Source organism: Meriones unguiculatus, chromosome 14 (assembly GCF_030254825.1).
Source record: "Meriones unguiculatus strain TT.TT164.6M chromosome 14, Bangor_MerUng_6.1, whole genome shotgun sequence".
In the NCBI taxonomy this organism is placed as follows: domain Eukaryota; kingdom Metazoa; phylum Chordata; class Mammalia; order Rodentia; family Muridae; genus Meriones; species Meriones unguiculatus.
This window is the reverse complement of record NC_083361.1, coordinates 62,351,576-62,495,754: the sequence shown is the minus strand read 5'-3', so window position 1 is coordinate 62,495,754 and position 144,179 is coordinate 62,351,576. Positions and strand designations below refer to the sequence as shown.

General features: G+C 45.5%; 1 protein-coding gene across 1 annotated transcript; it reads left to right on the top strand.

Annotated features, from left to right (window-relative positions):
* The first annotated feature begins 30,309 nt into the window (after positions 1–30,309).
* On the top strand, positions 30,310–101,666 carry St8sia2 (ST8 alpha-N-acetyl-neuraminide alpha-2,8-sialyltransferase 2). The gene is made up of 6 exons (XM_021645749.2): positions 30,310–30,943; positions 67,418–67,480; positions 71,574–71,702; positions 76,271–76,528; positions 81,981–82,274; positions 97,345–101,666. Exons 1-6 carry the CDS (start codon positions 30,846–30,848, stop codon positions 97,628–97,630), a joined length of 1,128 nt encoding a protein of 375 aa, XP_021501424.1. The 5' UTR covers positions 30,310–30,845; the 3' UTR covers positions 97,631–101,666.
* Positions 101,667–144,179: the final 42,513 nt, after the last annotated feature.

The following is a 144,179-nucleotide window of genomic DNA, read 5'->3' as shown; positions in this document are numbered from 1 at the left end:
ACAATAAATGTGGATGTGCCAAACACTCTGTGGTATGTCAAACTTAACTTCCTGTGGATTATATACCCGGGAGCCATATACCTGGATCATGGTGTTCCGGTTTTAGTTTTTTGACAGTCTGCTTACTATTTCCACAGTGGCTCACTAGCTTACATTTCCTACCAGCAGTGACTAAGGGGCCCTTTTTCCCTACATCTTCCCCAGCATCTATCATCAATTGTTTGCTTCATCCTGTCCATTTTGATGGGGTAGTGATGAACTCTCGATGCAGATTTCATTTGTTTTCCTGAGGGCTGAAAATTCTCTTTATACATCACTCAGTCTCAAGAATTTATAGAATACATTCCACTGATGATGACATAACCTCCAAGTTATGATATAGTGTATTTACATTTAAGATATAATATTTGTCCAATTATCTCATATCCAGTCAATTGTGGTGTCACATCCTGCCACATTTAATGTCATAGTCATCTGTTTATGATATCATATCGTTCCACTGATGGCTTCATTCTCTTCCAATTATGATCTCAAATATTTCCTTACAAATATGACATCATATCCTGCCAATTTTGATGTCAAAGTCATCAGATTATGATGTCATGTAATTCTACTAATGGTGTCACACCCCTCCATTATGATCTCATATATTTATGCTGATGTCACACCTTGCCAATTTTGATGTCAAAGGCTAGTACTATACCACTATAGCACTCAACAATTGTTACTTAATTTGTACTACATATAAAATTATCATTTAAAATAATTTATGGAATAAAAAGTGAACTAAGATGCTCACGTAACTAGAAAGCAATATCCAGGACTCGAACCCATACCTCCAGAATTCCACAGGCGAAGATCCTTACACTGCACTAATCAGCCACTCTTTGTTTACATGTTTTCTTGCTCCAGCCTACCACCCCACTGATTTGACTGGCTCTTCAGTTTAGCTGATTTTGAGACAGGCTGCACGCATCCCCAGCTTTCAGGAAAGAAAAGCTGTTCTGCCTCTGACTCAAAGAGAGATGTTCTCGTCTTCCTGCTGGCTGCGGGAAGTCAAGCAGTCGCTCCAAGTTCATTAGATGTCTCTAATTGCTGAGAACACATTCAGGAAGTATGGCAAATGCAACTTAATTGAGAGCTAATTAACTTGTTATAGTTATCTCGTTATATGCCAATTAAATGTCTAAATATTCCTTTCTTCTCAGATAAAGGAATGGAGAAGTCAGTGAGGAAACTGGAAAATGAGAGAATTCCTGTAGCCAGTCCTGGGTAGCCATCATCCCTACAGGAGCAGCAGTGAAGGCTTTCGGTTCTGAAGTAGTCAAGCTCATTAACACAGCTCAAAGGAAGATGTTCAAAGGCACTGGGCAGAGTTTTGACTTTCAGCTGAATTCTCTGTTAAATCTGGTGTGAAATGGGATTTGGCCCCAAAGCCCCAAGAGATAGGACCTGGCAAAAGCTGTTCCCATCACCCAGTTTTTCTCTAGCTATTTAAGTTTGGGGGTTTTTATCCCTTTGTTTACTTTTGATCTGCCCTCTTCTGAGGAAATTCAAGGAGACCTTGCTGCACAGAAGAGACATGAGCATGCTGCTATCGGGAGCATATTGCAAGGGCAGGCTCAGCATCAGCTCAGCTCCAGGTAATCGTTGGCTTTTAATCTGGTTTCAGTAGCAATGCACTTGAACTCCTTCCTCTGCCGAGTTTCCAAATAAGCTCTTCCAATGATAATTGCCAGGGGTGGAACTTCTAAGAGACCTGTCCCTCCTGGCCAGTAAGGCCAGGGGAAGGAGAGAAGACAGTGTATACAGAGTTTCCTTTCTGCCCTGATGGTTCTTTCTAAAGCAGCCCTGTTGAAATCACAGAGAAAAAAAACACAGTCCATTTCTTGCCATCAGAAACTCCCACCAACATCCAGACCTGGCAGATGAAGAGAGTCAGGTCCTGATCTCGCCGGCACACCGCCATAGGAAGCGATGGGCCAGCGAGCTCAGGCTGCCTTGTTGAGATCAGTTGACTCTGTAAGGAATGAGGCTATCTGGGTTTTCATCTTAATGAAAAGCACGGACAGCTGTTTTGAAACGCTCCACTTGATCCCCCAACCTTTCCAGTTTGACAGCTAGAGAGCTCTCCACACCTTTCTGGCTCCTGTCTCATCACAGAACCCCTGAAATGCATGATTCCCACAGCCTTTCAGTTTCTTGGGCCTCACCGTCTCAGTTATTCTCTACTTTAAGTCCTGGTGGCATTCCCACTGTGTGAAGCATCCTAGAGAGGAAGTTGAATGCTGCTGAGGCACCAGTTCCATAGCAAGAATTGCTTCCTTGCCCTGCCACCAAGCTGGACACCCAAACTCTCTGCCCATATATGTTTCTGTGGGATTCCTTAGCTCTGGGATTCATGGCAACAACAAAAGAATTAATTAAAAGCAATGGGCTGCCCTCCAGAATTATGATAAAGGCTGTATTAGGTGGACAATTTAATCCTGGTGGATTCCACAAACTACAAATAACCCACAGTGCAATCACAGTAGGAACTTCCAATTCCACATCACCCTAAAGCTGCTGTCACCCCCACCTCAGTTAGTATCACCAGAAGATTACCCTCCACCTGGATCATCAGGATTTTAGGAAATGTCCTTTACTGCCTGGGTTTTGCTAGGCAACCTTCACTGAGTTTCCCACTATTTTTGAAATTTATTTTTAATTATGAATGTGTGTGTTCACACATGAGCACACATGACCACAGGTATCTGTGGAAGCCAGAAGAGAGTGTTGGGACCTACAGTGCTAGAGTTACAAGTGGCTGAATGCTGCTTTACATGGATGCTGGGAACTGAACTCTGGGCCTTCTGCAAGAGCAGTGCGTGTTCTTAAGCACCGAGTCCCCTCTCAGGGTCCCCGACTCTGTTTGTATTCCACTTCAGTCTATGCAGGGACGAAGTTTTTTTGTGACAAGCCCTTGATGTGCTATTCTTTGCACAAAGCACTCAATCTCTGCTCACGAATTTGTTCAAAGTTCATGTTAAGTACCGAGTATTTATCAACTGTATTGCTCTGCAAAGCGCCTGCCGCAGGTTACTCATTACGGCGAATGGCTTCTTCCTCTGCTTTGCATGGCCCGCCAGCTTTCTGTCTGAGTCTCTCCTGTGAGAGCTCTGTTTTCTTTGGCCAGCTGCCTCTCCCCCAGCCTGCATTCTCACGCCTGGTGGCATACTTCAGGCTCTGCTTCTGAGGGAAGAGTGAGAACTACTGGTTTGGGACAGACATTAAAAGGGCTCCTCCACCGTGTGGAAATGTGGCGACAGATGTGTAAGCCAGGCTGGGATGAGGCAGAAGGGGTGGCCATAGGGAGGTGTCGTCTTCTGCTTGTAAGTGGTCGTCAACCCTTGCTGTCCACTGGAATCCTCTGGGAAGCATGAACAAACTCTGACTTCTCTGCCCCACCTCAAAGGTTGTGACGGAACTGTCAGGAGGGTGGGAGGGGGCTGTTTAAGGGGCAGCCTAAGCCAGAGTTGATTGGCATTTCCCAGGTGAAGCAGAAAAGAGGCCACCAGGAAAAGCCGAGATGAACATTCAGGGAAAACCAAGGGTTAATCTCCAGTTGAAAGAATCAGCAGAAAGAGTGAAGCTTAGACTCAGAGCCAAGAGCTCAGTGTGGGTCATAAACACAGCATATGGTTAAAACAACAGCAGGAGGGAATATGGGAGAGGCCTAAGGGGAACCCATTGAACCAGATCACAGCATATGACATACAAGTATGAGAGCAAGAACCATCATTCTTCCAAAATGACATATGCTAATATCAATTAAGTAACTAAGAAACAAGAGCCGCAGTGATCCAGACTGGGGGCTGCAGGTGCATGGCGCGGTGGGGAAACAGCTCAGTCTTGAAGGCCCATGATTTTCCATAGCTCCATTGGTCAGCTTGATTTAAAGTCCAAGGCAGGACCTGTGGGGACAGGTGAACCCTGCCTGAAGCTATTACCTGCCCTTCTGTCTGCAGTAGCTACAGGTTGAACCATTTCACACCTGTGCTTCACAGATCATAATGACAGATATAATGGTATAAAATCATAGAGTGTCAGAACTAAAAGAAATGGCTTAATCCAACCGCCTGCATTACACTAAAATGAGATTCTTCCTTCCAAGGCCTTCGCCGTACTGTTTAAAAGTCTCAGGCTTGGAATAGCAAACAGAAGTGGCTTGAATTTAGTAAAATAGAAGGATCATTGGCTCTTTTAGTGCAGGGTGGCATGGAACAGGAGACAGTCGCTCCTTTAGTCAGACTTTCTCAAACTTAAGGGAGCTTACAAATGATCTGGGAGGATGCAGGTTCAAATGCATTCTTGGGCCACTCTGGAGAGTCTGACTCAGTAGGTCTGGGCTAGGTCCCAAGAATCTATATTCTGGTGCAGAGTCCAGGAACACTTTTTAAGAAATGCCCAGACAAGTAATTACCAACTGACTACTGAGTAAAGTAGGAATATTGCAAATCGGCAGTTTACAACTCTGGCTGCCTATTGAAATCATACAGGGAGTATTTTCAAGAAACACAGAGTCAGATGGGGTCTTACACGTCTGTAATACCAGCGCCCAGAAAGCCAGAACAGGAAGACCACAAGTTTGAGGCCAGGCTGGGCCACCTACCAAGTAGTTTAACAAGATCCATAACTCCAGTTGCAGGGGATCTGCTGTGTCTTGTGACCTCCAAGGGTGCCTAGTACCCACACAGAGCACATACTTACATGCAGACAAAACCATCATACACATAAAATTTAAAAAAAAAATCTAAGAAAGAAAAGAAAAGGGACAAAGGAAGGAAACCTATGAAGAGAGGAAGGATGACCTGGAACCAGTGGTGAGGGTGAAGCTTGGGTGTGGCCTCTCATTTTATTAATTGAAATAAAAGCCCTCACAGATTTCCAAATGTAGCAGGGAAAGTTTATTAGTGAAGCAACAGAAAATATCAGAATAGATTGCCATGGAGAGGAAGGTCAAAGGAGTGAAGTTGCTCCGGGGGCCCTGATTGTCATCTGGGGCCATGGGAAGGAGGAGCTTGGTTACCAAGGAGGCATAATGCAGGTGGTTCTGTTTTGATTACTAGATTAGGTCATAATAATCATTTTTCTGCTTCCCCAAACACATCTGATTTTATCGCTAATTATGCATAGGCAGAAGAGATTCTCCCTGGAAGTTTACTTAAAGGCCAGGTTACTAAACTATTCTGCTTTAGAAAGAAGGAAGGAAAGAAGGAAGGAAATGAGGGAGGGAGGAAGGGAGGGAGAAAGGAAAAGAGGGAGGGAAGAAAAGAGGGAAGGAAGGAGAGAAGGAGGACAGGGAATAATACTGATGCCTTCCTTCAGGCAGATATTATAAAATATTATAGACTGATTAACTTATAAGCAACAAAAAACAATGTCTTAAAGTGATGGCATGTAGGAATTCCATGACTGATTCCATGTACTGATTCCATGCAGGATCAGGACATCAGGAGGCTTGAGACTCTGTAAGCCACAGACTGTGGGCTGTAGAGTACCTTACTGCAGGTAACCTCACTTCCTTCTGTGCTTCAGCATCCTCCCGCCCCTGGATACCTAGGAGTGGAAAATGATTATTCGTTTACCCTTACACCACCTGCAAGTCTGTGTGACCTGGCTCAGATTCTTTCTTTTTCCTTCACCTGGAGTCACAGCTTCCTCCTCCTAGACAGCCCCTAAATGTGTCAGCTAAATTCCCTTCCACCAGCCTGTTCCTTCTGAAACATTCTAAGAAAATGGCTGATGTGGTCTTGGGTGGCACAGCAGGATTGGCTGCCCTGCAATGCAAAATGTTCCCCTGGCTAGCTTCTGTTCTCTCACTCTCTAACCCTTTCTACTTTTCACTGTTTCCTGAATGCTGAACTTGTGTGATATGTGCTGAGTTTCTGCCTTGTTTGTCTGTATCAAGTCAGGGACCTTCGCCTGTCTGTATCAAGATCCTACACACACACACACACACACACACACACACACACACACACCAGAAAGATGGCTCAGACAGTAAAGGACTACCACTAAGCCTGAAAACCTGAGGTTAATCCCCTGGACCCACACAGTGGAGGTGGAGGAGGAGGACTGATTCACACAAGTTATCTCGTGATTTCCACAGTGCTCCTGTGTTCCACACATTTGTTCAAACGGAAAGTTACCATCTCTCTTCTATCCACAGAAGAATGTCTCCTGAGGTCACATGTCTTTAATTTCATTCGGTTCCTTAATGGCTGGAGAGAACAGAATTGGTCTTTCAAGCAGTAACAAAGAACAGAGGGAAGCTGCAAGGGCTGGACCTAAAGTGAGTTTTTCACTGTCCAGGGCCAAAGACCCCTGTGGTCAGAGTACCCTGAGTTAACAACCAAGAAACCACCACCAGGCAAAGGTTTTAAACCGAGCTAATTCCAGAAGAAAATCGGAGAGTGAGCTTGGCACACACTCCGTCCCCTTTCACTTACAAGGGAGGAAGTCAGGGGCACTTTTCGCCGATTCGTAGGTGTTTTGGAGCTGCTATGTTCTCTGAGAAGCTCTTGATGTGGCATTAGCTTTTGGATGTTTTGACATGTGTCTGATAAACCCAGAACAAGCCTAGTATTTCTTTCAGTTGAGTCTATTTTCTAAAGGCAAAAATGGGTGACCCTCGGGAGAACGGTTTCTCTAAGTGGGCGCACCCCTGCTATGCGGGATTTTGTAATTCTGTGAACTGACATAGAACCTGCATAGAACCCAGGACTGAGGTTATGTTCTTGAGCATCTGGAGATGGTGGACTCAAAGGAAGGAAATTGAATACCGCCTCTGAACAGTACCATGATTATGCCATGATTAAACCCGACAAACTTCCGATGAGGCAGATACAAATTTCCCCACTGAGAAACCTGCAACACGGAAAGCCTGTATAATACTACCTCCTCAAAAATCCAAGATTTATTCATTTCACGTTCAAGGTTAAAAATTTTGTAATAGTACCAAGAGGTAGGCGGGCATGAGTGCACTATGGATCTCGGTTTAGACAAATTTACTAGATTTAGGAGTCTTGTTTCCACTTGAGGAGTTGTATAGTGGGTTGAAATGCATATGAGTCATTTGTTTTGCATTCATTAGTAACACTTCTGTGTTGCCAAATGCATAATTCTGACTCGCAAGTCCCACTGAACCTATAAGCAAGAGGATTTGTTTTATCATTTCATTTTTATTCATTGCTTTTGCTTCTCATTCAGTGTTTCACGGCACCACGTTACAGGTAAAACTGTTCTTGTGATTAGATGTGGGATTACAGTGACGGGAGTTGAGAATCTAAGTTCATGTCTCCAGCTGGATGGTCTCTGCCACCAAGCGCGGCGGAGGCGTTTCTGCAGAGTGGTGGCCTCAGTGGAAAGTGCCTAGGCAGGATAAAGGAGGCCATATTTTCTTGGAAAAAAAAAATCCTTCTCCAATGCCAGTGTTTAAACCAATCCCCAGCATTCTAGGACCTCCTACTCAATGTTTTCATTTTCACTCAGTAAGTTTGAACGAAAAGCATTTTCCCTGAGCTCTATCCTAACTTTGTAAGAAGTCGCCCATCACAAATAGGAAGTCCACGGAAACAGCACTGGAAAAAATGTCCACCTTATATACATCATGAAATAATTTTCTTGTACCTAGCAAATGGCAAAGGGGAAGAAGCTTGAAATGATGGTGTGTTAACCATTATGGAAAGACATTTTGATGTGCTTTTACATCTCTTTTTGCCAGTAACTACCACAGAGTAGAACGTACATGATCCCCATAACAACCCCACTCCTGGGACTTTGTCCAAAATTGATGGTGGCAATATACACATTGCTGGAGGAAAATTCTACACCTGCACAGATTAGGCTAAATTTAAACCGTAGCATCACAAATCTCAGAATTGCACCCCAACCATGATCAACAAATAAATCATTCTCCCTTGATCAAATGGCCTTCTGCACTTGCACATAGCTGTCATGCCAGCCCCTCACTTAATAAGCCTTTAACTTTCCTCAACTGTAAACCTCCCTGTATGCTTCATTGAGAAAGAGATGCATTTAAGAACGTGTTTTCCCAGTAAGAACACTGTTAATCATGTTCTGTTGAGAGAAAGTCCATGTTTGGTGACATCCAGCCTCAGGGCTTATAGCGTCACTATATGGAACCTCACCCAGGTTATATAATCCATCAAAATTCAAACATACTGTTTAAAGAACCAAGACCCTGGCTACAGAGGAGAGAGAAAAATCAAAGATTCTCATGTGCTTTGAGGTAAGAAGCTGCATGGATGATACTACCATTAACCTGTACAGTAAAGGCTTAGATCAGTGGACTTAGAGCTTGGGCTGACACAGCAGTGCCTCCCTTTTCTTCTGTTTAGGTGTGAGGTAACATTTGGGGGCCAGTGACTTAGAGGATGGATCAGAAGTGAAGCACATGCAGGCATTTAGGCAGGAAAGGATCTGAGGTTGTGGGTAAATAAACACTCTCAGAGAGGGAAGGGGCATAGGTCACAGGAAAGCACTAAAGAGGGAGCGTTGCAGGGAGTTGAGGAAACGGCTGAGACACTTCAGCTTCACGTGCAGATGAGCTTATGTAGGAGTGCTAGGGACCATGGCAAAATCTCTTCCTTGAAGACAGTCTGGGTATAGCAATTATGAGACTCCCCCAGTCTCGTGTGAACACGCCTTATTGGTGGGATGAGAATGGAATACCCGCAGACAGGAATTCTGGGAAATATAGCTGGTAAATTCCAGTCCCTACAGGGAAGGACAGAGCATAAATGGGAAGAATAACTTTTGTTTTCCAACAGACCTTCTTGCACTGTAGGTGGGAAAAGGGGGAGTAAGTAGTTATGTTTGGGGGTGCAGATGGCACACTCAAAAGGAGATGCAACTTAAATCGTGGAATATTTGAGACTAAAAGTCATGGGCAAGGTCAGGCTGGAGATCTAAATATGAGAGTATTCAGTGCATTGGTGGCATTGAAAACCTTGGAGTTCCAAGACAGCAGCATCAGATGAACATACAGTTGGAGAAGCTATTCAGGGACTCAGTTCTGGCCAGAAGAAAAGCAAAAGTCAAGGATCCAGAGGAGAATGGGCTGCCCCCAGATGAAGGAGTTGATTAGAAACCTGGAGTTGCAAAGAGTATGACCTGGGTAGGTGCTACTGAGAGGTCTCCTAAGGCAAGATACAAACATCTGTCTGGCAAGATGCAAGATGCATAGGAAAGTCTCTGAGATGAAACAGTACATGATAGAAAGAGATCCCTTAAGACTCTGGTGATAAAGAGCTCACAATTATCAAGAAGTCCTTGAAACTTACCAGATTTACAAGGTCCCTCCTTGTCCACATTTATAAAAGCCTTAAGTAATAGTGAGGAAAGACACATCACACCCAGAGAGCTCCACAATTGTATCTTCTGTGCTCGAACACACAAGCTAAAGAGGGATGATGATACAGCTATTTTTTAATTGTTCGTGTTCCTGTATAAAACCCCGTAAACTCATTGGCTCACCAAGTTAGTTTTCGATAGAATCATTACCTTAGTCTACAGTCCGTTAGATATCTGCAGACACTGTTTCTGTCTCCCTAGGAAACATCTCACACACAGCAGAAGGTCAATGGCAGCCCTTTAGAGGAACTGTGAGGATGGAGCTGTTTGTATAGAGAATATATAGCTGCTTGTACAGAGAATGCATGAGCATAGGAGACAGAATCTATTCAAGGGCATCTACTACAAAAGGGGACAAAAGAAAAGTGAGCTATGTTCTTGGTCCTTTACCTGAAGAAAGCTGAGTGCTATGGAGTTCATGGACTATAGCAGGAGGCAGTCTTTCCAACCATCTACCCCTGAGCTGACTATCACCAAATCCCATGCTGACTTCTCTCCCTCGAACTTTTTAGAATTTTTTCAAGTTGTTCTTTTGTGTGGGCTTGCCTTCTCTAAGTTATAGGAAAGAAGCTAAACTCTCCACTTATGGTCACAAAGCCACTTGTCAAAAGGTGACTTTTTCTTATTAGAAAATGGATGGTACTAGACAGAGCAGGAATGAGGCCTCAGGCTGTTCTTTATATCTTCAAAAACAAGAGCCGCCACTAATTCTCTCCCATAAGCGCTTTCACAGAAGGGGAACTTTCAAAGAAATGAGAAGTAGAAGAAAGATTGACACCCTTCTGATCATTTCAGGTTAATAAGCCAGCATTTGTGTGGATGGATTAACTTCAATGGAGGCACACATCTAAACCAGTAGGATAAAAATAATCCCCAAATTGGGCACAACATGAGCCAGTCAACACAACACTGAGATGGGGTCAGGAGCTATCTGTTTCTTGCTGTCTTTGTTGAGGACATCTGATAACATTACTTTGGCCATTTGGAGCATCACTTTGGCCATTACCTTATTTCTAAACAGATGCTATGAATTCTGACCATCCACCCTTACACCCTAGAAATTAGAACCAAATGCTTTATTCTCATGAAGCAAACTGAGGACGGAGATGTGATTTGAATTTCACTCTGAAATAAAAATTTATGGATTGTCGTATTTACTTATTTAGTTACATAGAAAACGACACATAAACCATACAGGAAAATGAATTACATTCCAGGGGTGTGATGGGCATAGTGATGAACTCCCCAGATCCACATTTAACTTTGTCTATGTTTTTGGTGTTATAATAAAATGCCCAATGCTGAGTAATTTAGAAAGAGAAGGTTTATTTAGCCTGTGGTTCTGGATGCCCACAAGCATCTCAGGTGGCAGTATCTGGTCAGCTTCTGATGAGGACCCCACGGTGAGCTAAAAAAGAAAACAAGTAGAGGCATTTTCTCAGTCAAGGCTTCCTCTTCTCAGATGACACTAGCTTATGTCACATTGACATAAAACTAGGCAGTACACCCAAAGAGAAATAACTCTACTGAGAGGTCATAGAAAGAGGCAGTGGATGACGCCAGAGAGCAAACCTGCTGACTGCGAGCTGTCCATGACTCCATCTTCAATGGTAGCTGGGGCTTAGAAAGCCCCTGGCACGGAGTGAGAATCCAATTGTTAAATCTCTTATTTTTGGTAAGTTGCTCATGGCATACCAGTAGAAAGTAACAGTGTAGCTAGTGCAATTTATTAGAGTATTGGAGAGGTGGGGTCTCAGTGTTCACAATTGCAAGTGGTTATAATTCCAGTTCCAGAGAATCTAATGCCCTCTTCTGGCCTCTTCGAGTACTGCATACACATGGGCACATACATAAATCCATGTGAGGCTACACGCGCGCGCGCATGGGCGCACACACACACCCATCAATCAATCATCTTTTTCGAGACAAAGAAGAAAGGATCGCGAGAAGTCCAATTTCCAGCCTACACAGCTGGAAGAGCATGCAGGCAGATACTTCTACAACTTTGAATCTGCAGGTTCTTCTGGACCCTCTCAGCCTGCGGTAAAGTCTTAACCCTCCCTGCTGTGGTTTAGGGCTCAATGGACATGCCAGTTCTTCACAAGACAATGTGTGCCTGCTAAACGATCTTCCCCTCTTCTTGTCATTAGGACTGTTACATTGTTTAAGTTGTCACATCACCTGTTGTAGACCTACTATGCCTGATAAAAAGAGAAAGACCATATCACCCCAAAGCTCCAAACCTAGCCAGCTTGGGCCCACAAGACCCCAGAAATATTCATGAGCACTGATCAATAGGGTGAGAATCTAGGACTGGATTCAATAAACCTATGCAGGGTTTATTGATTTGAAATTTTTTTCTTTCTATATACTTTCTGTCAAGAACCCCCAGATATAACACAAAGTGACTAGTGGGATGATATAAGGGATCACAGAACACATGACAAGGAAGCAAAGGTAATTTGGGTAATTTGAGATGCTAGAACTTTCAGGAGAGACACCAGGAAATACGAGCCTCTGGGGAAAGCCAGCACATTCAGAAGATGATCCAGTGTTCAACAGACAGTTCGTGGATGATGTTATTCTCTGGGCCCAGGGGTCAGGGGCACCAGCACCACTTTGATGATTGGTGGTGGCCATTTTCTGCAAGCCAAAGCTGATGGTAGGATAGGTAGGCTTCCTAGGGGCAGTGAGCATGATAGCACCAGGAACAATAAAATACCTGAAGCCAGATGGATACAGCTACCCCACAATAAGGATCAGGGAAGGAATGTAATCTAACAGTTTGACCCATGGGAAGTTCAGAGCACTATAGAGAAATGTAATAAACCATTGGTTTTTGTTCCTCTAAGACTCCTCATCTTCTGTTTTCCTCTAAAGGAATGAGGCTTACTGCAATCCCCGAGAGCTGCCAGCAGAACACATACAGAAGAAAATCTGAGAGGTAAAAGTGGCAGACTATGGATAGAAAGGTCCACCCAGGTCCTTGTGGAGGGTAGGACTTTCTGAAGCAGTAGTAAGATCTGGCTACCAGCTCCTTTGGGGTCTACCTTGCCAGTGAGAATGACTTCATCCAAGTACTCGCCCATTCTGAGGGCAATGAACATGCAGTGACCCATTGTAGAGGTATCAAACTTTTTCCCCGGTCAAATAAGTTCCAGACTTCCTTGTGTGGATGGACAAACATTTGTTAGGTATGAAGAGCAGTTAAGCCCCCCTAGCGCAGTTCTGCATTTTCTAAATCTTCCCTTCCACTGTGGTCCACTCAGACATGAAGTGCCCACAGGCACATTCAAGGAAAGACCTACTGCCCAGAGCAAAAAAATACAGTCAGAGGCAGTCTTCAGGGGTCAGCCCATCTCAGGACTGTCTCAGGAATAGGGTGCCATGTATTTTAAGGTCACCCCCTTTTTGGGAACAGCCAGCATCCAATGGGTGAAGCCGGCAGGGCTACAGAGGCCTGATCAATTAAGACACTAAGTAGTAGGGGGGACTACAGTTCAGCTTTCCTGCCTCTATCTGTTCTGCTTCCCTCCTGCCTCTTTCATGGGTGATGGTGTCCAGCAATATCTGCGTCGGCTCCCCAAGAACTCAAGCTACAACAAAAAAAGAGAGATCAAAATGCAAATCAAAGTCACCTTGAATCATAAATCATAACCCCACTGTGCTGGCTAGTCTTGTGTCGACTTGGCACAAGCTAGAGTTATCTAAAAAGAGGGTACCTCAATTGAGAAAGTGCCTTCATGAGATCCAGCTGTAAAGCATTTGAATTAATGATTGATGGGGGAGGGCCAAGCACATTGTGTGTGGTGCTATCCCTGGGCTGGTGGTCTTGGGCTCTACAAGAGAACAGGCTGAGCAAGCCATGATAAGCAAGCCAGTAGGTAGCACCCCTCTATGGCCTCCACATCAGCTCCTGCCTCCAGGTTCCTGCCCCGTTTGAGTTTCTATCTCAACTTCCTTCAATAATGGACTATGACATGGAGGTGTAAGTCAAATAAACCTTTTCCTACTCAACTCACTTTTGCCCATGGTGTTTCATCACGGCAATAGGAACTCTAAGACACACCCTACACTCCATAAATCCAAAGTGTGACTTGGAGATGAAATGACTTTGTCACAAGTACGTGAAATCAGCCAGATAAATTTGTAAACTGTTAAAGCGCCCTTCTGTTTATTCAATGACAGTGTCAAAATCTCAAGTTTTCATCAGAATAAATGTCGGAGTCTGCCAGTACCACACTGCAAAGGGAATCTGCAGTACCCAAATATTTTAAGAATGCTACATTTATGCCACCCAGACATAATAACATCTAATATGTTATTGCTCAGAACGTAACCTCTTTCCTCAAATGTCATCATCACATTGGACACAACAAATTTGGAGCTGAACCCAGGCACTGGGGTGAGGAATCCACCTAACTAGGTTTGATTCTCCTCAAGGATCTCAGGGACCTGCAAAGTGCTGGCTAGAGCTGCGTCCTCATCCAAATGCTCAGCTGGGGAAAGAGCCACCTCAAGTCTCATTCAGTTGCTGGCGGAATTCAGCTCCCTACCACTAAGCAGCAGACACTAACTAGTGTCCCCAAGGCTGTTGGCTGGAGACTTCCCTCAGCTCCTTGCCACATGGGCCTTTTCTATATGAAAGCTGCTTCTATCGAAACAGTAACCAAGACGGCAAAAGGGAGAGTCTGGCGGTGTGATGATTAACCATCATCAGAAAATTGGCTAGATTTAGAATCACCTAGGAAACCCACCTCGGGGGATGCCTGGGAGGGCATTTCTAGAGAGGTCTAATTGTGGGAAGGTTTCCTCTGAACAGGAAGAGCGTCATTCCATGAGCTGGGCACCCAGACTGAATGAAAAAGGGAGAAAGAAAGAAGCCAAGTAATAGTACCCTCTCTGCTTCCTGGTCTCCTAGATGGAAATGAGCATCCTCACGCTCCTGCCAGCATTGGAGCTGAGAGATACTGCCATTACCTGTCTTCCTACCATGATGGACTGACTATATCACTGGCTCTCTACTTGGGAGTCGCAACCCCCTTGGGGTCAAACAACCCTGTCATATAGGAGTGGCTGACCATCAGAAAACACAGATATTTACATTATGGTTCATAACTGTAGCATAATTTCCATGTGTTAAGTAGCGATGAAAATGATTTTATGGTTGGGGGGGTCACTACAACATGAGGAACTGTGTTAAAGGGTCACAGCACCAGGAAGGTTGAGAACCACTGAACTATACCCTCAAGCCATGAGCTAAAATGACTCTTTTCTCCTCTAAGTCCCTTTTGTCAGATACTTAGTCACATGACAAGCAAAATGACTAATACAGAAACCAAAGTGGAAGCCACAGCATGTGTAACCTCATCATGAGTTTACATCAACATTATCATGAGTTCAGAACTCCATGTTGCCATATTCTGTTGGACAGTGACAAGTTACTTAAGACAAGAGGATTACATTGGCTAGGTCAGGCATGACTGAGTTCCAGAGGCCTCCCATCACTCCAAAAGGGCACATGTGTATGTTTCCAAATGCAAAATACTTGGATGAAACCGTGCTATAATCTTCACCTTACAAAATGCAAGGTCATCTACATGCCAGAAGGTCATCGTATGTCCTTTGTAATGACGGCCGAGGATTCCACTGAACAGCTGTCATATGATCTACTGACAAACATCCTATTGCTCGGATGTTCATCTCCAGTTTTAATTCTAAAAACAATGCTATTATGCACATCCTTGTATCTAAACATTTCTCTACTCGTTTACACATTTCCTTAAGGAAAGGGTCCTAAAGATATTGGAAGTGTTGAGTTGAAGGGCATGTTGTTGTCTTTTTAAGAGTCTTATTCCTTTATGAAATATTTGTGTGTGTGTGTGTATATATATATGCACTTTATTGTTAAGAAGCTGTCAAGGAAAAAAAAAATCACAGACCTAGCGTAACATAATCACTCAAAAAAGCACTTGCCAGACCCAAAGTCTATACAACTCAATGAATTTCTACTCAGTTAGAAGAACCATTCTGAAGCCATGAGCTCTGCTTTGAATTTTACTCTTCTAACCATCACATACATTTAACACAATTATCCACCAAAAATAAAAACACCAAAAAAAAGAAAGAAAAACTCACGAGAGTTGAAACTAAAAAACAATTAACTTTTTATATAGCGCTTTTGTGACTGATGTTTTTTTTTTTTACCTGTGTTCCATACTTCCTCATCATCTGATATCACACTTTCTTGTTCTCTTTCTATGTGTTGAATCTATCCAGATGTACATTTGTCTACATATTTACATGTATGCATTTTGGCTAGAATTTGAGCATGAAGAACATTCATGCTTCTCCCTTTGAGACTGAGTGACTTCACTTAATAATATACATTTTAAGTGCATCCTTTTTCCTACAAATTTTGTGATTTTACTCGTATTTTGTACTGAATATTAGTGTAGTGTAGTGTAGTGTGTGTGTGTGTGTGTGTGTGTGTGTGTGTGTGTGTGTGTGTGCTGGTTAGCTAAAATCATCTGGGAAGAGGGAACATCAATTGAAGAATTGCTTTTATCAGACTGGCCCATAGGCAGGTCTGTGGGGCATTTTCTCGATTAGTGATTAATATGGAAGGGCCCATTCCACAGCAGATGGTGTCTCTCCTGGACAGGCGGTCCTGCATTGTGTAAGAAAACAAACTGAACAAGCCAGGAAGAGCAAGTCAGTAAGCAGTGTTCTTCCAAGACCTCTGCGTCAGGACCTGCCTCCAGGTTCCTGCCTTGTTCCCTTGATGATGGTCTGTGATATGGAAGTACAAGTCAAATACACTCTTTCCTCACAAGTTACTTTTGGTCACAGTGTTTACCTTCACGGCAGAGAGACAAGCTAAGACAGCACCATGTTTTAATTGTCCATTCATCTGTTGATGAACAACTAGGTTGGCTCCATTTCTTTGTTACAATGGATAAAGCAGAAATAACCACGGGGGCGCAAATGTCTCTGTGGTACGGAGTTCTCCGAGTATAGGACCAGGCATGAAATAGCTGGCTATTGTGGAAGTGTTACTTTTGACTGCTGAGGCAGTAGCTTGTGGTACTTCTAGTTTGTATTTCTCTAATGACTAGGGGTGCTGGACACTTTTTAAAAGAGCTATTGGCCATTTCTGTTCTTTTTGCTGAAAACGGTCTGTTCAGTTCGTTAGCCCATTTGCTGATTGGCAGTTTTATTTCCCTGCTATTCAATATCTGCAATTCTTTGTAACTTCTGGCTATTATCCTCTTGTCTGAGATGTAGCTGGTAAGATTTCTTCCTGCTCTGTGGGCTACTGCGTGCTGTGCCTATAGTTTGGTTTGTTCAGCAGAGACTTTTTTGCTTCATGTAGTCCAATAACCAGGCTAGGTTATTGGACCTAGCAACAGCACAGGCTAGGTCCTGTGCTGTTGGTGTTCTGTCCAGAAAGTCTTTAGCTGCCCCAGTGTCTATCCCCTGTGCAAACTTAAAAGCAGAAATATCCAGATGAACTGAAAAGAGTGGGGTGAGATGTTTGAATTGATCTCTGCTTATAGTCGTGATTGCCAAGGGTCCCCATGTTCTCAGTGGTAAAACATTGCACCCAGGGCATCCCAGAAGCACGGGTGGGGCAGGCCTCCTCTTCATGGTTCGAGATAATTCTGTTCTCACCAACTGCAAAATCACCCTATAGAATGGACCCCCCCATATTTCAAGATTTCCTTGATATTGACAAATTGTTCTTTACAGAATTCATTCCAATTTACCCTTGTGTGAACAATGTGGAGGATTTGTCCTCGTTTCTTTTCAATCTTCAATCAGCAAGACAGCAAGACAGCAGAGTACAGACGTTGTGTATCATGCTGATCCACTTGTTAGATGCCACGGGAGCCAGCCAGAAAGCTCACGTATGTGAACTAGACCAAACGTAAAACACCAACCTGTCGAGAACTGCGATGCCTGTGGCCCACTGAACGCCTTCAGATTCCAACGCATCTTTAAACCCTCCCACTTGCCACAAAAACATCCGTGTGTGTTTAAATTTGTGCTATGAAGGCTGCGGAATGGCTTAGTGGGAAACGTGCTTGCCTCACAAACACAAGTGGCTGAGTTGGGTCTCTAGAACCTATGTAAAAAACAAACAAACAAACAAACAAACAAACAAACAAACAGTTTTAATCCCAGCACTGGAAGAGAAGAATGGATCTGGCCAATTAGCCCAGCCTAAAGGAGGAGCTCCAGAACAATAATAGTTTTTGAGAACCTGTCTCAAGAATAGGGTGGACTGGACAGTGTTCCTTAGAAGCGATACCTTAAGTGTCCTCTGGCCTCTACATATACAAACACACGTGGGCATGGGCACACACATAAACATGTACACACACACATAAGTAATAAAGAAAGACATGCTAAACACATTTGAGCTGTGTGTTTGTAACTCGTGATTATCCTTGGGACACATCTTGATGAAAATTTAAGATATTGGCTCTTTTTATATCTGAATTAAAAAAAAAAGAGTCTCAAGACTCTTATGCCTTAGTCTCCCAAGAGCTAGGATTACAGGCATGTACCATCCAGGGTGAATTATTGACTCTGAACAAGCTTTCCTAAAGGGAAGCCAGCTGTCCCATGGGTGACCTGCAACAGTCTGCACCACACACAAAGTCCTGCGACAGCAGGAGTGCCGAGGTGGGCAACGAGCCTATGACTCCACCAGCTCCCACTTTCAGGGGGGTCGAAAGCACGAGTTATAGAAAGTGTCAGCGAAGGAACAGATGACGGCAGCTCCCCGGTACCACGCTCACGGTCTCCCTTCCAGTTCCCTGACCTATGGCTTTCAGAACCGGGGAGCAGGGCAGGTGCTTTTGTAAGCACACCCACCCTTGCCACACTCTAGGGGACTTAACTCCACATTCCACGAGAAATGACAATGAGAACCCACCATGTGAAACCACCACCTCCTTAGAGGGATCGAGTACAGCTATCTCTGTGCAGCATAAGCACACCCCATAACCGAGTCAGGAGAGTTTTCTTTTTTACAGACACCGGGGCACGATGGTTCCTTCTGTTTCTTAACTCCCCGATCGTTGGGCTTGGAGTCGGGAACATCAGGAAAGGTATGTCATAGTTACCTAGCGCTCGGTGTGTGGGCCTCGAGCCTACGAGTGCCACATTAATTCTGCCCTTTCTGTAATTCCTCGTCCCTTGGAGGAGGGGACTTGCTATTTCACGTATTTTCCATTGTCAGGGGGAGGGGCACTAAACGGGAAAAAAAAAATCTCTTGCTCTCGTTACTAAAAAGGATAACTTTTACCAAGCAGAGGCAAGCCTACCTTTTAACTTACGAACTGAAACAGCCAGAACCGTGCCTTTACCATAGTCGTGACCACATCAGGGACTGTGCAAGGTGTCAGTCTGTTATTGATTTTGCTATTGATTATTTAAAGAACTGCTCAGATTTAATTTTTTCACTGTGGCTAGATGGAGTGTAAGTGAAAGGATTTCTCTGAAAAGGTTACTGGGACTCTCCACCCAATCTTTGGTAATCCACAGCACCTCGCCTTGATTCCTTTGCCCTGAATACTGATTTCCACGGACCATATGCCCAGCTTCATCTCAGTTCCAGTTACGTGGCTTCTGTCAGTTTCACACAGATCAGTCCACAGACAAAAATCCAAGATTCATGTCTTTTAGGCAACTGTATCCATTTCCTTTTCGTCTTTTCATACCCCACTGTCTCCTTTCACTCTTCCCTTGCTGTGAATTTACCTGACCCCAACTAAATCCAGTAATTGCCTCTTGGCTCTCCAAAGCACTCATCTGGCACAGTGCCATCTGGTGGCTGTTCTCAGACATCACAGCAAGACAACAAAGGCAGGGAAAGCTGAAAAAGCTAGAATTAAGCATATCAAAGGAATCGAACGACAGGAAAGGAATCCTTTCATAGAACTTCCCCTAAGTGTACAAGTTACATGAAAACAGAGTTACAGAGTAACAATTGATTCTCCATTGACTATTTACGAAAACCACAACTGTATTCCTACCTGCATCTTCTCTCAAAATACCTGTTTTATTGTATCTCGTCAGAGGGCTGGGTTGAATTTTGAGTTAACTCCCCCTGGAAGCCTTCTCTTGACTGGCTCCTGAAAGCAAAGCTGTGAAATGGTCTTCGATTAGCCACACAATTAGGACAAATATCAATATTATTGATACGTGGGAGTTTATCCTTTCAATTGGCTGTAGGAACTGTGGAAGGACAACCCATGTTTCATTCAAAGCAACCGTCTCGCAGGGGCTAGCTGTGTGCTGCAGTTCTGGTATGTGGTTCACATGTTGTCATGCAAAGAAAAAAAAAACTGAACAAGGTGGCAATTTTCTTTTCCCACTAGGCTTTAGAAATACTTTTTTTTCTTTTTTAATTGGTGAATGATATTTTAAAAAAAAAATCACTGCCTGGTGTTTTCTGCCCTATCATTATTTGTGGTCAATCCCATTCTACAAAAAAGAAGTCCTTTTGCTGCCAGCTTCATTTTTTCCCATTGATTTCCTCACCCAACACATGCCCCTAATGGAGCTTGAAATGACTGCAGCTCGGCTTTTGTTTTCTTCTTTTGTTGGCACACCTCTGCCAGAGGCCAGCTGTGGTGTGGGCTAAGGGGCCCTCCCGGGCTGCAGGCAGACCCCTCCCGCAGGCTGGCAAACAGAAGGGAAAGACAAGGAAGGGAGAATGCATCCCCTTCAGCTAGGTCTTGGATCATTAGCAGACAGCAGCCTTTGAAATGAGCCACACTACAGGGAAATGAAAGCGTTAGAAAAATACAAGAGAGCTAGAAAGTTACTAATGCAGCCCAAAAGGTAGAAAGAAAATACTGGAAACCTGGGCCATCCTTAGGAAATGACAGATGAAGTGCAGATACCCCCCACCAAATAACCCCACAAATTAAATACAGTTGCCCTTTAGTACCCATGAAATCCAGGACACAGTTACCACGGTCTGTGGCTGCTACAGTTCCTTATAGGAAACAGTGTACTTACTATCTGTACAACACACAAATTCTCTCCTGTTCTTTCCAACATCTCTTGATGACAAGTACCTAACAGAATGTATTATAAATGCAAATGTCCTGCAAATACCTGTTACTTGGTATTTAGAGAAACGCAAGAAGGTGGTAAAAGTCTGTGCATGTTTAGCCCACATGTAGATTTTTTAAAAAATCTTTTTGATATTCATTTGGTTGAACCCACAGATAAGCAACTCATCCTAAACGATCCAAATAGGAATTACTAACAGGGAGAAGGAAGACTGTATAAGTAGGCCCTCCAAATGCTCTAGCTGTCTTTGGTTCTCCATTCCTTCTGACCTCCACTTGCACAACCAAGAACCACAATTTATAATAATCAGTGGACTTCAGCAAGTGGGTCGCTCTAATAAAATTTAGAGAGTCTAGCCAAAAATCTTGTTTATTTAAATAGAAATAATAGCCCCTTATAGATTTTTTTCTACCTCTAAGCCTACCAACCCCCAAACTTTTCCCTCCAGAAGAAAACAAGCAGCTAAAGCTTGCTGTATTAATAAGCTTTGAGGCAATGAACTTAAAAAGAGAAAACTGTTGTTAAGTTGTTGGTTTGGGAGGGTTCCGTCTGAGATACTAGCCAGCCTATTTGCTTTGGGCGTTCTGGTGAAGCTACTTAATGTCAGGAGTGGAGATCAGGAATAATACTCACCTTATATCAGAAATCAGAAACTATACTAAGAAGGAAGACCAGGGTTCCATTACCCCTTTCACAGCCACCTTCAAAATAACCTAAGGACTTCACACAAGGTCTCATCTCTGAAGGTTCCACAGACTTCCAATAATACCACCTTGGGGACCAGGTCTCTAGAGGATGGACCTTTGGGGTACAGGCAGTGAAACTCCCCATCCCTACGACTCGTGATCTGCTGTATCGGGAAAATCACATGTGTCTCGATAGCTCAGTGTTTAAATAACTTTGATGCTACAGGGGCTGCTGTGACATGCCCAAGCTAACCCCGGGTATGTTAAATGGCTTGAGGCCACAGTTTCTCCCAGAGCCACTCAGGAAATTGTATTAAATTGCTTTCAGGAGAGAGGAGCAGCCCAGAGCTCTCTTGTCATTGTGGTGAATTTCCAGAAACAGACTGCACGCTCTTCATCGGACCAAAGCTATATAACTGGAGGCGCTGCTACTGACCAAGGACTTGGGAGTAAATAAATCATAGCTATTAGCAATAACATGTTGACATAAAGGCCGACACACAGCCACAAAGCTCTGTAATCACTCAGATTTGCCAAAATTATCTCCCTCTTAGTAAACATTTACTCTAAGCTTTGGTGATGCATGGGATTCCAATGTCCCCTAAAGAATATTTGAAACAGAAGAGCATGTGACACAAGCAGGTCATAAAATAGCCTTCCCAAACATGTTAATAATGATAAAGGTAAGTAGCCATATTGTCCTCTTAGGACTTGGAAACACTAAGACAATTTGAACTTTTAGACATCTCTAACAAGCTATCTGGGGAAACCAAAACTTTTGTCTTCTTTTATATCTCAACAAAATGTTCTCCTAACCAAAACTTTATTTTAAAGTTATTCCAAATGGGTGGTAGTTTCAAAGCTACATTCACAGTGAGGGTTATTCTTCTCAAAGACAGCAATTTGGAGGCCTCAAGAAGGGTTTTGCTGCTCAAGATCTAAAAAGTAAAGACTCTTGACATTTTCCTGCAGCACCAACAAAGTGGGGTTTAAGCAGTGGTGAGCAGGGAGGAGACCCATGCCCTTTGCATGAGGTCTACTGTGGTGGTTTGAATAGTTTTGGCCCCCATAGACTCACCCTTGAATGCTTGGCCATGGGGAGTGGCACTATTAGAAGGTGTGGCTTAGTTGGAGTAGGTGTGACCTTGTTGGAGTGGGTGTGGCTTTGTTGGAGTAGGTGTGGCCTTGTTGAAGTAGGTATGGTCTTGCTGGAGGAAGTGTGTCACTAGGAAGGAAAGCTTTGCAATCACATATGCTCCAGCTACGGCCAGTGTGGCACACAGTCTCCTGTTGCCTGTGGATCAAGATGTACAGCTCTCAGCTCCTTCTCCAGCACCCTGAGTGCCTGCACGCCACCATGCTTCCCACCACGACGATAATGAACTAAACCTCTGAAAGTGTGAGCCAGCCCAAATTAAATCTTTTCCTCTATAAGAGTTGCCATGGTTGTGGTGTCTCTTCACAGCAAAAAACAAAACAAAACAAAACAAAAACCCCAAAGTGAGACACCCATTCTCCTGCAGAACTGGCAACAGAAAATTTTAAGCTGGGTGTCAGTCTGACTGGCCCAGGAGAGGACAGTGCAAGGCAGAAATCCTGAGGCACCTCAAGCACTTGTAATTGGAATGGAAGGTTTTGTGGCCCTCATTTTGCTCCCTTGGAAACTGCACTGTGAAGTTTAGGTAGATGCTTACAAAATAGCAAAGAAAGGTTGGGAAGTTGTTTGCAAAACCAATTTTACTAAATATGTGTGTTTATATTGGATTATTGAGAAAGAATATTAAACCCTGCCAAAAAGATATCAGTGCAGAGAAAATAGGCGCAACAAATTTTAATGGCTTTTTTTCTGATTACAGAGTAATTTGTGTGAACATTGAAGGAAAAATTTTAAGGCAGAAAATAGTGTGAAGGAAAATCAAAACCATCCCAAGCTTCATTGCCTAGAGATACCTACTATTACACATATAATGCATATGTAACAGATATCATATAGACATATAAACATGGCCTTTATATTGTGTTGTACACAAAACAACACATATAGCTCTTTGTGCAACACACTTAGTTGATGCTAACTTTCTACACACTTTGAATATATTATTTTAGTTCATTCTTACTGACACTTTCGAGCTAAGTACCATCATCTTCTCCATTTAACATCAAGAAAACCGAAACTAAGAGAGACCAGGGACAGACACTAAAGAGGTTTCTGAACCCTAATGCACATGATCTCAGAATCAAGTCTAAGCAAGAACAGCTCAGTGTGTGGTCCAGCACCCATCTGTGCACTGTGTATTCCTCATGTCCACTGGATCTGTGTATTACTCACCTGCCCTGAGATGGATAAGGAAACTGAGCAGAAGCCTTTGGAAACCTCTGCAGAGATTCACAAAACTTTCCCCCTAATCAGTGACTCCTGTTGGTGAAGACGCTCAGAGTGTCCTGAGACACTTGCCATTCTACAATTGGTTAACAGTTTGAGAACAAACAACCTGTTTCTTCTCCACAAATTTCTTGAGAGGTATTGCTTTAAATCACTATATCCTGCTCCCACTTGTGCAAAAATGGTAAAATAAACATGTTAAGAAATAGCACCAATGCTCACAAAGAGCACTGTTATTTACAGTCTGTGACTTTGGACAATACTTGTCCCACCCAAACATAAGGCAAGAATAATAAGGTGGCACTGTGTAAAAGTGGTCTTTAACACCCCCCATTGTGGCAAACCCCACCAGCTGTCTCCACTTGCCCAACCCTTCTTCCATAATAGAATCTCAGCTAAGAACATTAGAAACCTAGAATAAACACTAGTTGTCTGCTTCCTTTGCAGCTAGCTGTGTCACTTAAGCTCTCTGGACAGAAGTAACTAACTTTCTATCTTTCTTACCTCTTCCCCCAATTCATTACTTGGATCCATGTAAAAGAGGGTTTGCCATAAGGAATGGCACAAGGTTTGCGGACTGACCCTTGTATTCAAATTTATTAATTTCACTCATGCAAGGAAACCAACTCATCCCTAGATCTTCTGTAGTCCTACATCTGCTTTGTCAAGAAAAACATGGGGACTGGCGAGTGTTGATGTGCAACCATACAGACTCTGTCTGAGCTGGAAGGAAGGAAAAGGGAGTTCCCAAAAGGTTACGATACAGGAAACCAACTTGGGGCCAAAGAGCACTCTCAGGTATACAGCTCAGTGCACTATCATGGCAGCAGGTCCACATTCTGGTCAGTGGTGTCACGCCATTGTGGGTTGACCCCGTTGGGGTTTGTTTAGAGATGACATGTCAGTAAGCACACATCTTTAAGAACTATTTCGTGCAGTTTCAGAACTGTGGCCACTTCCTGTTGCCATTGGTAACTAGTATTATGCTAGCAACAGCTTGGTCTTGTGTTTTGATGTAGTCATTAAAAAAAAAAATCAAATTATGAGGCAAGCAAGATGGTTCAGGAGGTAAAGGCAACTGCTGCTAAAGATGACAAACCCAAGTTCATGCCCAGGACCCACATGGTAGAAGGATTGAACCAACTCATGAAAGTTTTCCTCTGACCTCCAGATGCACACAGTGGTATGCGCACACACAAATGAGTAAATGTAACAGAAAAGTCATGTTAAGAGTTACAACATTAAATATTAACATACATGGAATATATAAACTTTCAATTCAATAAGAACAAAGACAGTAAACACTTAGAACCTATCGCTTCCTCATTTTTACACCCTTCACTATTTTCTCTGCACTTAGACGGGTTTTCACTTTTTTTCAGGCGTGGTAGAAGTGCTCTATCATGGCGCACCATGCATTTCTCTTCCCAGCTATGGCTTTAACAACACGAGGACAATGTTTTGAAGTTGGTCATGATAAAAAATTGTATATATATTGATTGTCTATCATACATCACAGTGTGGAGCCAGAAAGTAATAAACATCTTTATCCCTTGGAAGTTTCTAATTTCGTTGAAATTGCGTGAAAAATTGAAAGAAACTGGTGCTTATGAGAGAAAAACTAATGGTGCATTTGATTAGACACAAGCAAGCTGGAGTGTAGTCTCAGCTTTCAAACACCTGGAGATCTGGAAAAGCCCGTGAGACTCCAAAGATTCATCAGAAAGTAGTCCACCTGCTTTGGCCACCGCATCCCAGCTGTCAGCACAATTTCAGACACACAAAAGTGATGAAACAAACCCTGTCTGTGAATGGAGAGGGGAATGTGATTACCACAAATGCCCCCAGCTTTGTGAATGAAAGATCCACCATCTAAACGGAGGCAAGGGGGACCCAAGGATGGCCAGCATGGGATAGTCCCGAGTGCCTGAGGGTGGGCATGTCCTGCTGGACTCTAGGCAAAGCCTGGTGAGCTGAGAGCTCTGACTCAGGAGTCATGGGGGGGGGGGTCATTTTATGGAATCACGGGAGAACATTCCCTTTTGTTCTCTGCTTCCTGGTACTAGACTTCATGGCTTGGTTCTAAATTATCTCTTACGCCCACTGAAGGGTTTGTCAAAATCCCAAGAAATAAAAATGCAACATCCTCCCCACCAACACCATTTTTGTACTTTTAGCTCACTGTGGAGCACACTTCCACACCCTCCCCACATCTCTTGCTGATAATTTCAGAAACATTTGCCGCAATTGCCTGAGTATATTTCTTTTCGTTCCTTGGCTAAACTACAATTTTGCTATGTAGGAAAGTTACAAATGGAATGCAAATGTGCCCCTTTGCTTTTCCATATTGTTTCCACTCTGATTCTGATTTGGAAGGGGAAAACGTGGCATTTTTAGAGAACACTCAAATGTAGTGTAAATTTCAAATGAAAAGGCAGGCTCTTTCAGTTATTGAAGGTGCGGAAACACAATAGCTTATTAATCTACCCAGACTGTGATATCTTGCCTCTTTCCACTCCCCTCCCATGCTACCCTATCCCGATACACACACATACACATTCTCTCTGTCTCTGTGTCCTCGCTCTCTCTCCCTTCCCTCTCTTTCTTCTTTCAGAGGAGATGAACAAACAAAACTATCACTGCTTTATGGCTAGAAGGATATTAGGTATTAGGTTTGAAAATTTGGATAATTATTATTTATTCTGTATTGATCGAAAGGACTTTTCCATGTGTAAAGACAAAAATTGGGATTTACAGTTACCGTCTCTTCAATGATGGAGGCTGTGCAGAAGCGAAGATGGATTTGCTCCCCAAGCCCCGACACAGCAGAACTCGGGGGATGTGGTACAAATCAAAGGTGCTGCTATTTACAAATAGATTCAGAGCTGGCAGAGTTCTGGGGAAGACTTGGCATTCCCGGGATGATGGTGGAAGTATCTGAATAAGAATCCCCTCCACCAACCGAGCTACTCAGGCAGTTCAGCATCTCTGAGCCTCAGTTTGCTTGGTGCAAAATGGAGAGGATGTTATTTATATGAAAGGATCTCCAAGAGCACTAAAAGAACTACCCCTCAGCCTGTCATTGCAGTGACACATGCTCACGAATGTTGGTGTGTTACTGCACATCTCTGTCCCCATCAGACATGTCCCTTCTCCCTAAGCAGTGTGTTGGACAAATTATTATCAATACAGTAGTGCAAGCGAACTTTTTTTTTCAGAGCCAGACTATATTGGGAGGGTTAGTTAGATAAGTGATGGTAAACTTGCAGGGTGTCCATGAACTGCAGCTCTGAGTAAGTATCACTTCTTGGGGTTGGTGTTTCAAAGGACCAGCCAACCCTCAGCCTGAATGCTGACATAGAAGGGCTGTCTGGCTGCTATGTGCTGCCAGGCTTCTGCACGGCCTCCTTCTCTGCTATCCCTCATTAATACAAACTTCCTGAGCCCTTTTGAGTTGCCTGAACAACTAATATACTCTATTAATTTGAATTAACATGTTAATGAGTGGTAATGACTTTTAATTTGCTGATGCTCCCATATAAGCCCTGTGTTTTAGCCCAAGCATTCAATGACTTGGTTGAGAGAAATGATTGCTGTAGGATACCCCAGTTTCCTGAGGACGCCAGAGCAGGGAAGAGGACTTGCTTAAATGAGATGGAAGGAGGGAAGGGATCAGCACGCTGGACCAAGCATATGCCTGTGTAGCTCTGCTGGCTAGTTTTATATCAACTTGACACAGCTAGAGTCAGCCAAAAGGTAAGAGCCTCAATTAAGAAAATGCCTTCATAAGATCCAACTGAAGGGCATTTCTTTTTCCTTAATTAGTGATTGATGAGGGATGGCCCAGGCCATTGTGGGTGGTGCCATTCATGGGCTGGTGACCCTGAGTTCTATAAGAAAGCAGGCTGAGTGAGCCATGAGGACTAAGCAAGTAAGCAGCACCCCTTCATGGCCTCGGCGTCAGCTCCTGACTTCAGGTTCTTGCTCCATTTAAGTTCCTGTCCTGACTTCCATCAACGGTAGACTACATGTGGAAGTGTAAGTCAAATAAACCCTATTCTCCCCAGCTCGCTTTCGGTCATGGTGTTTCATCACGGCAATAGAAATCCTAGGAAGTAGCTATTGACACTCGCTGCCAATCTGATCATTCATCCTCACGCCGAATTTCAGGGATGAACTTGGTGGCTTCCTGACCGCTCAGAATGATTCCTCTCCAGTAGATGGAAAGGAGGAATACTGCTGAGCCTAAAATGAGAACATGGATCACCCAACAGAAAACAAAAAGTCTCCACTACAACAGTGTTTGAAGCAGTGTGTTGTGCTTGACCTGATGAATTGAACATCACGCTGCTGCTTCATGACATTCTGTCACAATAAGGATCATGGTTAGGGGCTGCAGAGATGGCTCAGCAGTTAAAGCATTTACTGTGCAAGCTTGAGAACTAGAGTTAGGATCCTAAAAAAAAAAAACCCAAAACAAAACAAAACAACAACAACAAAAAAAAAAACAAAAAACACCCACATAACTGTCAGTGTGTGTGGTAGCTTATCTACATTTCCAGCCTTGGAAGGTAGAGTCAGGGATTCTCAGGGCAAGCTGGCTATATTGATGACCTTGGGGTTTGACTGAGAGACCGTGACTTATTGTATAAAGTGGAAGAATAACCAAAGGTGCCTCAAGCCCACACACACACACACACACACACACACACACACACGCCATAAAAAATAGAAAAAAGAAAAATATATATATGGCTGGAGGAAAGGCAGAAAAGTGCAGAAAGGGAGAGGTCAAGCTGGTTTTTTCTTGCTCTTCAGCATGATTTTATTAATCAGTTACAAGTACAGCATGTCTGTAGCTCATATCCTGTGTCATAATCAGGCACTTGCATGCCTGCCTTGTAAACAGAGGGCCACCAGAGGTCAGACACTGGCATGGGTCCTTTTATCTCTAGCCTCTAGCACATAACCTGGCACAAGGTAATTTCTCAATAAATACTGCTGAAAGAATGAAGAAAAACAAGACAAAACAGTACCAAGAAAAACGCATACCTCCTAAATGACACTCAGACAACTTGGACACGGGATAAATTAGACCACATAAACAGCCACATTGGTGGAAAAATGCATGGGCATGTGTAGGGCCTGGTATCAACTGAAGACAGCCCAAGACTAAATTCTCAGCACAAAGGAGATTTATTTGTCCCAGAGGGAAACGAGCATGGAATAAGAGACAAAGACTGGCCTACTTTGCTCTGCCGTGCCCCTCAGCCCTGGAGTTGCACAGTCCCCTACCCAGCTTTGAAATTGGGTGCTGGGCATCCAAACCCAGGTCCTCACGCTTGTGTGTGCACCAAGCCCTCTGCTGACTGGGCCACCGCCTCAGCTCTGAGAGACCCTCTTTTGGTGTCTTGTCCCTACTTGTAATGGGCAAAAAGAGTGACTTCCAACGTGGTGCTCAGCATCAGAAACTCACACCTGGGGGGGGAAAAAAGTGCGCTGCTCTCAGGGACTCATTGTAAAGGGAACGGGCGTGCATGGTCGTGCCAGGGGGGTGGAAAAGCAATGATGTACTGTGAAGGGGCACAGCCCTTCTCTGGGGAAAAGACAGCTGCTGCTGGCACTCGGGGAGACCACTGAAGACCCGCTTTACTGAGCTGCGTCCTTATCCTCCTCAGCAGGCACGGGATAGGGGCTCTTCCAGCAGGGGAGAGCTTGTCAGAGACCCACCACCAACAACAACAACAACAAAAAACAAACTCAGCAGATCCCTTGCAGAGACCACGACCTCCCACCTCCTCTCACCCACAAAGAGACCAAAGGATTCTGGTCACAAGACAGCATGTTCCCTGATAAGGAAGTGCGGAAAGCTCTGGCAATCTCTCTACACCTCGGCTCTGGAGAGACTTGGCCATATTACTAGCCGACCAGCCTCACTCCAAACCCTTCTGAGTTATTCTGGAGGACAACCAACCTGCCATTCCTATTCATTTACAGGTGTTTCCCAGGAGGGCGTTACATCAACTTTCTCAACATCCCGACACCCCCTCCGCCAGTCAAACCGTAGGACTCTTTCATTAACCAAAGGACGGTCTGGTTTCTGACAAGTAACAACCAGGGCAGTGTGTGTGTGTGTGTGTGTTGTAATCTAATTCTAATAGTAAAACTTCATGAGCAGATCCTTCTCTCCTACGTGGCAGTACAAAATGTAACATGAGCTAGAGGCTGAAGCAGGGGAATAGTTCGGTAAGGGGTGAGGGATGCGGGGTCTCCCTTTGCGGGAAGCATATTTTTCTAGAAGGCCTTTTCATCTTGATAGGACTCCAGGGGGTTATTGATTCGACCAGAAAAGAGCCAGGGCTAGGGAGATGGGGCCGGGACAGCATCGGCCACAGTGTGGTTACCACCCTGCTATTGGAGGATGAGGACAAGGATCCGAGTTGTTTTAGCCATGACCTCAAACAACTCCAGGCTCCCAGGCTCGGGTGTGTAAATGGACAGAAATTGCCGCCCATCGAGCAGGTGGTGTTTTGCAGGACGAGCACCTCGCCCACAAATTGCCAGGAGAATCTCTGGAGAAGTTGGCCTGCCTTAGCCATCCCTTCTCCTCCTCCCCTCTTCCAATTCGTCAACTGCGGAAACACAGCCCAGAGGAAACCGCCTCCTCGCCGCGCGCTGGAGGCGGTCCCCAGGTGTTAGTCTTTGTGTCGGGAAAACTTTGAGAGTGAGCGAGGGTGCTGGACAAAGAGCGGGCGGCGGAGGGCGTTTGCCTGCTAGCCCCGACGTTCCGAGTTGTCCCCCGCCACCCCCCAGCTCAGTTCAGTCTCCGGTCGCTTTCCACGGCCCAAGCCCAGCCTTCCTAGGCCGGGAGTGGCAGGCTCCCGGAGTCCTCCCGGGCGGTTGGCTGGCCGCTGGAGTTAGTGGGAGGAGGCCAACCAGGCGAGGCGCGGAGCAAAGCTGTCAAACTGCGCTCGGGAACCGGTCGCGGGGCGGGAGGAAGGGAGAGGAGGAGAGGAGGAGGGAGGGGACGGGAGGGGAGGGGCAGGCAGGAGCGGAGAGAGAGCGAGCGGGCTCGCCGCGCCTGAGCAACCCCTGTCTGTCGCTGCCGCTGTCGCCTCGGCCGCCGGCGGCCCGGACTGTCCTCCCCCCCTCCCCCCCGGAGCGCAGGGTGTGTGCGCCCCGCTGCGCGCGGAGCGCGGAGGCTCCTCCAGCCCCAGCTCGTCGCCCCGGCCCGCGCGCGGGTCCCGGAGGGCGCCGACCCCACCATGCAGCTGCAGTTCCGAAGCTGGATGCTGGCCGCGCTCACGCTGCTCGTGGTCTTCCTCATCTTCGCAGACATCTCGGAGATCGAAGAAGAAATCGGGTAAATAGCCGCCACGGGCCCGAGCCGCAAGCCCCGGCGGGATCTGTTCCTCCCCTGGGTTTCTCACTACCTTCCCAACCGCTTTGTGTGCGCCGCGCCCCCCTGTCGCTCCGCTGGAAGGGTAGTGCTAGCGGTTTGGGCTGGGGGGGTGGCAGTGTCAGGGGCCCGGGACGCTTTGGGGAATGAATGAGGGGGGCGCGGCTGCCGAGGGGTGTCCCCGGGCGGGGTGCACGGGCCAGCGGCAACCCCGCGGCACCGGGGAAAGCGGACTCGCCCACCCTGCTCCCTGTCCCCTGGTCTCTTCCCCCGGCATGTGCGCGCGCGGTGTCGCCGGGGTCGAGGGAGGGCGCCGGGGAGTGTCTCGGGCGGGTAGGAGGACTGAGAGTGGAGGGAGGTAGTAGTTTCTTTGTCTCCGGCTTGGCCGCTTTCTCGCCTTGGCAAAGTGGGCAGGGGGCGCGCGGGGGATCGCTGGGCTGGGGGAGGGGAATCCCCTGGCGGGAGCCGAGCAGAGGGGGCTCTGCGCCAACTCCCGAGAAGGGGAATGTGCCTCGCCGACGCCCGCCGGCCAGCCCGGGATCCGGGAGCGGGGGGTGGCACCGCTCAAGGTGTGGCGCGCCGGGCTAGGGACCCCGGCTCTCCGCTGCCTTCGGATGCTCAGCCAACCCTGCGACGCCCCAGGCGACCCCGGGTTGCTGTGCGCTCACAGCCGGCGCCCGAGAGCCGGAGACGTTGCCGGGAAGTCTCCAACGCCACTCCGGAGGCCCCCAGGAGCGCGCGATCGTAGCTTGTCTCCCCCCATCTCTTCAGAGGTGGGCGGGACCACAACCTTCAGCTGCTCCGGGTTTGGGACTTCTTGGAACGCGCTCTCTGTTGGAGCGGGACGACGAACCACCAGGGTGTCCTGTGGGCTGAGGCTTGCCCCCTAACCCTACAGACTTCTGAACGCGGAGCCCGACCCTTGTCCGGAGCCTCCAAGTCATGGTGGACATGTCAGGAGGCAGCAGGTCTCTGTGGTGGCCTTCAGTTAAAGGGTGAGGTCCCAGAGAGCGCGTGTAGGGAGCTGGATCTGATCCTCGGAGGGATTCGTGAAGAGCCAAGCTCATGCGAGTGTCCCGTGCTGCGTGCGCCCCTCCTTTGTCCAACTTCATTATCCACGCGAACAGAGGATATGCCGTGCTGTCAGGCCCCGATGAAACAGAGTCCAGAATTCAAGATGCCGAGACCCTAAGGACCCCAACCTCCAGGCAGGTGCCTCTTCCTGCTCTTTGCTTTCCCTCTAACACTGTCCTTCTCTGTAACCCCAAAACAATTCCTTCTGTGGACTCCATTATACTTCGAGAATCCCTCTCTGCGGCATTCTCATCCTTGGTTTCCCCAAGAACTCCGAAAACTTTCCCAAATGTTCAGTTTGATACACTGCGTGCTGCCCAGCTCCTACCCAGAGACAGAAACAGGCTGCTTTCTTATGGCTGTTCTGCTGTGGGGTCAGAGAAGTAGGGATCAGAACAGAAATGGGGGAAGTCACCTTCCGGGAAGAGGGAATGTGGACCTTCCATGCTCCCAGGTTTCTGCCTGGCCCGGATCACCCTGTGACTTGACAATGAGAGAAGGAAGGGCCCTCAGATGCCCACTTGTTCTGTGGTAAAAGCGTGTGCTACCGTTTCCATCAGCGGACATCGTAGCTCATCAATTCGCTGAACTTTTTACTATCTTCTGTGTGCCCGGGACTTTTAATTTTTAAAATGTAACGAGAAGATCAGTCACAGATAGTGTCTGCCTCTCCTGCCAAAGGCGTTTTGAAGCCTCCGCTTTCCACAGTCAAATTCTTCCAGCAGATAGTCAGGAGTTTCCAGGGCTTTTGTGCTGGGCATCTCACATTTCACCGGGGGATCTCTAAGCCTTTTTCTTTTGCCCCTTACCTGGACTGATCCTGGGAAGAAAACTGTCATGCTGACATCTTCCGTGGCATCGTCTCTGTGGACTCTGGTCTTCGGGGCTGACCTTTAGCTCGTCAGTCATCACCACTTTCTCCTAGCTTGATGTAGTCACCTTTGACGTATACCATCCACACGATTGGTATCAGTAGCCCAGTTCTATTTGCAGTCAGCCCCATCTGTTTAATCTGGAAAGGAGGAAGCTTATTGCATTTGCCATGCATGGAGAAGGAAAGAACAATGTGGGGCGGAGAGGAGGAGAACCCCACCCCAGCCCATCTTCCTGCCAAGGAGTGAGGTTTTAACACAGCCACTGATCATTGGAGCCACCTCAACTATACATAACAAGGGTTTGGTATGAGTTAGTGCCATGGCACAGAGTTTGGGGAGGGGTGTCAAGAGGACTCTGGTTCCCTTGCCCTGTGCTTTCCAGGCAGGCATGGGGTCCAACTCAGGACCTCAGTGCTCTTGCACCAGCCCTTACTCTGTGCTGGAAAATTCTGATTCTGAAAGGCAGTAGACAGTGGGATCCTGAGATCTACTGGTCAGGTAAGAAAGACAGAATTGTTTTGGGGATAGGTTTTACAAAGACTAAGGGACAGTGAAAAACGCAAGCAAATCACACCACACCACACACACACACCATGCACACAGCCTAAAGACCCATTCCTCCGAAGCTTTCAATTCAATTCTTCCTTAGAAAATGAGATTTTTACATTTGTGGCCTCAGAAGTCCTGACCTGCTCCAAGCATCATATCTCCTATGACCAGGGATAAAGCCTCTGAGAGATATCTCTTTTCCTGAGCGGTTCTCTTCAAAGTTCCGTTCTGGACATGGTTGTGCTCATTCATCTGGGATTGCATGAGAAGGAAAGTGTAAAAAGGGAAATTCTCTGCCAGGCGTCCAGGGGTCCTGCCTGGGAGCCGAGGAGCACATTCAAGCTCTGAGTAGGAGACTGCATGGGGCTTTGGTGAAACACCACTCACCTAGCCTGAGTACCCCCCAAGTTTCAGTCGGTTGGCCCATGTTGTATCAGATGTGTTCAACCTATAGGTATTGTGGCATGGCACTACCATCTACAAAGTTCACAGTATGCTATCTAGATACCAAAAATGGCAACAAAAAAAAAAAAGATCACCTCATGATATTTTAAATAAGTTTACAAGTTTATGTTGGCTACATAGTGGGCATGGAGCCTGCAGGCTGCAGCATTGGCATACCTACTAGGTAAACTGAGTTGTCGGGGTCATCACCTGGGCTTTGGTCTTGCGTGTAACCCTTCTGAAGGAGTGGGAATCATTGTTCTCATGCCAACAACATTGTCCTCATAATTGGCCCACAGAAGTCATTCAGGAAGCACAAATTTTCCCAGTCTGGCACAGGCTAGGCACACAATATCCTTGGGCAAGATGCATCTCAGAGGTCCTCAGGCCATACCACAATCAGCTCCGTGTGTTATGCTTGGGTTGACGTAATATCAAGTATCTAAGTCATGTTCTGGTTACTTCCATGTAAGGCAGGTTTATACGGGTCATACCATGGTCATGCAATATCCTCATTACCAGATGAGCCCCTTATTGTTACAAGAGAGTTATAGAACTGTGTTTAAAAGACAACCGAATAGCTGGCGGTCCTAACCTAACAATCCCAGCTGTGGCACGAGGGTAACGATGGTAATGATAATGATGGTCAGCATGAACTGAACGCTTGCTGTGAGCTTTTCAAAGTTATCCAAGACGTCAACATATTCTAACCTTGTGGTGCGCTGATGGCAACCAAACAGTGACACCAAGAACTACAGTTCATTGAGCTCTGTGTACTAAGCCCATGCTCACTGCTTCAAAGCACCAGTTCACTAACCCGTCACCCCACCTGTCACCAGTGAGTCCTGGTGCTGCACCTAGTTTATCAGTAAGGGCACTGAAGCCGTGAGTTAATTTGCTCGTAATGAAACATTTAGTACTTGACCCTAGGTCTACATAGGCCAGAGGTCAGACAGACTGTGGACTAAATCTTCTGGAGGAGATGGCTCTCTCATTCTCTGGCAAACGAGACTCCTATGGCGACTGAATCAGAGTTCCCTGATAGCATCCAAATATCCAGAGCAGGGATGACTGTGAAGATACTTACTGTCTCTGGCACTGATGTGGTAGACTGGATACCTGGCTAGTCAGACTTGATGCCATCTAGTACATTATGCCAGGGTTCTAATACCCTATTAAATGCCAAATTATGTCTGGGAAAGCAACAGAGGAGGAGGGGTTAGCCCTGCCCATCACTGTGCCTGCATCCAAGAGCAGACGGTGACTCCTGCCATCCAGGGAAGGCTTTCTAGAGGAGCCTGGGTGGATGTGGGAGAACATGGCCGTGGGCAGTTGTATCCTGCACTCCGTGAGAAGAGTTTGTGCTCATTCAGGGTGGTCCTTTTTTGTTGGGGGAGAGTTTCGGGTTTTTTTTTCCTCCTCCATCCCAGTATAGTTCATCCAAGCATAAACACAATTAAAAGATAAAAGAGAAGAGAAAGACAGTCTGGTTTTAACTCCCTTGCTCCGAGTCCTTTATGCCAACTGTTCTAGCGTCAAATTTAAATTGTAAATAGATATCTGTCTTGGAAACCGATTCAATGCACCAGGCCTCTTTCCCCTTGTAGTGCAGAGTTGCTAGGTTTTAAAATTGTTTAGATTTTACAAATTAGGAATGGTGAATGTGAATGTGAATGGTGAAAGTGAAAATTATAAATACTTGCCAAAGAGAGGGGTTCTAGAAAGGCACTCTCTTCTTTAAGCAAAGAATGCATGACCATGGCCTCTCTTTCATCCTCCCATGGGCTCTCAACTTTCTAGATTGTTCCATAATTGCCCATCTTTATACCTGTGTACATGCTAATCCTCCTTTCCGGGACTCCTGGTACACACTGACCTTTCTGGTCTTTCTGTCCCCATCCCAGATGTCTCTGTCTCTCTGTCTCTATCTCTGTCTCTCTCTCTCTCCCTTAGTTGCTCATCCTGTGTGCACCTTGAGTACCCCATCATGCCAGCATCTTATGAAGACAGGGTTCACAATTATGTTTTATTTATCTCTTGTCCCCAGCATCTTGCGAGAAGTATATGGTCCTGGAGTGCCCAACATTTTGACATTGCAAAATGACATTGCCATTCACAAGTTTACCCGCAAGAACCACTTAATCAAGTTACCAAAACAAATCATTTTTTTTTTTTTAGTCATAGTGGTTTAAGTACTAGTTTGTATTGAGCCTCATTCATAGCTATGCTGCGTTGCATGTGGCCTAGGAACCCAGGATGGCTATGCCTGGTAGAAATTTTTTCTGTTTTGTTTTTGAATGAATGAACTCATGTTTAGGGTTTAGCAGTCAGATCCTCGTATCTGGGTCTCAAAAGGTCCGCACTGTTCATCTAACAGTTAAACACCCCTACTTGGTGAGAAAGATATGGCATTTCTGCCATGCACAGCATGATGGCTCCAGCTTGGGAAGGACACTGAAAGGGACATCTCTGAGATGTTTCCCACACAGGAATGCAAGGTCCGGCCCATGTGTGCTATCTCCAAATGTTCTTTACGGGGCACTTGAAAGCAGTGGGTTTATTTTTAAAATACCATCAGACCCGGGGATCGTGATGACCAGTCAAGGCTGTAGCTGCTGTGTGGATCTAGATAAGCTCAGGAGGATCAGATCTCACAGCTGCCTGGAGCAAAACTGAGTTAGACAGGCAGATGGCAGGATAGCAGGAGCTCCACAGCCCAGTGAGCTAGTGGCTGTCTCCTGCCCGTGTGTGTGTGTGTGTGTGTGTGTGTGTGTGTGTGTGTGTGTGTGTTGGGGGGGGGTGATGGAGACAGGTCCCTCCCTAAAAGGTCTGCCAGGGTGACATCCCCAGTGGCTGCCTGCCTGCCAGTCTGGGTCTCGCTTGCTATCTCTGCAGTGCTAGTCTCATCCTTAAGTGTTGAGATTAGTCACTCTCCTAGGTGGCAGCTGGGCTGGTTTTAAATTCTCCCCCAGTTGCCCGCAATTCATCACCCAGCCAGGAGGCTGTCCAGTGTCCTGATGGGACCTGTTTGTCCCTGAATTTGCTCAGCTTCAGCTGTCACCTACTTCATGGTAGTCTGGAGAGAATGGCTTCGACGGAGGAGAGCTCGTCTGCACTCCACACAGGCAGCTGTGTTCCTCTGACACACTTGTGAGCACTTGGGGGAGCTGATCTGTTTCCCTGGAAAATCCTGCATCACGCCTTGCTTGCTGTGTGAGTTATAAATCTGCATTGCAAGAGGGAAGCTCTCCACTCTGTCAAGGGGATTTCCCAGCGCTTTCTTGCTATTGTCTGAGGAACCCAGTAATCCGCTCTGCTCTCCAGCCTCCCTCCAAGCTTCAAGGATGCAATTCCTGCTCCTTTAGCATCTTAACTTGTAGCTTGTAGATCCAGACGACCCATCTGACCGGTGGTCCCCAAATGAGGATGTGCAGAAAGGACAAAGGATGCAAAAGGGGAAAACAAAGAAGTAGACAGAACTAGGCAGATTCCAATTCTAGCCGTCATTGCCTCAAAGCTTTTGTATCCTCAGGCTCTGTCTCCTTTTCTTTTGGCTATTAAGATGGCCATGCTTTTAAGAAAGTCTTGGTAGATGGCCCAATAATTCTCTTCTTTGGCCAAACAGGTTGATAACCCATGCCTGCCAACCCCAGGTTGGTTTGTTTTGGTTTTGTTATTTTTTTTAATGTTACCAGCTTTTAAGATATTATATTCTGGGATCTGGTTCCTGAAGGTTCATGATGGAGACTGTCTTCCTCCACACACTGGTTTGTTTTTGTTTTTCCTCCAGGGGGAAGGCACTAACAGACAATAAGACCAAAGTCATTCTGTAGGTGTTAGACATCGAATAACTCCTCTAAGCCTCATAGCAATCTGATAAAATTGATGTCATTATTATCCCTACTCTACAGATGGGGAAACTGAGGCACAGAGCCATCAAATATTTCATCCAGAGTCACATAGCTAGGAAGTGCTGAAGCGAGATCTGAACCCACTCCAGAGGACAGGAACTATCCAAAAGTGATGCATTAAGTGTCATCCAGAAAGGAAATAGACACACTCTAATCCCCAAGGGAGCAGTACCTGAAACACCAGGTCTGAGAGAGAGAGAGAGAGAGAGAGAGAGAGAGAGAGAGAGAGAGAGAGAGGAGGCTGGTGGGGGAGAGGACTTCAGAGAGAGTGTGCTGGAGTCCGAGGCGTAATGGGCCATGACAGCTGCAAAGGTCCAAACAGAAGAGGGGGGCGGCTAGCTTCAAAACACCATTGCCTTTGCCTCCCCTCAAGCAACCTTCTGCCCCAAGCTGCTCTCTTCAGAGTGGCACTAGAAAATGGTGTTTGCTAGGATGGAAAGGAGGGAGGGAAGGGGGCAGGGAGGCTGACTGACTGAGAGAAGAGGGAGCAATGATGTGATAAGGCCTGGAGGAGAGGAGCAGAAGGGCTCACGTTGTCACCTCAGGCCGGTGAAGCCTTGTGAGGAAAGAAGGAACGCTCCCTGGCAGAGAAAGGATGAGCTTCAGCAAGGAGATGTTTTACCTCAGGGCGTCTCATTTCCCAGAGCTTGACACCCTCTCTAAGAGCTCACTTCACAGCCTCACTTTGTACTTCAGTTGTGCTCCTTGCCCATCTGCAAATAAGTAATAAAGGGTAAGAGAGGTCCCAGGACTTTCTGTGACCACACAGCAAGTGAAAGAGGAGCTTTGTTCATCTGGCCCTGGCCCTGACTCACTGCTCCTAGCTACTTTTTGGTACTGACATGGTTTTTTTGTTGGTGGTGTTATTGTTTTATTTTTGTTTCCCAAGACAGGGTTTACCTGTGTAGCCTTGGGCGAGTCCAGGACTCACTTTGTAGTCCAGGCTGGCCTCGAACTCACAGAGATCTGCCTGTCTCTGCCTCCCCGAGTGCTGGGATTAAAGGCGTGTGCTGCCACACCGGGCTGGTACTGAAGTTTTTTATACCGCCCTTCTACCCTTACATTGGCCTTCCTCTACTCTGTTCCATTTTCTGTGCCACACTGCAGGTTTGTAAGAGGATACTGGAAACATCTGAGTCTGTAGGAGAGACTCAGTGGTCTCCTAGCACTGGGGTGACATCATGGGGTCTGGCATTTCAGCAGATGCAAAGGGCAGACACATCAGCACTCTGCCCAGTAAGACCTGAGTGCTTACTGTTAGGTTTCCTTATCTCTAGTTTCTAGGCTAAGAGTGCTGGCCTCACTCAGGGGAGCAATACCTAGGGTAACTCACACCTTCTGTCACTATATGTCCCAGGACAGCCTAAATAATAGATGCAAAGGCATACGGTGTCTGGAGAGAGTGAGCTTGAAGGGGCGGGTGACTTTGGCTTGCTATTTCTTCAGGTTACAAAGGGCCTCTAACTACATTTCTAGGAGTTGACTTCAAGTAGACTGTGCAAGGGGTCCAAGCTAATGTCCCAATCGAAATGTTTCTGTGAGCATCAAAAAGAAAGGTGAGAAGAACTCCAGGGCTGTTTTCTTCCAGGAAGGCTCCCCAAAAGACCGCGGAGGAGTGTGGAAACAGCCATGGCTTCCAGCTCTCTCCACAGCCTACCCATGCTGCCAATAGTGGCTCTGACCCCACAGAGTGAGGACGTAGGTTTTCGTACACATCTCTCCCAGTCGCCACCCACACCCTTACTTCTGCCCTGCATTCTCCCTGGAGCTGTACTCACTGCCCATCATGGAGGAATTCAGGCTTTGTGCCTTTGTGCCAATGAGGAGCTACTATTGGGCAGTGAGAGTGCTACCCGCAGAAAAACCCTTATTACCTGCGTGTCCTCAAGCAAATGTCGCCACTTCTCTGAACCTCAGTTTCCTAAGCCATAGTCTTCTCGTGGTTGTAAAATAGGATATAAAATGCTGCAGCCACTGTAAAAAGCAACAGGACAATCCCTCCCAAAACTCTAACACAGATCCCATGCCATCCAATCTATCAATATCATTTATGGGTATACATTTTTTTTTAAAACGAAGGGGCTGCAGGTGGCTCAGTGGTTGAGAGCACTGGCTGCTCTTTTGGAGGACCCAGATTTGAGTCTCAACACCCACAAAGCATCCCACAGCCCTCTTCAACTCCAGTTCTTTTGGCCTCTATGTGTAAACACATAGGTGGTACACAGACATCAATGCAAGCAAAACCCTCATACACATAAAAGAAAAATAACTATAATCACCAGAAAGTTTATAAAAATTGAAAGCAGAGACTCAAACAGATAGCTGTACAATAATACCATTGCTCACAGAAGCGTTCGTCACAACAGGCAAAGGGTAAGAGCATCCCAAACCCACTGACAGATAAATGGATGATCAAAATGTATCTCACGTACATAATGAAATACTATTCAACCTTAAAAACGTAGAAACTTCTGGCACGCGCTCTGTCCAACACAGATAAACTAATTGAAATAAATGCAGTCACAAAAAGACTGCCAGTGCTTGACTGATCAAACAGGAGCTTCCTAGGCCAGCCAGATTCCCTGTAGAATGGTGGTGGCCACCTTCGGCGGAAAGAGGATAAGGAGTTACTATTTAATTAGTATAAATGTTCCATTTTGCAAGATGAAAAGAGTTCCATAGAGGGATAGTGGCGAAGATTGCGCAGCAATCAGCAATGTACTTAACACCACTGAATAGAACACTTAAACAAGTTTAAAATGTTCGATGTTGTGCGTGTTTTACCACAGTGCTTGAAAACACACACATACACAAATGAAAGAATGCTTGTCGGGTGTTTGGGCATGTTGGTATATTTTAAGAGCACGGTGTGGTCTTAACAAAGCAGCATCAATGAGAGTGCTATTTCACTTAGAAAATAGTAAGATGCCAAGGGAGTGAGGCAATAATGAGAGAGAGAAAGGGGGGGGGCAGAGATATGGAATTAGAAAATGTACTCCATTCCTTTAACATGAGTGTGTTTGACAGACTTGCTGGACGTGGCCCAAATCCTTAACACCTGGATTTAGGACCATGAGAAGTATAATCACATGCTTTTCTGTGTGACCATCGTGTAAACACTTGCTGGCCTGCCTGCCTGTCTAAATTCAGTGGAGCCTGTTCTGCTCTCCATTGCTCTTTTGCAGGTGGGTAGTCTTGCAGCTCCTTTTAATTTTTTTTTTTCCCTTGGCTCAAGAGTGAACTTCACAAGAGCCTCAAACCTCTGATTTTCTGACTTGGCAACCAAAAGATGAGGAAAACTGGGGTTCTGTGCTCCCTTTCCTTTCATGTTCACACCACACAGTGCCTGCAAGGAAATGGAAATGTGAATTGATGCAGACTCTGGGAGGCATGAAGTCCATAAAGTGACTCCCAGACTTGAAAGAACATCAGAATTGCCTCGAAGGCTTATCCAAAATGGGCCACTGAGCCCCAACCAAGAGATACTAGGGCCTGAGAATATGCATCACGGACAGGTTCTGACAGATAGATCCTGTCAAAGCTTGGCCCTAGTCTATGGGGTAGGAATTGAGAGGCACTGGGCTAGGGCCTCTTTATTCAAAGGATAGTCCGTGGAACAGCAGCTCCGGGTGTGTCACCTGGAGGTCTGGTAGACGTGCTGAATCTCAGGCCTGATAAGTCTGTCTGAACCATACAGAAACGTGGCTTTTGGCACTAGGAGCAGTAGGCTATAGCCTCTAGCCAGCAGATAGAAGGCTGCACCGTGCATGTTTGCAAGAACGGCTGCTAACATTCACACAACAGCATCACTTAATGATGTAGTTCTGCAGACATATCCCTGAAGGATGCATGAGTGTCACAGCTTTTTCTGCCTTCTGAAGTGAGCCTGACCCTACTTACCACAGACACTTGGTCTGTGTATCTCCGTCGCCCATCACAGAGTTGCCCTAGAGTGATTCTCCAACGGATGTAAAGGGGGGGAATAACTCATTACAGACAAAAGTGGGGTGCCCATGTGTATTATGAAGAGCTCTTTATGTAGTTCACACATTTATTATAAAAACACTGCAAGAGGCACTGGAGCGATGCCTCAGTAGGCAAATTGCTTGAGGACCTGAGTTTGAATCCCCAAGGCCCACGTAAAGCCAAATGCAGTGGCTCACATTTCTTATCCCAGTGCTTCTGGGAGCGAGATGGGCTGCAGAGATTAGAGATTCTCCAGAAATTCTCAGGCCAGGGCTGTGCATTAGCAAACCACAAAAAGACCCACTCAGATAAGGTGGTGAAGCCGCCGACGTTATCTTCTGACCTCCATGGATGTGCTATATCAAACACGCATGCACGCGCGTGCGTGCACACACAAACAGATACACACACACACACTCTGCAAGAGCAATGTGATGGAGAGGTGACCTAAACCCAATGACAATAATTGCTTCATAAAGTCAGAAAAGGTACCTGAATTTTTTTCAGGATCTAGCTGGCTGTGTTCCTGGGCCATAAGGTAAAGCCACAAGGAATTTTCACCGAAGGCTAACCTGACTTAGGGGTCTAAAGAGGCTCCAGTGTGTCTAGACACAGCCTTGACCTAGGTCTTGTAGTACCCGATGGAAATTTCTGGAGAAGCTGAACAGCAAAGCACTCCTCAGCTTCACTGAGCCCTCTTGTGAGCCGGTTGGCTGTGATCATTCAAATGGCAAATGGCCTTGCCTCACAGTTGGCACGTACAATAATAGTTCCTCCAGAGGTCTGGGGTTCCTCAGCAGATTTGATGGCCTGCCTAGCCTGTAGTCTAATCCCAAACACCACTGTCAGGAATGGAAAGGGGTGGCCTCCAGGGGTAATGGAGGCTAAGTATAGGGGAGCGTTTTAAAACCCATCTGCTCTTCCTGATAAAGAGAGCCCCTGAGCAGGACGGCAGCCAAGAATTTAATTGTATTTATTCTTGCTATTATCTTCTATTTAGGGCAAGGGACATTGGTATTCTATTTATGGTAGTGATATAAAGATGTCTTTCGTGATAAATTCGTTTAAGTTTTTAAGTGAGTCAACTTAAAGACAAGTGTTGAGTCAATAAAGTTGAGTTAGCAAAATACATGAGAGTAGGCCCAGAAAACTTGAGGTTTATATATGACATGCCGGTCTGATTTCTTCCTCATAGCATTGTCCACCCCAAAGGTAGCAAAGCCAAAACAACCCCCTGAAGAACTTCTACACAGAATGAGTTGATACTCCAGAGAGATCCCTTGTTACAGAAACGATACATTTACTGTACTTGAGAATTTGCCTAGTACCCAATGGAAAATTCTTCCAAGGAAACAATCATGCAGGTGATTTAAATAGTGGGGTGTGTGTGTGTGTGTGTACATGTGCATAAACCACCATCACCCTCCAAGGCAGTACCGTCACAACAAGAGAAAGGTTAAGAAGACTTAGATTGAAGAGGGCTTCCCTATCTCTGCAACACTACCAGGCCAACCCCAGCTCACATTCTTCTGGGATGCTCTGCCTCTCTTCGGTACCACTTCATATTTATCATGCAGTATTTTTCATGGCAGCAGCACCTTAGCTCGCCAAGAAATAGGACCCTTTCAGATTTGTGCTGTGTTGGCCCTTCAGCTAATTATCTAGTACCTGCTGGAGAATATGTTCTTGTTTGAAAAATCAAAGAAAGAATGGGGACAGTGGAGAAAGAATGGAGAGGGAGTGCTAATTCCTTGAAGAAAGCCCAGAAAGTCCCTGTCAGATACGTTCTGAGATCCCTTTACAGTACCTCTTTATAGTGAAGAGGAAATCTGTAAGGTAGTGTATGAAGCTCTGCAGTCATCTGATAGGAAACCCATTGTTACTGTTCGAACATGAGAGGCCCCCAACAGGCTCATGTGTTGATTACAGGATGCTCAGCTAACAGCACAATTTGGTGGGGTACCAGAAACCGTAGGAGGTAAAGTCTACCTGGAGAAAGCAGGCCACTAGGGAAATAACTCTGATGGATCTATCCAGTGCCCGGGTCCCTTCCTCACCCTGCTTCCTGCCCACCCTTAAGTAAAGAAGCTCTTCTCCATGCTCCCACTCCCATAATGTTCTGCATAAGGATCCGGGCCAAGCTATGGACTGAACCGTCTGAGAGTGTGAGCAAAATAAATCTTTTCTTCTTTGTTTCTGTTAGGTATTTTGTTCACAACCCAACAAAGCTTACTAATACATATGTTGAATTGTGTCTTAATACATCAAGCCCAGCCGCTCCCAATTCCATAAAGAAAGAGCAGCCCACATTTTAAGTTAGTATTCCAAACTGCTGCTTCATGGTTCCACACAGCAGTCATATACAGAAACCAGAAGATTGGAGGGATGTGGACAGAATCGGGAATCAGGCGTGCTGGTTCCTGGCAGGCTGAGATCCAGCTGATAACAGGAAGATTAACAGAGGTCCTCAACCTCCTCGATCTTGAAGCATAGAGGAGGGTTCTTAAATCAATGCTGGCCAGGCTGGCTTACTGGTATCTAATCTTACGTTTTGAAGCTCAGATATTTGGGAGTTGAGATCCATTGAGATAAAATAAAGGAAAGCGTGTTGGGTTTTAGATTTTTAGACTTCATCAAAGTCTCATTGTGCCGCGTTGTTTTTATTTTCTCAACGGCAGGCGGAGATTAGCCTCCCTCCATCTATGTGAGGTGCGCTCTATTTTTATTCTCATTCTTTTTTATCCTTTCATCTCCCGCTAGATCATTTTCCATGAGGGACAGCATCCATTTCTGTGCTGGCTCGCCTCTGTGCGCCCAGCATATGCCTCTGTAAATACTCAGATGCAGAGTCTCAGAGAAACCAGTGCAGACAATGTACCACAAGCCCATCTTCTGGGAGAAAACAAAAAGCAAAAACCATCTATTTCTGGTCAGGTGTGCAAACAGCAGCCTCACCAGGCATTCCTTTTATTCCTGTAGGAAAGTGCAGGTCAGCCCCCTGGTACCTAGTTTCTGTGACAGTTCCACAAGTTTTGTGACCTCATCACACAGCTGTGTGTGTACTGTGCACACGACTCGGCATCTGTAAGTTCTGTGCTAGTTGCTAGTGGCACACAGAGATGGACACAGCCCAGATGAGGGGCTCAAGGAAATTGTGGTCTAGTTGGACAGAGTTCTTATGTGATAATGAGGCATGTGTCTGAAAGAGAGCTTTCAGAGATCCAGATTCTGGTTGTAGATTTGCAGTCTACCTCAAGGGCAGACCTTTGCTTCTCAGGGCCTCAGTTTCCCTATCTGTAAAATACAGATTAGGTAAAGCCATAGGTCTAGAATTGGATGACTACCACAGAGACTTCCTCTGCGATTGGATTTTGACTCACTGGAGGTAGCTAGGTCCTTTGCTGTGCTTCTAAATGTCTTCCTGAAGCCTGGAATGGAACAGTAAATAGATTCTGATCTATTTTCACCTCCTAGCTGTTCTACATGAAAAAGGTAGACAGTAGAAGGGCTGGAGCACATAAGGAAAAAGAAAATCAAATTGGGTAAAGTGTCTGCACCATGCCAACTATTGCATGTGACACTTTCTCATTTCAGAGAAGCATCTTCAAAGATTTGCAGTCACTTTGTATTCCCCCACCACCACCACTCAGTATTACCGGAGAAAACATATCATGGTAGGAGTGGTGTTCTTGATAAATAATAGTCAACATACGATGTTTCAGCAAAGTTCATGTGTATGTGTAGCTAGAAGCAGAAAAGCTCCCACTAAGCATAGCTAAATTTGGTGACCTGAGAAGCTTTCTTTGTTTGGCTAGCAGGAAAACTCATCATCACCAACAAAGGACCTGTGCCTGTGGTCTGCCATTAGCCTATTTGTAATCCCTGACCTTGGTGGTGAATGCTCTGTGTTAAAGTAAATAAATAATTTTTGAAAAGATGATTTGGTTTCTCGAAGGGGAGGTGTCTTTGACTTAAGCTGAGGAGCAGAAGGCCTAGAGCATCTGTAGTAGATCTTGGGTGCTCTGTGAAGCCTTTCAAATGACAGGCACAGGCTCCATGTGTTTCAAAGGACCCCCAAGGAAAAAGAAACCACTGTGGATGGCTGAAGTGCTTTGAACAAGGAATGTGCCAACAAAGAGCAATTTACCAGGGGGGTGGGGAGAGCGCAGGAGCTGAGAGGGCCACCCACCACAGGAGCAGCAGCACAGCACGGAGGTTTTTCCCTGGGTTGGTATCCTTGCAATGACAGGAAGGGTTAGGGAGCGATTCCCCCCCCCCCAAAAAAAAAAGAATTGACAACACTCCAGCTTTCCCTGGGACTGTCAGTAACACCTTGAGGAATTACTGAGCCTGAGGTAGTTCAGGCATGGGGAGAGGAAGCTATTCTGCATGGCCCTTGGGTGGGTTTATTTTCTCACCTGATCATTTTAAACAGAAGCATCCATCTGTGTGGTAGTCAACATGGGTGAGGAAGAACAAAGTATAACGACGCTTGTGAAATAGCCAGAAAAAGAAAACAAAGATCAGTTCACCAATTATTAGGGCAAAAGAGGGATAGAAGAGGCCACCCCTTATTCTTATTACTATAGAGGCAGCAACTATGAGATGTTAATGAGTTGTCCACAGTCCCCTAAGTGGTGAGAACCAGGGGCTGATCAGTCAGGGCTGAGACTGAAGCAATTTTGCATGAGATGGTGATGAAGGGCATTCGTGTAGATGAATCTCTGTGGTAGCAATGGCTCCAGAAGTAAACCTTGGTCTTTGGCCTCACTTGGAGAGTCAAAGCAGAGGCCACCGGGAAGGGTAGCAATGAGGAGACAAGAGAACAAGAAGAGAAGCATGCTGCCAGTAATGTTCACCCTTTAAAGAGGAGGGTGCTCCGGGGCCTCAGGCTTGGTCATCATCAGGACTGGTGACTTTGAGGGACCGCTTTGCTAAGAACGATGGCGTGGGATGAGATTCTGATGACGAGAGACTGGCCTGCGTGAAGGTTTGATTAGGGAGGAGAAAGCAGGAGACTAAAGAAAGGAAAAGAGTCTATAAAAACAAAAAACAAAACAAACAAACAAACAAAAAGAGTGGCTTTCCAAATTAGCCAGGCTGAGGAGATGGCTCAGTGAGTAGAGGACCTGAGCCCTGAGTTCAAATTCTCAGATCTCATGTGGCCTACTTAGGTTTAATTATCAATGTGACACAGCCTAGGGTCATCTGAGAAGTCTTGATCTGAAAGGAAAGCCTTAATCAAGGAATCGCTTTTAGATCAGATTGGCCTGTGGGCATGTCTGGCAGGAGGTGTAGGGGAAGGGAAAGGATGGTGTTGTTTCCTAATTAATATGGGAGGGCCAGGCCCACAGTTGCTCACATCAGTTCTTGAGCAGGAGATCCCAGGCTGTGGGAGACAAAAAGGGGGGGGGGCAGGGCGGATAACTAAGCATGAAGCCATGGCTGAGCCTGAAAGTGAGCAGCTAGTAGCATTCCTCTATGTTCTGCCTCAGGTTTCTGCTTGACCTCCTGCCCTGACTTCCCTTGGTGATGGCCTGTGTGCTAGAAGTGTAAGCCAAATAAACCTTTTCTTCATCCATGTTGCTTTTGGTCATGTTGCTTCCTAGAGCACCAGAATGAAGCTGGAATGTCACATAAAGCTTGGCAGTGGGCGGCTGCAACCCCAGCACTCCTCCTGTAAGATGCGAAGCAGGAGAAGGCTGGGGTCTGGAAGGCAGTTAGCATGCTGGAGGCAGCAGTGAACAGCACAAGTCCCTGATTCAAGGTAGAGCAGTTAACCAACACCAGGTTTGTTCTCTGACCTACACACACACACACACACACACACACACACACACTCACACACACACTCACAAACACAGACGAATTGTTTTCAGAGGTTAAAAATAAAGTCATGAGGGAAGAGAAAGAAAGCAAAGGAGGCTCTAGGATAGAGCCACAGCCTTGAAGCGAAACGGAACAGAACAGCGGGGGGGGGGGGGGGGAGGGGGCAGCATGGAGGATGAAGATGCCGTGTCTTGTTTTCTGGGGTCAGAAGGGCACAGAACATCATGTGCTTTACAGAAGGGAAGACAGATCTATGCTAAGCCACGAGGAGGGACCACGCTTTTGGGTAACTACAAATTGCAGGTTCCTTTTCTGCTAGACTCTTCCCCAGGCTACTTCTTGAGTCCTCTAGTAGACAGCCCATCCTTGACCACTCCTGAGCAGCACTTAACTGAAGTGCCCTCCACTGTTGCTTCTTACGTGTGTGCCACGCTTGTGACACGCGTAAGAGGTGTGGTACTTCTTCAGCACCACCCAAGGTGTAGGTAGGTAATTAATTACAGTTCTATGCCTAGGGGCCAAAGGATGTTTGCTTGAGAGTGTGTGTGTGTGTGTGTGTGTGTGTGTGTGTGTGTGTGTTTGCATGCACGTGTATGTATGTGTGAGTGTGTGTGCACACATGTCTCATCTCTAAATGAGATTTTAAGTACCTTGGAACAGGACACTCTATACCTGCATGCTTACTGTAACCAGAGAGCCTACCCCAATGCCTGTCACACAGGTACTCAGCAAATCCATGCTAGTTGAACAACAAGAAATTAAAACAGAGAAACTTGGCTAAAACCTCAGAAGAGTTCTAATAAGAACAATAATAGTAATAATAAAAACAAAAGTATAAGATCCGTGCCGTGAGCTGGTATCTGTTTTAAGGAATTAAAAACAAAAAATGTGGCTTTGAATTCTGTACCAAAGGTGGCACCAGGAATCACACCAAACTTGTGAAGTTGTTGGTTGGTTAGTTGGTTGGTTGGTTAGATAGTCAGCAGGTTGTTGACTTGGGGATTTGTAAGAGGTTTTTTGTTTGTTTGGGTTTTTTTTTGCAGCTTGTCACTTTCATATTATAATATCAAAGGTGCTTTTGTTGAGAAAACAGGCAGGGTCCAACCTTTTCCATCCCCCAGCCAAGTGGTAGGAACTTCTGTTCCCTCTTCCCCTCACCTGTAGAGAGCACTGCTTGGTCCCAGTGTGCTTGTGTGCAACCCCTCTTATGCCAAGATGTCTCAGAAGAGCGCACAAGCCGTCCAGGAAGATAGGGCCCAAACCCCACCCAGCTGCAGTGTGCTGTGGCCAAGTGAAGTTGGTGGGACAAGAGTCCTCTTTGCCTTCGAATGATACTAAGCCTCAAAGACTGGTAGGCTCCCCACCATCTTGGTTTTCTGAAATTTCCTATAGTAATTGATGACAGGAAAGATGAGAAGAAAACTCTGAGGCAGCCCCTCGATCTTAAATGTTCAACAACACCTTGAGTCATTGTCCCCAGGACACTGTCCAGAATCATTAACTGAAGCCCTGGGGCCTAACAGGTCCCTGTCCAATGTCTGTGCCTTTTCCTGCCCCAACCCACCATGGGGTCTGAGCTGACTGATGCTCAGGGTAACAAGGAAAGTAAGTGTGTGTATGTGTATGTGTGTGTGTGTGTGTGTGTGTGTGTGTGTGTGTGTGTAGCTGTTGATCACATCTCCGTAGCTCCCACCATTGCTGTTTAAAACAGAGAACAGCCTTCCAGCCTGAGCTTCCCTTCTGAAGCTGCTAAAAGCATCCAAAGCAAAGGGCCAAAACTCCAAGTAGGAGGCACAGGAGTCAAGTGGGAAGGCTAGCTCTGTGCCAGTGCATGCTGCCTCCTTCCTGATAAGGCTTTTCACTCCTTCTCTTGCTCTAGTTAATGAGCCTTGGCATCTGTCTGGAGTAAAGTGCTGTGACCAGGAACAATGGCTGTCTAATCTCACCTTCTGATATCTTTTCAGTGTGCTCCTCTTATACTGTGTCTCAGCTTTGACTTATTTCAGGTTCTGGCCATTTAGAGAGTGTTAGACAGCCCAGTCCAAACCCTCCCTCCCACTCACTCCTTGGCTGTCAGTCACTGTTTGACTTTGCTTTTCTTTTGCTGTAATTAAACACTCTTACCAGAAGTAACTTCAGAAGGAAAGGGTATGTTTAGCTTATACTTCCAGGGTGTGGTCAATCACTGAAGGAAGTCAGAATAGGGACTCTCATCGGAACTTAAAGTAGAAATCATGGAGTAATGTTGCATCCTGACTCAACCACTGGCTTGGTGATAGGCTCATACTCAGCTAGCTTTCTCATATAACCAGGGCCCACCTGCTAGGGTTGGTGCTGCCCTCAGTGGGCTGGACCCTCCCACATCAGTCATCCTTAAAGATAGTCTCAAAGAAGCATGGTCATAGGCCAGTCTGATCTGGGCAGTCCCTCAGTTGACACTCTCTCAGGGCACTCTAGGATGTATCAAATTAACAGTGAGGATAAATATGATGCTCGGCTTCTCTCAGGGAAATAGGAACAATGAAATGTCAAACTTAGCTGTAAGGAATCCTACCCATGGAAATGGCTTGGGCTATAGTAGCTCTGTGATGTCTTTTTCTCTACTTTACCAGCCATCAAAGCAAAGTCTTCCTCAAGCCCTCACTTAGATTTATGCTACTAGCATAGACCCAGTCTTAGTATTGAAGGTTTCTCTCCTCCCTGTGCTATTCCTACCCCACCCCAATCTGTTCTAAGCTGCAGTGACATTTTTTGAGTAAAGCCACTTTCTGATCTTTAAAGCAACAAGGCTGGAGTTCCTGCTTTCTACACCAAGCATGCCTGTGAGCTTCCCACAAGGCAATTGGGAAACAGTCAGGAGGACCATAGGGCAGAAGTCTTCTTCAAGCCCAGTGCCTCCCAGAGCCTTGGAAACCCTGAAGAACATTGGTGGGAGAGGTAGAAGGATGGTCATATCCCAGAAGCCCCTGAGGCTAAGCACCCTCTTAGGGGTTGACTTTATCAGAAAGTATCTTGTCAACCATCACTGAGAAAGAACAAGGAACTAGTTCTCATTATACCCCAAGGTCCTGTGGACTTCTTGTGCCTCAAAGGAGAGAAGTTTGTGGAGAAGATGGCATAAGCTGAATATTGTTCCTTAACAGGAGTAAGCCTAGTCAGATGCCTCAGCATCCAGGCAGGTCACACCCATAAATGAAGCAGCTTGCTGTCAGTCAGGATTGGTGTGGACTGTGGGAAAACACAGCACAGACCTGCAAACCAGAGGCTAAAACCACTGCTGCAACTACTGTGGTTCAGCATGGCCAGATTCCTGGGATGTTCAAAAGAAGCCAGACAATGCTTTGACTAGTATGTTCTGTTTTAAAGTTCATCCCCATCATCTCATAAAACCAGGTGTGATGGCACACAGCTTTAATTCAAGCCCTCAAGTAGAGGCAGGAGGGTTAAGAATTCAAAGTCCTCCTCTGCTACACAGAGAGTTTAAAACGAACCTGTGCCATAGAGGCCCTATCTCAAAAAGAGTTCAACATGATACAAGCCCCCAAATGCATATTTAGACCAGTTCTGACCTGAGGCTGGCCACTTATAAATGTTAAATTCAGTACACACACACATACATAAAGACAGAGTAAGGCATTCCTGGGAGAGAACTTGATATTCAAAGGTGCAACCATGTGATCCAACTCAAACATTCCAAGACATGCTTGCATTGCCTGGCTGATTTAGCAGGCATGGACAGTAGAAGACCAGGGCAGAAGGCCAGTTCAGAAAGGCTCTTGTGCTAAGAAATCTGAACCTGATGTTGAAAGCCAGGGGTGCCCATAAAGGAACCCTGAAGAGTTTACAGGAGGAAGAGAAGTTGCAGAGCTCTGCAGTGTGGAATCATGTCCTTATGGGAAGAAGACCTGGAAGACTGTGCACCTGGGGGGTGAGGATGTGATATCACAATGATGGGGGCACTAGCTGTCTTTATCATTTGGAGAGTGAACTGAAATCCAAAGGTGACGGAACTTGGAAGGGGAAGCAGCATGGGAGAGGTGGAGGAGTTGTAGACCCTGTCCTGATTTTGAATAAACTAGGCAGGGCTGTTCTTCCTTGCGGGAAAGATCTAGGTGAGAGGTCGGAGTTAGATGTAAGGCATGGGTGAGAGGCAGCCATGATGTCCAATGAGTCTGAGAGTAGGAATGAAGTGTGTAGGGCAAACCAGGCAACTTAGGGGTAGACAAAGGAAACTGGGGATTAGAACATGGGCCACGCTCGGGCTGAGCTCTGAGCAACCTTAGTATCCAGGCAGGTTTGGAAGCAAACAAGAGCACAGACGTTTCGAGGAAAATCCAGCGAAAGCAGTACCACAAGATGAAGGCAGGAGACTGGTCCCTGGGCTGCTTCAGAATAAAGACTTGGAATTAGTCTTCATGTCTTTTCCCCATTGCTATGGTTAAATTCTCTTAACAAAAGCAACTCCAGGGAGAAGTTTGTTCTGGCTCACAGTTGAGAGTGCTCACAGTTAAGAGTATAGTCCACCACAACTGGGAAATCAAGGCAGCAGGAGTTTCAGACAGCTGATCACTCTACCTCTGTATTCAAGGGAAGACCAATGAACACAAGCTTCTGCTCAGTCCCTTTTCTACATTTATACACTTTATAATCCAGTCAGGGGATGACACCACCCACCATGGGCAGGTCTTCCCACTTCCATTATTCAGGATAGTTCCCCCATAGGTACAACCAAAGGCCCTTCACCTGAGTCATTCTAAATTCTGCCAAGGTGACAACACCATCACACAGTGGCTTTAGCCCAACATGTATCTTCACCTGCTCAAGGGAAGACCAGTCCTCTCTACACAAGGGTTCTGTTCCGCCTAGCTCCATGTACCATGGGCACAGGACATTCAGATGTGTCTCTTATGTGAAGAAAAGAAAATGCACAAAAAAAAAAAAAAATAATTCCCTGCAGCTCTCCCCTCTGGATAGACCTCACTGCCATATCTGAGAAGGCCATGGAGTAACAGAAGGCATGGTCCTGCTACAGCCAACTCTCTCTTTTCCTTGGCTTCTGATGGTACCCTAATGGATTGCACTGTAGAAAAACAGCTGAACCAAGAGACTGCTTGGGCTCAGCAAGCACTAGCTGGCTTATTATTTTCTGAAGGACAGTGGCCATCACCTTTGATAACACTGCAACAAAACATTCAGAAGGACTGCTATTTGAACCCTACAAGACCTGACTTACAATGAGGACACCAAGAAAGATTCAAGACTGTAGGAGCAGGAACCCATGGGGAGCCAGAGCTCCAGGCCCCTATCCAGTAAGAGTCCCACTGTCCTCTTTTCGTCTAACATAAGACTTCCTGGATGATGACCAGCATCACTGCTGAGGGGGAGGGAAGGAGATAGCCATTGCCTAGGACCAGGCAGGGTCAGAAGGAGATTTATCAAACACTCAGGAAAAAAAAAAAAAGTACCCTCAAAGTCTTGCCTAACTCAGGTGTCCTCTAGAAATTCTATCATGAAAAGGCAGAAGCTGCCATTAATAGGGATGCTGCTGTGCCTGAATGCAAGTCCATCAAGAAGAGAACAAAAGAGAGAGAAGAAAGCCTGGTTGAACGTGGAGGCCTTTCAAGTTGCTGCCAGGCAGGTTCAAGAGCAAAGTGTAGCACATTGGACAGGCGCTCTGCTCCTCTTTAAAGCGCATGGATTTATCCACATTCTACGACATGAATGAAATGAGTCTCAGGGCTGCCAACTCTCTGGGTAGGGTTCTGCAGTAGTACGTTTATTCTACAATAAAAGAGAGGGGAATGACAGCCAAGGTTAAGGCAGTGTCTGAGGCCAAAGGACTGTCAATAATGAATGCAAAACAACTAGGTGAGTACGTTTTTGTAGCAAACCATTTCTAAGCAGAGATTCCGATGGCTGGGCCATATTTTGTTTGATCAGTGTGGTGCAAGTAGGAAGCCTAACTTGAATATTTTCCTGAATTATCTGCTCAGCTATCCCACCACTGTTTATGGAATAACATTTGCTTCCTCTGGATTCTCTAGCCCACTTAGGACTGCACAGTTTTTACCTTCAGCTGATAAAAAGGTACAAGGCATCTTCTCACAGATACATGATATCTGGCCTCATGTGGGTGACATCCTGAAAATCCACATTCTGTAATCATTCACTGGCTGATCCTGGGCAAATCCTGAAGCCGTTTTGAGCCTTGGACATCCTATCTCTAAAACAGTACGAAACAAGAAAGTAACACGTTTCTGATACAGTGCCTGCCATATGTTAAGACTCTGCACATTAGACCGTGACTATTTTTAACAGCTCTGGGAATCTTCCTATCCTTGCAGACAGAATTTTGGTGCATTTTGTCTACATGGCCAAGTGGGACAAGAACTGTCACCTGAGATAATGATGACATGGCTCGTAGGTTGTAACCTTTGGTAATGGGGAGGAAACCAATTAGTCTGAAGGGGAAAACATGCATACACATATACACTTTTAACAATGCTTTTTATTTGGAAATGTGAATCTAAATTTTGTTGAAAAAATGATAAAAAATAATTCTAATCAAAATCTGGTTGGGTGTGACTATAAAGAAAACTTGAGATTTTAAGAATTTGGACACCGTCTGCCTGGTGTCCAAAAAGCATCAAGGAGGAATTTTATACCATTGTGGATAGACTATTAAAGTATTAAAAGAAGAGTTGTTTCTTTAAATAATGCTGTTTTAAAATCTCTTAGCCAGAGGACAACTGAAGATGCTCTGTGACCTCTTCATTTGAAATCATGTTCCATGTCTCTTCCTGATAGCAAGCTTCCTCCAACGTGTGCCCATGGGTGACATTTTTTTCATGTATCTTCTAGGGAAGAGTAAGATGGCACGCTGGTCAGTTTTTGTCAACTTGACCCAAGCTATAGTCATCTGGGAAAGAGAATCTCAAGTGAAATACTTCCATCAGAATGGCATGTCAATTCTTGATTAAGGATACCACAGCTGGGCAGGTGGTCTTAGGCTGTATATGAAATCAGGCAGAGTAATCCAATAAGCAGAATTTCTCTGTGGCCACTGCTACAGTTTCTGCTTCTAGGTTCCTGCCATGACTTCCTTCATGGTGACCTATAAACTGTGAGCCAAGTTGCCTTTGGTCATGCTGTTTTTCACAGCAATAAAAATCAAAGTGGGACGTATAATGACTAAGAAATGCTGTTGCAAGGTTGTCCTGTAAGAATTCTTTGAATAGAAATCAGACAGATTAAAGTGGGACTGAGGACAGGGAGGAAAGGAAGAAGCAGCTAATATAAATGAGATCTGCGATTTTCATCACGGTTGCAAAGTGATGGAAAGAAATATAGAATTGGCTGAGGGGAGTATGGAGTTGATGGCTTTTTTTTTGAGATTAAAGCAAAAATTAATGAATATATATCTATATAATAATGGGTGAGTATGAGCCTGAAGCATAAAAGTAATTCAGAGCTGGGCCCTTTGACTAGGTTTCTGGGATCAAATCCTGAGGTCCTCACTTACTAGGTAGCTCTGATCACATTTTTACTTTCTCTGTTCCTTTTTTTTTTTTTTTTCTTGTGTAGAAATGAATGTGCCTTCCTCCCTCACTGGGCTATAGTGAGGTAACAGTGAAGTAAGGTAAGATTTGTGGAGCAGGGCCTGACTTACACAACCTCTAAGATACATATCAAAATTATGCAGCTGGTGGGAATTGTTGACTTCATGAACAAGGGAAAGCACAGTGGATAGATGAGCCTCAAGGCAGACTCCAAACATAGGTGGAGACACTAGCTTTAGATAAGAAGATAACTGTTGTCACAAGAGAAAGGAGGGAAGTTCAGTCCTTCTATGAGTGAGTATTAGTATTAGCACCGGATGCAGTGTACCCGACACCACTGTGGGTAGCAATATTAAGGCAGACATATGCTTGCATAATGCAGTTAACACCATAGGAAAAGATTGCACCTTCGGTAAATGAGTACGGTGACTAAAGATTAAAATGATGGAGAGTCAGAAGCATGTCAGTGGGAGCACAAGAGAAAGTAGATGCTATTTTAAATGGTGGTCAGGAAAGGGCTTGCTACACAGATGACATTTGCACAGAGATTTGAAAAGGGGAAGGCATTCCATGGGGATCTCCCTAGAACAAACATCCCAGGTGAAGATACAGCTAGCGCAAAGCACTAGACGAGGAGCATGCCTGGTGGATGGAGGCAGAAGAGCACAGGGCTATGCCTGGTTTCTCCATCCTTTATCCCCAAGCCCTGCTCTAGGAGGCTGTGCCTTCTTTAGAGAAAAGGAACAACTGTAACACTCTTGACTCATCTCTTCATTTCCCAGTCTTTCCTACAACACACCAGATGTGTGGGAAGTATGCCTCCCATAACAATACTGGCATGAGCAGGATCCCTGCTCTATCTTTGTCCATGGTCTGAGGTGGGTGCACTGAGAACTGAGTACAGAGAGCAGCTTGCTGAGAAAAGGCTAGAATAGGAAGGCAGGGCAAAAAGGCCCTTACTTGTAGAAAATAGGAATGTATGAACTCAAAAGAGACTTTATAACCATGGACACTGTTGGTCACCCTTGCTGCTGTGACTAAATATATGTAAAAAGGCAGCTTGAGGAAGGTAGGGGTTCATTTTGGCTCACAGTTTAGTGGGATTACAGCCCTTTGTGGTGGGAAGACTTGGGATCAGGAAGCTTGTCCTGTTGCCTTTCCTGTCAGGAAACAGCATGCAGGCTGAAGTGAGGATAAGCTATAAAACAGCAAGGCTGTCCTCCCAGGGACCTACTTCTGCTAGTGAGGCTCCACCTCCCAAACATTCCCATACCTTCTATAACATTGTCACCATTTTGGAATTACATAATTCATTCATTCATTCATTCATTTAATTCATTTAAACTCATGAATCCATGGAAGACACTTCATAATCAAACTACAATACCTTACATTTTTTAAAGGTCATTGGGACTAGAGAGATGCTCCAGTGGTTAAGAGCACTTCTGCCTCTTACAGAGGATCAGAGTTTGGTTCCCAGCACCCACAGTAGGTGACCCACAGCATGTCACTTCAGCTCCCAACGCCCAGTATCCAACGCCCTCTTCTGGCCTAATTGGACAGTGCATATTCATGAGCATACTAGCACACGCATACACATAAGTAAAAATAAAATGTTTTTATAAGCCTTTTCTACTAGCTTTTCACCAGTTCTGGCTCATTCATCAACGAGCACACAGATACACACACCTTTGAGTTTTAAGTACTGTTATCTGGGTCTTCAAACCGTAGGGACTTTAGAATGCAGTATTATTTTAGATAGCTAAGTATAAAGTCTGTCTCCTTTAAAGATTTGGAGGTCAAGTCTCATGTGAATTGGTAACCCCAGTTTATGCATCTTCTCAGGTCTGAGCCTCCATTCACTCAGAATGCATTCTGGAGTGCTAAATCGTATTGTCTCCCCCTGGTAAGAGGTAAGAAAGAAGAAGGATGCAGAAGAATTCTAGTGTGAAAGGCTGGCATCCAAGAGGCTTGTTTACTTGCATTTTGATGTGCAGATGCCTATAAGTACTTTTATATAAAGTCTATGGAAATTGGCTGGAACATAATCAGAGCACTAGAGTCTTGGGGATGTTTTCTGAACTTAAGCACACGGGAGAGCCAAGAGTGAGCTGGTACCTTTTTGTACACTAAGAGAAACTGATTGACAAGAAAAAAGTTGGCTGAAATCAAAGCAAATGTGTAAGTCAAATCAAGCTAAATAGTCCTTAAAATAGGAGCAGGGACGGCAAGGGAGGTGCTATAAGAAGAGGAAGAAGAGAGCTCAAGGGCACAGAACACAGCCAGCCTGGTTAGCTGAGTTAACCTCTGGCTTTGACCACACCCTTGGAACGCCAGTGCCAGAAACCTAAGGTGGATATCTACACGTCTCCAATTTTTCTGTATCTCATGGAGACTCCGTGTCTATAGGGTTTAAGCACATCCTACAAGAATAAGGCTTGGTGTGTAGAAAAGGAGTATCAAATACTGGTAAGCACGTTATAAAGCTGCCAGGCCAGGCCTGAGAACCAATAATGAGAGAAACTGCCAATCCACATAGGCAACACCAAGAACAAACCGTGTTGCTTCCTGTGAAATTGAACCCATAGGAGGAATGCCTCATGCTGTCACTCCATGTCCTGAAATAACCACTGACCAATTCCAGAGTGACCTGTGATGGTTCCACACTGGTGGTGAGCTGGCCCTGCTGGAGTTTATGATCTATGTTAGACCTGTGAATGCCACATATAAGCATAAGAAAGTCCCCAAGGGGGAATGCAATGGTGTCGCCCAGACTAAAAGAAGCATCTTGCATCCTAAAATAGGGGTCAACAACATTCTATACTTATCAGGTCAAATCTGGCCACTTCCCTAGTACCAACTTCTGTCCTAACTGTGAAGAGACACCATGACCACAGCAACTCTTATAAAAGAAGGGACTTCATTTGGGGCTTGCTTACAGTTTCAAGGGTTTAGTCTATTATCATCATGGTGGCAAATAGGCAGACATGGTGCTGGAGAAGTAGTTGGGAGTTCTACATCTGGGTCCTCAGGCAGGAGAAGAGAGGGCTTCTGGGACTGGCTTGGGCTTCCGAAACTTCAAAGCCTACCCCCAGTAACACACTTCTTCTAAAAAGGCCGTATCTCTTAATCTTTCTAAAGTATTGTCACTCCCTGAAGACTGAGCTTCCTCATATACAAGCCTATGAGGCCATTCTCATTCAAAACACCACATGGTCCTTAGGCCAAGAATGGAAAGTAGCCAAAAGAATGGCGTTAGTGTTCAAATGGTTTGCAGTGTGCTCTGCATTCTCTGCGTCTTTGTGTTAGATCCTATAGCCTTTTCAATAACCATACCAACCAGATTCTGTTACTTGGTCTATAGACATAGAAGCACATAGAAGCTCCTAGGTGGGCCAAGTGATAATCTAAGATCAAACAACTAGTGATTAGTTCATATAGAAATCAGACAGCTGGAATTTACCTCCGAGCTTGCTCTCTTCACCTATTTCACCCCATAAGAAAAATTCCCCATTACTGTAAAGGCAGAGCATAAGTTCTAAAAGAAAGAGCAGTAAATCTGAATTAAGCAAAACCCTATTCACCCCTCCCCCCAAAAGAATTACATTCTTCTCATTAGTAGACTGATGAAACTTTTGAGTAAAAAAATTCCACTGAATTATTATATTTTTAAATGTCATCAATAAAACATTTGTGGAAATTTTTCGCTTTCTTATTTCTAAAGGGTGTGCATATCTTTAATTTTTCCTCTTGGCTCATAAAGCCTAAAATACTTAACTGTCTGCCTCTTTAAAGGAAAGATTAGCCAATTCATACCCCAGAGGATATGAAACCGTGGAGGTGACTTGGAATGTGATTGAAAAAGCCAACTACAGTGTGAGGTAGGGGCCACTCCTGTACCATAGTGTACCCGTGAAGGTCAAAGGACAATCTCAGGTACTGGCTTTGTTTGAGGTTAGAGTGCATTCTTCACTGCTCCATATGCCAAGTTAGTTGGCCTGCAAGTTTCTTGGCATCCCCCACTATCTACAGCCTATCTCTCAGTAGAACTGAGATTATGGACACTGAATCTGGCTCTGTGTGGATTCTGGGGATTTGAACTCAGATTTGTATGGTTGTATGCCAAGCACCTTACTCACTGAGCCATCTCCCAAGCTCTGCTTTTAAAATGGTAAGATCTTAGAGTTTGGGAAGGTCAACCTTGAATTAATTATCTCCTGATGACCACAGCGCTTACATCACTACAGTCTAGCTGGCAGACAGATGCAAAGTCTTTCATAAAGGTGAAGGTGATAACCAATGGTAATGACCCAAGTTGCCTTGGACCAGCATGACTGGAGTGCTTAGAGCAAGTCTCCTCTAGAGCAGGTCATAACCAGACGGTAGGCATTCTTCTTGATGTGACCAACCCAAGCCAAACCATAAAGACTCCAAGCAAGCACACATGAACCACCTCCCACTCAGAGTAAGTAATGTAATTCTGGTCGCTAACTTGATGTTAAGGATCTATATTGAATCACTCAGGCTAGGGCCCATAGACTGAGCAAGCATAGCCAGCCTTTCAGAAGACAGAGACAGCCAGCAGAGCTCAATCTGTTCACAACTAATTCAGAACTCTGGGCAATGGAACCCCTGAGCCATCACATGTGGGTTAACAGATGGGAGCTCTGCTCCTCTTCAAACCACAGGTGCTCATCCCTGGACACCAACATGAAGGGTTGGAGCTATCCCCTACAAAGGACATCTTTGTGATGTTCTTTCTTCCAGAACTGCATCATCAAATGTCAGATCTCCACGGCACGCCAGTAAGTGGATAAACTTTGAAAACATGACATGAAGTCAAAGACTTCAGATGTTGTGTGATCCTATCCCCCTGAAATATCTAGAATAGGCAGATCCATAAAGTGTTAAAGACAGACACTGGAATCAAAGTTGTGGGAAAGATGAGGAGGATTGCTTAGTAAATTGCATAGTTTCTCTTTGGGATGAGACATTCTTGGGATGGGTGACGGTGATGGGTGACAGCATTATTAGTGCTTTAATATTCCTGTGCTGTTGCTGAAAACGACATATATGGTAAGTTAAGGTAACAGAGGGAAAAGTATCTTTTTAAAATTTTATTTATTCATGTTACAACCTGCTTGCAGCCCCCCTTCCTCTCTTCCAGGCCTCCCTCTTCACACACACACACACACACACACACACACTCTCCCCTTTCCTTCTCTTCAGAAAAGGGGGAGGTCCTTCATGGATACCAACCCACCCTGACACATTAAGACAATGCAGGACTAGGCACATCTTCTCCCACTAAGGCCAGACAAGGCAGCTGGTCAGGGGAATGGGATTCCAAAGGGAGGCATCAGAGTCAGAAAGGGCCCCTGCTCTAGCTGTTGGGAGATCCACATAAAGACCAAGCTGTACATCTGCTACAAGGGGCCTAGGACCAGTTCATGCATGCTGAACGAGCATCAAAACCCTTGTCCCAAGTCTGCTCATGTCCCTTCCCTCACCTCTTTCCCTGTCATATGCCCATAGGACCATACATTAGTATATACTGGGACTCGGCAGGTAGGAGCTCAGTGGGCTTCATGTGTGAACTGGAAAAAGACCTTCAGTATCCTCCCAACAATATGAAGTACCTACAAATTCATGAATCGCTCTTCAGTTTAATCTTCTACTCTCAAGATTAATCAACTGTTTAAGTTGGGTCCAGACTCTTAATTAAAGCTGTCAGCTCCTGAAAGTTCATTTTCTGTGCCTAACTCTCCTGTGAGAAACTGCAAATGTGGAAAATTCTAACACAGATAGACACTGGGCATGACCTTGAGTGTAAACAATGGAGCCCGATGCTCACGTATCAGAACAGCACAGTGTACCTCGCTAACATATACATTTGTTGTTTGTCCATTGAAAAAGAAACAGCATGAAATTTAAAAATTGCAGGCTAGGGTTTTAGCTTAGCTGGCAGAGTATTTGCTAGCATGCGTGAAGCTTTGCACTCAGTTGGTAGCACTACAGAAACTGGGTATGTGTGGAGCACAGCTGTAATCCCAGCACTCCAGAAGCAAAGGCAGGAAGAGAGGAGCCTAGGCTACACAGTGAGTTCAAGGCTAGCCTGGGCTGTGTGAGAGCTTGTCTCAAAAATTGAGTAACTTAAAAATAAATATTTAAAAATGGTTGGGTTCTGATGCAGAAGCTGAGCAGAAATTTCTCTTTCATGTTTGTTAGTTGCTTTTCACCAAAACAGATCCAGCTGTGTGTAGTTTTGTTGTGTTGTGTGAACATGCCACCTCCCATTCTCATCTTCGTTACTGTGGGCTCTGCTAGGGGAGGATATCACAGCCGTCACAGGAAACAGTTTCTAAACGGTAAGGTTTTCAAGGGGCCAAACTGTCACCCTCATAGCTGAGAGAATTGTGGAAAGACCAGACAGACACTAGTTATTACTGATAGCAGGCCTCCATTTAGAGGCTTTATGGAATGCAAAGTGCTTTCTCTGGTTGTTATTGTTGTTGTTTTGGACAGTTTAAACATTTTTTGTTTTCTAACTCACTTTGTGGATCATTTTTAGCAAAAATTTTCCCCCAATCACGATGTTCTATTCCTTAACCAAACAAGTGTTAGTTTATTTTAATGACATTTGAGGCAAAATATGATTATAAAACAAACAAACAAAAAAATCCCTCATCAGTTTATGTACATCCTTCTAAGGCTGAATACCTCCAGTCTCCATGTGAGTGATGCCCTGCACTAGGGATTATGGCAACATGGTGTCTTGAATGGATACAATGAAGATGTAGGATCAGGTGTGCAGACTTCCAGATTGACAGTCTCATCTCTGAAGTCTAACTGAGTTCACTAAGCTCAAGGGAAAGACACTCTAAGATGCAGAGTGACCAGGACAGGGCTCCCCCCTATTTGGCTGGTTATGCTAATAGTCGTTCCCTGAGAGAGGGCACACATGCCATACCATGGTGGGGGAGGAGGGGGAGCATGAGAAAGGCTAGGGCTGAGTGAGAGGAAGAGATTGGTAGGAACACTTAGCGTGGTCTCTGCAAGAAGGAGATGGGCAAGGCTAGTGAGAAGGCTAGTTTGAGTAATTTCTGTAGGCTGTGGGGCATAGGATCTGGTCCGGATTACTTTACATCTGGCCTTGGAGTTGCTGGGCAAAAGAGTAATGACCTTTAGTGGGACCTCCATAAATGAGGTGATGGTAGGTGAGCTGTGCCGTGACTGGGTAATTCTTGAAGGGTGCAAGCCTTGACTATCTGTAGGATTAGTTCACCCTAGGAGGGATGCTGTCTAGAGGAACAGCAAGATCCAGATGTCAAAACATCAAAATATGGCAAATAAAATGCAAGGTTAATTCATTTTAAGGGGCACATACTGCAGCTGGTCCAGAAGCCAAGAAAGGTGAAACGGAACAAAACCCCAGTCATTGGCCTCCCCACTGTAAGCGAAGGGGTCAGGCTCTGAGATGACAGGAAGAGAAAAGATGCTGGGAAATGAGCACCTGCTCTCTAAGGAGAAGGGAAGAGTGGCTGTGAGTGGAATCCAGGGAGGTTCTGAGGGAAGTCCAGGTGTTAGACTTGGAGGTTAGCATGGAAGCATGGTAAGGATGATCTGGCCTACAGAGTGTGCTGGGGGGCACTAGACTGAAATCAATAGTCATGGCACAGGTTCTAGACTAGAGGCAAGTCCTTCCTTGTCCCACATCTCAGGGGACGTTCGTCACAGTTGAAAACAGTTTTGTTAGCATACCTTGGAGATGAGGAAGACGTCTACATTGGAATGTAGTAGATTAAGGTGGGGTGTGGCCAGGCATGGTGGCTCACACCTTTACTCCCCGAAGAGAGTGAGGCAGAGGCAGTCAGATCTCTGTGAGTTTGAGGCCAGCCCGATCTATGTAATGAGTCCCAAGACAGCCAGAGCTACATAGGTACCTAGTGAGATTCTGTCTCAAAACAATAAGAACAACAAAACAACAACAACAAAAAGGAAGAAAGAAGAAAGGAATAAAAAGAAAGAAAGAAAAAAAGAAAAAAGAAAGGAAAGAAAAGAAAGAAAGAAAGAAAGAAAGAAAGAAAGAAAGAAAGAAAGAAAGAAAGAAAGAAAGAAAGAAAGAAAGAAAGAAAGAAAGATGTCAGGGGTGCTATCATATAGAGATAGCTGTCCCGTCCCAACCTTCGCCAACAAAGAGATGTTCTGACTGAATTTCAGCAGTGTCAAGGACAGGGAGCCATGAGTTAGAGGAAGGGTTGAGAAGGAAAGGAGGCACAGGAATTTGATGGCTGAGGTCAGCAGGACTTCATGTTCTCTAGGACCTGGCCTGAGGCAGAAAAGGAGAAAGACTAAGAGCTGCTGTTGGTAAAGTATTTGGTCTCTCTAAACCTGTCAGTCAGGGGCTGGAGACAGAGGAGGGAGATGCTGGTCTAAGCACACAAAGATCAGTCAGGCAACTTTGAAACTCTATTTTGTAGCATAGTGACTATAGTTAATAGCATGTGTAGGCAAGCACAGTGTCTTCATGCCTATCACCCTAGCTACTCAGGAGGCTGGTGCAGAAGGATAACAAAACCAAGCCTACTGGGGCAACATGGCAAGACTTTGCTCAAATAATAATAATAACAACAATGACGACAAAGCCATATATACTGCTATCAGGTTGATCTTCTATGTTCTTACCACAAAAAAAGACAATTATACGTGGTAATAGTTATGTGAATTATCTTAATCATTTCATGATGTATACATACGTCCAGGCATCACAACATACTTGATGAACACACTCCAGTCTTCAGTAATTGTAGGTGACTGAATGATTATGTTACTCTCCCATAAATACCATATTCCCCAAGTGCTCAGATCCTTTATATAAAATGGTGCAGTATTTGCCTATCTCCTGTGAACAGCCTTCCGTATACTTTGGGTTAGTTACAGCTAATTTCTAAAACAATACAAGTGCTGTTGCATACAGTTTAACAAGACAAAAAGTCTGTTCAGCTTCAGTAAACATGAAAAATTTTTAAGTACCTCTTTGTCCTAGGTTGATTGGACCCACAGATGTAGGACCCATGAACACAAAGTATTAGATATATGAATATATGTGAACATATTCATATATATATGAATATATATCTATATATATGAAGGCAGTGGTAAACTGCAAACTTAAGAAGAGAAAAGGGGCTGGAGAGATGGCTCAGCGGTTAAGAGCATTGAGTGCTGTTCCAGAGGTCCTGAGTTCAATTCCCAGCAACCATATGCTGGCTCACAACCATCTGTAATGGAATCTGATTCACTCTTCTGGTGTACATAAAAACGAAGTATATGTTCATACATGTACAATAAATAAATAAATCTTAAAAAAAGGAAGAAGAAGAGAAAAAATAAGAGAGAATCCTTGTGCCGTCCCTAAAATGGTACTTCATGAGGGCAGGAATTGTATGTGTTCAGTTTGGGCAAAAACCCAACTATGATGTTATTCAAAAAAGTTTTTGTTGAACAAGTGATATTTAAAAGTTAAATTAGATGCAGCATTCTCTTCACTTGGAACCTTGTAAGTTTGATGAAAGTCCCCCATGAGCTGGGTTTGCATTTTAGATTCTGATAAAGGCAGAGCTTTTCCCAGAATCTATTATCTCTTTTTCTTACCCATCATACAGACTCCTGGGCCCTCATCAGACACTTCATAAATATCCTACCATTTATATCCCATTTCCTACGCTTATTGAACTTTGTATTTGTACCTTGGTAATCACATACATGAGTACAATATATTAAGATCGTGCCCACCAGCTGTCTGCTCCCTGCCCTGACTCTTGGCTAACCCTACCTGCCACACACCCTCCCATGTTTGGTTTTTCTTGTATTTTCCTCTTTTATCTGGTCTTTCCCAAAGGGAGATGCAAGTATCCTTGCTACAACCTGTGATGATGATTTGAGGAATTCCATTGATAAATGCTTTCCTGGTGATGGTTTTGTGGTTTTTATAAATAAGCATGCAGCTATGACATCATACCTCTGTTTCCTGGATGGTCTTCTTTAGGAAACAGGTGCAGTTTAAAAGATGAATCTAGTTTAAAGTTTAAAGAAATGACAGTGTTCATAGATGATAAAGGAAATTGGTTATAGAGATGTAAGAATTACTAGTTTAGAGAACATTAGTATGCTGGTTGGTTTTTGCCAACTCAATACAAAGAAGAGTCACCCAGGAAGAAAAGTCTCCATCAGATTGGCCTGTGGGCAAGCTTGTGGTACATCTTCTTGATTAGTGAATGATTGGAGGGCCCAGCTCACTGTGCATAGAGTTACCCCCGGGTAAAGAGGTGGTCCTGGGTTACATAGGAAAGTGGGCTGACCAAGCCATGGAGAGTCAGCTAATGGGCAGAGTTCCTCTGTGCCCTCTGATTCAGTTCCTGCCTCAACTTCCCTCAGTGACCTGGGAGCTATAAGAAAAAATAAATCCCTTTCCTGGCCTTAGTTAGTTTGGGTGAATGTTTCCTCATGGCAGCAGGATACAAACTAGCATAACCAGTTAAACCCACTTGATGTTCATTCTGCTACCCACAATAAGGTGCTCAATTATTTCTTCCAAGATCGTTAGCCAGGTATTCCAAACACTTTACTTAATTTCTCTCTGATAATGATTTTTTAAATCATCTGTCAATTCTTATATACGTGCAGTATTTCTGGACAATCTCTTTGGTTTCGTTAAGCTCTCATTAGTCTTGAACTATTTCTGCACTTTAAATTGCTATGTTTGACTTACTATCTGGCCCAACAGCTCTTCCCTTCCCATGAGGAGAGCTGCACTGAGGGCTGGGGTCTAGGTGAGGGATATGAATAGACAGTGTTATGTAGGAACACCACACCAAATAAAGCCCTTGGGGTCAACCACACTGCGGTTCAGGATGGGGACCTGTGAGATGTTACCAGAATCCAAATCAGAAGGCCAAGAGGTCTGCCTTCCAAGGAAAATGGAAAGAGTAAATAAAAACCCAAATTAGTAATTAAATACTAGATATTAATTTAGAATAAGTACTATGATACTCTGTGTCATAAAGAAGTAGGCTTAGAGGGGTAAAACGATGGTGGGGAAATCCTAATGGCCCTCTTGCTGCCTACAATTAGCTGGCTCTGAAATTGACTATCGACTCTTACTAAGTACACTTGAAACCGTTTCAACGGATCAGAAATATACATACATACAGACAGACTTACGTATATACATGCCAATGCTATACAATGATACATGTATAAATCCAGTGTGCTGCGTTGCCATACTTCTTTGCAAAGAATTCTCATTTGGTGATAGTTTCCCCAAATACATAGCTTTGCTGGAGATGTTAATTGTTTCTTTGCTCTACACTAACTGATTCTCTGAAGGGCTCGGTAGAACTTTAAAGTACAAGTAAAATACAAAAGACCTTCTTAATCACATATCCTTTAAGTGGGGTGAGTTCTTAATGAATAAAAATAATTAGACATATATGACTTTTCTACAACACAAGCATGAAGTGGAGAGCCAAGGACACGCATTCATGCTTTATTCTGCCAATACAATAGCAAAATAGGATGATTCTGTGTGGTCAAACAATGAAATCTGACAAGTAAATAAGAAATGGATCAAGAGTCTTGAACTTATCAAGAGCCTGTTCTTTAAAACAAAGGATCCCATTCATTACCCACTTGCCTTCTGTCCTCTCCGTCCTACACAGTAACACTGTTAATGTTACATATCCTGCCACTGAAAAGTACTTTGTTGCCACGTTTGGCTAGAGGCACTGCTGAGTTAATCTTTTGCCTGTGTTGAGTTTCTGGTGTCTTCAGTTTAGGGTAAATGTGAAAAACAACATCTCCCCACTCAAGAATGAAAGCGAGAGAAGAGAGTGAGTGATGCTGAGTCATATTGGCATCACACTGTACTAAATTGCGTCATCATGTGGGTTAGCCAAGGGAGACTGTTTCCAAAGGGTTTATTACCAGTCTCAAATGGGTGCCTCAGTTTGAAGTGTTCGATGGGGATATGGGAGCATCTGAAAGACCCAAATCCCCATAAAATTCCTTGGCTATGGCTGAGACCAAGACATGGCCCATCATGGAAAGTCCAGAGTAAGATGTCATCTTTCTGTGGTTCCCCTAGGTGTGCTCTGGGGTCTCCTGGTGATTGAAGAGGGCTTTGCAGGGAAGATCTGTGTTTATAAATAATGCATTTCCTTTGTCTTGCAGGAATTCTGGAGGCAGAGGTACAATCAGATCAGCTGTGAACAGCTTACATAGCAAATCTAATAGGTTTGTAAATTAGATTTTGTGTTCATTTGTTTTTGCTGTAAGGCAGCTATTAATCTGCTTCTCCTCTTTGCTGGATAGTGCCCTTCTTACTTAGCAAATAGATCTGTTTCATTTCACTTTGGTTTTGCATTTCCTTAATCACTTTTGAGGGGAGCTGTCAATGAGAGAGCACACGAAATGGTCCATGGGGCTAGAGAGGTTGCAGAGATGGAACACACAGAGGGGTAAAAGTTACCTTCTGGAAAAGTGCCCGCCCTCTTGATAGAGCTTGAAGTACCACCAACTCACTTGTAACCTGCATTTTTTGCTGAGCAGTGGAGCCCCTGAAGCAAGCTAGGACTTTAATCCAATTTCATTGTAGTTGACGGCTTGTCTGGGAGGTTGAAATGGGAATAAAGCATTCGAGAACTGTGCTGAGACATCTTAAAATATGTAGGGAGTCAACTAAGTAATGTTAACTCTAATTATTGGATGTGCATTATTCTAAATTCTGAAAGAGCACTCTTACATTGTGTTACTGGAAGCCTTTGGGACAGTCTTCAGCTAGGGGAACTGTGCAAATGCTTTGCAAGGCAATAAACACAGACATGTGGCAGATACCCCATGCTTCCAATTCTCTATTCTCCACAAAATGATGAGTGCACCATAGCTCTGACCTCTGTCTCAAAGCCCAGGCTTAACGAGCAGGGAGCCAAGTACCAAGACCCTTGACATGGCAAAGACTACTGTTCAAACTGACGTTCTTGTTTTACTTCTTCAATGCCTTGTTTTGAAATGTCTGGGAACCAGAGGTCCACAACATTTGGAGCCAAATTTATTTATTCTTCCATATTTTTTTTTTAGATATTTTGACAGTACCTGACCTGTAAAATATGTCTGATCTTGACCTTGCAGAACTGGCTGGAGAAACTGTTCCCTCTATCCTTGCCATCACTGCTTCTACAGCTCTAATGGCCTCAACCATATGGCACTTCAAATCAAGCGTATCTTTTGGCTAAACTACAAATACGGCAGAAATAAAGAAAGCCACATGTCCCTATATTTTTCTCTGTTGTACTATGGAAAGATGCCCCCTTTTGGAGAAAGGTGACCCTACCCCCAAAGCCCAAGTCTCCATGGTAACTTGAGGATGCACTGTCAGATGAAGTCTGAGAACTGAGCAGAGCCTTGGAAGCCAGATAGCACCAGATTCAACACTGAGTTTTCTAGGTAGGGCTTCGAGAAAGTAAATTCACCATCTGGGTCTTAGTATCCTGTTCAATAAGATTAATAAAGCAGCAATGTAGGGCTGCTGAATATAAGGCTGTATATAGCCTAGCTCCTGAGATGATGAAGACATTCATTGGACACTCACTGCTGTCACTGGATGTACTGATAGCATCAGAGATTGGTGACTGAGGGTGAAGCTCAAGAGTTGGAAGGTGAAGAAACTTAACCCTGAAATGTACCTATAGCCTTTAGAGGTGTCATGGGTCCTGAAGGGCACGTTCATGGAAGAAAACCAATCTCCTTCAGTAGTCCAGCTGGCTTTGTATAAAACATGAGTCATGCACACAAAGCTTGTCCCTGTGGGGAGTTAAGTCAGGCCCTTTATTATATAGACATGAAGACAGAAGACAGAAACCTGAAGGGACTTTGCCATGCCCTCTAGCCGAATAGCCGTCGAGCCAGGGATAAAGTTCAGCCCTAGGGCTAGCTATGGATGATCTCCTGGATAGCTAGGAACTCGGTTCAGATTGATACCATTATCAGTATCCCAATCCTGCACTTCTTTTTCCACCTTGTACCCAAGAGAAGTCTGGAGACCCCACCTGGAGATTTTTGAGCAGGTCCCCACTACAAACCTCCATGATCCAACAGCTCTGCAGAAGTTTTCTTCCTGAGTGTGGCTGCTGCCATGCAAAATGCCCAGTTTCTGCCAGTCGTAATGTTTTTAGGAAGCCCATGTCCCATCCCAGACAGTAAGATATTTCTCACTCACCCCTACTAGTGTAAGTTGCATCGAATATTGGCGGTCTTAGGATGTGACCGCTGTACTCATGGTCCTGGGTCTACTGTCCTTGCCTCTTGCCACACATACGAAGGCACTAAGTCCCAGGGCTGGAAAGATAGCTCAGTTGGTATAGTGCCTGAGGCACAAGCATGAGCAGATGTGGTCAACCTGAAGGACTCACATAAAACAACAACAAAACTAAAGCCAGTTATCAAGGTGTGCACTTCTCCCTTGGAAAGCAGAGATAGGTAGGTTCTCTGGAGCTGCCTAGCTAGATGGCCCAACTGAAGTAGAAAGGTCCAGGTTCAATGCAAGACACTGCCTCAAAAAAATAAGATGGAGAACAATTGAGAAAGACACCTGACAACCTCCTTTGCCCCACCCCCCCCACACACACAAAACAGTATTAGAAGGGATGCAGTCACACCCATCTTTCTGGAGCCCTGGGTGGTGGTGGGAAACAATAGTGGTCCTTTAAGAACTCTAGAACCTCAGGGCCTAGTATATTCCGCTTAGATACCTTCTTTCTGTAAACACTGAGACAGTGGCTCAGAGAGGTAAGGTGATTTACCCATGGATGCCCAGCTTGTAAAATCTACCCACGATACATTCTGCTTCCTTTCATGAAACCATAAAATGTCAACGTCTGGGCTGTTTCCCTCCACAAGTCCCCTTAAGCCTGCATGCTAGATAAAGTACATCAGCCACACTCTGAACCCTTTCACGGTCTATCCTCTGCAAAGCTACAAGACAAATGCTGAGAGCCAGGGGAGTAAGGAATATGGAGGGATGGACAGGGCAAGTGTACCACACAGGATAGGCCCTGAAAGGTTTTTCTCCCTGCCTGCATAAAGCAAAACAGCATTGAGTTCAGGCATTGCTAACAGGATTTCAATTTTTTGAACTTGGCTGTTCCAGGATAAATGTAGAGGACAGAGGTGTTTGGTTTGAACTCTCAGAAGCTGTAGAACTCGGCGTCACAAACCCACTTATTATTCTCACTGAGAGAAGGTGCTGCCAGCTAGACAAAGGGAGCTTGGGACGTGACACACGTGTGTGCGCGCACTGGCGGGAGGCAGGCTGGCTTTCTAGACTGCCTTCAAAGGTATCAGCGTAGCCTGGTTTCTTAGAAACCTACTAGCATAGATTTCAAGTATCCGAGTTCAAAAGTCCTCTCATGCCTGCTGTCCCTGAGTCAAACAGAAGTTTATATGCGGTATTGTGATCTGTCTCAGGGATACAAAGCCAGCCAGCTCTTCCTCCGTGCCAGGCTTCTCAGAACCAATTTCAATGTCAAATTGAACAAGTGGTTATTTACTGGACACCTGCTATGTTAAGCTCTTATGAAATGGAGAAATGAATGAGTAAAATCCCCCACTTGAAGTCTAGTAAGACCGGAAGATACAAGATAAATAACTCTATCATAGGTAGATGTTTTTTTCTATCAGGAAAAAAGAAAAAGCGATGGAGGGGCCAAAGAGATGACACAATGATCAAAGTCACTTGCCACAAAGGCTGACCATTCAGGTTCACTCCCCAGGACCCACATGGTGGGAGAAGAAAATGGAAGAAGAGAAGAACTGTCCTCTGACCTTTGCAAACACACAGACACACACAGACATGCACAGTAATTTCAAAAGGTTTTATAAAGCAGAAAATGATAGGCATGAGAGGAGGAGGAGGAAGCCACAGGCTACAAGGACATTGGCCTGTGGGGGTTTAGTGACCTTTGTTAAATTTGCCGGCCATCATGTAATAGTTCACGCTTTGCCCTTGTGGATTTTTTTTTTTCTTTGTAGCTAAGAAACTGTCCTGGCAGAGACTGCCTATTTCCCTGGAAGCACAGAGATGGGAGGGAGGGAAGAGCAGTTGTGGGGCTCCACTTCCTGTTTCTAAGAACCAACGTCTGTAGGCTATTCCTGAGGGAGAGAGTTCGTGCATTCTAGAAGATAAATAGACTTCCCTTCTCAGGTAATAACTGCAATTTCACTCTTGTGAAGTTTACATTCAAGCCTGTGCAAAAACAAAACTATTAGACTTGTCATGGGCAGGCTCACAGATCATGTCTACCTTCATGTTTTTTTTTTCTCCCCCTTGCAGAGCTGAAGTTGTAATAAATGGCTCTTCACCGCCAGCTGTGGTTGACAGAAGTAATGAAAGCATTAAGCACAGCATCCAGCCAGCCTCGTCCAGATGGAGACACAACCAGACGCTCTCTCTGAGGATCAGGTACAGGTCATTACCTATAGAACAAGAGAGAAAGGGGCAGGCCTGGCCCTCTTTACCATGAGCCACCAAATTGTTGTTCTCTTTTATTTAAAGAAGTCAGGATAGAAGTAAAAATATATTCTTCCCAAAGAAACAGGTTTCATCCATTAAACGATCAATTAAATATCAAAACCTGGGACAAGCCCAGCCACAGGCCCATGCGGATATGCAGCCAGTTGAGCAAAGGGAGAGGGTGGGTATGCCCCTAGGGTCCTCCGTACAGGTCAGGAGCCCTGCTCGTAGGCACTGCAGGTGTCTCTTTCTCTGGTATAAAAAGTTGCTTCCCGGTTGCTTCTACGTGGTACTTGTGTCCCCATTCCGTGACAGTCCTTCACCTCGTCTGCCACCTCCCGTTGCTCTTGTAGAAAGAAATGCTGTCTGCTCACAGCCACCCGCATGAGAATGCAGAACCTTAGCCGAGTGACCCAGAACTGGCCTGATACCTGGCGGGCCACCAAGAGGGTAGTCTGTCTAAGCCAGAGAAAAGTTTTTGTTCTGCCTTAGCACCCTCAGATAGCGGTCATCCTTGGGTGGTAGGCATGGAGAGGAATTGTAACGTCAGCACCTGGGACTTTGGGTTGGGATGCCAAAGTGATTAGCCCAGCGGATTCTCGTTTCCAGGCACTGAGCTGCGGCCTGGGGCTGCTGGCATGAATAGACATGTTAAGCAGAAAAATACAAAAATAAGCAAAGACAGACAACTCAGTAGGACGGCCACACCATATCTTGCAAATATGTGAAGCTAAGGAGAGCGTACTGGAGAGAGTTATTCATTTCCTCAGGGGTCCAAGATGGCTACCAGGGAAGGCTGGCTTATAGCGGTATGTTTTGAAGGATAAGTAGGAGTCCGTCAGGTGTGCGATGCTGTTTCCTGCATGCACAGGGTCTGAATATGGTGTTTGTCACCAGGGCTGCAAGAGAACTCGACAGGGAATGTGGGAGGGCAATGAGGCAGCCAGGACCACGTGAAGAATGGCTGGATGATCCCCCAGCCATTAGCACAGTGCAGCAAATGTGAAGAGTCACATACAATACAGCACACAGCAGGGAGCTGCCCCGTCCAGTGCCTCCGCCCCCTAGCTGTAGATGTTTCCTGGGTAGGCAAAATAGAGCGTAGGACTAAAGCATTGACATCCAGGAACCCAGTAACTGAGGGGCCAGCTGGAAGAGCTGCCACCAGGCCCACCCTGTCTCAGCACCTCTTTTAGAGCCTCCCTCACTGCATTGTCCTGACAGCCACGCCCTTTCCCCCCAGGGCACCGTGGAGCTGGCAAAACTGCTGCACAGAAGCAGACCCCACCCACCTGCAGCTAGCACCACAGCAGTTATTCTGCCCCATATGGTTCTAGAGTTCCGAGCGCTGCCCCGACAGCTCCAGGACAACCCTCCTTATTGCCTCTGCTGGCTTCTGGGAACTCAGGCAGCCCTGTGGCTGTATCAGCCTGACATCTATCTGTCCCTTCCTCACGTCTGAGTTGGCATAGCCTCATCCTCCGTGTCCAGGATGGATTTAGAGTCCCCAGGGAATCCAAGATGGTCTCATCTCCAGATCCTCAGTTACATCTGCCAAGACACTGTTTCTGATTAAGAACACATCCACCGGTTCCAGGTTTAGGAACCGGCCATACGTGTTGGGTGGCCATCATATTCCATGTTCCCCACCATAGCACCTGAGGGTAAAATCCTACCGCCAGCAACTACCCACTTCAGCTCCTTCTGGCCCTTTTCTGTAGGAACTCTGAAAAGAAGATGAGGAGTAGAGACATACACATACATGCGGACACACATACATGTGCACACTTACACAGATGGACGCACACACACCATTTGTGAAGAAGAGCAGACCATTGCTTCCAGGAGTCTGCAGACACCAGCCACTGTAGAAGGAACAATATGCCTCCACCCAGAGGGAAAAGGAATTTCCCTCTACTCAATTAGTTGCCAGAATTATTCACAATAAAAGATTCTGTGAGTGATTTGGAATGATATTTAATAATTGATTGTAATTTCTCATAATTACTTAGAAATTAATTCCCTCACAGAGGTATTTATTTATGAGTTTTCTGGGGGCTTTCTTTGCTTTTAAATACTTTAGGGTAAGCAATTGCAAGGGATATTAGCAATTTCCAAGCTATATTAGCATGTCAAGTTGTATAATCTTTACTGAAGTAGAGTAAATAAAATGCTTTTGTTTCCTGCTAAGAAGTAAAAAGTTCTCAGCCAACGTGGATTCCCCTGCACAGTAACCAAAGGCTTCAGTCACTAATGTGACTGAGTGGCTAATGGATGGCAACACCATGCCCAAGGGCTTCTGGGTGTCCCTTGGCTATCTCAGAACATCCCAAACTTAGAAGTACATCAGTCATCTGCCCAGAGCCCCCCACTAAATCAGGCTCCCTCAGGTGTCAGCCACAGCTTCTAGATTCTTCCTGGTTTCCAAGTATCTGCACATGCAACCTGCTGGGACTCGCCTCAGGGTGCGCAGCTGTCGAGCTCTGCGGGCTCAAGGCTCAGGGTTACCATCTGCACATCCAGGATGTGAGCATTCTGTGATTGCAGGCTTCCCCAGGCCTGTCCTCAGTGAGGGCTTGCTGCAGGAGATCCGCTTAGTTGAGCTGATGACTGAAATCACCATATTTTTGTCTTTTTGAGACAGGGTTTCTCTGGCTGTCCTAGAACTCTTTTTGTAGAACCAGGCTGCCCTTGAACTCAGAGATCTGTCTGCCTTTGCCTCCCAGTTGCTGGGATTCAAGGTGTGGACTGTCTGTCATCTGTGTGGGGGGGGAGGGGTGTGGATGTGCACCTGTAAGCATGTGCCTGTGGAGGGCAGAGGTCAACCTCTGGCACTATTCCTCAGGAACTGTACACACTAGTTTTTGAGACAGTCTCTCATTTGCCTGGAACCTGCTGAGTAGGCAGAGCTTGAGCCCCGGGGATCTGTGTGCTTTCACCTCCCCAGCCCTGGAATTACAGGCACATGACACTGTGCCTGGCTCTTTTAAATGTGGGTTCTGAAGAGCAGATTTATGTTCTCATGCTTGCATGACAAGCACTTTACCAACTCAGCTATCTCTCTACCCCCGTAGGCAGTTCTTTTTAAATTTTAATTAAAATATAATTACATCATTTTCCCTTTCCCTTTTCTCCCGCCAGCTTCTCTCATGTACCCCCTGCCCTCCTCTGTTTCAAACTCATGGCCTTTGTTTCTTCAGTTGGTGTGTGTGTGTGTGTGTGTGTGTGTGTGTGTGTGTGTGTGTGAATGTATGTATGTATATAGGTAGATGATAGATTGATAGATTAGATAGATGATAGATTGATAGATAGATGATAGATAGATAGATAGATATGCATGTAGCACCCTTAATCTTTGAGGTTGAATGACCCTAAATGTATAAACACAACCTGCTCATTCTGTATGTTGCTTGCATGTGTATAAGATTTCAGAGCTGACCACTTGGCATTGGATAGCTAACTGGGGGCTCTTCTCTGAGGAGACTATCTTACTCTCAGCATTCCTTAGCTGTCTGTAGTTCTTTGTCTAGTGTTTCAGGCCGTGTGAGACTTCTCTCTCCCACTAGAACCTATTGGTGTCAAGGTCCTTGGGTTCCGATAAGTAGAGCTCTGGCTGGTACTCAGGCTCCTAGGGACAGGCTATGTTAGGAGTAAATTCTCCTGGTGATTTCATGAAGACGCCTTGCATCCTTTCCCTGTGTTAGACTAGAACTGTCCCTCTAAATCTAACTTACCCTGGAACCTAGAGAACTGTATTTTTATTACTTTCTTCTGAAGACACACAGAGAAACACTTCTCTGGAGGACCAGGAGGATGTCACAATTCATAAACCTCACTAGACAGCAACAAGAGGAATAAGAAGCAATCTACAAAACTGGCCAGTGCACAGGCTGGGAGGCCACGCTCACTGGACCTTCCAGGCAGAAGTAGTAATTCCCCATCACAGCTCTACAGACCTATGCCAGTAGAAGCCCTCTTGGGAAAGCAGAGGCCAATGAGGAATGATGGCACACAATACTCTGACTTCTTGTTCCTTTTTAGATCTTCCTGTTAGATGACAGTTCCCCTAAGATAGACAGTTTGATGCAGGGTGGGGCCACAGGGCTGTGTTTGCCCAGCACAAAAGGTCTCCTGTCGTTTGTTCAGCACCCTTCCAACTAGGGCAGTGTCTCTCAGCCTGTGGGTTGAGACATCTTTGGGGTCACATATCATATATTTACATTGTAATTCATAACAGTAGCAAGATCACAGTTATGAAGTAGCAATGAAAATAATTGTTACGGTTGAGAGTCACCTCAACATGAGGCACTGTATTAAAGGGTCACAGTGTTAGGAAAGTTGAGAAACGCTGGTCCGGGGCCTTGTGTAAAGCCTAGAGAGCGTTCCTGAGAGCGTTTGAGCTCTGCATGTGCTCCCCTGTTTTCTGGGTTGCAGGATCCTTGCAGGACAGAACAGAACATCTGAGCCAGTAAAGAGCATCTAGCAGCATGGCAACTTTCTTCATTTGGTTTTCACAGGAAGCAAATTTTAAAGTTCTTGGATGCGGAGAAAGATATTTCTGTCCTCAAGGGGACCCTGAAGCCTGGAGACATTATTCACTATATCTTTGATCGAGACAGCACAATGAACGTGTCCCAGAACCTCTATGAACTCCTACCCAGAACCTCACCCCTGAAAAATAAGCATTTCCAGACTTGTGCCATCGTGGGCAACTCGGGGGTCTTGCTGAACAGCGGCTGTGGGCAGGAGATTGACACACACAGCTTCGTCATAAGGTAACCGTCCACCCACAGCAAGCGCCTTGGCTCTGAGAGGCAGGTATCTTGAAGCTGAGTGACTGAAACAAGACGCGTTAGTTGGGTGCATCCTGTTCTCAACCTTCGCTGCTTGTCGTCATTGCTTTGAGAAAGCATTAGTTCCTTGTCTCATTGCTGTGGCCAAACCTCTGACAAAAGCAACTTAAAGAAAGAAGGGCTTTGTTTGCAGCCCATGTTATAAGGGTCCATCATGATGGAGAAGGCATAGCAGTGGCAACAAGAGTATGAGGCAGCTGGTCAGATTGCACCTGTAGTTGGGAAACAGATAAATGAAGAAAAAGAAAGGAAGAAAGAAAGAAAGAAAGAAAGAAAGAAAGAAAGAAAGAAAGAAAGAAAGAAAGAAAGAAAGAAGGAGAAAGAAAGAAACAGCTAAGTGTTTGTGCTCAGCTCACCCCCCCCCCCCAACACGCACACCCTTCTTATTCATCCTGGAATAAGATTAGTCACCACAGGGAGCCTTGTCTCCCGATCAGAATGTACATCTAATCAATTAAATTACCCTGGGGGACAGGACAAGGGCATTGTGTGACCCAGAGAGTTCAGGTGATTCTGGGTTATATCTAAGGTTGGGAATCACTGAGAGAATACAGAGGTGGGCAGACTATGTCCCTTAGTAAGTTTTGTTAAAAAACAAAAACAAAAACAAAACAAAACTATTATAACACAGCCATGTAAGGCCATCCTCACACTGCTAACGGCTTTCTGAGCAAAGCAGGGTTGTTTTTGCTAAAGCAACACAGAGCACATAGAGGCTGAAAGGCTGGAAATATTTATTGTCTGGCCCCTTACAGAACCAGCTTGTTCTCCGAACACTAGACAGAGCCTGGTACAAAAGGATTAAGAAAATCTAGATGGATACTTACTGGGCCAGAGCTGTAAAACTCTTCCCAGTGTTCTGAGAGGTGGTATTCTGCCTGTAATTTTAGAATCCTAGAGTCAAAACCTAGGAAATGAAGAGAGATAAAGAAACTCAACAGTCGCTTTCTCTATGATAGCAGCTCTTGTTTTGCTATCACTGAGGATATTGTGACAGTTACCCATGGCCCTGACACCTGATCCTCGAGCCATACAAACTCAGGAACAAGGCAGTACTGTCTCCTGGACAAAAATAGGACACATGGTGGCTCACATTTCATCCCAAAGTTCTCCCAGCTCTGGCAGAAATGTGTGTCGTATCTCACATTTCTGTTAAGACTGCCCTCATGCAAAGAGACTGTCATTCTAAGGCTTCAGGAGCATCATGACCAGAGCATCCTCCAAACCAGAGGACACGGGAGGAAATGAGTGTAATGACCCCTGAATCCCCCAAGACTGGAGATGCTGCAATAGCCTAGGTACCAGTTACTTTCTTTTTGTTTCCCTTGGCTAGGTCTCCCTGTGCCTGGCGGAGCCAATAGCTCTGTCCCCTACCTTTCCAAGCCCTCCTCCAGTCTAAAGATTGGTTAAGAGAAAGTTTGAGGAGGAAAAGAAAGGAAAGTGTGTGGGAACTTGTCTGACTGAAAGCCAGAGGGGTGATGGGGTAGAAGGATGGCTGTTAAAGTGGAGGACACAGAGCAGCTCCCCAGGTCAGCACCTCCAGAAGGCAGACAGCAGTGAGGCAGCCTTGCTGACCTACTGTAACTCTTGCAGAACATGCCCCTTTCCTCTGTTCTAAGTTTCCGCAGTCAGCTTTCCATACCACCCTAAGCCCTTCTCCCACCTGGAGGGAGGAGGTTCACCCTGAATGAATACGGTTGGCGTTATCAAATGGGGCTGGGGTGGCAAGCTCAATGAAAAGAGAATTTCTAGAGGCCATGGCCAAGGTAGGCCCACAGTCGTGGATTCTGAAGCTCAGTCTTAGCGCTGATGGTCATGTGACTTGGAGTAGATCACTCCACCCTTCCTGGGCCTTGGTTATATCTGTAAAATATTTGGGTTGCACTGGCTGATTCTGAGGACGTCCCATGAAGAAGCCTTTCCAGACACTAAGCCAGCTTTCTCCACCCTTGAATGTGGATACTGATCTCTGGCTTGTTGAAAGGCAGAGGCATCAGGCATGGAGTGACCCTGAGACTAGATTTCCCCAAGACCCCAAGGGCGGTATGCAGGATGCACTTAGAGAGGATATAGCATGATCAGCAGACCCCACATCTGCAAGCACACATATACTCACTCCCTCACGTAATACAGAGAACATGAAGTCATGAACATTAGCATAGGTGGGCCTGCCCTGTGTCCCCACACGAGGGTACACTGAGTATTCATTCTCTATAAACCTTGTGTCTCCACACCCCCAGACAGCGAGCTCCTGAAATGACAGCAGTCTTTTGTGTCTGTGTCTCGACCTCCAGGATAAGGTCCTGCTAGCACACAGGAGGATCGCTCAGGGCTGAACACTGATGGCAAAGACCGAGAGGGTCTTAAGGGATGTCTGCCTCTGTGTATCAAAGTCCGCAAAATTAGTTGCCCTTGTTTATTTTTCTTCCCTCCTCCATGGGAGGGATACATAGGACATTGACACTCCCTCAGAAAACTACTGGGGAATAGGACCTCAGGAGTCCTAGTAGATGCCAGCTCACATGGAGCAAGTGAGCTTGTGACATGCAACACCTCCCACAAGGAAGAACAGACAGAAGAGGGGAAGATGGGGAAGCAAGAACTGGTCCCAGAGGCTCTGTTGAGCAGATGCTGACTGCGCACTGACTGCTGGGACTTGTGATGGCCAGGACAGCTAGGCTAGGCCCAAGAGGATGACATAGACTGCAATGCTAGGATGAGGAGAGAGGCCATCCTCAGCTTCATTCTTCTGAGCAGCACACATGCACACACACGCATACACACACAGACATATTCATATACTACACACACATATACACACGCCTACTCATATACGCATGTATATACACACATATACATACACACAGAGAGGCACATACAGACACATACATACAGTCACACACGTATACACACACATACACACATGCCTACACATATACACATGTATGCACACACATATGCACATACATACACACACAGAGGCACACATACATAGTCACACATACACACATACACATGTATATACCCCCATATACACACAGGGGCACACACTTACATATACATACATACACACGTATACATATATACACATATACACACATGCCTACACATATACACATGTATAGATACACATACTCACACATACATACATACATACACACACACAAATCACCATCAGCATAGTCCCTTAAGATGTGCTGTGCCCTCAGCATGTCATTAATAGCATGCTCATAGCATTCAGTGTTAGCGTGTGCACGTTATGAGCTTATTTAACTCGCGCACTCTTCTTCCCAGTGGCATGACTAACAGCAACATCCTCACTGAGACAGAGCACTGGGCAAGCTTGGCCCCACAGACCCCCACTCCCACCCCACGCAGGTGTGAGGCCCCTGCTTTGTGTAGTCCTGCCCTCAGAGGTTATGAATACCTCGATGCCCCTTTCAGTAGAGGCCTTTCAGATTGTCACTATAGTAATCAGTGTGTTTCCCACCTCCTGGAGAGGTGAGCCTGGCCAGGATTAAATCCCCCTGCCTCTGCTCTCGGGAGTGGGAAGTCAGTCCACAAACAAGCCCAACTCTAAGCAAGCGTTGGAATCCTGGCTCACCTGGCCTTGGAGACTCGAAACTTATCACTGTGCTGGAATTACCACCCGCTCTCCCTCTCCAGGGCATCTGAAGAGGTCCCCAGCATTTCTCTCCCTAACAGTATTTAGGCCACAGTATAAGACAGCAAGGCTGGGGCTAGGGACGGAGACCAGAGGCATTTGGGGAGGCTCTGAAGGGTTCAAGAGCTTCTGAGTCAGACACTACTAAGTCTGAATCCTAATGTTCCCCTTCTGGCTCAGGGAATATGGGCAAATTAATTAGCAACTGAGGCTTTCCTCCCTCTTAGCTGTAAAACAGGATCATTATTAATACGGGTTCACATTAAAATGAGCTGGCCTGTGGAAAAATACTAGCCAAGTGGCCAGTGTAGCCCAGGGCTCAAGGTTGCCAGCTTGCTAGCTATTTAGCTGACTTTCTTTCCCAGCCAAAGAGGAGAAGCTGTGGCTCCGAGGTGGGGCAGATGGTGTGTGTGAAGTGATGGCGCCTGGCCCCTCACTCACACCTAGCCAGCCTCCACACTCCACACACATGCTCCAGCTTCTCGAGTACATCTCCACCCATCGGAAAGTTTTTCTTGCCCTCTAGGAAGACAGTGCTTCCTAGCTGCAGACTCAGTCCCCGGGGTCCCTCAACACAGGCAGGAGGCCCTGAGAGCACACCTGGGACAGAATGCTTGAGGCCGTTAGCCAGTCCTCCAGTGAGGCTAATGGGCAGGCTGATGAGTTAAACAAGAGAATGCTGTAGGCAGATCTGCTCGCGTTGCTCTTTTCCTCAAAACCCTTCAAGTGCTCCCCTAGCGTCGTCAGAGCCAAGTCCTTGCCTTGCATACCCAACCTCTACTATCTCATCTGGCTTCCCTCTTGCTCCCTGTCTTATTTATGTAATATTTGTTAGTCAGACCAATTCACACACCTTCCTCTAAACACCCATGCTGTTCCACATTCTCTGCCCTCGGGCAAAATTTTTTGTGCAAAAAAAAAAAAAAACACCATAGCATGGTGTTTTTAAAGCTGCTTGGAACCCAGGGAAGAAGAGATTTTTAGAAAGGATATGTATGCACGTTGCATATATACATAAATACATATAAATTCTTAAGCTCTGAGGCCTGCTGAAGCAGGACTTGGGGAATCCTGTTTTTAACAAGTCTCTGTGGGAATCTTCTGACTTTACAAACTAGAGACAAGCTCTTTTTCTGTACCTGTTCAGCAGCGCCCGTTTGCTCCTCCATCCTTTAGATTTCCCTCCCTGCTCTGACACCCGATAGTCCTCTACCCTGCAGAAAGATGACAGCAGTTAAGATTGGCTATGTTCTCGCTATGGTCCAGCAGCCTTCTGACTACCCACTGTACACGTGGTCTCCATCACAGCTAAAGTGATGGAAGCTCTCAGGAAGCACAGAGAGGCTGACAAATATGCCCAGGATCACACAGGTAGAGCATGTCAGATCTGAGTTTTGAATCTGAAAATCTGTCTTCCGAGCCCTGACTCTCATGATGGGTCACTTAAAGGGCCAAGGCACAACTATTAGGAGCAATCTAATTGTGGGACAGGGGGCAAGCACTGTTGTCTCTCTTTTAGACACTGGCCTCCAGGAGAGTGGCATTTTATGTCTAAGGAGCTCAGTAAACACATAAGACAGGAAGAAGTGAAGAGATGATAGGAGGTGGTTGTGACCAGTGAAGTTCCCGTGGTGCATCTATGTGAAGAAAGAGAAAGAAACCAGTAGCGGCCACCTTCCCCAAACCACCATGTCGCCTTTACTCCCTCAGGTGCAACCTGGCTCCAGTTCAGGAGTATGCCCGGGATGTGGGCCTCAAGACAGACCTAGTGACCATGAACCCCTCGGTCATCCAGCGGGCCTTTGAGGACCTGGTGAATGCCACGTGGCGGGAGAAACTGCTGCAGCGGCTGCATGGCCTCAACGGCAGCATCCTATGGATACCTGCCTTCATGGCCCGGGGTGGCAAGGAGCGTGTGGAGTGGGTCAACGCTCTCATCCTGAAGCACCACGTCAATGTGAGAACGGCTTACCCTTCCCTGCGCCTGTTGCACGCAGTCCGTGGGTGAGTGTGCTGTTATGGCTAAGCGTGGGGGGGGGAGGTAAGCAGGGCTGCCTCTCAGATGAAGCTCCGTCTCCACACCCATTTGTTGAACCCTCTTAGCAAGCCACCTGGCCTTTCTGAGCCTCCATCTGCAGTGAGGGAGATTGGTACATCGGTTTCCTATGGGAGAGGGGCTTACTTCCCAGGCTCTTACAGTAAGAGGTTGTATTGAGCCTCAAATAGGAGCAGATGCAATGAATTTGGGAAGGAAGACGGTGGCTGGTATGTCTCATGTCTGCCATCTTCAGTAGGTGATCTCCATCAGGAACACAAATGGTGGTGACTTCAATATGTCACTTTCAGCTCTGTAAGTAAGCAGGTATGGGAAGGGTATGCTGGGGTGTAAAGACTAAATGAGATAATATCTGGGCAACAGTTAATACAGATTCACTGTCATTGTCACCACTGTTGTCACCATCATCCTTGATTCTTTCACTAAGTCCTGGGTCAAGTCCCTAGCACTGCATAGCCAGGGCATGGTGGCCGTATGCTGAGCATTTGGGTGGTGGAGGCAGGAGGAATCAGAAGTTCAGGGTCATCCTCAGCAACATAGTGAGTTCATGGCCAGCATGGGCTGCATGAGACTGTCTCGAAAAAAATATTTTTAAAAAATTAAAGAAGAAGAAAGGGGCTAGAATGATGGCTCAGCAGTTAAGAGCACTGGCTGCTCTTCCAGAAGATCTGAGTTCAATTCCCAACACCCATATGGCAACAAACAACTATTTTGGAACTCCAGTTCCGGGGAATTTGATGCCGTCACACAGATACACACCACCAATGTATATAAATAAAAATAGATAAAGGAGGAGGAGGGAGAGGAGGAGAAGAAAGAGAAGGAGAAAAGGAGGAGGAGAAAAAGAGGGAAAAAAAGAAAAAGAAGAAGAAAAGGAAGAAGAAGAGTTGTTTAAGTTCACAGCTACCCAGTTAGGCTTTTCAACAGCCTAGCCAAGCTGTTAATTCTTAACTTCATGCTCATTTCTTCCCAACTGTGAGGCCAGGTAGAGACCCACCCCCAGGGATCTGGACCAGGAAACTGCCTGGGATCACACCAGCCAGCCGAGCTGGATGTTAAGCCCTTGCTCACTTGGTTCCAGTTATTTCACACAGGGTAAGAAATCAACCCCAAACTTAGGACTCCAAAAAAACAATAGCTGTTCTTCCCAATTGCTGTTAATCAGAAATTCAGAAAAAGCTTGCTTGGCAGGATGGCTCTAGGCCAGGGTATATCATACAGTTGCGGCGAGGTGGTTGTTGGCTGGCGACAAGACTTTGGGGACAGCTGGTATTGCGTGAATCTCTTTTCACATCATTTCGGGATCAGAGCCTAAGGAAATGGGTGGATACCGGTACCATATTCTAGCATACAAGAGCCTGGAGAAGCCCGGGTGGTGGGGTGGGAGCAGATGCCTAGGAACTGAGTACTTTCATGAACATAAAACGGAAATGTTTGTTACAAATACATACAACTGACCTACCCAACAGTCCATCCAACCAAGGGGCCAATCACAGCCCTGTTCCACAGAAGAAGCTCCTGAGTACTGATTCCTCACCAGCTAAGGCACATTGCAATGCTCTTTAGTGGGGCTTCAACATAATAAATGGGAAGCCATCTGAGTTGCCCACAAAGGACCCATGCTCATGAAAAAAAAAGGTGACTCTAAGGCACTCATGCCTATGACCAAAGTTGAACGTATTCTGGTATGTGTTATCACAGGAAACCCACTGGGCCCAAGAAAGATCTAAAGAGACAAATCTCAGTGTTCCACCATTGAGGCTGGTACCTGTTCCAGAATGTCACAAGGCTCCAGAGACCCTCTTCAGCACCTTTTCACTTCTTTCTGTCAGACTGGGTCTGTCAGAGAAACCTTAATCTCCAGGGCTTAGGCCCCAAGCTTTGAAGGGCTTTCCTCCCTGGAAGGAGGTCCTTCTCGAGTTGATTTGAAGATTCAAGGAGATAATAGAAGGCAAAGAACTGCCCTTTGGCAATAAGAGCAAAAGTCCTTTGGATGGGGTGCAGGCAGCCACCTGGAAGAAACCTCTGCAACCAGAGCTATTTTTAGCCATAATTGACTCACTTTCATCTGTCAAAATAGCATTAAGCAGCAGTAATGAGCCCTTTAAACAAACAGGCTGTTGATCCTGGAAGGAAGGCTGCTCTCTTTGCAGGCACTCCAGGAGGGAATACTGCAGGAGCAACAGGTGGGGTGCGCCACCTCAGGCCAGGAGAGGAGGAAAGGGAGGTGCCCTGGTATGGATTTCCTTACACAGAGCCCTCAATCTTGTGGAGTACTGAGCCCAGGGAGAAGGTGGGCATCCTGTGTCCTAAGGGGAAGAACTTGCCTGCATTGCCGGCTGCCCTTACCTGATGTTGACAGCAAATGCAGGAACAGGCTAGCAAGGCGTGCAGAATGAAATCATGAGAGAAACGTCGAAGGGGTGGTAAAGAAGGCACCAACTATGCATAAAGGATGCTCTGTCCAGGCAGTGAAAAAGAAAACACACAGAAGAGGCAGAAGCATTTACTAGTAGTAAATTTGGTGATGGACCAACACCCAGGATCTATAAAGAACTCCTGCAGCGTAAAGGCAGAAGCATAAACAACCCAATTTAAAAAAAAAAAAAAAAAAAAACAGGAAGATTTGAATAGACATTTTTCCAAAGAAGATATGCAAATGACCATTAGCATATGACAAGCTGTTCAGCATCAATGATGACTGCAGAATGAAAAAAAAAAAAAAATCACTGCGAGGCACCACTTCACACCTAGGAACATAACTGTCATCAAATAAATTAAGAAAGTGACCAGAAAACAAGTAAGTGTGAGGACGTGGGGAATCTGGAACTCTTGGGCTCTGCTGGTAAGGGTCTTAAACAAGAGTCCACTTCAGAGGCATGCTAGTATCTTTGCTAATGAATGCTCAGGAAAACCCAGTGATCTGGTGATCTGCCTGAGGTGATCTGCCTGAGGTGACTCAGCCATTAAGTGGCATAACCAAGAGTAGAGCCACTTCATCTGACTCCCAGTGTAGCAAACACAACAGGAACTTGTGCCTCCTCGTTTCTCTTCATTTCCAGATCTTTAGGGGCCAGGGAAGGAGTTCAGTGGGTCTAGGAGCATCACCCTGGTGTAGAGACTCTGTTCACACAGCCGTTATCCAGGTCCTGGGCAGCTTACCCAACAGGTAGGACAGGATGAAGGATCAGGATGCGACAGAGTCTCTCCACCCGTCAGCACCTAGTGGGACACTATCTTCTTAAAACCTTCTCATCCCTGGAACAGAAGGATGTGTCTTCCCTGATCTGTTTGACTGTTTCTTTGCATGTGAGATATTCTTGTGAAGAAAAGCAGACATGCTCAGGTGTCAACTGATCAACTACACATTCTGAATGCTCTGTGGGGGAACTGAAATGGAAGATAGGAAAATACGTAAGGGGCACATGATACCTTAGCTATTGCTTATGGGCCAGACACTGTGCTGAGCCTTATCCCATGTAATGGTAAAACTAGACTTAGTCTCCTTACCCTCCTTTTAAAGAGAGAAAAAGTGAGTAACTTTTCTATGCACAAGGCCCCCTGCAAAGGGACAGATCCAGGACTCTTACATCGCTCCTCATCAGCTTCTTTTAATCTCTAGTTCACATGACTAGGAAATAGTGAGGTGACTCTAGAAGAATAATGTCAAGAAGAGCAAAACCAAACTGGGCTTGAGCTTATAGAAGTAGCAAGAAAAACAATAACAGCACCAAAAAGCTGCATTATCTTGCAGGCAAAACCCAAAGAAATAGAAGTAGCTTGTAATGAGGCTACAAAAGACAGGGATAGGTCAGGAGACAGTTCTTTTGCTTTGCACACATGAAACTCGGCTCCATGCTCAGCAGTTGCAAAAATATAAAAACAAACTACAGAAATAAAACAATTCCTCAACTCCTGTCTTCTCTTTAAAGAGGATGGGCATGGATCTATGGTATGGAGAAAGTGAGATGGTCTTTGATACATTACCCATGGGTCCATTTGCTGCCCTAAGCTAGAGGCTCCCAGTATGGACTCTGGATCATCTGGGAATTTTTTAGAAATGCAGATGTTCAGACCACCCAGACGTACAGAACCACAAGCCCTAGGAAAGCCTCCAGCAATCTGTGTTTTAACAGGCTTTCCACCTAATTCTGGTGCAGAGCATAAACTTGAGAGCCATTGCCATCACTAAATCAAGACCAATTAACATCCCAGGGGGGGATCTGCCATTAGGTAGGTCCTCTGAGCAGCTGACTATGCTCTTCTCTAAACTAAATTAAGCTGCACTGGAAGGACAATGGAGGCTGTCATCTTGGCTCCAAATTTTTTTTTAAACATGGGGAAACTGTGGACACCAGTGAGCCTGAGTTTGGAAAGGTTATTCAACCAGGGTTTCATAAACAGAGGGAGGAAAGAAACATCGCAGGTAGGTGTGCTTGCCAGAAAGAAGCAAGGCATGCTGTCCCAGGGTCCCTGAGTGAAGGGAAGAACAGAGAGGTACACTGGGATTTATGTAGTTGCTTTATTTACACAGGGTGTTAGTCAGCTATGGTCACAAGGCACTTTATGGCAACTTGAAGAGCTGTGTCCCGTGAAAGAGGACAAATGTTAGCTTTCCTCTTGGAACAGCCTTGTAGATGGAATGCTAGTTTACTTCTCCTATTACCCAAAAGGAAACTAAGACTCAGAGATATTAACTAGTGAGAGGGAGAAGCTAGAACTAGGATCTGCCTATAGAAGATTGAGAGTTCTCTAACTATCCCACCGTCAACTCCTCATATCTGTGACAGAAGGACCAACCACCCTCCAGTGACCACCGACCCTCCAAGTGTGCTAATTTATGGTGTTCATGTTGACCTTATTGAAACCTCTGTGACCCTGACCCCAGGCTCAGACATTGTCTCCACTTTTGCCAATGGCTAACTAAAATCAGTCACTGTTGGGTCATTGAACACATTCACAAATGAGTTGATTTCAGTGGACGTCTCAATAGTCAGGGTCTCAGTCAATCTAAGGGAAGAAACTGAGAATTCTCGACAAATCCAAAATTCTGCAGTGGCTTGAAACTGTGAGTGGACAGATGGCCACCACGAAGGTTTCCATGATCTTGGTACACAGCTGTGGATGTTTTAGCACCTTTTAGAGCCAGGGAGGTCAGGGGTCACTTTATTACTCTGTTTAGCCAGATTCTACTTAAAGAGTCACATATGCTTTGGGGGTGCCAGACTGGAAAAGGACCACCGTGGCAGAAAATTGAGGACTTGAAACATTTGGGAAGAGAAGACTCCGGGGAGTATCAGAGCATCTTCATTCAGCCAGGGACTCTCATCAGGCACTTAAAAGCTCCCAGGGTGCTTGAGGCTGATGAAATAGAGCCCTTGAGGGACGGCTAGATTGGGCCCGTGAGGCTGTGGGTAGGTGGAGGAGAGTGGTTGGGAGAGGAAGCCATCTGGCCACTGATGAGAACATCCCAACACCTGAGAGCCTTGGCAGGCAGGTGGCTCCTTTAGGAAGTAATGAATCCTCAGCATCTTTTGAGATGTCTGCGCAGAGTGAATCCCCTCACGGGCTGTGAAAAGGGGTATCCATGTCGTTCACACAGTTGGTACAGAGTTCACTGAGGGTGGCCTAAGCAAAGTACTGATGCTCCTATACTGTATAAATGTGTTATCTCATAGTTCTAGAAGCTGGGCACCCCAAAATTTAAATGTTGGCGGGGTTGGACCCCCCTGTAAAGGCTGTGAAAAATCTACATCAGTCTGTCTGTAAGTGGCTGTCTTCACACTCACATCGCACAAACATTCCCATTTACAAAGATAAAAGATAACTTGGATTAAAGCCCATCCTAATGTCTAATTTTAATCTAGATACTTCTATGAGATCTTATCTCCAAATAAAGTCACATACCAAGGTATTAAGAGTTAGACAGGACAGCTTTCAACCAATGAATTCAAGGAACACAATTCAGTCCATAACAGTTATGCTCTACTCCAGAATTCTTTGATCCAATGAATCACTGCAGTTACCAGCTCTGGCCCATCTGAGATAGTGACCCAGGTATTTCAGGGAGCAGGGAGCACAACACAAAGCCAGTGGCTGGCAGAGCCCAGCCTCGAGTGCCAACAAGGACCCTGCTCTCCCAAGGACTTTGCCAGCCTGCAGAGTGGCCCAGTGCCCTGGCTGGCGGTTAGCCAGGGAGGCGAGTAGCAGGGTGTAGGGCAGCCAGGCAGTAAAGTGTGGCACAGTAAGTGGGAAACTAGACGGCAGCTGGTCATGAATGGTTTTAATTCAATTACAACAACTGGGGAGGCTGTGACCTACGGAGAGGGCCACCCCTTGAGCAGGGCAGCAGCCTGCTGGCCCTGTGCAGACACCCTGTGAATGGGTGCCAAGTTAAGTGCCAGGAATGCTGAGCCTCGCCTTGGGATGGCACTGATTCAGGTCCCCTCCCACCAGGGCTTAGAAGGGAAGACCAGTGGAGGGGGGTCTGGCCACCTGTCACTCTGAGCAGAAGCCTGAAGGCCAGAGAGCAAACTGGGCGAGAGGACAGAAGGTGCAGACAACCAAGGGACAGCCCAAGGCTACCCCAGTGCAGAAAGTGCAGAATTTACATCTCTAGCCCACACCCTTCTCTTTTGCTGGTTCCACTTTGCTCCAGTGGGCAGGTAGTCGAGGAGCTAGAGTTACCTTTCCAGAAGTGTGTTCTATAAAGAAGAAAAGGTGGCTCAGCAGTTAAGAACACTGGAATTCCCAGCAACCACGTGGTGGCTAACAACCACCTATAATGAGATCTGATGTCCTCTCTGGCATGCAGGTGTACATGTGTAGATAGACAGAGAGATAGATAGATGATAGATAGATAGATAGATAGATAGATAGATAGATAGATAGATAATATTAGATTTATATATGAGCATATATACTCATAGATACATAAATAAATTGTCTGTAGTATTGGCTGACATTCAGACACCGGCATTTATTTATTTGTGAGTGTGTGTATGTGTGTTAATGTGGTGGTAGTCGTGGTGTGGGCCAGAGATGTTATTCCTTAAGAGCTTTCAATTTTCCCCCCACATCCAGTCTCTTCATGGAATGTGAAGCTTACCAACTAGGTTAGAGTGGTTGGTGAGCAAACCCCGGGGATCTGCCTGTCTCTACCTCCCCAGCACATGCAAGCACGTGCCACCATACCTGACTTATTAAACATGGCTTCTGGGGATCTGGCTTTACCATGTGGGCTGTCTCCCAGCCTTCTTTATTTTTAATGGTGTGTGTGTGTGTGTCAAACAGCAGTGAATATAACAAAAAGATAATCCAAATTATATGAAAGAAGTTTAGGCGAAAAGGAAGTGAACCCCTCATGTCTCACCCTCCTTCAGAAGGCAAGCAGTGAAGCTGGCTCTCTGTGTCTGTGTCTGTGTCTCTTCTCACACCTTTCTAAACTGAAAATTATTCCATATGGGCGCACACCACATCACGGTCCCTCAAAGCTGCCTGGTCGTACGTGGTACATCTGGCTCATCACCTGTGTAGGCAGAGGCATTGTTCCCAGTCTTTGCTGCAGTAATCATGAATTCATTCATCACGTATGATGATTTCTGTAAGTATATATGTATCTGTGGGCCTGCTCTTTAGAAGTGCCTTTGCTAAAAAAGGGAGATGGATACATGCCTTGTTGATTTTTATAGATATTGCCAAATTGCCCTCCCTAAAGGTAGGTACCAATTTACTTTGACCTACAATTATTGAAAATACCTGTTTTCCCAAAACCTCTCCAAAATATGTATTATCAACATTTGTCATTTTTTAACAATCTAGTGAAAACTAGCATCTGATAGTTGTTTGAAACTGGAGTCCTTTGATTATGAACAAGGTTGGATATAATCTGTTTGTTTGTATGTAGCATTACTTTAAACTCTAGAATCTGGCTACAAGGTTAAAGCTCCCAATACATGGTCTTTCTAGAGTTCTTGTGACCCTCTAGAGTCACAGGTGATGTTTAAGCATGAAAAACAGTTTCTCTACACCCAAAGCACCCACTTTGTAGCAGGAAGAACCCCTTAAATACCAGCATCATGGGGTTTGTGTGTGTGTGTGTGTGTGTGTGTGTTTTACTCCTTTGTTGAAGAAACATTCTGTCTAGACTTGTGTTAGTATACATAGTTCTGGTTGCTGCCAGGATGGGTAGAATAAAGCTGAGTGAGTCCACACATCTTTCCTGATGGTGCCTTCACAGTGACCCATGAGCTCTGCTCACCAGTTATCACGGAAGATTTGTGAAGTATGAACTTCATGCACCTCCTATGCTAGCACCTAGGGTTAAACAAAAATGGGAAGTCTTCTTGTTTCTTATAGAATTTAGAAGTGCAGGGAGGAAGTTATAGGCAAACAAATCAAGGGCGACAGGTGGGTGCTGTGATAGGGGAAAGGACCTAAGCCGCCTAGTGAGGGCCTGGAGGCTCCAGCAGGAAGTGATATGGCAACTGAGAACATTCAAGAGCAGCTGACCAAGAACGTATAGGAAAGGCTTTGAAGGAAACCAAGATGCTGTAGTGACAGTTGGGTGGTACCGGGTGGTAATGAGGGAGATTTGCAGTCCTAGATCACTGGTATGTCCAGTCTGACTGGGGCCATTGCTTTTGTCCTATGTACTTGTGGGAGCATTGAAACTTTTGGTGGCTTTGTCATGTTAGAAGTATATTTGAGCTAGAGAGAACATTTGTGTAGATAAAAGTGGAGACCTAGATACCTAGGAACCAGAAGCCTACCTCATTCCCATAGCTTCAACACACACATGCACACTTGTGATCATCCATATGTGTATATATGGTGATCAGAAGTCAACCTCTGGTACCTTTCCTCAGGTGTCAAACACCTTCGTGGTTTTCTTTTGAGACAGAGTCTCTCAGTGCAGGATATAAGACTCAAAGATTAGGCTGCCTACCTCCAACTTTGGGAGGGATTGAGCTCCAACCCTCCGTTTTGCAAAGCAGGCATTTTACCAACTCTTGACAGCAGCCCAAAATTCTAAAGTAAAGCCAGAAGTAAGTCATGCAAAATGGACACATTCATCCTGAGAAAAACGAAGGCGTAACGGAGACCTCACTGTACAGCCAAGGAAAAGTCAGCAATGGATTGTGGGACCTTCAGATCCAGGCTGAGGGTGCTTATGCAGAAGACCACAAAGCAGTAGCCTCAATGGTGAAGTCCCTTCTGGGCTTTACTGCCCATCTTGCACAAAGCATCACCGAACACCCTTCACATCTCCCTGTGATATAGTCCTGCCACCACAAGGACATCATGAGCCCCGTCCCACAGTGTCATTAGCTTCTTGGAGAAAGCCCTCTTTGTCCTGTCTCCAACCAGTGGCACCACTGTTCTTACCCACATACTGCGCCCAAGCATCCAGGGTGAAGGAAGAAAGCAGTTTAAAGATAGCTTTGGCAATCCTCATTGATTGCCGTCCATGCTCATAAAATACAGTGCTTAACCGTCACAGTCATTGGGGTGGCCAATTTGAAAAATAATTACTGCCGTCTTCGAGATTACTTTGCTTTCTAATTAAAATCTCAAGACTAAGATATTAAAGGTGCATTGTCAATACAACTCTCTGGATGCACCCAGCTAACCTCATTTGGGAAGGCAAAATTAATTAGTTGGTGTTTTAACACCCAGCTGTTATCCCAAGGAAAGGAACCATCTACAAGTCAGCCACGAACAGTCTCTAAATTGGCCAGAGCAACTGAGGAGACAGAAAGGAAATGGAGAGTGATCTGTTCCTACATAACACAGTCAGCTTCTGTTACAAGCTGCTCATTAAACAGCGCTCCTGTGTCCCTGTCAGGCATGGCTCAGGAGTTCTTGTTTACCCTGGAGGCAGAATGGGGAGTAAGCGGGTCCCTCCACCAAGAGCCATCACAGTTCTGATTTATTCTGGAAACTTGTGGACCATTAACACCTTTCCCAGTTAGCAATTCTGGGTGGAAACCTGGCACTAGGCCCGAGGCTGTGAGTTCTGTTCCATTCCCACTGTCCACAGTTCCAAAGCTGTGCGCGTGCGCACTGCTAGCTTCCTTTTTCTTCTCCACATCTTCCCGTTTTTTAGTTTCATTTGCGTGAGATGTATTTGGAACAGACACCGTCTGTCTCTCGGTGTCATGAGTGTCTTGCCACATACTGCGCCCAAGAATCCAGACCTGATACAATGACAAAGCCCCAGAGTGTCTCGGTGGTTTAAGGCAACAGATGCTTGTGTTTCACTCCTAGAAAATGTGATGAGAGTTGTTCGGGGCTCTTTTCCGATCAGTGGTTTGGAGCTCTATGGTGCGTCCTGTTTTAGCCAACCCATCTCCAGATCAGGGGAAGGAGCCTCTCTTGTAGCCTGGATACCAGAACCGGTGATAAAACCCAGCTTAACCTTGGGGATGCTGGAATGAGTTGGGGAGCACACTGTGGATTCAAAAAGTACTACTGCCTCTGCCTAGGGCCACGGGTACAGCAAGCAGGGAGCTGAATGACTGAATCCTACAAAGAAATGTAAGCCTTGGCCCCAATTCCTCAGCACACAGAAGGAGTAGGGGGGAAGCTCGTGATGATCAAGTAGTACGACTGACAGGTTGAGCCAGGAAGATGCTAGAGGAACAAAAGGAATGTTTCCAGGAAGGTGGGGTTTATGCACTTAATTTGGGAAAAGAGAAAAAGGGAAGAGTTCACCCAAGGAGCAGACAGAGAAAGGTATGGGGTGGGGAGTTGCCAGCATGAGCATGTCATATCATCCTCCCGGTCAGCTCCTTGGCTGTCCTATTGATTAAACTCGTCTCCCACCTTTCTGGGCACAGGATTACTGGCCTGAATGGAAATTCATTTCTGAAAGCCTTTCCCTGCTAAGGCCTTTCTATCTGAAAGTAAACAAAGCACAAATCTCTAGAATGGCATTTGGTGGTGTTAGCTCAGGGTATGAGCAACAGAGAGTCTACAAGCAGGATACCACCAGTGCCTCGAATGTCCCCAGACAGCATCAGCTGTAACTTGCTGGTCTCTGGATGACAGTTGTTGTAGCAACAACCATGTCACCCAACCCTGACCCCAGGTCACCCAACCGTGACCCGAACAGAATCACCACAGGGTGAAAGATGCCCCAGAGGCCAAGATTGGAAAACACACATTGTATATACATACTCTGTCTAATCCTAGGCATATGAATCTGCTTCTTCTCAGGGAAAAAAAAAAAATCTCCCCAGTTCACTGTGTTTGCCTCTGTTCACTGAAAGAGGAAGACAAGTTCCATCCAGGAGGCTGGCACTCTAACCACAGACTGATTGATTCTGTCTGACTCACTCAATAAGCTTTTGCGTGATTTTTTTTTAAGTTTATTTGTGGTAGTATGGGAGCTGAACCCAGAGCCTTGTGTCTGCTGAGCAAGTACTCTACCACTGAATAGCCTTAGTGTTCTAAAAACATTTTAACTAGTTACCAACATTTTAAATTTTGGAGGATTTATATGAAAAATCCAATCTCAGTGTCAGATTACAGAGCAACAATAAAATCGCTCATTCCTGGAGATGCCATTGTCACCACTGCTCCTATTACGTGACAACACTGAGGCTGGACATTGCTTTTCCTCATATACCTCCCAACCCTCTGTTTACCCCGTTATACCTGTGCCAGCCTGCTGGACTGGCTGAGTTCTCATCTTTCCTACGTTCACTCTGTTCCCTTTTTCCCTTCAAATGTAACCCATATTCTGGTTCTTTTGTAGATCAGTCTCCTAGTCAGAGCAGGAGTTACTGGAGAATGTTATAGGAATCTCAGTGTGCAGGCTGCACCTGGAAGTGGGCCCTAGGCGTCTCCTAACGTTCTCAGTGTTGCACAAGATGCACCTTTCAAATCATGTAATTCTTCTCAGGAGCTTAGAACAGCATTACAATGTGGGGCAATTGGGAGGAAACTTCACAAAATACAGCCTTTCAGAAACACCCAAGTAACATCAGTACTTGTGTTCTGTGGATTCTTGGGATAGTGGCATTAATTTCCCACTTGACTTACAATCTCCAGCATGAATGTCCCCCATGGATTTCTCTCATCTGCAGGAATACTGGCTGATGCTACCTACCCCGTCTTACTGCGAAGAGACACCATGACCGCAGCAACTCTTTAAAAGAAAAACATCTCATTGGGGCCGGCTTACTGTTCAGAGCTTTAGCCCATTATCATCACATTGCATGGTGACAGGCAGGAAAACATGGTGCTGGAGAAGTAGCTGAAGTAGCTGAAAGCTCTACAGCCAGATCCCCAGGCAGCAGAAAGAGACAGTGAGCCATTGGGCCTGGCTTGAGCTTCTGAAACCTCAAAGCCCATCCCTACTCCAGTGACATGTTTCCTCCAACAAGGCCACACCTCCAATAATGCCATTCCCTATGAGTCTACGGGGGCCATTTTCACTCAAACCACAACACTACCCCGTCAATTCAGAACTATATTTGCCCAGGGCTATGTGGTATAGGTCCTATGTGAATTCAGCCTGGCTCATCCCTCCTCCTGTTCCAGAAGACCCAGGAGGAAGCCCCTTAAGAGTTTCAGACCCATTTGCATTATGGGGAGCAGAGAAGACACAGAACGCCATCTACCTAGGCCCACAGCTCCAAGTCTTTGTAAGTCCGTCTGATTCCCTGTTGGAAAATCCAGGTGCCAGGCAGTTTCTAGATTCAGACAGGATAAAATAAGAAGAGACAGGAGGAAGAGGCTCTCCAAGTGACAGACATACAGAACAACCATGGTTGTCCAAAGGACAATCCCAGGTCCCGCTGTGCTTGGGAGTGTCATAGGCCTGGCTGTGGCCATCTAGGCCCACAGCTTCCTATCTCAAGTCCAAAGTGACATGCAAATCACACCAGACAGATAGTTGTGTTGGAGAGGTGGATTGTAGGGGTCCTCAAAATACCTTTTGTTTAATCAAACACTGCAAATATTATAGATTTTTACTGTAATTACGTGGGTTATTAGGTATCTGTAACCTCATCATATTCATCAGTTAAAGCTCCCTCCAAATAAAAAAGCAAGGATATGCTCTAGGGCTGGCTCTGGAATCTTTCGGGTTTCCTTTTTGAGCTTCAGAAAAAGCCATCGTGAACAATGAAGGGGTTTCTTGAGCTTCTAGGAAGCCTTCCCCTCCTCTCCACTCCCTGCCAGCTAAAATCACTGTGAAGAACACACACACATACACACACACACACACACACACACACACACAGAGTCTTACCTTTCAAGAATAGGTAAAGGTTTTGCTCTGGTGTTCTGCTTCCATCATGAATTTAACTGGCCCAGCCGAAGGTAAGGTTGTATGTGAAAGGCCATCAAAAACTGGGCTGGTCTGCAGTGGAAGGGTGCCAAGGGGAAGCCAGGGAGATACAGTCCCATGAAGGCTGCTTGTGTATAGACAGGAAATCGTGGTCTGCGCCTGGTTTAGAGACACACGGGGCCAGCTTAGCAGTCAGCAGTTCTGCCTTTGCATTGTTACAGAAGCCTGGCTATCAAAGTCATTCAGCCGGGGGCAGGTGGAGCTTTAACTGCAAATAAAGAGGCAGGGGCCACTCAGAGTGAGCTCCAGATCCATGCAGTAGGAAGAGAGAATGATAGCAAACAGAAGGTCTCTCCTGTGTAGAGACATTTCTCCATGAATGTTGAAACCTGGAGGTGTCCTGATTACTCATCAGTGTGAAAAATGAGGTCCATCAGCAAGAAGTGACTTTCTGGAAGACACTAGAAGCTAACAACAAAACCACCAGAATTATTACCTCCATCCTCTGGGCATGGTTCTTCATCTGGAGTGCAGATTCCCCCTTCCATGCTGTAGTTCTGGCTAAGGGACACAGAAACGCATAGTACCCCGCTCACCCAGGATGCCTCACCCAACACCCTGGCTTTCTGCACTCCTCTTGGTTTCCTCCCATCACTCTTTGACAGAGTCCTAAAGGCAAGAAATACTGACTTCCTACTCAAGGTGGAAAATAAGATGGAGTGGCGGATCTTTGAAAGAAACCTATAGACAGAATCCAGCCTTCCAGCCCAGACCACGGTGCAGAGCCCCTTGGCTCTGTAGAGAAGTTAGAAGCATGGTCAGAGGTCTTCTGCCTCAGAGGGCAGTGCTGATAGGAAAGAAGTATACCTCTGTGAGCTTAAGTGGAAAAGACCGATGGGACTGTCTGTAAGGCATCAGGTACGGTGCAAGAAAACATGCCTTAAGAGGAGTCAGGGCCAAGCCTGGATACATCTATGTGTATCGGTGGTGGCTCATTCATGCTCTGACTTAGCATAGTAATGACTGAATCCACATGGTTGCAAAGCTAAAAATATTTATCATCCAGCCCATTACAGAAAACTGATAACCCAGCTTCCGTTGTCAGTGGGTCTGAGCTCAAGGCAAGGCACTGTTCCTTCCCACTGGGCTTCCGGTTCTCATGTTGGCACCCCAGACCTCGTTGACTCCTGCACAGGAGAGCACCAATTCAAGGTGTAGTCTGGGTGCTTCATCAGTGGTGGTTGTCAGACTTCTGAGGAGGAACCCTTGGCTCTATGACTTGATTGGTTCTTGGAGTGGCAGGAGGTGGGCTGCCGGAAAGAATAACATTTCTTTCTTCTTGGAGAGAAGTATCCACAAGCCCATTTCTTCATTGTTTCTGTACATGCGTACATACGTGCTTACCTGTACGTGTGGCAGCCAGAGGTTGATATTAGGCATCTTTGCTCTTTTTCTTCTTTTTAGATATAGTCTCTTGCTCACCCCAGAGCTCACTGATGGGCTGGGCTGGCTGGCCAGCAAGCTCCAGAAGTCCTCCTGTTTCCACTGGTTACACAGTAGGGTTACAGGTATACTCCAGCACACCTAGCTTTTGCCTGGGTGCTCAGGGGTCCAAACAGGTTCTCACGCTTGCAAAGCAGGCATTTTACCTACTGAGCCATCTTCCCAGACCTTATTGTTTCTTTTTTAACTTCCTTTTTTTGTTGTTTCTTATCCAGATATTGGCTGACCAACAAAGTCCACATCAAAAGACCAACCACTGGCCTCTTGATGTACACCCTGGCCACACGTTTCTGCAATCAAATCTACCTCTATGGCTTCTGGCCCTTTCCACTGGATCAGAATCAGAACCCCGTCAAGTACCACTATTATGACAGCCTCAAGTATGGCTATACCTCCCAGGCTAGCCCCCACACCATGCCCTTGGAATTCAAGGCCCTCAAGAGCCTACATGAGCAGGGGGCATTGAAACTGACTGTCGGCCAGTGTGATGGGGCTACGTAAGGAGGGCAAGCCCATGGGACTCAGTGGCTCACTTTCCTGCCAGCTACACCACAGGCAGATGGGAGTCGGGGTGGCACAAACATAGAACAAGCAGGCTAGTGGTTTTCTTTGTTAAAGTGTAAAACAGTGACCAGAATATATATATCTATTCCTGCATATATATATTGACCTGAGTATTTATAACTGTGTGGTGTTCATCTAGCATTAGGCAGATAAGCCACAGGAAGAAGGTGTGGAGAACCCACCTGGACCAAATGGAGACTCGGTCCATCTTTGGGGGCAGAAGGACTTGACATGCAAAGAAGCCAGTCCCGTGACTTTGGATGACAACCCGCCTCCTGGGCTGGATGGATCTTTGGGCTCATGGATGAATGGAGAGCCACCTGTTGTCAGCTTCCCCGAACCTCTGAGTGATGTGTGGATTCTGGGTAGCTCAGACCCAGAGAGAACAGCTTGGACCAGTCTGAAGAGGTGCAGTTTCCTGGAGGAGAGACTTGGAGAGTTCCGCTGGGCAAAGAGGCACAAGGAAACCAAGCAGCAGCGGTCACAGCAGAGCTGAGGGCCTTATTCATGAACTTGAGAGTGCAAGTGCCCAACGGGCAAGCACAGATGGCACCTGTGTCCCTGACAGACCTTCACAGCTATGGAGAAAACTCAGTGGACAGCCCCATATTCTGGCTAGATAAGTACCACCCAGGACTTAGTAGGGTGGAACCGCAGATGGCCCTAAAGAGGTAGATTGTTGTAAATCATGGTTTCAGAAACTTGAGATCCTCAAGGAGTTTGCTCCGCCTCAGAAAAGGACAAAAGAGTTGTCCAAAATACAGTCATTTTGTTGGATGAGGCCCACTGAGGAAGGAGTGCTCCTAGAACTTCAACTTCCAGGTTAGCTTTCATCCCGTTCCTCTCAGAACGTCACACGAGGGGACTCCAATGTCCCATCTACCACCAACCAGAAAGACACAGCAAATGCATGAAAGGGCGCAGTCACGATAGGAATCATTCTGTTCAAAACATATACAATTGCTTTTCTAGGCACCTCACAGAGCCCCCAGAGCCGGACACCTGGATGACTGTGAACATCCAGCTCTGGATCTCTGCGGTCACTCTGTTTACTTTCGCATCCTGCACGCTGACGGTCCCCTGCAGCCAGCCTGCTGTGTCCGCGTCACCTTGTCACTTTCCCATCTTGACAGTCATGCCTGCCCACACCAAGCTCCACCATGGAGATTTTCAGCTCTTCCGTGAGAGGTCCCAGTGTCCACCCTACACACCCGCCCACCCTCACCCCCCTACTCCAGCAATGGCTGCAGAGTTTTTGCAAAAGCCTTCCCCCCAGCCCCATTAAGATTCCCACTTAAGACTTGTTTTTCTTATAAAAGCCCAAAGCCAAACACAGTTCCAAACACTGGACATAATCTCCAGGGAAAGTCTGGGCTCAATGCCAACAACTTAGGGGTCACTCACAGTAAAGCCTTAGCCAGCTTGCTGTGTTAGATGCAGTCCCTTGCCTGATAAACAATGGTGTTTTAAAACATACTTGAAAGATAAGTGTTAAAAAAAAAAAAACAGACTATTATCTTGAAGGTGAAGAGAGTTAAGAAAAGTAATCAAGATCTGCTCCCAAGCATATGAGGCCTGACGTAATTAATCAACAGCCATTCAGAACACGACATTTGCTCTAAGTTAATGGCTGATGGGAAGTGAGCAGAGACAATGGAGGGACACCCTAGAACCATTAACCCTGTGTACAGTTCCTCCGGCCCCAAACCAACATGCGGATTGTACCTCTCTGCGTTTCCCTTTGTTCTTGTTGCAGTATGAAGCTTGGGATTTGGGACTTGCATCACAAAATGAATATTTAAAAAAGCAACAGCCCTAACAGCCTCCCTGGGAGCTGAATGGTTCAGCCTCCTCATGAGCAGTGGAAATAATTAGCATCATATTTTACATGTCTCCAGAGCCTTTCATCTTAAGGCTCTCAAAGGCTCTAGAAGACATTTAATTTCTGAAGTTTGCAGTGCCCAGGAGGAAGAGGGACAGTTGCCAGCAGGGCCTTGCATTAGCAAAGCTCTTGGATGTCAGAGCATTCCATGTGGAATCATGAAGGAACCCAGAGGTCAGGTTCCAGAGGTAACCCTGAGCTCCACCCAGCATCCTCTCCCTGCAGAGGAGTTAAAGGATCAGTTGTCTAACTGGACTTACATGGGCTGTAACCTGATGGGGAAAGGGCAGAGGTCCCAGGACCACCCATGTTTGCCCTTTCCCTAACTCAGCAGGCCCTGGGCATGTAACAACAGAAACTGTGTGGGCCTTAGCTTTTCCTCTCCTTGTTCTTCTCCAGACAGACTACTGGGAATTCAGTTGGGGCTGGGTTTTACTGAAGCCTTTTAACATAAGCTGGTTGCCCTTGGCCCTGGTCAGGGAGGCACAGCATGCACTCCTAACCTGATAGCAGCCACAGTCAGCCACAGCATCTCATCAGCCTCAGCCAGTCTCCTCTACTATTGGCCATCAGTCACCTCCTCAGGCCACCTACCTAAGCCTCCCAGACTTCCATTTACTTTGTGCCCCCAGTGACCCCACCCTCAGTCTCTGCCGTTACCAAAAAAGGAGAGAAGGGCATTTGACATGAGACCTTGGCCTCTCCCTCCCACTTAACCTTCATTCTCCCATTCCTGAGTAAACGGGGTCCCTCCTGTAGCCAGGGAGTTTTCCCCTCTCACACCCTCAGTCTCTTCATTGCTTCTCTTACATCCACCCTGATTCCTATAACCTCTCTACTTAACTCCTCCACTACCAGACCTAGGAAGGGTCTCCAAGCCCTTTTGCCACCTATAATACCCTGGACCACATCTTAGTGTGTCTTCCTAGCCCATTCCCGGGACCAGCATCTCAACACCTTCCATGTGCTAATTTGAAAGGCCTGTCTCATTGCAAAGCTCAATTCTCCTGGGCATGATACTATGTTCTTAAGATTCTACCCCTCCCGCCCCAATCTCCATGACCATTTATTTATATATTTATTTATGTATTTATGAGTTATTTATTGGCATTCCTACCTTGAGCTGAAAAGGGAGCCAAGGAAGAGCTGCCCATTTCCACTTCTTCTCTCCCTGTACCACCAAGTAGCCATTCCTTCCAACAAGGTCCTCCCCGAAGGCCTGTACACACTGCATTAGCAGTTCCATGCTTTCCTTCAGACCTAACTACCACCACCCAAAGAACACCCTCCACTCCCCTTGGCTTCTTAGCTCCACAGGAAGCTCCAGTTCCAGGATGACACGCCGCTTGTTAAACACACTCTATCTGCTCTGGCATCTGAAGCTAAGTAGACATTCTGTCTTCCCTGCACGATCCCCTGTTTTCCCACTGGAACACCAATGATTCTTTCAACACAGTCTGGGACCCTGAGATGACCACCGACTCTTCCATGTATCCCCTCATTACTCTTTCCAACTCGTCCCAACCTCGCCTCCACTTGCCCCATAGACCCCTCAGTAGTGGTGTCCTCCCCCAGACCTCCCTGAGCATGCACAATGGTATGTAACTCCAGTTCTTCACAAACCTTGATAAGATCCCCTGGCCCACAGGAAAAAAAAAAAAAGTTCCTGTCTTTATTCTGACATTACAGAGCACCCAGTCAGGTCCTTTCCTACCCTGCACCGGCCAATGCAGAAGAGTTGTCACCACTGGAAAAGGGAGCCATGTTTCCTGGCTCTGCACCTTTGGCCCTGCAGCTCTCATCTTCTGGACCATTCTTGAGTTTCTTCCAAGGCCCATGCAGAGACCACATCCTCCATGAAGCCCTCCCTGATCCACCAAGGCTGGGATCTCTCCCTCCACGGAACCACCGCAGCACTTTATTTGTATCTTTCTCATGGCACTTACCATATTCTGCCTTGTATTATAGCTACCTGTGCACTTGTCCTGTGTCTGTTCTTAGACTATAAGCTTGCCAAGGGCAGGCACTGTTTTGCTCATCTGTATCCATCACAGCACTAGGTGTGGTGCGTAGCACACAACAGTTGCTCAATAAATGTTTGTTGTCTTAAATCCTGGACGTCTCTAGAGACTTTTTATAGTGAGCGAAGCCATTTTGCATCTGTCATGTCAAAAGAACCTTCCAAAAAGTCATGTGGGTTGGGGCCAAAGCAAAATAAATAGGTCATTAAACTGAGGCAAAGGCCTTGCATGGGATTTTCACCAAAGTTGTACCCTTACCCCGGGGCTTTTTCTATAAATCCATGTGGTTGGAGCACTCAGTGTAAACTAAAAATTGACTTTAGCTTGATGTGGGCTTGGCTGCCCCAGGTCAGTGTCTCATCTTCCTAGGGCAGACATTATCATGAACTTCGACATACATGCCCATTAACACAGGCAGATTTTCACTGTTTCTGGGGAGGACAAATGCCATTTGGGTTTCCTCAGGCCCTGGGGGGAGGGGTTGGGCTGTGGGACCTCATTCATCATTCCCACTGCTCTTGTTGCAGGATGGGAAGCCATCCGTCCAGATGGCAGAGAGACTGACGGCTCCAAGAGGCTGCTGTTTGATAAATCTCTTCATGCCTAATTAAGGCTCCCCTTCCAGAATGGAACAGAGACACTTATTGATGGCAGTCAGATGGGACTCCAGACATGAATGCTGCCTCATAAATGCCCTTAATAGCATCTCCAATGACACCAGCAGCTCACCCCCACCCTGTCTCTCACCATCACTTCTGGATGTCATCCTTTGCCATCTTCATTCCCATCCTTTCACAATCCTCCTCCAAAACCCTCCCAGGTGCTGAGAGACAGCTCCTACTTTTGGGTACCTGAATCCTAACCTGGGTCACTGTGAGATGGCAGTAAGGAAATAGGGAGGCAAACCACTCAATACCATCCCTCGGGGAGGCAATAAATAAATAGATAGATAGATAGATAGATAGATAGATAGATAGATAGATAGATAGATAGATAGATAGATGGCTTCTGTCCTGGTGATGGGCCATTCACAACAGTGGGAGGTTTTTATGGTTACCATCTAGAAACAGTATAAGTTACCTTTTGGCATTTTAAGAGTTGTTTAATTTTCATTCCCAGCAGCCCAAGTCTTGGGAAATCTTCACACATGATGCCTATCCAGCCCCTAGGCAGGGTTTGTCTACTCATTCCAGTTGCCTTTAGCCAAAGCCCAGTAGAGTCATCCAAGCAGGACACTAAAGGGCCTTGTGACCTGTCTCCTCTTCCTTATCACTTCCTGAACCATTGCACCTTCTTCTGCAGGAAACCTAGCAGAGAAATGGGCCTGCCAAAAGGACTCCAAGAACTGTCAAAACAACAACAACAAAATGGTCCAAAAGCTCTACATAAGAAAAGTGCTTCAAATTTAAAAAAGCTTCTTTGAAGCTAATGCAGAACCAGCTAGGAGCAGCCAATTCTTATCGGATTTTTGAGAAAAGAAGATCCAAGAGGTAGGAAAACTGCTGTTAGTATTCCAACCACAGAGAGGCTTTCAGATTTTCATGTAATAATAAGGCTGGTGCAAGAAAACACCCTTCCATCTGGCTCCACTTGCTTAGATGAGATGGTAATACTTAAGCTGCTGACCAGTTGGTAAAGGGTTCACTGTTCATCAGCATCATCAGTAGAAACTAGATGCTGTGGGGATGACACAGGTGATGCAGTTTGTCTAAACTGGGATTACCCATCCTCAGCCTAGTGGCCAAGTGTGCTAAGAGTAGAAGTCACCGTAACAACTGTAAGTGGGATAAACTGCTTGTTTGTGTCCTGTGCTCCTGAGTATCACGTCTGCACAAGAGCTTTGGGATGAGTTGCAGGTGACCAAAGTCCCAGTCGAGTGCCAAGGGACATGAATTAGGCCACTGTGGGTTAGAGAAGAACCTAATGACTCCTTTGTGGCATCATTGTGAAAATACAAATCAAGGATGTGCGGGATGAGGGAGTGGAGTGCGGAAGAGTAGTGCGGCAGAGTAGGAGAGCACCGTGCCGTAGAGCAAAGGAAATGTGTGCAGCTCTGAGTGTTCGGGCTTCTACCAATGCCCAATCATGCCCCTGCCTTGATCACACCTACTGGGCTCTCCACCCTGAGAAGAAGACATCAAGCCTCACACTACAACGCTTGAGCTCTCCTACCCTCTGACTCATTATTGGGGATGCCCAGCCTTTTTTTATTTTCCTATAACTTTTCTAAAATATCCTGGTCTCAGAGCTTCCGCATCTGCTGCTTCCTCTGCCCAGAAAGCTACATCTTACTCAGGGCCCCCTCCTCAGCTTTCAAGACTGAAATTGGATGTCACGTGCCGGGGAGTCCTCGTCTCTCTCAGCCAATCACTTTCTACCATATATCACATTGTCATGGTAGGTGGCCTTCAAAAACCGTGGCAGTGTGCTCATATCCCTGGGAGACACGTGCCAATGCCTCCAGTGGATGCCTGAAGTCACAGACAGTGTCAAACCCCAGATGTCCTAGTTTTTCTATACATGCCAACCTGTGATAAACACTAATTTATAACTTGTGCTTGATAAAAATAACAACTAAACATGAAGGAGAGCAAACATATGTTAATTTAATTGTTCCCTTGTTTATTGTCTGCCACTGTTCTAGAATGTTCTAGGTGTGTGTGTGTATGTGTGTGTGTGTAAAGAGGGGGCATACAGGTCTGTCTCCTGAAGGTGGAAGTAGCTCAGCTCAGAAGTAACCCATGTCTCTGGCTGAGGTGTAACCATTCCTTGGCTCTCAAGAACCACAGGCAAGCATTGGGTTTCTCATAGACAATGCTTCCCACTCCCCCAGCCCTGGGGTGTAGTTTGGACATTTCTAGAAGTTTCTATGCAGCCCTCAGTTACAACCTCACCAGGAACCACTACCCAGAGCCACTTCCTGAACTCTTCTATGGCATCTCCATGGCACCTGGCTTGAGGTCTTTCCTTTACTTCTGGTTTCTGAGTTTTTTCCCTCCTTGGTTTCAGGCTTGGCTGCATTTTATGTGGTCATTCTATTGCTGCTGCTGCTGCTGCTGCTGCTGCTGCTGCTGCTGCTGCTACTACTACTCAGATTTTTTTTTTTAATGTTTATGGGTGTTTTGTCTGTATGTGTTGCATGTCTATGCATTACGTATGTGCCTGGTGCCTGTGGAGGACAGAAGAGAGTCTCCGAGCTCCTGTTACTAGAGTGACAAATGTTTCTGAGTCACAATTTGGGTGCTAGGGATTAAACCTAGGTCCTCTGCAAGAGTGCTAGGTCTGTGAAGCACTGAGCCATCCTTCCAGCCCCTGCTGCTTGGATTAATGTGCTTGCAGTAGGAAAGCCTGTCTCTCTGTGAGGACAAAGGTCTTGACTGGTACTTTCGCTGAGCGATCTCTAGCCACTAGAACTATGCTTGGCACAGACTCCGTCGTATAGACAAAATCACATGAAGTCAGAATGTGACATATGGATGTGTTACTGCTTTGAAAAAAGACATGATAGGGGAGGTTCTCCTCTCCTTTCTGATCTTAGTGGTGGGATTATAGGGGAATGCAGAATGAATAAAGTGTAACTGAGGAAAATTTTTTTAAAAAGGGGGGGAAATAATTTAAGAACCTTAAATGACTTTCAAAAGTGGAGCAAAACATGGAGTTAGTCAATTTACATGGAGCATGTCTCGCCCCTGGGGGCAATGGTCTCCTGAACCTACTCAGACCTCGGACACCACCACTGCTAGTTCTAGAACTGATGCAAGATGTTCCAACGAGGGGGTTAAGGCTTCTCATAATATTTCCTATAAGCCCACACCTGTTTGTTTATATCCCTCATTTTTATTCATTATTAGCCAGATAGAGCCAAGTAATTGTGGTGATGATACTTGCTTTTTTGCCCAATGCTGGAATGCTAGTGAATTTAGGTATGCCCTGGTTACTCGCATGCCTCGCTGGGTGCCTATGCCCGTTGATGCCCCTCACACTATGACTCTCTTCAGACAGAAAAGGGATCTTGGAACTACAGCCGCCACTGTTACTGCCATCTCATTGGCGGCTGTTGGAGCTACCACCATGGCATTAGCCATGAGTCATCCTGTGCAGCCTGCTCAGACCCTGAATAATCTTTTAGCCAATGTAGCTCATGCCTTAGATGTACAAAAAGGAATTAATGCTCAACTAAAAGGAGGCTTGATGGTGTTCAATCAGAGGATTGACCTCGTGCAGGAGCAAATTGATACCCTATGGCAAATGGCTCAACCGGGCTGTCAATGAAAGTATGCTGGACTTTGTGTCACTAGCATACAACATGAGAATTTTTCCTGTGCTGCAAATCTGTCTAAACAATTGTCGAGCTATATTTTAGGTAATTGGACTGGAGAATTCGATACTACGATGGAGCAGCTGAGACTGGACATTATCACAGTAAATTCTACCAGAGTGGATGCAGGACTAGCCACAGGATTATCACCATGGATTGCTGCAGCCATGGATCATCTGAAGGAATGGGCGGGCATGGGAGCGTTAGCAGGCCTTCTGGTGTTGGTCTCCTTGGTTTGCCTGTGGTGTATATGCAAGATTAGATTCTCACAACAGCGTAATGCAGCCATGATCATTCAGGCCTTTACAGCCATTGAAGCAGGACAGTCTCCCCAAGCATGGTTGGCTACCATAAAAAGCTAAAATGTTATGCTCAGGATGCGAGGCTAAGCACTGCACTCAGGGTCAGCCACTTTCGACCCAGAGAAGAGCAATTCTGATTGCATGCGGGTTGATGCCCCAGGTTCCGCCTCTGAGAAAAAGGTATCGGACGGGTCTGATGCTCTTTGGGTGGATGACACCTAAATGAACAGGTACAAAGTCCCAATTTATTTCTAATATCAGAGATCAGACCTCTACTCTTGCCTGATGCGTCTAAAACAAAAAGGGGGAACTGTAGAGAGCTGCGTAATGCCGCGCCTTAAAGATGGAGCTGGTTTCCGCCTTCCACCTTCCCGATGGTGAGTGCTCTCTGTCACAAACAACTCCACATTTGGCTAAGGCTGAGGATCTGGCTTGCTTCCATGTATGTGGACCTATCTGCATTGCCCACGTGGCACGCTGGGATTGGCTACCCAGAGGCTATTTAAGCTGTGGGCTGGCTTTCCCCAGGGTCCGATGATTGTTCAAGGTTCCTGAATAAACTGCATTGGAAAAAAAAAAGAAAAAAGACATGAACCCAACTGATCCCTGGAACAGGGAACATTAAAGCCTACCTTTAGGGGAAAAAAATGCCAGGATTCTCTCAAGAGGAGAAGAAATCACTCCCACTTTCTCACATGCTACTGTGCCACTCAGACTCTCCAGAGGCTCTGTTCTGCTTTGGCACTTCCCACTATGCAGTGGGCTATAGAGTCAGAATGCACATGCTCAGCAAGGTATGATAAAGTCCTTTCTGGGAAGTTAGTCTGGAGCCACCTCTCTGAGCCCTGGAAGGATCCTTGCAGCCATGATCCATTCTGCAATCCAAGGACCTAGAGTGGCATCAGATAGTTCGCATATCCCCCCAGGCCCTGTAGATAGGAAGTTAGGGAGCAGAAGGGATGTTTGGGTGTTTTGAACCATGGGGCAGGTTACCAGAAAGTCCCTCTGTTGTGTTTCTATGATAGAAATGCCCGGAGAAGGAAGTCGCTTTCCTCTCTCTTGTTTTGCATGGACACATCGTTGACCCATAGCAGATGTTCTGTGTAGCGTGTGTGTGTGTGTGTGTGTACAGATTACAAATTCAATTAGGAGAGCATTGAGAGGCCCAAGAAAGAGAAGTGTCACTGACAGTGTGTCAGGACTGATACCTGGTGAATGACTGCCTCAAATCATATCTGAGGCAGGCAGAGAAGTGCTCTAGGGTGATTGGAAACTGAAGGAGTAGCCGGGGATCAGGAGTAGGTGACAGTTACTGACTAAATGGTGTATCCCATACACTAACCCTCTGATTTCTGAGAACTATTTTCCCAGTTTCTAGCTTGTTGTTTTCCCAGTTCCCCTGACAAAGAAACTGAGGCAAAGAAGTTGGTTGACTTTCCCAAGGCCAAAGCCCTAGGAAGAAGTTGAACTCTAGTTTAAACCTAAGTTACCATGATCCCAGAGTAATGCAGGGGGAGCCCCTAAGCTTTCTTAGGGCCCCAGGGCTGCATCAGCCTCTTCCAGGGAATGATGCAGCTGGTTCCCAAAGTCTTGTTCCTACCCCAGTCTCAGCTTCCAGACCCTCCCACCCCTGGCTGTTGAGCCAGGCCCACCAAGTAGAGATTCTCTTGAGTGTAATAGTGTCAGTGACAGTCAGTGTCTAACTGCACAGGCCTCACTCAGTTTGGGGCTATAGCTGCTTCCTGTTGAACTTAGCAAGAAGCGCTGGACATCTTCTTCCCATTTTCCTCCATGGACAATGGCCATTTGGCTCAGGGTATTGGGATAAGATGAGGAATGGTTGGGCAAGCACCAGACTGCTGGAAAAATTCGGAAGAGTCTCTGAGCCTACCAGCCTGGAAACAAGCCCTGAAACCAACATGGCAGAAGACAGGAAATGAGAAAAACAGGCAGATGTCTCGATCAGGACTTTAGCTCCAACAGCTTTCTTCAAAACTAGGTATTTCTGAGGATGGGTCACAGCAAGGAACTGTTCTTCTCCAGTTCTCCTTTGCAGTACCAGGGAAAACAGAGAATCTCAGATGGCCCAAGCCTGGGTGCAGCCTCTCCCTTCTTGCTCTGTTACCTCATCAGTAAACTGAAAAGAAGAAAATCTGCCTAGCTTGGTCAGTTTTGCAACTGTACCAGAATAGGGCCTCTTCATTCTTGAGTCATTGTCAACCACTTCTGTGCTACTATCATAGAGTACTTGAGACTGGGTAGTATATAAATAACAGAGGTACACACGCACACGCACACACACACACACACGTGCGCACACACACACACACACACACACGTGCGCACACACACACACACACACACACACACACACATACACACACACACACCTATAGTTCTGTGGTCTAGACAGTCTAAGGTACAAGCACTCAAAAGTCTAAAAAGGACCCTTCTGCTGTGTTGTCCTCAGCAGAGGATGAAATGATAAAATGATGGCAGCAGGCAGGAAAGATGGGCCTGTTTTCATAACAACAAAAACAACCTTTGCATAACTAACCCACTTCCATGACATTGGCATGCAACCACTCAAAGGGCACAGTGTAATATAATCATTGCTTATTAAACTTCACCTCCTAGTACTGCTGCTCTAGGAATTGAGTTTCCAACTTACAAACGGTGGGGCAAACATTTAAGCCATAGTACCCGCTGAAAGCGGCGCATACAAAGGAACTCACGTTCTTCTTCTCTGGGCTCCTCTCTCAGGCCCAAGGTCACGCTCTGTGTTCTCTAGATCCACTGTGATTGAGGCAAGTGAGTAGGGCTTGGCATGCAGCACTTGCACAATTTAAATAAATAAACAAGTGAAGGAATGAATTCTTCCCAGGTTCCTGTAATCGTTTCTTTTGGCCACTCAACAGGTGGGCTCGTAGGCCTCAGTTACCTGAACAAAACACCATCTCCTCAAGAACTGTGCTTAGGATGATAGTACTCTGACAGAAAACAGCTCTAATTTCATGGCAGTACCCCTGACGGTCCAGAAAAGGTTCGTTTTTTTCCAAATGGCTTTGTGGGCCCCCTCAGTGCTCCCACTGACTGTGACAGACACTTTGACTAGGTTGGCTCTTTCCTCCACCAGCCCTCTGAGGTCATTCTATCTAACCTCATTGCAGGAGTGAGGGTCACAGCACATAACTCATCATATGACTAGTAAGGAGCAGAGTGGGGATCAGACTTCATTTGAAATTCTCTCCTAGGAATGCATAAGATGAATGACAAGACAGCAGATGGATGGAATATGTGGAGGAAGGAAGAAAGAGATCAGTCAGATGGGCCAGAGGGCACAGGTACCATATGCAGGGAGCACAAATGAAAACAGAGTATAACGGTATATATGTATGATGATATCATGGCGAGGCATATTCTTTTGTTGCTGATCTCTGCCTCCCTGATCTACCCAGCAACTGAAACCCACACATGCCCTCATCTTCATTTGAGTCCATTCAGCATGCTAAAGCGAATACGCAAATAAAACAAATGTCTAGACTTGACAGCTGGAACATTGACTCCTCAAGGTTCTAGAGACTAGAAAGCCCAAAATCAAGACACAAGCATATCTAGCACATCTTAAAGACCCGCTTTCCGGTTTGTATATGGCTGTCTGTTGTGTTTGGATCTTAAAGCCCCGTAAGCTCTTCTATGGTGAAGGTTTGTTTCCTGGTGCAGCATTATTCAGAGTTGAAGTTTCTAGATTATGAAGACTGGCATCAGGAATAGGTTGTTTGTGGATCTGGAGCTTAACGTGCTATGGTGGTTTAAATAAGACAGGCCCCATAGGCTAATATGTCTGAATACTTGGCCTCCAGTTGGTGGAACTATTTGGGAAGATTAGGAGGTGTGGCCTTGTTGGTGGAGAGGTGTCAAAAGCCCACACCAATCCCAGTTTCCCCCTTAGTGCTCTCTGTCTCTCTCTGTGTGTCTCTCTTCTCTCTCTCCCTGTTAGCTATCTATGGATTGAAACCTTGAAATCATAAGCCAAAAAGAAGCCTTTTCTCCTCAAAGTTGATTTACCTTGAGTATTTTTTCACAGCAATGGGAAGCTGAGTAGCATACCACTCTGTTACACCCTTATATAGCAGAGAGAAAATTGAGAAAAAAATGGGCTTTCACATGTCATTTTATAAGGATACTAATCTCATCAGAAAGGTATCCTTAGGTGACATAATGACCCTTCAAAGGCCCCACCCCCTGATATAATTGTACTGGAATTAGATGTTCAACATATAAGTTTAATAGGACAAAACTGTTCAGTCTAGAAATCTCTTTAATGAATGGCCACTGGATGGCATAGTACACAGACACTGGGTCCTTGCTTTTGCAAGGTTCACTGCCCAGTGGCTGGAGTGGGTGAGAGAAACTGGTACAGCACTATGAGAGATGTTGAAGGAGGAGAGAGAGCCAGAGAGGGAGAATATGGAAAGAAAGGATTGGATTTACGTGTTCTTGAAAACAGCGCTCCTTTCTTTTGCACACACATGGTCCACAAAGAAAGAGAGAAAGCTGGGACAATCCGATGTTCATCCTCGACCCCTAAGATCAGGCACCCTTCCAGATATGGAGTTCTGGACTAACCACAAATAGCAGTGAACCAACTAGGGCAAGAATGAGTCTCTATGTGTGCTAGACTATCTACTCTCGTTCATCCAAGTTTGTGTATCTCACTGACAGGCAGCAATGAACTAAGGCTGTCTCTGAGGAGTACGAACACATAGTTCCAGCCTCAGAAAGGTTCAAATCTAACAGGAGGAGCACTGATACACAAAGGATGGCAGAATGAAATAAAAAGAAAATTTCAGTCTAAGCAACTAAGAGCATTCAGAGAAAGATTCACAGAAGAGCTGATAGGTGTAATTGGCTGGGAAGATCAAGTGGGGCTTTGCTTGTTGGACCTAGACTCTCTAGCCTGATCCCTTTGGGAAGCCTCTAGCCTCGTCAGCAGAAGTAATGGGCCAGAAAATCAATCAAGCAGCCAGCTATCACACTGGTGCTAATTCCCACCAATTTCCAAAAGTTATCAAGGGAGTTAACCTTGCTCCCACCTGTATATTCTCTCCTGTGGACTTTGATGATGCCCAGGTGGGGTCACATGGACTCATATGACCCCATATGGACTCATATCTCGGCTATACCAAAATGGAGAGACGCACAGTGCCTATGCGACATGCATGAGATCTTTATTCTCTGCACATTTTTTTTCCTGAGCCTGTCCCTCCTGTCCTTGTCCTCCTTCTAATCCACCTTTCTTCAAGGTGCAGCCAGAGTGATTTTTAATGCCGCATATTACCTCCCTGGGTTTGCTTGCAGCTCTTTTTCTTGTAGTATCAGTCTCCAGGCTTGTCTTTAAGGAAATGCTGCAATTTGTTAGGACTATTGTCAGTTGCATAGTCTGTTGATGTACTCATCAATTTTTCTTGGTCTTTTTTCTGAAAGATTGAGGTTATTTGGTCTTCTCATAGGAATCAACTGTATAGGGGGAAATCTGGGAGGAAAAGTAACAGGTACTCCATAGATTTCTAAGAAGGACTTTGCTTTCTCTAACTGGTACAGGGTGGATGGGGGCTACTCAGGGCAACTCTAGCTGCATTCTTTACAATGAGTGTGCACCTGTGCTCCTGGGTCCCCCTCACCTGTGGCTGTACTCCATGACTCCCTCCAATCTCATCCCTTTTTGCTAGTCCTTATTGATCAGGATTTGCTTCCTAGGTTTACATAAGACCTTTGATTCTAGTCACATAACAAGCAAAAATATGACCACATATAAATAAAGGCATTATACCTTTACAAATAGTTGATAAGATAGTTGATGAAAGGATGCATGTTTGTTTGTTTTACTTCTCCTAGCATGTGTGATTCTTCTATACTAACAGATTATCTCATCCACTCTACCCACCAGTAGAGAGTTGGAGTTAGAGAAAGATTGATACCTTAAGTCGTTGCCTGCAGTCTAACATGAGAATTCAAATTCATGAATAAAAGCCATACAAAAGTCAGGGCCAGCCCAGTGACAAGTCCCTTTGGTTGTCTCAGGTAGTCCTCCACTATTTCTGAGCTCTGAGCCCACTCTTTTTCAGCTTCAGTACAGCCAGTCTTCAGATGTAGGGTTGCCATTCGCTCCTCTTCCACTTCACCCTACATTTTCTTTCTTAACTTACATCTTCTTTGGAAACTTCTCATCCATCTAATACAGCACAGTGGCCAGAGAATGAATGACTGGTCCTTGGCTCATCTCAGGTATCACCAAAGCATTTTCTTGTTGGGCAGCTCAAGGATAGGAATGCCCTGAGGCTCATCTTCTAGTCACTTCACCTTTAACTAGTGTTAGTGCAGAGGGAAGTGTTTCAAACCTCAAAGGAAAGCAACAGCTCAGACATGAGGAACTACCCAGAAGCACTTAACACAGACATTGAGTCTCTGTATCCCTGCCTATTCTATTCAAGTGGCCACCAACGGACAATGGATGAGACACTTCCATGTCACTACATAAAGTCTTTCCATAGTTATTCCCTTATTGAACTCATCTTGTAAAAAACAAGACAACAGTCTGTGTTTAAAATAAAGCTTTGTGTTTTACCTAAAACCTACCTTAAAAAAAAAAAACATAGTAAATCAGTGCTCACAAGCAGAAGGGTACAGACAATCACAATGATGAACATAAAAAAAAAATTGCAGGCTTTCTGCTATGCCACGGTAGAGCCTAAGACCCCCTCCAAGAAGTGTCATGGAGTATGCACAGGAAAAGGGACTCCAGGCTCGTCTGCAAACAAGGGGAAGACAAGTCAGACAATTTATCAAAGTCCAAAAGAGCTAGTTGAACAGGGTGTAGGTAACTTCCATTCGATAGGATTGAGATGTTTTGTTCAAAACACATTAAAAATCTATCATTTCTTTGAAATTGTAAGCTGTGTGTGTGTGTGTGTGTGTGTTGGTCTACTACAGAGGACAATCTCTATTTTAATCGCATATTCTCTCTCATGCACATCCACTTTAAGAAGTGTTCCTAAAAAAAAAAAAAAAGAAGAAGAAGAGGAAGTGTTTCTTTTGGGATATGCTTTCCTTTCTTCCGTTTATTCTCCTTTGGATTGTTCTGCTGTCAAGGATCCCTTGTCCAGAGCTGAGAAAAGATGAGGAAGAAGTGTGAAATCCTTCACCCACTGTTTCTTATCCTTGCCTCCTCTGGCTTTCCAAACCTGAGCCTTTGAAATGTCTTTTAGGGGTAGAAATCTGTTAGTCATCAGTCTTCTAGCAACTGCCACAGTCGTCCAGAAGTGACCGCCAACAGAGAGCAGGTTTCTCACGGTCTTTATCAGATGATGAAAGGCTCTTACTTACCCCTTCTAGTGGGAGGCAAACTGGACAGGGAAGAGCTGCTGAGAAGAAAAATGGTGGCTCCATAGATGTCTGAGTTTGATTAACATTGCCCTTCATTTTTCCTTCTGGCTTGGGGGGTCAGGGAAAACCTTTCTTTGACCTGTGGATCAGGGCCTACTCCTTCAGGATATCATCAGTCAGGATCTCACCAGTTAACTGTAATCTCTAGGTTTTCCATAGGAACAAGAGACCCTAATTCTCCTTGACAGTAGAGGCGAGGGGTATGTGACAGGTTTCTAAGGGAGAGCTTCCTCCACTAACGTAAAGGGTGTGGAACATGGTACATACTTCAAAATGAATGGGTGTGGCTTGAGGGATGGCTCCGTGGTAAAGAGCTCTTGTTGCTCTTCTAGAGGACCCAAGTTCAATTCCCTGCACCTATGTCAGACCACCCACACCTGTCTGTAATTGCAGCTCCAGGGCTCTCTTCTGCCTTTGAAGGCACTTACCCAAATGCGGGAGGCGCACACATGTACACGTAAGTAAACATTTAAATAAAATAATTTAAAGGAAAAGAGGGACAGGAGAGATAGGTAAAGTACTTGACTCACATGTCTGAGGTCCTGAGTTCAATCCCCAACACCTCCCTACTCAAAATAAATAAATACTAAATAAATAAATAAAGTCAAGTGTGGTGACTCATGTTTGGAATTGCAGCTTGTGGGGTGGAGACTGGCCAGCCTACCCTACTCCATGTACTCCAGGCTAGCAAGAAGGTGAGTGGCTCCTGAGGAACAACACCTGGGTCACAAACAGGAGCCCAGCCTGCTTTTGACTCAGTAACAGACTTTGCTAATTTTGACAGAGAGTTTTGAAAGTAATTATGACTTTTATTCTGGAACTAACATCGTGTTTTTCATGGAAAGCATGGGCTCGATTAGACTCTTTCACTCCTGGTTGTGCTAGACACAGGAAACATGGAGGGAATGGAACTATAGCCCCATGGCTCCTCTTCATGACCCTGGACAACCACCACTGAGATTGAACTCACAACAGCCGTGGCATGAAGTCACATGGGGATTAGATAATGTCAAATGTTCACCATATAAGTGTTTATGTGGGTATAAGTCCAACGTGCCTAATAACTATCTATCATAGACTTAAAGCAATATTAGAGGGGCTGGAGATACAGCCTAGTCAATAAAGTGCTTGCTTTATATACATCAAGTTCTGGGTTCAATCCCCAGCCCAGTAAAAGCAAAGAAAGGAAAGGAAAGGGAAAAGGGGGGAGGGGTAGTGGATAACTAAGGCTGACTACCCTTCTAAACATTTGTCAGCATCTCGAAGATAACCCCCAAGCCCAGAGCATTCTGGGTTTCTACCCTCTGGAAGACACAGAAACAATGGTCCATTTATACCAGAGACCAAAAAAAGGCTATAAAAGTCTGCTTCAGACTACAACCTCAGCAAACTGTCCAAGAGTCTCTCCCATGCCCCAAAAGTCATCCTTCATTCTGTCATATTCTCCAAAATAACACCTAAGCTACAGTGTGTTTCTGGGTGTTGAATCTTTTATAATTCCCACATGTTTTAACTGGATATTAAGCAAACTCACAAAACAATAAGAGACACTGTGCCTCTCCTAGAAGCCGTGGTCTAAAGGTCCATAGCAGAAACATTTCTGGTTTTGAGGGTATGTTTGAGCTTTGTTCTGGACACTCAATGATTCTGCTCTACCAAGCTTTCTTGAACTACCCGTAATCTGCCATGTACATAAGTAACCCCAAGCTAACAAATGTATTTACCACATCTGCCAAAGAAGAAACATATAGGGTGGATTACAATGTCCTTTTCTTGTCTCCCAAATTATAGTTGAGAAAAGCACTCCAGATTTCACTAAAAACAGGTTGGAATGATGATATGTATGTAAGAGTCCAAGTATGAGCCAATAAGAGACTTTGAACACTGTGGGACTAACCCTCCTGTCTAAAGAAAGAGAAAGAAAAAAACAGCCTACATCCATTCACCTCTGCTTTCACCAGGAACCCCATGAAAATGTTTTTTAAATGACACAAATCCAATAGCACATAAGGACTGGGAGAGGAAACAGGAAGAGGCCTTTGGGAGTTAAGGAGCATATAGAAGAGTACTGACTTGTCAGCACTGGGGCTGGCAGCAGGGAAGATGCTACCAGGTGCTCATGAATGTAGGAATGAAGAAGAGGCTGAAAGTGAGAAAACCAGTTTAAGAGCTTTAAAGGAACAATCCGATCATCAGACCGCCTCCCCTTTGGGAAACTGGGAGATGTGTTCTTATACACATAGCTCTGAACCCCAGGGACAGGGGCACCACCCATAACCAGGTACCCAATGTCTACACGCAGCACCCTGAAATACCTCCCACCCCCACAGCCTGAGCCTCCTCCCTGACCTCAGCTTCCAGAGCATTGACTGTGCCACTCGGTCTCTAGCTAAGGGATTAGAAGACTCCCGACCAATCGAACGATCGATCGAAGAGGAAAACATGCGAAGATACCAGAATTAGAACCAGACAGGTGAGTGGGCACTTCCTTAGTCCATGTTCTATTCCTGTAAAGAGACGTCATGAACAGAGCAACTTTTATAAAAGGAAAGGATTTAATTGGGTTTGCTTAGAGTTTCAGAGGTTTAGTTTGTTATCCTCATAATGGGGAGTATGGCTACACACAGGCAGATGTGATAGCTGAGAGTTCTCAATCCAGACCCACAAACAGAAGTAAGAGACACAGGACTCAGCCTTTAGAAATCTCAACGCCTACCAATAAGGTTACCCTACCCCAACAAGGCCACACCTACTCCAACAACCCAGACCTCCTAATTCTTTCAAATAGTGCCACTCCCCAAGCATCTAAGGATAGGAACCTACGGAGGCCATTGTTATTCAAACCACCAAAGACAGGAAGCCTGTTGTTCCAAAGCTTGTGGCAAAGACACCCAGTGTTGACAAGCATTCCTTCTGCTCTCCCACTGCTTCCAGCTTGTGCACCATAACCAGCTTCAGGTGGAAGAGGTATCACTCAGGACTGAAGCACGCAAGAACCAGCAATTTGCTGGTACCTTGTCCCACAACTGAGGGGCCCGAGAAACTATATAGTTCAAACAAATCAACCATGATGATGAAAACTCCATGAATCCAAGTTCCTGGGGGTAGAGTAGAATTTAGCAGCTGGATATGTTGTATGAGAAATTATGTTGCATAAAAGACAGTTTCCCCATTTTTTTTCTTCTAACAGGCTTAGTGTGTCTGGTTTTATGTTGAGGTCTTCGATCCACTTGGACCTTAGTTCTGTGCAGGGTGATAACTATGGGTCTATTTGCATTTTTCTACATGTAGACATCCAGTTAGACCAGCACCTTTTGTTGAAAGTGCTACTTTTTTTCCATTGTATGGTTTTGGCATCTTTGTCAAAAATCAGGTGTCCATAAGTGTGTGGGTTTATTTCTGGGTCTTCTGTTCAGTTCCATTGATCCACCAGCCAGTTTATATGCCAGAATATATAAAGAACTCAAGAAGTTAAACAGCAACGAATCAAGTAACCCAATTAAAAAACGGGGTACAGAGCTAAACAGAGAATCCTCTATAGAGAAATATCAAATGGCAGAGAAACACTTAAAAAAATGCTCAAAAAAAATGCTCAACATCCTTAGTCATCAGGGAAATGCAAATCAAAACGACCCTGAGATTTCACCATCAGAATGACTAAAATCAGAAACTCAAGTGACAATACATGCTGGAGAGGATGTGGAGAAAGGGGAACCATCCTCCATTGCTGGTGGGAATGTAAACTTGTATAACCACTTTGGAAATTAATCTGGTGATTTCTCAGACAATTAGGAATAGTGCTACCTCAAGATCTAGCAATACCACTCCTAGGCATATATCCAAAATATGCTCAAGTATACAACAAGGACATTTGCTCAACCATATTTGTAGCAGCTTTATTTGTAATATCCAGAAGCTGAAAAGAACCCAGATGTCCCTCAGTTGAAGAATGGATACAGAAATTGTGGTACATTTATGAAATGGAATGCTACTCAGCAATTAAAAACAAGGAAATAATGAAATTTGCAGTGGGATCTAGAAAAGATCATCCTGAGTGAGTTATCCTAGAAGCAGAAAGACACATATGGTATATACTCACGTAAAAGTGGATATTAGACATATAATATAGGATAATCATTCTAAAATCTGTATACCTGAAGAAGCTAAGGAAGAAGGAGGACCCTGGGTAAGATGCTCAATCCTTATTCAGAAAGGGATGAACATTGGAAGAGGGAGAAAATAGGGAACAAGATAGGGCCTACCATAGAGGAACTCTGAAAGACTCTACCCTGAAGGGTATCAAAGCAGAGATTGAGACTCATGGCCAAATTTTATGCAGAGTGCAGGGAATCTTATGAAAGAAGGGGGAGATAGAAAGACCTGGAGGAGACATGAGCTCCACAAGGAGAGGAAAAAAAATATCTGGGCCTACGGGTCTTTTGTGAGACTGATACTCCAACCAAGGACCATGCGTGCATAGAAATAACCTAAAATCCCTGCATAGATGTAGCCCATGGCAGCTAAGTGTCCAAGTGGGTTACCTAGTAATTGGAACAGGGACTGTCTCTGACATGAACTCCGTGGCTGGCTCTTTGATCACCTCCTTCTAAGGGGGGTACAGACTTACCAGGCCACAAGGAAGACAATGCGGCCACTCCTGATGAGACCTGATAGACTAGGATCAGATGGAAGGGGAGTAGGACCTCCCCTATCAGTGGACTGGGGGAGGATACAGGTGGAAATGAGGGAGGGAAGGTGGGGTTGGGAGGGGCTGATGGAGGGGGCTACCATTGGGATACAAAGTGAATAAACTGTAATTAATTAAAAAAATAATAAATTTAAAAAAACCAACCCCTCCCCCACTGAATAAAGAAAAATGGTTTCAAAACTTAAATCTACTCTCTCTCAGTTAGGTCAGAACTACACACAGGTACATGTGCACACAGGGTGTACTGGTTAGTTTGTGCCAGCTTGAGCCAAACTACAATCAACATGACTGAGCAACCGCCTCCATGAGGTTGGCCTGTCGGTGTGTCCGTGGGGAAATCTTCTAATGATAGATGTGGAAGTTCCCAGCCCACAGTGGGTGGTGTCACCCCTAGCAAGGTAATTCTGGGTTGTATAAGAAAGCAGGTTGGGCAAACCATTAAGTAGCATTCCTCCATTGTTTCTGTCCAACCTGAGTCCCTGTCTTGGATTCCTCCACTGAGGGACTGGGATTGTGAATGGGTTTGTGATTGATTGTGATGTAGAAGCCAAATAAGCCGTTTCTTTTGCTCATGGGCTTTATCATGACAAAGCAAACTAGGACACATACACACATCCATACATATCCACATCTCCACAAATACACATACATGCACATACATAAACACACAGAGAGTTTTTAATCATTGTTTTGGTGCCTAGTATTAAAATATGAGCACTTGAAAATCCAGGCTTCAGAGGCAGCCTCCCCTATGCACAGAAGAGAAAAGTATAAGATGGCCCCTTGTACAGACAGTGACCCAGCCAGAGGAAGCAAACTATCATCAGCTATCCCACTGAAGCAAAAGACATTTCACTCTGGAACCCAAACCAAATATACTAGATGAGAGAGAACCATGAAAAAGAAGCTCTCAGAATTGAACATACAATTTGCAAAAAGTAAAAATTCAACAAAAGTATTGAAACAGGCATCTAAATATTCTTCCAGAAAATAAGGCAAAAATATCAAAATGGGGAGAAAGAACACAAAACAAGAAAATTAGAGCCTTAATAAAAGTGGCATACCATCCAAATAATTATCTGCATTGTCTTTAGAGAAAACTAAAGGCAAATGAAAACATGGAAGTTATGAAAACATGTAGTTCAGTATAATTTTTACAAGAGAGTAAATTTTATACTTTAAAAAGTCTCACCAAGGGACTAACACTTCTTCTCTTGGGTAAACTTTTTCCTGGGATGTGTGAACAAATGTTTATTCACTTCAGTCAGGGCACCTACGATAGGCCAAACAAACAGAACCACCCAAGTCTAGCATAAACCAGTATGAGGCTCATTCCCATTGCGTGGGCAGGAGGGACTTACGGGAGGCTCACTCCCACACAAGCGTCAGGGTTACTTACGGGAGCAGCAGCACCGGAAAGCTTCACCGCAGTGGATATAGATGCAGAGACGGAGCATCTCCTTCAGTTAACCTTCCACGTGCTGTACACTCCAGCACTTCCTGAGACCGTGAGATCACACCCCGCTTGGATGGAACTCAACATAACCAGAGCAAGAGATGTCAGAAAAAGAGGCTGACATGGCCAGTGAGGGTCTAGAGGCCTCCACGCCCCGCCTCCTATGGGAACGCCAGACCTGATTTTGAGGGTATTTGCAAATATTCACAGCTGCTGAGATAAAGATGCAATGGCTGCTTGCACTCGGGACAGCATTCCACATTCCAGAAGTGATGTGAGCCAACTCCCCTCACAAAAATCACTAAAAGTCTAACTAAAACGCCAGAAACACCTTCATGTAAACACTCAGGAGAGATTGGTGAATGTGCTGTCCGAAAGCCTAAACAAAACAGACTCTCAGGAGGTAAACTGAAAGGCCTGGCAGAGGGAAACTGAAGTCTCCTTCACCCTGAAACTGTTTGCCATGCTGAGAAGCTGAGCTTCTGTTTTCACGTGCAGACTGAAGTCAAACCAGCAGGAGAAGGGACAGGCAGAAGGCAATCTATCCCACCTTGCCCAGGGCCTGCAGACAGAGAGGCCTTGACACGCAAAAAAATCTAAAAGCCTTCTTTCAGTGGCTGTGACTACAGCTGGCCTTTATAAGTTGTTTAGCCCAGATGTGCACCACCTGGATAGAGTCCAAAACAAACAGCCAGCCACAAATGAAGTTGAAAGTGATCCCGGGCTGGCAGTGCTATACACACACACACACACACACACACACACACACACACACACACACACACACACACGCACACTCCCAAGCCCTTGGCAATAGTCTATGTATTCTCCAAAGCACGGCATTTTCATTATTGTCTGGGAAAGAAAAAAAATTCTCCACAAATAAATTTTTCTAGAAAACAAACAGGAAGAAGTCAGGAAAGGAAGCGGAGCTCACTCTGTCAGAGTGTGCCCTGAGACGGGACGAGACAGGGCGAAACACGTTGGCCTTGCCCTGATCATCCAAACACAGTTACACGCCGAGCCCTCTAAGGTACCTTAATCAAGAGAACGGGAGACACATGTTCCCACAACGAGTGGCACACGAATGTTCGTATTTAGCAGCTCTGATCCTAACAGCCCCAACCTGGAAACAATCCATGTCTTGATCAATAGGGGAGAAGGCAGGCAAATTATTAACTAGTACTGCCATAGAAGGCTGTTCTGCAATTTAAAAAAAAAAAAAAAAAAAAAAAAAAAAAAAAGAGCAGTTCCTGAAGGTGAATAAATTCAGAGGTGTCCTTTCACACCCTTACTGCTTTCAAGTTTTTGTGTGAGAGCTAGGGTTGCAGCTTATTGGGAAAGCATTGTCTATCATGTGAGAGGCACTGGATTCCAGCCCCAACACCACAAACAAACAAACAAGCCTGCTGTGTCCCACTCTCCCTGCTCTCCATAGCCTCCCCCAAGTCCAGTCATGGCAGATGGCTGCTCTCTAGCTGATCGTTTATGTCTCCAGTTTTAGTCCCTGAGGATGCAGCTCCCACCCTCCAGGCACTCTCTGACAGGAGCTCATTACTTTTCCAGCTGTACACCTTGTCCAAACTTCCTTCTAAAACCTCTCCAGGTCAATTTTCTTCCGTAGGGCTACTTGAATCATGGGGAAGCCATAGCATTGCTTTCCGGTGCCCCCAGTTCCCTGAGCCCTGGTGCCCAAGAACCGGTGCCCAACTCAGATATGGCTCAGACCCCAGTGTACTTGTTATGCCCTCCAACTCCAGGGAAGGCTTTCCTTCTGCCTCCTGTTTCCTACAGTGTATCTATGGCGGTGCGGGTGGGTCCCACCACACACAAGCCTGCCAGCCAACCTATCCTTTGTCTCTTCAATTTCCAAACTCAATTTCTTTACACCCAAGACACGGCTGATGGGCTAAGGGTCAGGACCCTGGTGTCAAGTCAGTCTGTGCAGGTTCTGCACAGATGTTGGGTTCCAGAGGCTGGAATGTGAGGACAATAGCGCCCCCTTGTCACCTCCAGTAGCTGACACCTATGAAACTCATGTAAAAAAGGCTCAGGCAATCTCAGGGGTCTAGATTTCCTGGAACTCAGTCTCCAAGGTCCCAGATCATAGACATTTGCTAACTCCAGAGTCAAAACTGGAGCTCATTGAGACATAAAAACCTAAAAAATGTGGACCTCATCTTGGCAGTCCAAAACAAGGTAAAATTCTGTCATCTGTCCCCTTGCCTGTGGTTTACAATTACATCAAAATCAAAATTCCAGGTTCGAAGCATCCGTGCTTTCGTGACATCCAGCAGACTGCAAGCATCGGTGTTTCCATGACATCCAGTGGTCTGAGGCGAGTGTTAACTGTTCTCTTGCTCAAAAGTAAAACTTCACTGCCTCAGGCAAGTGGACACGAGTATGTGCAGAGGCTTTTGTGGTGTGACTGCATGTGGCGAAGCCAAGGTCCCCTTCCTCAGTCAGTAACAGCACACAGGTTCATGTGAACAAACCACTGAAGTTACAAAATGCTGTTACTGGGAGGGACATCTCAGTCTAAATAAGCAGCAAGCAGTGTCAGACCAGCATCTAATTCAAATCACCACCCTGAACGCTAAGCCTCCCCCTCAGCCTAAGGTAGGATGAGAGATGGGATCTGAAGCTATCCCCAGGACTCCATGATTCCGTTATTTTATATGTGAGGAATGCCACACCACCATTTGCTTGAGGTCATGAAGCTGTTTAATAGTGAAGAAAAAGCCAGACTCAGCCTCCTTACACCCTGGATACACGGGAAAGGAATCCTTACTTCTTAATAACCTCTGGTCCATCTTTCCCTAGAAGAACCTCCAAAACCTGAAGCCATTATTCTAGTTGGCAGTGAAGCCCAGATTCTATATTGTCTCCTCTCTTTGGGGCAACAGTCCCTTTATTCCATCCTAAGCGCCTCACTGAGAACATTAGACCATATGCAAATTCTTTTGCATGAACCAGACCCTTAATTCACTATGTCTAGAGTCTCCTGATGTTTGCAAAAAGTTCTGTGTTGTGCTTTCAAGCAAAAAGGCCTGACCTGTTCCTGGAAACCTGAAAATGGAATCTCTCCTGCCATGCATGGACAGGATAGGATTGACTGTATGGATGTCTTTGAGTGTAAAAGAGCACGAGAAAACAAAACAATGTTCAGCATATTTTGGGCTCCTTTTGAATGAATGTGCCTACTTCTGTGTAGAATGGAAAGAGCCTGTGGGTTAGAGGTGACCGTGAATGTGGATGGGAAGAAACGGTGCTTTCTATCCCTGGATTGCATATTGCTGTTCCATATGGGGGTTGAGCCAAAACATATGGTGTTCCATCTGCAAGACTGAGCTGGCTGGGTCTCATGAATGGCTTTTAATGCAAGTAGATTCAGCCCGATTTGGTCTGCCTCCAAAGGAAAAGAAAAGCCAGTGATTCAAATATTGTGTAAAACCATTGAAATTAATGGCACAAAACAAGACTCATCTGTATTCTGCCTAATTTAAAAAGATGTCTGTGTGGTGTAAAGTAATGAATTAGTTACGGGGGTGTTTGGACTGAGCATTCGATAGGCTCCTTGAGAGAACAAAATGCCTTTTTTCCACCTCTTTCAAGCCACTCTCTGTTAAGTTATTTGGAACCATTCTCCCAGGAAACCCACCAAGCAGTTTGGCTTCTCTAATGAGCCAAACTTTAAAAGGTTCAAACACCAGGCACAGCTGGTCCCTCCTTCATGCCCCACCCCATCAATGAAGAGAGAGGAAACCCCAGAAGACGTCCCTTTTAAAACTTACCTAACGTAGTCATCTTGCGAGCGGGAAACCAGTTCATGCCCTTGCAGAAAACCATAAACCTTCAAGTGACCCTTGTCATCTCAGACTTTGCCCTTCCTGAACGAAGTGAGGGAGTGAGCTTGAGAGTTCATCTTTGAGTGGCAACGCTGTGCTTCAGCATAACACATTACACTGAAATGTCATGTGTAGCTCCAACTTAACAGGACACTGAATTATACTGTGAATGCAACTACATACACTAATGAATGGTGAGGATCATGGTAGCTCTGGTAATTTAATGCTTTTAGACCAGGCTTTACATGTGAAGTGTCCAGTTCCATTCTTTTGGTGTCCTCGGGAGCTAAGCACTGTGTGCTCCACTTTCTAGGCCTGCCCCAACACTCAGTAAAGGGCTCGCCACATAAGCATGGAGACCTCAGTTCAAATCTCCAGACAGATAAACTTAAAAGTCACCTAAAGCTGGGCACACTGATGACTCAACAAGGCCCACACTGAACGAGAAACCATATCTCAAAACAATGACGTAGAGCAACGAACGAAGACACCTGACACCAACCTCTGCCCTGCGTGTGGTACGAACATAAACATGTGTGCACACTCATGAAACAAAGAATAAGCCATGAGAGCTGAGCATGGTGGGGTAGGCCTGCAATCCCAATACTGAGGAGGCAGAGGCAGGAGGATCACAAGTTTGAGCTATACAGTGAGACCCTGACTCAGAAATTCCGAAAGGAAAAACAAAGAACAAAATGTGGATTCCTTGGGAAAGTGGACCAGTGCCTTTCTTGGCTATCAAATGTGTATGTGTTCTCTTTCTTCATTTTGTCACTCAGTGTGAGTGAGACTTAGCACAGTTTATTTCAGGTTTTCCTATATCAGACTATATCACAGTTCTCCACTGAGGAGTAATCTGTCAGTATCTGACCTAGCAAGTGCCCATGTAGGTATAGACATAAAATAAAGAAGCAATGTGAAGTAGAAGGCACAGTGCCAAACTGATCCCAGCAAGAGGGCCTGGCTGCCCACACACAGAGCAAGCTCGTTCTTAAAAAAGTTTCAAAAAACCCACATCCATGGCAATTTACCCTATGCTGAGATACTGACCACTGTCTGCTTAATTCCCTTCCAGGGATAAGAGGGCAAACAGTATCCTCTGATGCATGTTTCTCTGGTCACACTCTGCCCCTCCCCCCAGACAAGCCTGTATCCCCCAAGTCCCTAGGTAAGACCAGCTTCCCTCCATTTTTCCAATGTCTAATGTGCAAACAAGCTAAGAGCTCTGCCTCCTGAAGAAAAGGCCTTTACGGAAACATGTGAAGCAGGCGTGAATCACAGTCCCTGACGTTCCATGACAGTCACAAAGAGTGCCTCATTGCCCCAGAAGTCAAGTTTATTTTAGTGTGAAGCCATCATTTCACAAGGAAAGAGAAAAGTCCAACTGAGTCAGTGTTGAATTGTTTCACTCCCCAGGGATGTGCCCCGATCCTGGGGAATATATATATTATATAATACATGCACATATACATATGCATATAATCTATAATCTATACATATATACACACATAATAATGTATTATATATTATCCTGTCCTTGAAGCCAACTGTCAATTCAGGCACTGACACAAACAAATACAGAATCTTTTCTAAAATGCTATCTGCCTCGGATTCCTGCCCTTCCTGAAAATTGTCAGACCCATGCTGGCTTTGCTAGGAGCTGTAGTTTGAAGCCATTCTTTGCTGCTCCGGGAATGGGATAATCTCAGGCATACAGAATCGGCAGCAGGAGTTATCAAGGATTGAAACTGTTCACAATTTTCAAAAACCTGGTGTCACACTATTGGAGGCCCTAGCAGCCCCAGTGATGAATTGACTTTCCACTTGGTTTTGGGAGAGTGGTCCAAGCTTAGGTCAGTTGTAGACAAAGAAGCTGTAGTTATGGCAGGGATAACCACGGCCCAACCCTAGTATGCAAGATGGGAGTTGAAATGGGTAAAAGGAATGTGCACATGGAGATATTGTGTGTGTGTGTGTGTGTGTGCAAGCACGCGCGCACACACACACACACACACACACAAACATACACACTGCACAGCAGGACTGTCCTGAGTGCTTACCACTTCTGTATCTTCTGGAAAACCCAGAATCCTTGCTGTTGGTACCTTCCTTTACCACATACTCAGGACAGGCACTCCAAGGCTCTTGGGGTCCATCTGTCAAATTGGGGAGTTGGAGTGAAAGATACTGATAAAGCATCTTTCTGTTTCAATCTTGGTCTCCTAGGCACTGAGTGTTAAAAACTCACACAGAAGAACCACCTTGCAGGGCCCTGACCATCTGGGGAGAAAGAGGGGAGCTGGACAGAGCGGCTTTGAGGGGGAGTCTAGGTGCAGGCGGTAGCTGTGTGATCTAGCAGTATGAGCCTCAGTGCTCAGAGGGTTCCTCTGATCTGTGCACATCAGGAGATGCCTTGCGATGGCCAACATTCATTGTCAGCTTGACTAGATTTAGAATAACCTGGATGCACTTGCAGACATGTCTGAGGTGGCATTTTCAGAGAGCTCTAACTGAAGACGGAAGACCCATCCTTAATGTGGAAAGCACCATCCTATGAGCTGAGGACCTAGACGGAACACAAAGAAGAGGGTAAGGTGAAGACTGTAGGCTCAGATTTTTCCAAAAACCTGCTTCATTTAGGGTTCTTCAATCTTTCTACCTCCCTTCCAACCCACTGACCAGAGGTAGGGGAGAAAAAAGGTCATTAGGAGATGGGGTAGACATTTTTAGACGTAGTTTCTTGGGTGAGTCCATTCTGCATTGTCTGGATACCAGCAGTCCAGTTAAACAGCCAACACCAAACAGCAACATAAATCATCAGCAGCAGCAGGACCCAGCAGAAAACAGCCAGACTGTGCTGGATCGGAATGAGTCAGCAAAAGCAGCAAGACTCAGCTAGAGAACGACTCACAAGAAGTTCTCTGCTCTGGAGGGTTTCTCTCTGAGAAGTGTAGGAAAAATGAAGACCAGCAAAGCGATGACCAGCAAAGCGATGTGCGGAAGTGTTGTCTCCCTGACAGTGGGCTTCTATTTATCCCTTCTCAGAGTCCACATAAGGCTGTTTAAAACCACACCCCTTACAGGAGACAGCTTCCAGCAAAACATCCTCTTAGGACTCTGTTTTCAGTTGATCAAGATCATGTACCCTCTCACATGTTTATTTGCAACTGAGATGAACTAAAAACAGTTCCACATCCCATATTTGGGACCAAAACAAACAAACAAAAAAACACATAAAAGAAACCAAAACTTTCACTAGAATTGAACTCCCTCCCTCCCCTTCTTCTTCCCTTTCCTTCCCTCTCTCCCTCTCTCCCCTCTCCTTCCGACTGTGGATATAGTGTAATCAACAACCTCAGTCTCCTGCAGCAATGACTTCCTGCCCTAGTTCACTTCGTCCCTTTTAAAACACTGAACTAAAAAATTATCTTTCTTCCCTTGAGTTGCTTTTGTGGAGTATTTTATCACAGCAATAAGAAAAGTAACTATCGTGCATTCATAGGAACTGGATAGGGAGGTTTGTGTGAAATCCTCTGTGCGGTGTCCAGCACACAGTGAGAACTAAGGGCTCAGAGAATCCAACTACTTAATGTCATCACAACCAGCTGCCCCACCCTGCCTACTTACTTTGTCCCTGCCAAGGCAGGCAAAGCCAAGGGGGAGATGCCCCAGCCTTTCTCTTCTCAGAGAGGTGTTTTATGATACAGCCATATTCCTCTTCCAGAGAGGTGTTTTATAATCCAGCCTGGTCTTAAATGTGTCCCAGGCTCTGTAGAGTGACAGAAAAGGATGAGGAGAGGAGTGGCCATTGAGCTAAGGACTTGGACACTTCTCCTCATTCTTCTTAACCAGTTAGTTGCTTCACTCTACAAGAGTGACATGTTCTGAGTCGCCTGGGTAATATACCAGTATACCAGGCTGATATACTGCTGTCCCAGCTACTTCACACTGGCCGGTTCTATTGCCTTTTACTATAAAAGCTGAGACCTTGGAGGATAACTGACTGCCATGATGTCTTAGAGTATCCCTTTGGCCTTCACATATGAATAAGATGTAGAAACACAAGGATCTTGACAGCAAATGAACTGAGCATTTCTAAGCCTCTGATACCCAGAAGGCAGAGCCTACAGCCTCATTCCCAGTGGCTTCAGGGAAGAAGCTGAGATTTCCTTAGGATCTCACTATCTCCTTTATTCGGGGAAAGACTGCTCTCACTTCTGGTGTTCCTGTAAGAGAAGAAGAAGAGCAGGTCTGAACATGTGAAAAAACAGGGCCTGGCAGCATTAGGACACAGTGTCTACAAAGCAAGCAGAGAGGTGTCAGGGGGAACCTAACCCACCTTGCTCTCGGACTTCTAGTTCCTGCCATCTGAGGAATGAACGTGTCAAGCTCCAGGTCTATCTTCTTCATCGTGTCAGCCCCAGCAGACTTCCCCTGTGGGGAAGACCATCCAGGAGTGGGTGAGGCCCTTCACTCTACCCAGCAAAACCTCCTCCCTACCTCCTGCATACGCTTTTCCTCTGTGTGCCAGCCTGAGGGTCACACCTCCCCTCCATTCAAGGCAAACATGAGTCTCTGTCTACAGAAGACAGGGCCACTGGCATGCCTAAGGACTTGTGGCAGCACCAGCCCATTCGTGAGTGACTTTATTTCTGATATCCAGAGTCCCTTTACCCTGACTGCCTGTTGCTGGGGGGGGAGGGGGACTGGGGATGTGGGATTTTTTTTTTCACCCTACCCTCTATTCTGACCAGGGTTGGATATAAAACCACTTGGTGGAAGTCACCAGCAACCACTGTGTGCACTCGCTCTTCTCCCAGCACGAGGAGTGAAGATTATCTGCTCCATTTAATGAGAGTCACTGTGAAAACTGCATTCTGAGAAAAGGGGGCAACATCACAATAAGATAAAGACGGAGAAGAAAAGTTCCTTCCAATTAGTGTCTCTAAGGCGGCCTCATTATGCACCTGATCCTGACGTTTGCTAGGGCTGCTGTTGGATTGGAGCAGTAAAATTGCCTTTTCAACAGCAGATTGACATTTGCCATTGCCACCCCCTCCCATCCTCTCACCCCCTAAAACCTAAGTACTTACCATGACAACAGAGATTAGGAAGAAGGGAAGCAAGTGGGGCAACCAGTCAGCTCCTGGCGATGGACAGACTGGCCTCAGGATGGGAGATGTGAGGAGGACAGGGCCAGTGAACATTATTACTCCTTGTGAATGGCCCTCTTCCACACAGGGTGTGATTTCCTTTTTAGGGAACATTTAATAAGATACAGAAGCCAGATTTGGTTAGGCTGAATGTGAATTGCCATGGCAACCTTCCTTTGGAGGTTATCCAAGTCAGGTAGTGACAGCAAAGCTGAGGCAAAGGTCACCTCTACTGAGGAAGATGGCCATTGATAAAGTATTTTAACAAGACCCAGCGGAGCTGGTATTTGAAAGCTGCCTTCAGAGGATCAAGGAGGTGCTGGGGATGGGAGACAAACAACATCAAAGAGAGAGCATGGGGACCTGTCCAGGATTCCACCAGAACCTGTCCCTAGAGCTGTCAAGAACCTTACCCTCCACCAAACTCTCAGAAATGAAGCCATCCTTAATTGCTCCATGGAAGGATAAACAAGCTTTTTAACTGGGAATGTGGCTGGAAAAGGCATACGTGTGAAGCACTGTGCACCCAAGAAATGCATTCCTGAAAAGTTTTGAACAAGCTGCATGACTGTAGATGGAGTCACCTTGACCGCTGTTAATTTCAGAGATGTGGACATAACCTCCATTCGATTAGAAAGTCACCTTCACACCTTGGTGCACAGAAGACATTTCTTTGTGTGATGCCAGAACTGGGAGCCTGCATGAAAAGCCCATAAGTTACATATGTGTGAGACCAGTCCCTAGAAAACAACAATAAATAAAATTCAAGCATAAAATCTATGAAAAATGGTCACATGATATAAATAAGAAAAATGTTTATTTAAGTAACAAATGTTTATTTTAAGTAACCTTAAAATAATAATAGTTTTGTTTGTCATTTAAGCAAAGCATGGCAGCACTCAGAGCCGGTGGGGAAGGCCAGTGAAGAAACAGGAACGCTCATGAATTCACAGCAGGGCAGTAACCTGGTGCCATTATACCGGGGAACAATTCGCCAATGTCTATCAGCTTTTTTTTTGACAGAGTCTCACTGCCCATCCCCATCTGTCTGGAACTCACTATGCAGAGCAGGCTGTCTTCAAACTCTCGGAGATCTGCCGCCTCTGCTTCCAGAGTGCCAGGACTGCAGGTGTGGCACCACCACAGGAGCCAATCGGTCAGATTTTAAAATGATCACTGTATAGGCTGGAAATTCCGCTTCTACAAATCCGCCCCACATACAAAGATCTATAGACACAGATGGTCATTGCAGCACTGTTAGCAAAAAAAAAAAAAAAAATAGAATGGCATAAAGGTCCATGAACAGGAGAACCATGTGATTAATAACATAACATTCATGAAAAGGTGTAGCTGATACAAAGAGTGAGATTTATAGGCACTGACATAAATGATCTCCCTGGCATATTAAACATGAAAAGCAAATGTAGAAATATGAGCACTGAATGTCCACTTAAGTCTTCCCCCCACCCTATGTGTGTGTGTCTGTGTGTGTGTACATGTAAGTCTGAAGGCCAAAGAACAACCTTGGATGTCATTACTCAGGTGCCCTCACCCTACTTTTTGTGAGATGAGAGCCTCTCACTGACCTAGAACTCCACACACTGATTGGATAACCTAGGGTGGCTGGCTAGCTGGCTGGCTAGCAAGTTCCGGGAACCCATCTGGCTCAGCCTACCCAGCGCTGGGTTTATGAATGCACCCACCACACCCAAGTTTTTCACACAGTTCTGAGGATTGGAATCAGGTCCTTGTGCCTATAAGACAAGCGCTTGACGAAGCTACCCCCAAGACCCACACCTATGTTTTCCTCTAACTACATGTATGTACAATAGGTATGTGGTAATTTTTCAGTTGAAAAGGTTAGAACCAAGGGTGGACTGGGCTGGGAATTAGGCAAACCATTTGTCCCACAGAGTGGATGTTGCTGGAACTCCTCTCTCTCCCAACAGAACCTCAGCCTTTTTAGGAGCCTATTCCTCCCTTCAGGGGGGACACTCAGTGACCCAATTCTTGGGGGGGAGGGGCAATGTATCTCAATGTGCCAATTCATCAGAAGCATGTGTGAAATCCCTGTAATGATTTCAGTATAAAATGTCTCCTACAGATCTGTGTTTAGACATATGACTTCCAGCTGGTAGTGCTCTTTTGGGAGACCATGGAACCTTTAAAAGGTAGAATAAGTAGTTCTCTGGAGAGCAGATCTTATAGGTTATACACCAGCCTGGCCCCTGACTGTCAACAGCAAGGTAACCAGTCACTTCATGCTACTGCTATACCAGCTGAGAGCTACCCATGGCCATGTATTTCCTGCCCACTTGGACTATATCCCCTGATCCATGAACCAGAATTCAATCTTCCCTTCCATAAGTTGTTTGCGTCAGGTATTCTATCACAGCGACACACAAAGTAACTCGTACAGCATTCCTGACTATGTTTGAGGTGAGGCTCTCAGTTCTTCTCATCTCAAAGGACTGATATTAAGAGCCCAGGACCACTCCCAGAGTTCCACTGATAAAATCCGAGTACAGAAAACTTCTCCTAATGGCTTCATAGATAGGATGCTTGCACTGCCTGAGACATGTAAGGTGTGTTATTGGAACTCGGCCGAAAGTTTTCTGAACAGTCACAAGTCAAATAGACTGTCTCTCTCTCCCTCCCTTTGCCCCCACATATGAACAAGGGTGAATGAGGAATGACCAGCTCTGGCAGGCAGCCTCTAACCATGAGTAACAGCAGCCTCCAGGTGCTAATTTGAAGCATGGAACCATCTAAGACCAAAGCAGGCCAAAGCCCGCTGGCCTCTTGACATCCTTCAACATGAACTCACATATTTGGTGAGTGGGTAAGTGCCTCTGTTGTGAGTTCTGCTATCACCAGACAAGTACATCTTAACTTATTAAAAGCATAATAAGGATTATTTCTAGATTGTTAAAGCTCAAAAACATTTCTCCTAGATGGCCAAAGGTCATATACTTACTAAAATAAAAACAAGTTAGGGAAAACATTTGCAACTTGCCTGCTGCTTGTGGACCTGCCTTGATGAACACTTAGGTCACATAAGCCTTTTGTGCTTGTTCGTTTGTTTGTTTGTTTGTTTGTGTTTGTTTTGTTTTTCAAGACAGGATTTCTCTGTGTTGCCTTGGCTGTCCTGCAACTTGCTTTGTAGACTAAGCTGGCCTTGAATTCACAGGCCTGCCTCTGCCTCCAGGGTGCTGGGATTAAAGGTGTGTGCCACCACCAGCTATATTTATTTATTTACTTATTGTTTTTCTGAGACAGGATTTCTCTGTGTACCTCTGGCTGGAACTTGATCTATAGACTAGGCTGGCCTCTGCCTCCCTAGTGCTGGGAGTACAGATGTGTGCCACCACTGTCCAGCTTTTTTTTTTTTTAATGTGTGTGTGTGCTTTTTTGTGCTTTTGTAAATCCAGTGAAATGCAGAGATAAGTGTCAAGGAAATACAACTCTGAGTGAAATCTTAGCTAACTTGATTTAATAAACAGTTTCCAAGAGGGATAAAGAAAATGACTGAGCCTCAAAGGGAAATTCCTTTGAAGAAAATGATCGGTACATCTGTCCCATGAACCCTGAGCAGAGCAGTGGCCCCTAAGCATCTCTCCTATTTGTCCTCCAAAACACTAGCCAGTTCCTTTTACATGATTCCTGGGCTCCCTGGAAACTTCATTATCTCAAGTCATCCAGACCTCTGGGCTGCTTCCAGCACTGCCTTGCTCAGCCATCCCTGGAGGGGGGTGGCTGAAGAGGAGCATGACTACAGAGACAATGGAAGGAGGTCTGAGTTTCGGTAACTCCATCCAGAACAACACTGAGCTCTCAAGCAGGACACTGATCAGCCGTCAACCATGTACAGAGACCTACAATGTAAAAATAGCTATTGCAAATCCAAAAGGGGGGGGGGGGACTACCCTAATGGAAGGATTTGCAAAGAGCATGCACAAAGAAATTAGAGAAGAAAAACAAATTGAAAGGGATGTTCAACCTCACTAGTAATAACATGAGTGGAAATTAAAACAATATTTCAGCTAGCAGATGAGCAGGGATTTTTTTTAATTAATTATAACCAGCATTGGCTGGGTATTTGGGAAGGGGAACTCCCACACTCTGATGATGAGAGAATAACTGAAGAAATATTCAGTAATACCTCTCCAAATTGAAAATCAGCCTACATTTTCCCATGATTCTGCACATAGTAACTTATCTTAATGAGTTCCTAAGACAGTGCTGTGGTGTGAATATGGCTTGTTCCCCAAAGGCTAGTGTGCTGGAGACATAGTCCCCAGTATAATGATGCTGAGAGGGTTGGAACCCTTAATAGGTGAAGCTATTAGGAGGTGTTTAAATCATGGGTAAGTATCACCCTTGAAAAGATTAATGCCCACTGCATAGGGGTGGGTTAGGTCTTACAGGATTGAATTGGTTACCAAAAGAGAAGGTTGCTATAATACTAGTTAGTCTCTCTCTCTCTCTTTCTTTCCCTCTCTCCCTCCCTTCCTATTTTTTACATTTTTTAATTTATTTTTATATTAGTTTATTCGTTTTGTATCCCAACTCTAGCTCCCTCCCTCATTCCCCTCCCAATCCCACCTTCCCTCCTTCATCTCCTCCCGAGCCCTACTCCAAATCCACGAATAGGGGAGGTCCTCCTCCCCTTCCATCTGACCCTAGTTTATCAGGTCTCCTCATCAGGATTGGCTGCATTGTCCTCTTCTGTGGCCTGGCAAGGCTGTTCCTCCCTCAGGGCTAAGTGGTCAAAGAGCAGGCCACTAAAAAAAAATAAAAAAAAAAAAAAGAGCAGGCCACTGAGTTTATGTCAGAGACAGTCCCTGTTCCCATTACTAGGGAACTCACTTCGATACCGAGCTGCCATGGGCTACATCTGAGCAGGGGTTCTAGATAATATCCATGCATGGTCCTTGGTTGGAGAATCAGTCTCAGAAAAGACCCCTGGGCCCAGATCTTTTTGGTTCTGTTGCTCTCTTTGTGGAGCCTCTGTCTCTCAGGGTCTTACTATCTCCCCCTTCTTTCATAAGATTCCCTTCACTCTGCCCAAGGTTTGGTTATGAGTCTCAGCATCTGCTTTAATACACTGCTGGGTAGAGTCCTTCAGAAGCTCTCTGTGGTAGGCTTATGTCCTGTTTCCTGTTTTCTCCTTCTTCCAGTGTCCGTCCTGTTTGTCTTTCTGAGTGAAGATTGATCGTCTTACCCAGGGTCCTCCTTCTTGCTTGGTCTCTTTAGGTGTACAGATTTATGTGGGTTTATCCTATATTATATGTCTAATATCCACTTATAGGTGAGTATATACTGTGTGTGTCTTTCTGCTTCTGGGATACCTCACTCAGGATGATCTTTTCTAGATCCCACCATTTGCCTGCAAATTTCATGATTTCCTTGTTTTTAATTGCTGAGTAGTATTCCATTGTGTAAATGTCCCACAATTTCTGTATCCATTCCTCTGTTGAGGGACATCTAGGTTGCTCCCAGATTCTGGCTATTATGAATAAAGCCACTATTAACATGGTTGAACAAATGTCCTTATTGTGTACTTGAGCATCTTTTGGATATATGCCTAGGAGTGGTATAGCTGGATCTTGAGGAAGCGCTATTCCTAATTGTCAGAGAAAGCACCATATTGATTTCCAAAGTCCTCCTTCCCTATTATATACACTCCCACCTTGTAATAATTCCTTCCATGCAAGGTTAGATGGCATAAAGCCCTTACCAGTTGCAGGTACCTGATCTTTCATTTTCTTGCCTCCAGAACTGTAAGATAAATAAGCTTGTTTTCCTTATGAAGTACAGCCTTGGGTATATAGTTACAGCAATGCAAAAAGGGCTAGGGCAGAAAGAAAGAAAGAAAGAAAGAAAGAAAGAAAGAAAGAAAGAAAGAAAGAAAGAAAGAAAGAAAGAAAGAAAGCTTACAGAGCATCATTCCTGTGAGAGCATACTTCATCTCTACCAGCACTGGGAATGACTGACACTCTCAGACACTTGTTCACATCTGATTTGCAGTGCACTCTTTTCTGCTGTTTCTTGTACATGCTAGCAACATCTATGTCTGGATTGGTGTAGCTTTATAGTGTGGGAGCGTGAAGCTAGAGCCTTGTGCATGCTAGGTGAACACTCTACTGAGCTGTATCTTTGGGCAAAATATCTATTGCCAAAAAAAAAATGTGTTGCTAGTTGACCTCCATACGCTACCGCTAACACAGCGACTGCTCTAGAATGAGGAAATGGTTGCTGGTTCTTAATGTGGAAGGAGGTTTATGACACCTAAGAGCTGGTCCAGCTTCTTCCTCAGGTTGAGTCTGCAGGGACTGGAGGTTGCTCCTGTGCCCTTGTTTTCTCTCACTTTCTGGTTCGGCTGCATTTGTGATACTAATGGGATTTTTATTTAAGATAGTGTGCGCAGTACAGAATGCTGATTCCACATCCAATTCTACTTCCTTCCTGTGTTTTCTAAGAGGAGACAGCAAACCCCAGAGGCTCCATCAAAGGTGAGAAATATTGCCAGAGACACTGCTCCCACACGTACCCAACTCCTTACAAGGAAAAGCTAGGATCTTAAACACTATGTCTGTGCAGGACTGCAAACCCACTTCTCCAAGCACTGCAAGGAAAACTTTCTGTCTCGACTTAACTACTCTGTGATGAATAGAAGAGAGAAAACAGTCCCCTGGGAGTCTGTAGTCTCAGGTTAGATTCATTCAAGTTCACAGGCTGAATTCAAACTGTGTGGTTGACTTTAAAAACCTCAAGGTGAGAATTCAGTTCAAATAGTCCTGGAGTGGTAAATCTTCGGGATGTTGACAGCAAATAACACCTTCCTTATCTGAAGGAAGTCATCTCCAAGCCAGCCTTCAAAGAATTCCTTCAGATAAATGTCCAAATAATAAGCTCGCAGTCAACAATGGATCAGAAGAAACCAGAGCAGCTGAGAAAATAGAAAATGAGAGTTGGAAACACCTTCTCTACTGGGTAGGGTATGCCACACACGAAAAACATTTCAAGACTTCTCCATTTTTTTCCTGTCTTCTGTGGATGTGTCTATGCTTGTTCCCGTATATGTATGGACATATATACATGCATAGATGTTCTTGGAGTAAATTCTTTGGAGGCCAGAGGTCATCTTTGGGTGTCTTCCACTAAGGCTCGCCACCTTAGTTTTTGAGACAGAGCCCCTCACTGTTGGATGGCTGACCGACGAGATCCAGGGATCCTCTTGTCTCTGCCGAGCCTAGCAATGGGGTTACAGACACATACCACTGTGCCAAGCTTTTTAAATGGAGGTCTGGGTTTAAATTCAGGTATTCTTGCTTATATGGCAAGCTTGCCAACCACACCCCATGGTTTTGTTGTTGTTGTTTTGTTTCTGTTTTTTAAAGGCGAGAAGGCTAATACACATAATGCTGAGTGAAAGAAGCCCATCTGAAAAGGTTATATACTGCATGATTCCATAACACTCCAGGAAAGGAAGAATTTAGACACTGTAAAAAGAATGGCGACCCTAGGGTTTGAGAAGAGGATGAACAGGCAATATTCTGTGTTGTACTGTAGTGGCTGACAAGTGTGTTACACATCTGTCAGAGCCTGCATAATGGGCAGTACCAAGACCAGAGATATGGGGGGGGGGTGACTGTAACAAATGCACCTTCCTGGTCCAGGGTGTCAGCAGTGAGGAGGCTGTGCACACATGAAGGCAGGAGTATGGGAGACCTTTGAGCCTTCATTCAATTCTACTGTGATCCTTAATCTGTTCTAGAAATGAAATCTATTAGAAACAAATAGGCTTCAGAAGGAAGAGAAGATAAAAGAGATATGGAGAAAGAGCAAACACCTTAAAATGACCAAATGGGTTTGAAAAGGTGTGAATAGAAATTCTAATAATGAAAACTCCAATAAGTGAAATTGAAAATAAATATCATAAATACTGCATACCTTTTTCAATGGGTAAACTTAAAAAGATGGAGAATATTCTACTGATCGAAGTATCGAAGCAGAGGCCAAGACTCATGGCCAAACTTTGGGCAGAGTGTAGGGAATCTTATGAAAGAAGGGGGAGATAGAAAGACCTGGAGGGAACAGGAGCTCCACAAGGAGACCAACAGAGGAAACAAACAAAACAACAACAACAAAAAAAAAAAAAAAAAAAAAACACCAGAGCCCTGAGGACCCTGAAGAGAATGATACCCCAACCAAAGATAATGCGTGGAGAGGACCTAAAACCCCAGCTCAGATGTAGCCCATAGACTCAGTCTCCAAGTGGGGTCCCTAGTAAGGGGAACAGGGGCTTTCTCTGGAATGAACTCAGTGACAGGCTCTCTGATCACTTCCCCCTGGGATATGCAGCCTTGCCAGGCCACAGAGGAAGACAATGCAACCAGTCCTGACCTGATGAGACCTGATAGTCTAGAGTCTAATCGAAGGGGAGGAAGACCTCCCCTATCAGTGGACTAGGGGAGGGGCATAGGGGGAGAAGAATGAGGAGGGTAGGATTGGGAGAAGATGAGGGAGGGGCCACAGCCACGATACAAATTGAATAAATTGTAATAAATAATAATAGTAAATTTAATAATAATAAAAAAAAGATGGAGAAGTTCAAGTGCTGACAAAGATACAGAACAACATGAGGTCTCATGCGTTGCTGGTACAAAGTGGTTTTAATAACTTCAGAAAATATACTGGCAGTGTAGTTCCAGTTAAACATATATTTTCTATATAACACAGTGACCAATCAAATAATACAAGGTATTTGTTGAAAAGAAAAAAAAAAAAAAAACATGCCTACATAAAGAGGCCAGAAAAGAAACTTTACCTGTAAAACAGTTTGTGACATTATTTTTCTAGATACATATGAAACAAGATATTCAGTCACAGTCTCTGGTTGCCCTCCCCCACCCCAACACACACATGATCCAGTAAATCCCATTCTCTCTCTTTCTATCCAGGCTCATCTTCTGTGCCCAGCAATGGAGGCCCAGGCCAACCAGTGCAGCACCTTCAAGCTCTTTAGCCTGGCAGAGGACTGAGGGCTCCCAGACTCAGTGACTTCTATCACCCTCGCCACGCCCAGGGTAGTACTAAAGATATCAGGTAAGCCCATCTCGTTTCTGTCGGACACGGGGGCTACCCTTTCTGTTCCAACCTCGCACTCGGGTCCCACGGTCCCATCACCAACTTCTGTCAAAGGACTGGATGGAACCACTTCCTTTCCATTTAACACCCTGCCACTCCCCTGCATTCTTGAAGGACAATTTTTTTTATACTGTTTTCTGGTCATACCTGACTGCCTGGTTCCTCTACTCGGCCGTGATATCCTCAGCCGCTTTGGGGCTACCATCTCCCTGGCCCCTGTAACTCCTGACTCCCATCTTCTTTCCCTAGTTGCCTAACAGATCCCCACCCCAGACTGCCCTGTCACTACCCTGCCAGATCCCGTCAACCCCCAAGTGTAGGTTATCTCCACACTGACGACTGCTACCCACCCCCAGCCTATCCTCATCCTCCTTAAAAAGCCTTCTTCCTTCCCATCACTGAGGCCCACCACCATGGTCTCAGACCTATCATCACCTGCCTTCTAGCTCAGAAACTCCCAGTTCCTACTGATTTACCTTACAGAGAGTATAGGTCCTCTGGGGCCTACTGCTTAGTACAGGACCTCATTAACAAAGCAGTTATGCCAACCCACAGCATGGTTGCTAATCCTTACTCCCTCCTCACTAACATTCTTCCTATGACCTCCCATTTTACCATCTTGGATCTAAAGGACGCCTTCTTTACTGTCCCCCCTACACCCTGACGACTCATATTTTCTCTTTGCCTTCACCTGGGAGGACCCTGACACGTGGGCTGCAAAACAGCTCACATGGACAGTTCTCCCTCAGGGCTTCTGGGACAGGCCTCATTTGTTTAGTCAGGCCTAAGCTAGGGGCTCTCTCCTCCTTAGACCTTAGATGACACCTTACTCTGAAGCCCTTCCCTGTCTCTGTCCCAGAAAAACACTGCTTCACTCTAAACCATCTTGTTTCCCTAGGCGGCCTTGTCTCCCCATCTAAAGCTCAGCTGTGCTGTCTGCTCTCGTGCTGTTTTGAACTCGGGCATCCCCCTCAGCCCAGGGTCTAAGACCCTCACCTCTAAACAGGTACAGGCTCTTGAGGGATCTACAGCCCACAGCTAGAGCCAACCAAATTCTTTCATTCTTGGGCCTAGTGAGGTTCTTAAGACATTGGCTCCTCAATTTTGTTATTGCACCTAGGCCACTGTGCCAGGCAGCCAGAGAGACCCCCCTAGTCTCATCCACCCTGGCACTGCCGTACTCCACCCGCCGCCACCACCACCTCTTTAGAGGATGGGCGTGGTCACGGGTGTTTTAGCTCAACTGGTTGGGCCCTCCCATCGGGCTATAACATTCTTGTCTAAACAGCTAGATCCTATCGTATGTGGGTGACAGCCATGTCTGAGAGCTCTAGCAGCAGCTAGGGAGCTCACCCAGGAAGCTCTTAAGATCACTGTGTTCCAGCCTATTACGTCATGCTCCACCCATCACCTCTCTGACCTTCTGAGTTATTCCTCTCTCTCCCTCCTTGAGCCCTCACCGGGCCAAGCCGTTCATCTTCTGTTTCTAGAAACTCCCCCCCCCCAAGTTACCTTGACCTCCAGTCCTGCCCTAACCCTGCAACCTTCCTTCCCATCCCACCCCCTCTGATACTCCCTGTCATTCCTGCCCAGAGGCCGTGGCATGGTGTTTCTATGCTTACCCCAGCCTGGTCTTCTAGACCAGCCCCTCACAGACCCCCAATCATGCTCTTTGTGAGTAGGAGGTCTCTCACAGATGGACTGGGAAAATGCCAGGAGACCTATGCTCTAGTCACCTCCACAGTTGAGGCAAACCGCCTTCCAGTCAGGACCTCTTCACAGAAGGCTGAGCTACTCTCCGTAATGAGGACCCTTCAAATCATCAAGGACTGACAGGCTAACATCTACACCAATTCTAAGTATGTTTTCTTTTTTGTTGTTGTTGTTCGTTCATTTGAAAAGTACATTTTTAAAAATTTATTTTTCTTTTTATATTAATTACAGTTTATTCACTTTGCATCCCAGCTGTAGCCCCCTCCCTCATTCCCTCCCTCCCACATCTCCTCCCATGACCCTCCCCAAGTCCACTGATAGGGCAAGTCCTCCATCCCTTCCATCTGACCCTAGCCTATCAGGTCTCATCAGGACTAGTTGCACTGTCTTCCTCTGTGGCCTGGTAAGGCTGCTCCCCGCTCAGGGGGAGGTGATCAAAGAGCCAGCCACTGAGTTCATATCAGAAAAGCCCCTGTTCCCCTTACTAGGAAGCCCATTTGGACACTGAGCTGCCATAGGCTACATCTGTGCAGGGTTTCTAGGTTATCTCCATGCATGGTCCTTAGTTGGAGTATCAGTCTCAGAAAAGACCCCGGGGCCCAGATTTTTTGGTTCTGTTGATCTCCTTGTGAAACTCCTGTCCCCTCCAGGTCTTTCTTTCTTTTTTTTTAACAGTAATTTTTATTTTTTTATATTAATCACAGTGTCTTTCTATCTCTCCCTTCTTTCATAAGATTCCCTGCACTTTGCCCAAAGTTTGGTTACGAGTCTCAGCATCTGCTCTGATACACTGCTGGGTAGAGTCTTTCAGAGGTCTAAGTATGTTTTCTTAATAGTCCATACCCACTCAGCCCTTTAGGGAAAAGGGGGCTTTCTCACCACCAAGTGCATACCCATTGTCAATGGCTCCCTTATAACCAAACTTTTAGAGGCTCTCCAACTCCTGACAGAGGTGGCTATAATTCACTGCTGAGGATGCCATACCTCTCTGGATTCAGTGGCTCTGGTTAATGCCAGAGCTAACTCTGTGGCCTGGGGTTTGGCTTCCAGCTTCTTCAGACCCACGGAACACATCCTCTTTCTGACATCCTCCTACAAACCTCAGTATCAGCTGAGAAAGAAAAGAAGTTCCTTGGCAAAGGGGCCACACAGGGAGAAGGTAGATGGCTTTACCTAATAACTGTCTTGTTCTTCCCCAGAAGCAGGCACCTGCTATCGTATCTAATATCCACCTACACCTACAGTACCTACACATCAGCACCAAGGCCCTATTTTAATTTCTACAGTCCCTTTTCCGTCCCACCAACCACCAAGCCACATTTCACAGTCCACACTTCCTGCCAGCCATGTGCCAAGACCAATCCGAAGAGGACTCTCCAGATACATCAGCCCCTGAACCAGCTCTGAGAACACCAACCAGGAGAGGACTGACAGATTGAGTTCACCCACGTGCCCACTCATAAAAAGCTCGCATGCCTCCTCACACTTGTTGACACTTTTAGAGGTTGGTTCGAGGCGTTCCCCACCTCCAGGGAACCAACCGGTGGATTTGGTGGCTCAAGTGCTCCTTGAACTCCTTGGTTCGGAGGACCACAGACCATCCAAACAGACATTGGTCCAGTCTTCACCTCCAGGGTCATCAAGCTCGTTTCTGAAGCTCGCAACGTCTCCTGGAAACTCCACATCCCCTACTGCCCACAAAGCCACCCACACTCTTCTACTGGTTCAAGTCCTTTTGAAACCCTACAGGGAAGTTCTTCCTCAGTCACTACCTTCTGGCCCGGACCCCACCGCTAGCTGGGTGTCTTCCTCTCCCTTCTAGCATCCCTTCTCTGCTTGCGTGCTGACAGCTACCTGCCTGCCCCCACACCAGAGGATCTTGAGTCTGTCCCGCTCTCCCCATGGACCTAGTATTCCTCAAACAGTTATCTCCCAAGTCTTTAGAACCCTACGCTATGATCCTCACCACCCCTTCAGCCACCAAACTCCTGGGGTGCCAGTGCTGGTACCGCCTCTCCAGACTCAAGATGAGTGGTCTGTACAACTGGGACATTCCACTCTCGGGTTCTCCAGAAAGCCTCAATAAGAGGCCGAGATGGCCAAACCAGGATACCTTTCCCCTCCATTGGTAGATGTCGCCCCTGTTACAATGACTCACCCCGATAATAGGACTCCTCATTCTCATTTGCCTGTTGTTTATTTTTTTTTCTTTTTCTTTTTATTCTCTGCCTCTCTGCCTTTCCATGAATGGATCCACAAGGTCTCCTGGGTAACAGTCAATCAGGTGCTTCTTCATCCAAACCTCCTGCTGGACACGGACACACTGACTCCCGACTCCCCCAGCCCATGCTGCCCCTTTCCAGCAGGAAGTAGCCAGATATGAACCCACTGTACATATGCACAAAGAGTCAGGATGTTCCATTGGAATCTCTGGTTGCGACCCCCTCTTGCACATGATCCGGTGAATGCCATCCATGCTCTCTCCGACCGTGGTCCCATTTTCTCTCTCTCTCTCTCTCTCAGGCCTAGTTTCCAATTCCTGGCATTCCTGATGGCTGTCCCATCTCCCATCACCTGAAGATGCCAGACACCTAGGCCCCACCCCCACCCCAGATGGCCATATCAGGACACAGTCCAGCACATGACAGATATGCCATTTTCCTACAATCCTTAAAAAAATAGCAATAACTTGACAAAGTCTGGGTGTGACTTCCTCTCATCTCATCCCCTGAGGTTGGTGGGCTTGCCCAGGAGCCCAGCCCCCCACCCCCCAAACCCCAACCCCATTCTCAAATTAACCTGCCCTTTTTTAAAACTTTTAATCTGACTTGAATTGTTTGATTTCATCTTTGGAGATAACCTATCACAAGATCCAACTCTTCAGATCAATGCAACTAAAAAGATCTGGAGGGCCAAGACTGCTGACCGGATAAAGGTATTAGCCACCAAGCCTGATGACCTGAGTTTGATCCCATGATCCATGTGGTGAAAGAAGAGAACTGATTTCTACAAGCTGTCCACTGACCTCCACAGGGACACTATGGTTCACATGCACTCATACATAATAATTGTTTTTAGAAAGTTAAGAACCTAGAGAAATGCTGCACCAAGGTTACAGACAATATCTATGAAGAAACTTTTCAATCCACTAAAGAACACATTAAAATACTAAAATGAATGCAGACTTGTGATGTTTTATGTTCCTTAGCATTACTTAGTTATAAATGCATATATTCTGCCCAAACTATATATAAATCTAATACCATCAAAATTCTTTTGAACTTCTGTAAGAACTCAATAAACTTAATATTTGAAAGTAACAAATAAGTAAATTTTAAATGTATGTGGAAGAATAGAGAGTCATGGATAGGCAAATCATCTTTTAAAAGTAAAGAAAGGATTCCACATTTGGCTAAGGCTGAGGATCTGGCTTGCTTCCATGTATGTGGATCTATCTGCATTGCCCACGTGGCACGCCTGGGTTGGCTACCCAGAGGCTATTTAAGCTGTGGGCTGGCTTTCCCTAGGGTCCGAGGATTGTTCAAGGTTCCTGAATAAACTGCATTGAAAAAAAAAAAAGAATTTAGAAACGAACTGAATACAGAAAAAAAATAAAAGTAAAGAAAGGGTCCTTTCCTAATGGATAATAAGATAACATAATAACATTATTATCCTAATGGATAATAAGATAACATGGCCACAAGGCCATGCTAACATATTAATAAGCATTTTCTGTTTTGGAAACAAACTAACTGGAAGAGAATGGAGAGCACAGAGTGAAAGCTGTAGGTCTAAGCAGCATACACAGCCAAACACCCATACAATCAGGCACAAGTTACATCCAGAACCTTATTACATGACACCGTAAGCTAATTGGCATAGAAACCTACCACTGCACTTAGGAAGCAGACTTCTGAGGAATCAAAGACCTAAATATATAATGTAAACATATAACTAATCCCCTAATTGCCAGTCAGTATTTCTTGTGATCTTCATGGAGCAAAGAAGGGTTTTGAAAGGTAATTTTCAAAAACATAAACCAAAGGCAAACGAAAGCTAAAACTGATATCCTCAAAGTGAATTATTTGAATTTGGGCTGGCTAGTTTTATGTCAACTTGACACAAGCTAGAGCCATCTGAGAGGAGAGAACCTCAGTTAAGAAAATGCCTCCATAAGACCAAGTTGTAGATAAGCCTATAGGGCATTTTCTTAATTAGTGATAAATGGTGGACCAGCCCATTGTGGGTGGTGCCATCTTTGGGATGGTCCTGGGTTCCATAAGAAGCAGGCTGTGCAAGCCATGGGGAACAAGTCAATAAGCAGCACTCCACTTGGCCTCTGCGTCAGCTTCTACCTCTAGGTTCCTGCCCTGTTTGAGTTCCTGGTGATGAACAGTGCTATGGCAGTGTAAGCCAAATAAACCCTTTCCTCTCCAAGTCGCTTTGGTAATGGTGTTTTATCACAGCAATAGAAACAAACCCTAAT

Bases quoted from the DNA above. Each gene is read 5' to 3' on its own strand.
- St8sia2 (XM_021645749.2), top strand. From the start codon at position 30,846: ATGCAGCTGCAGTTCCGAAGCTGGATGCTGGCCGCGCTCACGCTGCTC. The intron at 30,944-67,417 runs GTAAATAGCCGC...TTTGTCTTGCAG, and splicing joins GAGATCGAAGAAGAAATCGG to GAATTCTGGAGGCAGAGGTA. The intron at 82,275-97,344 runs GTGAGTGTGCTG...TTTCTTATCCAG, and splicing joins CTGTTGCACGCAGTCCGTGG to ATATTGGCTGACCAACAAAG.